Genomic DNA, 139,028 nt, shown 5'->3' on the forward strand with positions numbered 1-139,028 from the left:
AAGCACCTCATTCTTTTTAATCCCAGCACACACCTCTGGCATTTTGGATGCTCCAGAACATAGCTAATCAGTGCCTTACTGACGGACTTGACGTTGCTTCCAGTTTTTAAGATTCGGAAATAAAACTGTCATGAATACAGTAGTACGGATACTTTAAACACGCTCAACATTTGTGACAGCATAGCTAATAAATCTGTAGGTGTGGAGCCCCTGAGCAAGTGGTTTGTGAATTAATTCTTCCCACGTAATTGCCAACCCCCTTCCTGGGTGCAGATGCCCTCCCACCAGTTCTGAGGATGCCTGTGTACACAAAGTGAGGGGTCTCCTGTTTCAGTGGTTGTCCCTCGTAAGGAGGAAAAGAGACTCTTATCATCTCTTACTTTTGATTTCTTGTATTTTGACTGAGGGTAGGAATTTTCACCTGTTCATTAGCCTTTAATATTCCCTTTCCTGTTCATGAACTTTGCCCATTTTTCTATTTGCTTCTCTTTTCCTTATTGATTAGTATGAACTTATCTGTCATATATATTGAAAATATTTTTTTTCTGGTTTGTTATTTGCCTGTAAACTTTAAGATGTTACTTGTTTATGTAACCAGTTTTTAAAGATGTTTCCTTTTGTGAGCCTCCCTCGTGGCTCAGTGGTTAAGAATTCGCCTGCCAATCCAGGAGACTCGGGTTCGATCCCTTGCCGGGAAGATCCCACATGCCATGGAGCAACTAAGCGTGTGCACTACAGCTACCGAACCTGTGCTCTAGAGTCCGCGAGCCATAACTACTGAGGCTGTGAGCCACAAGTTCCAAAGCCTGAATGCGCTGGAGCCTGTGCTCCGCAACAAGAGAAGCTGCTGCGACGAGAAGCCGGCGTACCACAGTGAAGAGTAGGCCCCACTCACTGCATCTAGAGACAAGCCCGCTCAGCAAGGAAGGCCCAGCACAGCCAAATAAACGAATAAAATAAATAAAATTATTTTTAAAATCTTTCCTTTTGTGACTCCTATATTTTGTCCTCCTTTCCCCAGTTTAAATATATCAATACACTTAGAAATTTTTGTTGATGTTTTCTTCTAGTAATTTTATGGTGTTCTTTTTACATTTAAATAATTGATTCATCTGAGGCTGATTTCAGAATAAGGAATGAAGTGGAGAACTGGTTTTTTGGGGTGTGTGTGTGTGTTTTTTTTTTTTTTTTTTTCCTTAAACAGCTAGCCAGTTGTTCAAGTTGATTGAATCTTTTCTCCTCTGATCTAAAAAGTCACTTTACCATATATTCAATTTCCATTTGTTCACAGTGTGTGTCTGGGTTCTGTTCTGTTCCTTTGATGTGACACTCTGTGTGCCAGTACCCAGCTGTTTTATTACCGAAGATTTATACAACATTTCAGTAGCTCTATTTGCCCCTTATAAATGCCTCTCCTCCAGGATTTTCCAGGCTCTTTTTGCATGTTTATTTTTCCAGACGAATTTTAATATAATTTGTCAAGTTCAGAAGATTTGTTGTTTTTCACATCTTCTAACAGATGTGATTTTCTGACATCTCAGCCCACAGCAGAATAGAAACAAGTTGAGAAGAAAGAGGTGGGATGCTGGTCGACCGATGCAGTGATGGTGGTGGAAGTGACAGCTAATAGGGAGCTGATGAAGTGATGAAGAACTATGGAAAGACATGAGAACTATGAAAATAAAGACATCACGGAATGGGCCGTTAGTGTGGGGTCAAACAAGACCTTGGATTTTCACTGTTACAACCAGGACCATGAGGGACACTTACTTGTAACCACAAGTCTGAGTCATAAGGACTCACATGTCCTCTAACCTCTGATTAAGAAGGCAGGAAAGTGTGTAATATCCATCCAAAATATCCCTTTTTAAGGTCTCGGATATTAACGTCTGGAAAACTAATGTGAAATGGTTCATTCTTGGATGATGACAAAAGTATGACATATTACTGGTTTCTCTATAGTTTTCACAAAACCCAACCTCCAAATTCCAAGGAGTTCTGGGATTTGAATTCACTCTACCCATTGGAAACACAGCTGAAGAAAATGTGCCCAGCCTTTCAGCCAGTCCGCACACGGTAATTAAAAAAAAAAAGATTTAGCTCTACTGGGCACCTGCCTCCAACACGTGAGGCATGTTATATGCAGACTACATTTCAGTCCTCAACAGCCCCATTAGATAAGGCTGTGTTCCCATTAGACAGGAAATTTAGGCTTAGAGAGATCAAATTTGGGCAAGGTCAAGTTATCATGTGACAAAGAACTCTCAGTCACCTTCAGCCCTTCAACTCACCCCCCACCCCCATAGGTCCAGCAGGTGACCAATGCAGTCCAAGCTCCTCTTCGCAAGGCCCTGCACCTGCCAGGCCCAGGGCCCACACAGCCTGAAGAGGCCCTATCCCATGCCTCTGAGCGGTGCAGAGGGTAGAATGCGGTGCCAACCTGGGCCATCTAGGGAAGGAAGGCGCAGCCTCCAGACCCACCAGGATCAGGGGCTCAGAAAGTGGGGAGGGTGCCCTGCAGACTCAGAAGACACCTCCAAGATGAGTACTGCCTACCCTAGGCTGACATGGCCTCTCTGCACTCCCTGGCCATCCCAGGACATCTGTGCTCACCATACCACACCTTCGCCGGTGGTGTGAACAGAGCCCAGTCCTGTCCTGGATGCCCCAGGGAGAGGGAGTTGTGCAGGTGACACACAGGGAGGAGGTGGCAGGCACTCCCTTGGGAGTTTCCCGTCCCAGCAGAGATAAAGGTCAAAGAACTCGTTTGTTTTTCCTTGACAGCCATTTGTCTAGGGTCTCTACCAGCCTTATGGGGCCTGCCCTGGATTCAGGTACAGAGAGGCCTCAGGGTGAGAGTCTCCAGGAGGCTGAGAGCTCTCCTCGGGCACAGGTTGGACTACCTGTGCTTAGTGGTTCAGTCGCGGTGGACTCATTGCAACCCCACGGACTGTAGCGCACCAGGTTCCTCTGTCCAGGGGGATTCTCCAGGCAAGAATACTGGAGTGGCTTGCCATGCCTTCCTCCAGGGGATCTTCCCCACCCAGGGATAGAACCCAGGCCTCCCACGTTGCAGGCAGATTCTTTACCCTCTGAGCCACCAGGGAAGCCCTGTGGGTCTGTAGGGTTGTGAATCGAGTGCCCAAGGGACCGGAGTTTTCAGCCCTCTCTTGCCTCTCAGCCCAGGGCCCAGCGGACTGTAGAGCAGTGACGCAGAGGATGAGGAGGGCCAGAGCATCAGTTCATTTCAGCACCCAGTCACCATGAAGCGCTACTGCGCGTGAAGGACGGTGCTATTGGGGTGCATGATGAAAAAGGGGCTGGGTAGAGGTGGGATTCGCTGGAAGGCAAACAGAGTGCATTGGAGGACTCCGAGCGGTGGGAACCCCACCCCAGAGCATCCCCAACCTGGGCACGCAGAGGAGCCGCTTGCTCCGGAGCCCGGCGCGCGCGCTCGGGGCCGGCGCCGCACGCGCACGCGTACCCGCAGCCGCTCCCCCGCCCGCGCGGCGCCGGCTCCCGCGCGCGCGCACTTGAGGCCTCCCTTGTGCGTCTCCTCCATTCGCTACGTGCAGAATGGTCCGTCGGCAGCAGCTGCAGCGCCGAGTGGGAGGGGGAGGAGGAGGGGAGGGGGAGGCGGTGCCCAGGTCTGGAGGAGGGGCCGCGGCGGGCCGGGCGGGGGGAAGCTGGGGAGAGGGGCTGGCGGGGGGACCCTGGGTGGGCGCAGCCTTCCTTCCCTTCCCCCTTCCCCTCCCCCTCTCTCTGTCGCTCCCTACTTCAAGGCCATTCCGGCCAGCCTTCTGTTTTCCTGCTCGGACGTCCAGGAACCCAGCCGACCAAGAGGGGTTTTCTCCGTGTTGTCCCCTGCCCAAAACCCAGGACCCAAACCTAAGAAAGAACCAGTTTTGCTGTCCACTCTCCCCTCTTTCTGTCCCGATCACATTCCCAGGCTTTTGTGTGAAATGACCCAAAAGCAGACCCTTTCCCACTCCGCTTTGCATGATGATGGAGTCCCTAAGAGGTGCTGTAACCTCACTCTCCTCTCTCTTACCCCCCACCTGGAGGAAGGAGAACGGACAGGATGGAAGCTAGAGTCTAGTCCCCAGCATTTCCAGAAGAGGAAGCCCAGAATCTCACACGCGAACATAGGATGGCGGAAAGGCCTGGTGGCCCGAACAGGCTGCTGCCCAGGAGCCTAACTAAGTCCATGTCAAAAGGAGCTAGTGTCTGGAGGGTCCCCCTCTAGATTGGCATGAATTCACCCGCATTACGGATCTGTGTCCCATACACCTGTGTGTAAAGGGCTCCCCAGGAATGTAATGGTGAGAAGCCACCAAGGGGTGGATCGTGTTTCCCTGGAGGATCCCAAACAGACCAGCTCCCTTTGCTGCCAAGAACCCAGATGTGGCCCAGACGTGTACAGCAGCCCCTCCCACGGGGTGGGACACCAGCTATTCTGTGCAGCCCCTCCCAACTCTTCTCCCAGGGTCAAGGGAGGAAAGCCGGCAACCTCCGGTGCCCCTTCCCCATTTGGGCTGCTGGCAGTGGGGGCAATTCCCTTATCCTCTCTGTCTTTTGGAGGGGGGCCACCTGATTTCACGTCGGAGACAGCCACCTGGGTTTAACCTGTGGTCTAATCTCTAGCCCTCTGCAGCCAGGTTAAGTCTAGATCGCCGGGAAGGAAGGGGTTCTGGGTCAGTTTCAGTTTACGCAAACGGACCATGAGCCTGGGCTTTACACAGTGCCTGGATCCGGGAAAGCAGATCCGCTCCTTTTAGTCTGGCAGTCTTTTAGGAGGCGCCCTCTGCTGGCCACTGGGAAATGCAGGGAAGAACAAGAGTCGTGCAGAGGCGCTCTCGGAGGGTCTGGAGAAGGGGACACAAGTCAGAGAAACAAACGAAAACCAGGAGCCAGTGAACAGTAGTGACTGGGCTGGCCACAAATAAGGGAGGCATGCTGAAACCTTGCTGGAGGTGGGGAGTTTTGAGCCAGCTTTCGTTGAGCAGGGAAGGGCAACCAAGCTGGCAGATGGGGGCTCAGGACACCCCAGGGGCACCCCTACCTGTGTGCTGAGTCCTGCCCCTGCCCTGGGCGGCTCACACCCCCGCAGAGTCTGATGACTGCTGTGCCCTGCAAGGGGGCCTACCCTCACCGTCAGCCTCTACTGGGGTGGTGGGCTGGGAGAAACAGCCAGAGCTGGAAGGCCTGAACCTAGTCACCACCTGGCTCCTCAGGGCTGGCAGAGAAAGTGACCCGAGAGAGGAGTCTACAGCTGACAGATCCACCCCACATACACAGGTCCTTGGCATGGCAGAGCTCAAGGTTAGGGTACAGGCCTGAGTCACAGCCTGGCGGGGTACTGCCTGTCTCAGGAAAGGCCAGCTTGGCAAGAGGTGAGACCTGGGTCAACAGCCCATCACCCTGCCTCTGGCCATTGGGCATCCTCCCCAACACGTCTCACACGTGGGGCCAGGGAAGTGCTAGGGCAGTGCAGGCCATGCAAGCCGCTGGGGCCTGCGCCTCAGGGCCATGGAGGGCAGGAGGAGAGGAACAAAGGGGTTCTCACTGCACAGGAAGAGCTGGGTTAGAGAGAGGATGGACGCCCCCGCCGCCCCCCAGGCATCCAGAGTCTCTCCTGGTGTGGTGGGTGAGCGAGCAGCAGGTGCCACCCAGAACTGGCAGCTTCTAGAACTGCCCCGCCAGTCCTCCGAGGAGGGTCACCCCCAAGGCCTCAGCATCCTCACAGGGCTTTACACAGGTCCGACCTCCGAAGGCAGCCCAGGGCTCCCAGTCTTCCAAGGCCCCACAAAGGCCCAATTCCCAGACCACTCCCCAGAAGTCAATGGCACTGTGACTTCCTCTCCTCCACACCCCGCCCAGCTCTACTCACTGATTCATTGGCTTCCACCTTATTGGCGAGGCTCCCTTCCAGAGGAGCCAGGGTAAGAGGACTCCCAGGGTGGGGACTGAGGCCCAAGAGGGAACAGAAAGCATGGCGCTTTAATTAGAGGTAATTGGTTAATTTACTCTGAAAGCTTGGGGGAGGGGAGGGGATGGAGTCTGTGGCCTAATAGGGCTCAGACTCAACCTGGTGAGTCTCTTTCCGGACCAGAGCTGACCAAAGCGAACCCACCCACCCAGGACACCCACTGTTTGCCCAGGTACAGAGCAAGGCCCAGAGCAGACTGGGGTGGCCCTGCAGGAGAAGAAAAAAATAAAGCAGGTGCCCTGGGGTGGTGGCCAAGGCCTGCTGAGGTTAGGGAGATAGGAACTGAGGACTGGGGAGGTGCAGCGGGTTCTGGGATGGGAACCGTCCCTTTCTTCTCCTCTCCTTGTACATCCATCCCTCCCAAGATCATTGCCCCAACCCCGGCCAGGTTAGGGGCCTGCCCTCCTCCGGTGGTCAGTGACCTCTCAGGCCTGCCCATCCTCAGGGGCCTGAAAGCTCACTTCACTCCCTCCAGCTTCAGAAAACCGTTCCAACACCAAGGAATGGGACGCCAGAGGGAAGACCCCTTCCAGGCCCCAGGGGGCGTGCCGCAGCCCGACGCTTCGCCTCCGGCGGCGCGGCGAGGACTCTGGCCGGCAGCCTCCCGCGCTCGGTCCGAAGCAGCTGACCCGCTGGCGGCGGGCCAGGTCGCGGCGGGGCCGGGAGGCAGCAACGTGCGGCGCGGCATGTCGCGGGCTCAGCGGCAGGGAAACGTGGGGGCGGGCCGGCGCGCCGCCCCCCACCCCCGCCCCACGCGGGCCCATTCATAAAACCCGCAGGCGCTGCCCGGACCTGGCAGCCTCCGTTCCTAATTGCAAATTCATTAAGGAGTTTGCATCTTATTTGCATGGAAATCATTTCCTGGCCCGAAACAGAGAAATTCCCCATTCCTTCGGCCCCCCCTTATGCCCTGCTGTAGGCATCTACTGTCTGGGAGAGGAAGGGGGCCCTAGCTCTGCCCCGCGCCCCCTCCCTGGCCCCCTCCCTGGCCGCAGCACCCAACCCCCACCCCACCCCACCCCCGCCATCTCCCTGGTGAGGTGTTTTGGGGGGGGTGAGCAGAGCACCCACCTATCTGGGACCCATGCCTGTGCCCAGGTGAGCCGGCCCTGCCCCAGTGGGTCCAAGTGAGGGGAGGTGCCCGCCAAGTCATTTGCCCCCCGGCCTGGCCAGGCCCAGGGAAGGGAGGAGGCGGATGGCGGGCAGCCGCAGTAGCTGGTTGTACCTGGCAGGAGTAGGGCTGGTAGGTGAGGCTGTTCGTGCCCAGCCTCACGTACTTGCCCAGCCACAGGCCATGCCCCCACCCCCACACCCCTCACCCCACAGAACAAGCACCCAGTGACTGCAGAAACAGACACACAGTCAGGGAACACAAAGGCGCCCACACTGGGCCAGCCACCATGGCTGCCACCCTGGGGGGCAGCCAGATGCCTTTGTAAGCCATTTGGTCCTTTCCAGCCCCAAGCCTGGGTTGGGGGACAGGGGGCTTCTCTCAGTCAGGGGGGCTCACTTCTGTACCCCAGATACAGCCTCTTGCCCCTCCTCTCCCCCATCTCCTATTCACGCAGGTCCCCAGGTGTTGACCCTGCAGGAAGACCTGTCCAGGCAAGGATGACACAGGGGCCTCCAGCCCAGGAGGGGCAGTGGAGGATGAAGGCCCTGAGGAAGGGGCGCCTAAGTGTCTATCCTTCCTGTCCCAAGTGTGTGTGTGTGTGTGTGTGTGTGTGTGTGTGTTGGAAGGAGTGCTCCCAACTCCAGGAGGGGGGGCGGGGGTGGACTTTTGAACTGTTGGGAACGGAATAGAACTACCTGAAGGACACGTGTCAGATAACTACCTGGACACAATGTCCTGGTTCTATGTTCTGGGACAGTATAAAAAGTAATCACAAAATTTCGTCAGCATCAGGGCATAAAATAAAAACCTGCTTCCTGTCCAGGTCATCGAAGCCCCTCCCTGACATGGCCCTGCTCACGCTTCCTGTCTGCCCATACTCCCACCTGCTGTCACTGAAGTGCCTCTCTTCTGGTGCTGGGGCATGAAGGGGTGGGCAACGATGTTCCGGAACACTGACTACACTTCCCTCCTGAGCTGGGTTGGACTGACTACCCTCCATTTCCTGGAGCAGTTGGATCTAAAGTGCCCTTGGAGGGTGGGGAGTGTGGGTAACAGAGGTGCAGCAGGAAAATACTGGAACATTTATTTTTTCATCTCACCTTTTTCCATTTAGTGTGAGTGTGTTGTACAAAGTAAAAAATATGAAAATATGCTTCTTATTACAGATGCATGCTCAGCAATTGTTTCATTGGTAGGTGGCATGATCAAAGAAACTTTAAAACTGATCTAAGCTTAAAGTGGAGGGTTGCAGGTGAGGGATAGCTGAGATCATGTCCATCTTAGTACCTGACCTGAGGAGCAGTCAGCTCAGAGTCCAGGAGGGTGCAGGGACAAGGTATTGGATGAACAAAGTTGGCCCCTAGAATTGACAGATGAGGAAACTGAAATAACTCTGAGGTGGGAAGTTTGGTCCAAGGAGTATGTGTACAGGTGGTGAGAGCCTCTCATTGCTGCTGTGTCTGCAGCCTGCCCTTGCCCGACACCCAGCCTGCACCCAAACCCCACTTCCACCCATCCCAGTGAGCACAGGTTCCCCGCCTCCCCCTCCCGCCCCCCGCCCACCAACCCGCACCCAGCTCGCTGGCAGCAGGCTTCTCGAGCTCCTCACTGGTTCTTGATTAGCAGAGCCAGGCAGAGATGGGTCGCCACCCACCACATCCTCTCCCAGCCTGGTGGGAAGACCGTTGCAGGTTTCCTGTCCCCTGACTGACTGGGTAAAGGAGGAAGAATTTAGGTTCCAGATAGGCCTCAAACTTTGTCCAGCTGGGTGACCTTGGGCCCAACACATAATCAGCATAAGCCTCAGTTGCCCTGTAACATGGGACTAATCATGGCACTTACTATACCAGATTGCTGTAAATATTGAGTGGCCTCCTGTGTGTATAGGATCTGGTACAGAGTAGGTGTTCAGTAAGATTCTTAAGCCTCCCTCCGCCTCCCCTCTCCACCCCTGTCCCCCAACCCTTCCACCTCCCCACCCCTGTGTGCAACAGGTGCCCTATAAAGAACCTGTTGAATTGTGATTTGCCATCAGCATGGGAAGGAGAATTCTGAAGGTAGACAAATGAATCTTTGCAGAGTACCTTCCTGCAGAAATTAACAGCGCCACCCTCCCCCAATCCATCAAAAGTATCAGGCACTCTCCAAGTTCACCCACTCCCCGAGAGGTGCCCTACTCACCACCCAGCCCCTTTCCCTCTTTCTGCACTGCCTTCACTTCAAGCCTGAGCTGAGGGTGACACCTGGTGGCCATTCCTATATCTGCAGGACACAGTGACCCCCAACAAGAAAGGTATGAGGTTTGAGGGTGAGGGAGCCATTCTTTCCCGCACCTCCTCTGCACCTCCCAGCTCCCTCTCAGGGCCCAGGGAACCTCAAGGATATCCACTACCCTACTCTACCTGAGAGTTGCTGGAGTTCTGAGGGTCGCGCCTGTTTGGTGCATAAGATGATGGAGGCCTTTGCCCAGACCCTGGCCCTAGGCAGGACAATGGCTACCCTTCCCCCAAGTGCTGCTGGGGCCTTATAGGCATCATCTCCTTCTATTCTTATCACTGGGGCCTAGTATCACCAGGCACATCAAGGTTAAGCCACTTGTTCTCAGTCACACAGCTCCTAAGGACCCAAATAATTAAGTGAGTGGGACACCCGGCAAGCCTCAGGCGGATGGAGGAGGCCAAGAGGAAGTGGCCCGCCCCGAGTTCCAACCCAGTCTTGCCCAACTGGTGAAGTTACCTCGCTCAAGGGCATTCTGATGGCTCATCAGTCTCCTTGACAGTACCATAGGGCGTCAGGTAGAGTGGTGATTTTCAAACTGGCTAAATATGAGAGTCACCTGAGGAGGATTTTTTAAATACCAATGCTTGCTCCAGTCCTGGCTGATGAAATAAAAATCAGGAGGCGTGGGGCTGAGTATTTTTAAAAATCTTTCTAGATGATTCTGCACTTGTGAATGCAGCCCCTGGGATTTCTCGTCTCTCAACTTCACTGCCCTCTAAAGGTCATCAGCTCCCTCTTCCCTGAAGGACCAGCCCCTCCTCCCTGAGCATTCCCTGCACATCTTCCCTTGTCCACCCAGACCCCCAGGGCAAGCTGCCTCTCCACCCTTGGGGCCCCGGGGAGAAGACGGGCCACCAGCCCTTCCCAGAGGGGGCCTAGCAGGCTTGAGCCTCCTGAATCTCTGACCCTCGGCCTGGCCTCTGGGGTGGGGGGCAGGGAAGGCCACCGGGAGCTTAACCCCAACAGGATGAAGGCGCCATAATGAGGGTCAGGCGGTTGGCTCAGCCTGCGGAAATCCCCAGCTTAGTAGGGGTGGAGGGGCTTCAGCCTAGGAGGGGCGTCAGGGCAGAAGTGAGGGGGCAGGGGAGCCCAGACACATGGAGACCCCAGGGCCCCTGACCCCTAACCACCTCCTGAGAGGGCCTACTAGAAGCTCAGCACAGTTTACCCCCATTCCAGGGCTGCTGACCCTCAGGCAGGGAGGGAAGGGCTGACCAGGCCCCCAACCACAGCCAGGATCATTCCCCTCCCCACCAGCCTTTGGCAGAAAGAGGAGGGCACTGATGGGAAAACGGAAAAAGGCTACGTGAGCGTTCCCAGGGCAACGCCGACTTCTCTCCAGCCTGTAATCCTCAGGCCTTGAGTGAGGGATCACTTTCCTCTGCGGAATGTAACACCGAGGGGACAAAATGGGGCAGAGGGACCTGGGGTGGGGGTGGGGGGCGCCAGAGCCAGGGAGTCGACTCTGCTGGGGGTCATTTCCAGCCCCCAGAAGGCCCTCCAGGAGGTGACAGCGCAAAGAGAGGCGGGATCACCCCACCCCCAACTCAGCCCAGGGCACGAGGTCTGGGGCTGGGCTGCAGCTCCTAGCAGACCCCCACCCAGAGCTCTCACACTGGTGGTCCCTTTGCTGACCACTCATTTGTAGGGGAGATAACAGGTTCTGAGAGGTTAGAACCAGCTAAGGGCAGGACTTAGCGACTGAACAACAAAGACCACGTAGCATCAGAACCACAGTGAGAGCCCCAGCTTCCCTAGAGGCGGCCCAGATGAGCAAGGACTGACACCTGCGGGCTCCAGGGTCCCCACGCCCGCCACAGCCAGCACCCTCCTGCCCTGCAGGGTCATAGGTGGGGCATGGCAAGCAGAGGGGAGGGGCGTGCTAGTTACCATAAACCTGTGATGGCTGGGACCAGGCGCGCTCGCACTGAGATTCAACACAGATTCCTCCAGAAAGCCTTCCAGGCTGATCCACAGAGGATCGAAAGTCCCCCTCCCCACACCCAGCCATGACCTCCCAAAGGGTGTTCCACTCCCTAGCCTCACCCCTGGCCCAGCACGTAGGTCCTGCATCAGCCTTGGCTCTGCTCACTGGGAATTCTCCTTGACCCAGGAAACCCTGAGGGAGGGTGTAGACAGAGTACCCGCCCAGCACAGCATTAGCTGCTCAGAGGGTCTGGAGTGAGAGGCTCTTGGAAAGTTGGGACAAGTCAGCTCAGGTCACAGAATCTGGAAAGAACCAGCAATGGGAAGTGACCTCAAAAACCATCTGGTCTAGCCTCTCCCCCACCCACCCACATAACCTCCCATCTGGGGGTGACCTTCTGCCTCAACACCTGCAGAATCAGGTATCTTCACTCATTCTTTTCATTCATTTACCCAATGGATTCACCCCACCAGCTTCTACATCTCAGGGGCCGAGGCAACCCGATTCATTTTCAAGGGCACGAGCTAAATCCTTAACAAGAGGAGCCAGGAATCCATCAGCCATTCTTGCCGGCCATGGCACAGCTCTAAGTAGAAATAGAAGATGCTGACCAGCAAACCCCAACACACACATCTCTGTTGTACGGCGGTGTTTACACCCAGCACATCCTGGGTTTCATTTCACACTCAACAACCATCCCAGGTGCTGCGGGCCTTCTTGATAAGTGGAAGCTGAGTCTGAGTGGAAGAATGACTTTGCAGCTGGAAGAGAAGTGGAACCAGGATGCAGCCTGGACAGCCGTACTCCCGGTCCAGCGCACGCACACACACACAGACACACACACACACTGATCAGCTGGGGTTTCACGTGAAAGATGGGTTTGCCTCAGGGGGAAAGAAAATGTGATTTAAGCTCCTAACTATAAAATAATAACAGCGAAAGCAGGCCACAGGCCTGCTGGGTCCCAGACACTGCACTGTTTGTTAAACGCAGGAGAAGCCACTGGTGAATCGAGAGCTCCCACCAGCCCTCCTCCGGGGCCCAGCCTGGCTGCCCTGGGCGGGCACATGCACGCACGCACACATGCACACCCCCGGGTGGCATGAGTCCCGGCACGTCCCAGGAGACGGGCTGTCCCAGCCCCTTCACTCCCCTCTGATAAGCCAGTGGCTTCCAGAGAAACAGGCACGTCCCCTTCAGGCTGGCCACATTGGGCACGTGCCAGGCCAGCTGCCAAGGCGCAGGTCCCCAGCCCCTCTGGGCCCTAGAGCGCCACCTCCTCCATGGCTGACCTGTTCAACCTCAGGAACGGGGTGGGGTGGCGACACCCCGGAATGTGAGACCCAGAGCCCCCACCCAAGCCCTTCCTCAGCCTGTGCTGCAGGCCTGGGGGCTTCATAAGGGGCCTCAGACACCCTTTGTGGGTACCCGGCCCCTGGACACACTCTAGGGGGTACAGAGAAGTGAGGAGAGGCTGGGAAGAGGGGGGCAGATGGGGGTCCACCAGGAAAGCAGGTGACCAAGGGGAAAGTAGGAGTGGGCCTGGGAGAGATGGAAATGTCTGTGTGGGATCGAGGTTGGGAACCAAGGAGGCAGGGAGGGCTTGGCCTGGGCATGCTAACCGGGTAGGTGGAATTTAGGAGGGAGTCACAATGTGGGAGGAGGCAATTAGGAAAAGGACTCTGGAGCAGCCAGAGCTGGGCTGGGACCTTTGTCTTGCCACTTAAAAGCTGGGTGACCTTAGGTGTGTGGCTCAGTCTCTCTAAGCCCCACCATATCACGTGCAAAAAGGGGACAGGCATCGTACCCACCTTGCAGGTTTGTGGGAAGTAAATGAGGCCGTGGGCGCAAAGCACCAGCACAGCGCCTGGCCCACAGGACCTCCCTTGTTCATAGGAGCTGTTGTGAGGAAAGTGCACGAAGGGGTCTGAGAACAAACCCGGGGCTGTTGGCAAGGTGGTGTACAGGGCAGAGACGCAGGAGGGCCTGGGGCCACGGACTCCGGGTGACCTCCAGGTCCCCGTCCCTTGAGGGCTGTGGAGAAGACGGGACGATGCCACAGCTGCCATGTTGAATCCCAGAGGATTCTGGGAACACACGCTCACCCCACGCTCTCACCATTCGCACCAGGGGACTGCGGAGAGGAAGTGGGGCTTGGCCAAGGTCACTCGGACAGCAAGGACAGGAGGCAGGTCTGCTAACACCCAGGCTGCCTCCTTTCCCCGTGAGCCATACTGACCCCTGTTTAGAAGGAGAATCCAGGAGCAAAGACCCCCCTCAACTCCATGAAAGGGAAAGACCTGGAAGGCACGTTTCCTGGAAAGGAAGATGAAAGGCTGGGCTCCCGTTCCCGCCTGGGCTTGAACGAAGACCTTGCTGAGGCCTGGAGAATGTGCGGGCTTCCTGCAAAGCCCAGACCTAAGGCACCTCCTCTAGGAAGCCCTCCCTGCCCATGCTGGCAGTGGTCCAAGTCTGCGCCCTGCAATGTCCTCTGTCTGTGGCTTCAGCCCAGCCACCACCTTGGGCAGCGGCCAGGCCGTTTGCTGCACTGAGTGGGCGTTTTTGAGGCCAAGGGCAGGGTCTTGATCAAGCTGGAGACCCCAGGCACAACATGGTGATCAGCCGAGCGCTGGTGTGTGTGGAAGGAAGGAAGCCTGACCAGTTGGGCCCAGAGGCCCTGACCAGGGGCCCCCGGGGTTGGGCCCTGGGGCAGCTGCTGTCTGGCCCTGGCCCGCCCCTCCCTGCCCCTGTGCCCCATCCCTGAGCTAAGAGCAAGTTCCTGGCGCAGACTCTACCCTGTCCTGGATGCCTGGCATTAACCAAAAGGGCAGAGACAGTGAGAAGGGCCTCACCCTGTGCCTTCCGCTCAGAGAGGAGCCTGGCAGCAGGCCGGAGGGAGAGGAGTTAGGTTTCAAAGTGCCCGAAGATGACAGAATGATAGCGGATCCTCGCCCTGTCCAAACAGACAAGGATTAATATCTAGACTAGAGGATACAAGGAACACCTGCAGACAAGAGGACAGCAGCCCGACCCCAGCAGGAACAAAGGCCACGAACAGGCAGGTAGAGGAGACGTAGGCCCATGGAGATAACAAGCAAGAGAAGAGACACTGACAGGGGCTTCCCTGTGCTAAGACTGCACACTCCCAATGCAGGGGGCCCTGGGTTCAATCCCTGGTCAGGGAACTAGATCCTACTTGCCTCACTTAAAGGTTGAGGATTTCTCATGCCACAGCAAAGACCTGGTGCAACCGAATAAATGAAAAGTAACTTTTAAAAAAGAAGAGGCACTGACAATCACAGGCATCACCTCTGGAGGATGGACAAAAATGAGGAAGAAGGCCAGCCCTGCAAGGAGGTGGGGACTCAGTGACCCTGAGCTCTGTGCAGCGCAGACAGGGGTGGGCTGTGCTTAATCGAACCCAGTAACTCCACTCATGATTACATTCCAGGAATCTCAGCCCCGACCTTAGGCTGTCTCCACTGGCCCAGCCCCTCCCTGACCCAGTCTGTCTGGTCTTATTGTGGTTGTTCACCTCTGGTTACCTCTGCTTCTATGTCTGGATAATGAGGACCAGAATCATTGGCAGGGGGATGGGGATGAAGATTAAATGAGGAAGTGCTTCATAAACGCTCATTCGTCACCAGGACCAGGGGAGGGAGCCGGCCGGGGTCACACAGCCAGGTAGTAGCAGAGCTGGCTTATTCACAGGTGCAGGACACAGAGCCAGCTGCCATCCCCTCCTCTTCCCAGAAGGCTTGCGGGCTGGTAGACAGATTGTCTTCATTCAGAGTCCAGGGTAGTGTCCCTGGGACCATCCCCGCTCCAGCCCCCAGTCCTACTCCTGGAGCCTCCGACTCAGGGGAGCCCCAGAAACCCTGTGGGGCAAGATGCAAGCCAGTGGGGGAGGGCTAGGCAAGAGGGAGACAGAAGCCTTTATCCTTCCCCCAGGAGCACGCAGGGGTCATGGGATATCTGTGGGAGAATGCGTCCAGACTCAGGGCCTCTATCCGGGCTGCTGGGTGAGACCTAAGCCAAGTGTCTTAGCTGGGCCCAGACTCTCTTTTCACAACAATAGTTAATAAAAGTAATAATCAGCCAACAAGTGTATAGCTCCTACTACATCCAAGGCAGCATTCTGTCTACATTGTGTATATTATCTCATTTAATTCTCACAACAATCCTAAGAGGCCAGTGTTATTATTGTTCCCATTTTAGAGATGAAACTAAGGCTCTGAGTGGGTAAATAGTTTTCTCAAAGTCACTGAACTTGTAAACAGCAGAGCTAGGATTTGATCGCAGGCTGTCTGCTTGGGTCTGTGTCGTTAATCACCCCAATACACACTCAGAGAGTGATAGCCCTCCCCAGATGGTGCTTCTCATTTCCCAGGGGTCTGGTGGTTGTTGATACTGGGGGCTCAATCACAAAGGGGCACAGCCCATGCCTCTTTCCCCCATGGGCACCTAGGGCATCTGCTCCCCCAGGCCTCCTGGGAGCTCAGATGGTGGGGAGACCAGGCAAGGCAGCAGCTGGTACCCCATTTGCACCCACATGCGTGGAGCAGGGTCTTCAGCTAGGGCATCCAGCACTGTCCTGTGGGCAGGACCTCCACCCATCTCTTGCTCAGGAAAGCAGAGTAGGAGAAAGTAAGCTGAGAGAGACAGTATCAGAGGGATGGACTTGAATTCCCTTTCTTTTTTTCCTTCTTAATTTGAATCATTCCTACAAAGTTGACCAAAGTTAGTAACAAATTAAAATTCTGAAACACCCTCACAACCAGTCGTAGTGTGGCCCTGGAGAATCTCTATCCTCTGTTATACGGCAGCAGCTGGGCATTGCCTTCCCCCTCCCCACCCCCCAGAGCTTATCCCTCTGCGATAAATGGCTACATATTCGTTAACCTCTCCGGTCCTCAGTTTTCTCATCTGTAAAGTGGGGATGATAATAGCGTCCCGTAGCAATGGTTACAGGTTTAAATGAAGTAGGTCCGAATGTAACATGTGTAAAACGATCAGCCCCGTGCCTGGCATGTAGTAGGTACACAAGACTGGCTACTGGCATGACTACTGCCATCAGCACCAGCCCCGACCAAGCTGTGGGCTCCACTGGGGAAGAAAATTTTGTTGATCTTTGTCTACCTCAGCATTTTCCAAAGGGCTTAGCACACAGATGCTCTGTATCTTTTTTTTTTTTGGCTGCACTGGGTCTTTGTTACTGCGTGAAGGCTTTCTCTAGTTGGGCGAGTGAGGGCTCCTCTTCCTTGCTGTGTGTGGGCTTCTCATTGCGGTGGCTTCTCTCATTGTGGAGCACGCGCTCTAGAGCTCAGGTTCAGTAGCTGTTGCATGCGGGCTTAGTGGCCACTCAGTGGCCCCAGGGCACATGGAATCTTCTCAGACCAGGGATCGAACTCACATCCCCTGCACTGGCAGGCGAATTCCCAACCACCGGACCACCAGGGAAGTCCCAGCGTTCCATGTCTTAAGCTGAGTTTTCCAGAAGCAGATCCGGAGAGAGGGTTCTGGCTAGGCAAGTTCCTAAGGGAGTGCTCCCAGGGGACGTGAAGGGACTGGGGAAGCAAGAGGGGAGAGCAAGAGGCCAGGAAGGGGACGGAGGATGCCTGCAGTCCACGCTGTATGGGGGACTCGGGACTGAAAGCTGTTCCCATGCCAGGCCAGAGAGCTTGGTCTTGCCTCCCCCGTGTCACAGTCATTGGCTCAGGGCCGCCTGGGGCATGAACTTCCGGGCACTTCTGCTGCTCCAGTAGCGGAAAGCAGTCTGCAGAGAGCTCACACAGAAGGGAAAACGCTCGAAGGGCAGCTGGTTCTCGGAAATGGAAAAGAGGTCCCAGGGGATCTGCTACACTCAGTAACTGTCTTCTGGGTTGAATGGAAATCAGCCCCGGCCCAGCCTTAAGGGTTGTGGTTCCTTGTGGAGTCCAGGGTGGTGGAGACAGAGGGGAGCAGCTTTAACTTACCCAGAGTCCCAGCTGGTCAGAGCCAGGAGGGTCCTCTGAGTAGCCAGCCGCCCCACCAGCTGAGCAAGGGCGGGCCTGGGGCTGCCTGAGACAGTCTAGGAGCCCCAGCTCTGTGCCTGACACAAACGCTAAGTTCTTCACCCCGGTTCACTCATTTCATCCTCGTATCTTCCTTAGATGTGTCCTAATTTGGACATGAGGAAACTGAGGCATGGAGAGGGTGAGGGACCTGCTTCAGGCCTCCCAAGGAGCAAAGATGATTAATGTCATTAGTCATTAGGAAAATGCAAACAAAACCCACAATGAGATACCATTTCACACCCACTAGGATGGCTATAAAAAGGAAAATGACAAGTGTTGGCAGGGAGGTGGGGAAATTGGAGCCCTCATACACTGCTGGTAAGAATGTATAATGCTACAGCTGCTGTGGAAAACCGTTTGGCTGCTCCTCAAGAAGTTAAACATAGAATTACCGTATGACCCAACAATTCCACTCCTAATAGGGACCCCCCCCAAAAAAAATTAAGAACAGGTGTCCAGACAAAAACTTGGATGAAAATGTTTATAGCAGCACTATGCACAGTAGCTAAATGGTAGGAACAACCTAAGTGTCCATCCGGTGATAAAAAGATAAACAAAGTGGGGTCTACCCGTGCGATGGAATATGATTCAGTCCCAAAAAGGAATGCCATGCTGGTTCCTGCTACAACGTGGATGAACCTTGAAAACCTCATGCAAAGCCACGGGCTAAGCCAGTCACAAAAGACCACATACCGTGTGATCCCGTTTCTATGAAATGTCCAGAATGGGCAGATTCATAGGGACAGAAAGCAGATCTGCGGTTGACAGGGGCTGGGGGAGGAGATACGGGGGTGACCACCTGATGGGTGCAGAACTAGAGACGGGAGGGTTGCACAGCCCTCAAACGCACCAAGTGCTGCTGAATTCAGAGAACCAAATTGTACACTTTAAAATGGTTAAAATGGTAAATTTTATGTTACATGCATTTCACCACCATTTTAAATTTTTTTTTTAATTTTAGTTTATTTATTTTTGGCTGTGTTGGGTCTTAAATGCTGCACGGCTTTCTTCTAGCGGTGGCAAGCAGGAGCTACTCTCTGGTGGCAGTGAGAGCTTCTCATTACAGTGGCTTCTCTTATTGCAGAGCACGGGCTCTACGATGCACGGGCTTCAGTAATCACAGCGCATGGGCTCAGGAGTTATGGCCCACGGGCTTAGTTGCTCCGAGGCATGTGGGATCTTCCCAGATTAGGGATCAAACCCATGTCTCCTGCACCAGCAGGTGGATTCTTTATCAGTGAGCCACCAGGAAAGCCGCCACCAATTTTTTTAAGTTTAAAAAAAAATAATGACTGAAGGACAGAGTCTGGCCCAGACCAGGACAGTTTGTGCCCCTTCCCTCCACTGGCCTGGAAGCGGGCAACAAGGTCAGCCACAGTGTTTGGGGATAGACAGAACAAATAAAAAACAAGTCTGCTGGACACTGTGCTGACAGAGACATGGGATGCAAGTGGGGTGTTTTTGCCTTTTTTTTTTTTTTCTTAGCCTCATCGCTCGGCATGCAGGATCTTAGTTCCCTGACCAGGGATCAAACCGGTGCCCCCTGCAGTGGAAGCTCTAAGTCTTAACCATGTACCACCAGGGAATTCCCCTCAAGTGGTTTTAAACATTTCTGAGACTTGGCCAGCTAGAGAAATAAAAGCTTTGGGCTTGAGTTCAGACTGATGTGGATATAAACACTGGTTCCAGCACGGACTGTGTAACCTTGGACACACACTGGATCCTTTCTGGACCTCAATTTTCTCATCTAGAAAGTGGACAGAAGAAGACACTGTCTGTGTTGCTAAAAAAATTCAGAGAGTTGACCCACATGGGGCAGTCTGAGGGACAGCACCCGAAGTGCACTCGCTGAGGGCTCAGGAAAGCCACCCTCTTCTCCCCTGCTGTCCCGACATGCACCATTGATGTTTATCCCAACCAGACGGCCCCTGGACAAACACGGTCCCAGAGGCTGCCTACACACCCAACCCCTGTCCAGCTTGCTCAATGGACCCTGCCCATAGGATATTTGCACTTTCAAAAAGAAAACCAGTTAATCCACAGGAAGTCTAAGTGATACAGAGAAAGGGAGACATTGTGGGTTTGTCCAAGAACTCTTTGAGTTGTGAGAAGCACTTCCTTTTCCCCCTAATCACACCACTTAGGCAGCTACCAGCTTCCACAACTCTTTCCTACACACACATACACACACACACACACACACCTTCAAACTGCTAAGCCAACATTCTCGAGAGCTGGTCCCTAACCGTGTTCTCACCTGCCCACAGCTCAAAATGTCAGTGTGAGAATGCCTGTCAGTCTTGCTGGGGAAAGACTCTTTCTTTTTTGACGTGGACCATTTGTAAAGTCTTTACTGAATTTGTTACAATATTGCTTCTGTTGTTTATGTTCTGGCTTTTTGGCCACGAGGCATATGGGATCTCAGCCCCCCGACCAGGGCTCGAACCTGTACCCCCTTTAATGGAAGGGAGAATCTTAACCTCCGGACCGCCAGGGAAGTTCCTCTAGGGAATGACTATTTTTTATTTCTCTTTTATTGGTATGACAATGTTCAGTTTTTAGGATATGATAATAGAAAATTAATTTTAAATTATTCTTTTCATTATTTATTTTAATTAGAGGATAATTACTTTATAAATTTGCGATGAGTTTTGCCATACATCGACGTGAATCGGCCACAGGTATACCCGTGTCCCCTCCATCCTGACTCCCCCTCCCACCTCCCCCGCTGCACCCCTCCAGGTTGTCACAGAGCCCTGGCTTTGGGTGCCCTGAGACATATGTCAAACTCCAACTGGTTATCTATTTTACATACAGTAATGTATGTTTCATAAATTATCCTTATGTTTTCACTTAACAAAATAAGGTACCAGTGGTCCTCACATCAGTTCCCAAAATGACTTTTTGAAATTTTACTGTAAATCTTCAAATTTGAGGCGTATGACTTTCTCTACCCTCCCACCCCCCACCCCCACAAGTACGGCTCATCTATGAGGGGAGGGTATGAATCCTGCCTCACTTGCTTGGTGGGTTGGTAGATGGCAGGACCCTGGGGGGGCTCTCTCTACCCCCACCCAAGACAGCAGACTGACTCCAGGCCAGCCTCTGGATACCAACAGATTGCGTCCTGCTTCCTGGTGCCAGGGGCCGTCCTCCAGCTGCCACATGGGTGACACGGAGCCATGGCACTGCCGCCTTTATAAGGCCTCTGGTTCGGCATCAGGAAGGGCAAGCTGTGTTTAGGGAGCAATTTGCCTCTGGGCCAAGTGATGCTTCATGAGACTGTGTGGATCCCACTCAGCCTGGGCAACTCACAGCACAAGCCCCTCGACCTGAGAGGGGCCAGTGGGCATCACTGGGACCTCCTGGCCTCTCTAAGTCCTTTGGGTTAGACCAGACCATTCTAGGTCACCGTCCTACCACCCAAGACCTTAAAACTCCAGTCAGGAGTGGAACCCAAACTCCCCACTTAAAATCCTATGTTTGACTTGGAAACAAAGTAAGGGATAGAGACCTGCGGCCTTCCCAGGATACTCCCGTTCTGGGAGATGCCAGGCTCAAACCTGACCCGCATCAGAGACCGTCAGGGACCATGAGGAGCTGCAAAGGGCAAAAAGAATGGACGAGAACAGGACAGACAGGAGGCAAAGCATAACCAAGGGTCCGCGCCGGGCGGGGAAAGGGCTGGTGCCGACAAGGGGAAAGCTGAGTGAGGCAGTGAGACGCACCCCTACCCTAAGGGGCTCCCTGTGAGCAGGTGGACCCAGGGAAGAGCCAAGATCAGGAGTGACACCTTGCAAGTCTGTTACTTCCCAGACTCACGACCCCCATCCACCCAGAGCCGACGACCAAGTCAAAAAGTCAGAAAATGGGACTTTCCTGGGGGTCCAGGGGTTAAGAATCTGCCTGCCAATGCAGGGGACACAGCTTTGATCCCTGATCCAGGAAGACCCCACATGCCATGGGGCAACTACTGAGCCCACGAGCCCTACAGAGGAGTCCTTGTTGCTCCATGACAGGAGAAGCCCGCACACCGCAGCTAGACAGTAGCCCCCACAAGCAGCAACTAGAGAAAGCCCCTAGAGCAACTAAGACCCAGTGCAGCCAAAAAAAAAAAGAAAGTCAGGAAATTACAGGTCGCAGTAAATCCTAGAAGAAAATACACAGGAGGTGAGACAAAGCCGAGCGGGGGCAGGAATTTCGAGGGGGGTTGCTGAAGGTTTCTCTGAGGAGATGACACTGGAAATGAAGTGGAGGAGGATGAGAAGGGAGAATGTTCTAGGCAGAGAGCAGCAGGTGTTAAGGCCAGGGGGCAGGAAAGGACTTGGTGAGCTCAGGGAAGAGCAGGGTGGGGCAGTGTGGCTGGAGTGGGGGCAGCCACGGGGAGAGGAAGGAGACACGTCAGGCAAGGCCTCACAGGCTGCAGTCCATGGGGTCACAACGAGTCGGACAGGACTTAGCGACCGAACAACAAGAAGATAAGGGCTTTATTTCCATTTAGCAAATACTTAACTATCTGCTCAAGGTCTCACAGCTGGTGAGTGGCCAAGCTGAGGTTCCAGCACCTAAGCTGACATCAAAGCCCCCTGTTTTCTTTCCTCTACCCATTAAAAGCACTGAGCTGGCTGTTTCGTGGGTAACTGGCACCTGATTTATGACCATGGGTTTAATGGCAGGGGCTTTGGGGTGACCGGTTTGCCAGGGGTGTCTTTGTGAAGGAACTGAACAAGGCCTTTAAGAGTGAGGAGCACTCTGGGGAGTTCCCTGGTGGTCTAGTGGTTAGGATTCAGTGCTGTCACTGCTGCAGCCCAGTTTCAATCCCCAGTGTGGGACTGAGAGCCCACAAGCCATGCGGTGCGGCCAAAATAAAAAAAAAAATTTTTTTAAGTGTGAGGAGGACTTTACCATGAGGAGAAGTGGGAGGAAGAGCATTCAAAGCAAGAAGTCTGTGGCCTGTTTGAGGGCTATAGGGTTATGGAGCATAGACGTCACAGCGTGAGAAGGTAGGGTGGGGTCCGGATTACGAGTGTCACCAGGATGCACAGACTCACAGGCAATGAGAACCCAAGGAAGCTTCTGGAACAGTTTAAGCTGTGTGGAGGAGCTCACGTGATGTGGGAAGGCCCCCTGGGAGTAGGGCAAGCCTGTCTGAACCCTTCCCACCCCAGACCTGAAAGCCAGGCCCGCAACCAACCCCAGCCGGCCCTCCTCCACCCCTCTGCTCCAGGGCCCAGCCAGGCAACGCCCTGGCCGAGGATGTCCTGAGGTCCTGTGCCCACTAGGTGGCGTGATGCGCACAGAAATGAGATTTGATCGCTGGGCTGCCCCTTCACCCTCAGAGGGGCTGAATTTTCATAGCCACCGGTGTTTTTCTCACTTTTATCCCCATTCTTCACCACCTCCTGCCCCTCATAGTCAACCATTTTCATGTGTTCTTGGGAAAACCTCAGCCTGTATTTTCTAGTTTCATATTTAATACACCATATATTCTCACTGTCACTCAGCACCGTATTTTTTAAACCCCACTCATGTTGCAATGGTGGGTGCCCTCCACATGTATTTACCCACTCTGATGGTGATAGGCACCCACATCCCCTTCAACACCCCTCAACAATCCTGTACGAGCTCCCTTGCCCGTGTCCCCTGTGGTCTTGCCAGAGAATCTAGGGAGCAGAATTGCTGGGTCACAGGGCATGCGTTGACAATTAAATGCACACCTCCAGCCAGCTCTCAACTCACCCAGTTCTTGGAAGGTTCCTGGGGAAAGTCTGTGGCCTCATGGGACCATGTGGCCTGGCACCCTCCCTGTGGGCTGGCCCAAATTCTCCTCTTGGGCCTCAGGGCAGTTGGAGGGCTGCTGGAGGGTGGCCTCTGTCAGGAGCACCTTGCAGAATTTCCTGTTGGTCCAATGGTTAGGACTCTGCTTTCACCGCCAAGGCCCAGGTTCAGTCCCTGGTCGGGGAACCAAAACCCCACAAGCCATATGGTATGGCCAAAAACCAGAACAAAACAAGCAAACAGAAGAGCACCTTGTGATCATAAGACCTTAGGTCCTGCTGCGTCTCCCATGGCCTGCTCTACTTATCTCCACCCAGCCTCACCAAGGCCAGGCTGGTCCATGACATGTCCCTGTCCCTGTCTTCAGGAGTCTCTCTGGTGCTAAGACCCATTCTTTCCTACTCCCCCCTGCCACTGAAATACCCCGGTTTTCTGCATTTTCCTCAAGGTCTCTGGATCAGCCCGTCCCTCCCATGTGATCAGTTCTGTGCTACATGTCCATGGGCAACTTACTTAGATTCTCTGTATTCTCTTACGTAGATTCTCATATTGTCTGTAATATGGAGATAGTAACATCACTACTCATAATCGGCACATAGACATGATCCCTCCTGGCTGCTGCACTCAGCTCCCTCTGTGACTCACTGATGCCCTGCTTCTCACACATTCAAGTAGCTATAACTCCTCCTCCTGCAGGAAGTCACCTCTGATTGAACCAGATATGCTCCTGAAGCCCTTAACCCAACTGTCACCTAGTAAGAACTCAAATATTTGGGGAGCTAAAATTTAAAATAACAATAATGGCTGTGATTCATTGTGCACCGACTATGTGCTAAGAGTTCTTTATCCTACTTCATCTTCACCAGAGCCCTGGAAGGCAGATTTTATCATCCACATTTCACAGAAGAAATTGGAGACTTAAAGTTACTTGCCCAAGGTCACAGGCAGGTAATTGTCAAGGTCAGGGCTGGAATATAGGATTGTGTGACACAAATGTTTTCCCCCTACCCTACCCCACCTCCTTCAGAATCCCTTCTCCCCATTATCCTTCCTGTATATACCCTGTGGGTGTGCTGCATTTGAAAACTAGTTTTCGCATGTATAATATCATATAAGGAACGAATCGCCAGTCCAGGTTCGATGCAGGATACAGGCTGCTTGGGGCTGGTGCACTGGGACGACCCAGAGGGATGGTATGGGGAGGGAGGTGGGAGGGGGTTCAGGATTGGGAACACGTGTACACCCGTGGCGGATTCAGGTTGATATATGGCAAAACCAATACAATATTGTAAAGTAATTAGCCTCCAATTAAAATAAATAAATTTAAATTTAAAAAAATATATTAACTAGCATTCAAAAAAAGAAAAAAAAGAAAATTAGTTTTCGGTATACACATAATTTAGGGATAGACTCGGAGAAGGCAATGGCACCCCACTCCAGTACTCTTGCCTGGAAAATCCCATGGACGGAGGAGCCTGGTGGGCTGCAGTCCATGGGGTCGCGAAGAGTCAGACACGACTGAGCGACTTCACTTTCACTTTTCACTTCCATGCATTGGAGAAGGAAATGGCAACCCACTCCAGTGTTCTTGCCTGGAGAACCCCAGGGACGGGGGAGCCTGGTGGGCTGCCATCTATGGGGTCTCACAGAGTCAGACACGACTGAAGCGACTTAGCAGCAGCAGCAGGGATACAGTCTCCTTATAAAAATGTTAAAGCAGTTCAGACAGAGCTGTGTCACCTGGAACCAAGATCTTCCACTCTGCCCAAAGAATCCCACTACAAACAGCATCCTGTATATCATTCAAGCCCATTTTCCATGCATTTTCAGGCATCCTTCTGCATGTGTAGGGCATAAATAATATTGCTGAGTGTTTTTGTTTGATTTTCCATACATGATGTGTGCACTGCATATCACTCTTCAACGCGCTTTTCCCCACTCACGATATGCCCTGGGGAGCTGCGCCTGCTTAGAGCCTTGCCATCTTCCTTGGAACTGCCATGTGCTATTCCAGAGCAAAGACAGACTGCTTCCAGAACTGCCCTCTATGTGTTGTTAACAGTTCTCATGATTAAACGGAAGACTGAGGGGCTTCCCTCGTGGTCCAGTGTGAAGACTGCGAACTCCCAAGGCAGGGGCCCGGGTTCAGTCTCTGGTCAGGGAACTAGATCTCACGTGCTGCAACTAAGAGTTCACCTGCCATTCAAGGTTCCACAAGCCACAGGGAAGATCAAAGGTCCTGCATACCACAGCCAAGACCCAGGGCAGCCAAGTAAATAAAATAAAATAATAAAAATGAGGCTGAAATGCCCACCCTCACACAGCCATCCCTGGGTGCTATGATATGCCCTGTGAAGGGTGTGGACAGTCGCCGCTTCTAACACATGTCATAGGAGTTCTCAACTGGGAGCCACTGAAGGCTTTGGGGAGCCTCAAACCCCTGAAATCTCACCTAGAGTTATCTATGTGTGTGGACTATTCTGGGGAGAGGGTCCCCAGAAAACCTCACCGGTTTTCACGTTTCCAAAGGGCCTTATAAAAGCTGAAAGTGCTGTCCCATGCTACCTTCTGTGCCTTTGCCTAATACCATGTGATGAGCTCACATGGACAGGGCGGGCAGCATAAAACATATTCCTTCCCAGAGGTTGTGCCAACAAGGATTCCACCTAGTGCTGAGGTGACCTTTCAAGTCAGATCTAGGTCAAAAGTCTGGCTCCAACTCTCATTGTGGGCAACTAAGTAATATCTGAGCCTCAGTTTCTACTTTACAAAGTCAGATGACTAATACCTGCTTGGTGGGGTTGTTGTGAAGACAGAATAAAATCACCTGTGCCAGGTATCCCGCCCTACCCCTTCTGCCTGCTCCGGGGCCTAGGCCATCAGTTCCCCACCCTCCCTTCTAACAGCATCATGGAGACCGAACACCCCAGTTCCTTAGACAGGTACCAGTTACCCCTCCAATTTCAGCTTCAGTTCCTGCATCTGTAGCACAGGGTGAAACCCGTAAGACTACTGGAGCCTGACTCCTAGGGTGCTGGGAAGTCAAGTTGCCAGTGCACGAACTGATTGGAAGCGGGCTGCTGGGCAGAGAGTGGTCCTCAAAGTGCTCACTGTCGCTCTGGCCCCTGGGCACACCCCCAGCATCTGAAGGGCACAAAGGCACCACTGAACGATCACTGGGTGATCAGGGATGCAGAGACCAGGGCATGGCACCAAGTGATGGCTTGCTCTCCTCGAGTCATCTTTCAGTCTAAGTCAGATGAACCCCTAAATCCTTCCCTCCTGGGGTCTTCCTCCAGAGCCCCACCTTGCCCCCAGGCAGTTTTGTGCCGCTCTGCTATGAGGGGTGGGAGTCAACTTCCTGAAGCCTGGGCATCCTTGGAGGCCCACACACGTGGGTCTTCTCCTGCTGCTAAGGTGACCTCCTGGTACTCACCTCGCTAACATCTTCTTACCAAAGACCCGGCACAGTAAGGGGAGAACCCATATGTCTGCAAAGAGGTGCTTGGGTCTCTCCAACCTCAAGAACTCCTTGGGAAGCAGCTGTGACTCAGGGAACTCAGCTTGATGCTCTGTGATGACCTAGACAGGTAGAATGGGGGCAGGGGTGGGTGCAGGAGAGAGGGCATATAACACAGTTAAGGCTGATTCATGTTGTACAGCAGAAGCTAATACAATATTGTCGAGCAATTATCCTCCAAATAAAAACAAATTAATAAACAAAAAGCTCCTTGGGGGCACCCTCTAGCTATAGCCCACCTCTCCTCTTGAAGAAGTTCCCTTGCCCCGTTCCTCACCTCCCACCCCACTGGCTTTGCCTGAGTGTTCCAACTGAGGGATGGGTTTGGAGAAGCAGAGACAGCCTTTCCTCGGGTGTAGGAGGGCGCTGGTGGGGGGTGGGGAAGGACCCACACTCTCTGTCTGGGAACCCATTCAGGACTGGGTGCCAAGGACTGCACCGTGAGACAGGGCACCGCCAAGGAGCCCGCAGGCAGCTGGGCAAACGCAATGAAAGGCAGAGACCCGTTTCCTCCTTTCCCCGGCCAGCGTAGCCCCCGGGGGCTGCAACGGACAGGAAACTGCAGATAGCTGGCCTCCAGCGGGAAGAGCTGCCCTTGGCCTGCTGGAGGGAGCTGGCCTAGGAGGTGACTGGAAGTGACTGCCAGTGTCCGCAGAGCTCATGCAGCTGGCGCTTCCGGAAGACAATTTTAATAGCTGAGCGAGGGCACGTAACCAAAAAATATTTCCACCAGAGTCAGTGCCGCAGAAAGAGCAGGAGCTATGAGATCAGATGCACTGACTTCAAACCCTAGCCCACACCTGACCCCCTCTCCCCTGACCCTTCTCAGCTAGGTTTTCTCAGCCATGTCTCAGGCACAGTGACCACAGTGTCACTGTGAGGACTGCTTGGGATAGAATCTGTCAATTGCCTGGCACAAACTGGCACCAAGTAAGCCCCTAATACATTGCTTTCTTAATACACTGGGGTCTCTGCTCCTGTTACCGTGTGCTAGAGACCCCAGGCCTCTAGATGGGGTGACGGATGAAGAGATGGAGTGTGTACACCAAGAGCTGCTTCTGCAGGGGGAGCGGCTGGACACTGACAGGAGCTGTGTAGCAGCCTGCCTAGCCTGGGCTGGGGCCCTGGGATGGGACGGGGGTGAAAGGCCACTGTGCTATAAGAGAATAGGCAGCACTTTGTGAGCACTATCAATAAAACTGGACAGGGAACAGAGGGACAAACCCCAAAGTGACCCCAAAGTTGTGAGTTTGTAAGGTAGGAAGGTTACTGCTAGGACAGTCATGGGGAATGAGTGGGGTTGTAAAACTCTGGGAAAAGTGACTCACCAAGGTAACCCATGGAGAAGGAAATGGCAACCCACTCCATTATTCTTGCCTGGAGAACCCTATGGACAGAGGAGCCTGGTGCAGCCTACATGTAGTCCATGGGGCCACAAAGAGTCAGACATGACTTAGTGACTAAACGAAAGTGACCCAACCTTCGGGCAACCCCACAAGCAGCTGACCTTGACCCCCAGCCCAGAGTGTCTCGTGTGGACTGAGTCCCTCCATCTGCACTCTGTGAGCCAAAGGACCCAGTGCTCTGATGGCCTTGACTTGCTGCTCTAGTATCTCAACCGTTTAACAAGCTGCAGCCTTCTAGATTCTCCATCACCTGCTCTACCGCTAGGGCTTAATCAGGGCAATGGGCCAATAAACAGAAATCAAGTGCAGAGCTGCACGAGTTCTATGTGGGTTTCATTCCTACAAATCTACACTGCTATTTAGGAACCAATGTTTAACGATAATTCCCATTCACCCGCCTGAAATGATGGCTGCCCTCTGAACCCTGTAGAAACCGCAGCCTCATAAACTGCTTCGTAACTATCTTTATTGTTTTCTAAATGTTTGAAGATATTTAAAATTTGTGTGTGTGTGATTGAAAGCAAATTTAGGAATATTCTATATTCGGAAAAGAAAGAAAACAAATTCCAGTTAAGGGTTCCTTGTTCATGCCTGGCTAATCCTGGTAAGATATATCCAAGTTACAACCAAAAGTCACGTTTCATTATGGATTTTCTCCAGAAAAGCACACATAGATTCTTTGGATGCAAACATGAACTCCAGCTTAACAGGGATATCAGTCCAGACTTGGCATGGGAAGAGAGCCTATGAGCAGGAATCGCTGGGCATCCAGCCAGTGTGGGCGAAGTCCACTGGGGAAGGATCTCCATGCAGATATGCAACGCTGTGGATTTCCCAGGTGGTGCTAGTAGTAAAGAACCCGTTTGATCCCTGGGTCAGGAAGAAACCCTGGAGGAGGGCATGGCAACCCACTCCAATATTCTTGCCTGGGAAATTCCATGGACAGAGGGAGCCTGGCGGGCCACAGTCCACAGGGTTGCAAGCTGCCAGACACAACTGAAGCGGCTTAGCATGCATGCATGCAACCCTGTCCTGTACCAGTCCCTGGAAATATATCATAAATGCCAATGTCTGCCGACTCCTATACTAGACATCTGTACTGACTCCTAAATTGAGAATCCAAATTTTAACCTTTGAGCTCTCAATATTTTTTGTGTGCATTTACGGAGCACCAGAGACACAGCCCTGAACAAGACGGATGCTGTTTCTGAGCCCGGGGGCTGGGGTGGGGGGGGCGGTTATCAGTTACAAAGAGATGTGGCAGCACTGTGCTGGGGTTGGGGGATTGGTACCAGGCATAGCAGAGGCCTCATAGAGTAATAAGAAGGGATGCTGGGCTCAACTCCACTGTGCACTTACTCCATGTATATAATAGGGACCTCAGCCCCGCCTGCCACCCAGCGTCATCATCGAGGCTGCAGGAAGCCTTTGCAGTAGGCACGAGGTGAGATCACAACAGAAGAGACATCTGTACAGCAAAAGGACTGCAGAAATAGAGGTTTGCCCTCAGTGAAGTTCAGAGATCACACTGACCCCAGTGAGGAAGCTCCTGGCTATCCAGGGGGAGGAGGAGAGGGCCGCGAGGGGGCCTCTGAAGCCCTGAGACCCAGTGAGTATATGAAGGGTCGGAGGGGAGGTTTCAGACCACAGCAACACCAACCTGCTTCCTTCTGATCCCATCACCACTGCACACCATGCCTCAGGAAATATCACAGTCACTGGGGAACCCCAACCCTCCAAGCTTCTCAGAAGCAATGCGGCTTCCTACCCCTGCGGGCTGGGTACCGTAAGGCCCCAGGCAAATGTATTTTTCAGCAAGTTCATCATGTCTCTAAACTCTGTGGTGAAAGAAAGTATTCAGTCATGCTGTGAGGTGAAAAGAACTGGACTGGGCCCCAGAAAACCCAAGCTCCGATTGAATCTGCTGCTTTCCTCTGTGAAATGCAGGGGGCTCCTTAGCCCCCAGATTGACAGAGTCATAGTGAAATGCTCAAACCACATGGGTGGGAGTTCCCCCACTTCTGTTTGGAAATGAACTCAGGCCACATCTGGGTTAGCTGTGACGTGTCCTTGGTGAGAGGTACCCTACGCCTTCCCCAAAACAAACTACACATCACCCAGCAGTGACGCTTAGGAAACACAAAGTTCTCCTCTCCTTTAAATACTCACCACCAACTTGAACACAGAGAATCTATTAGTTTGACATTTACTGCACATCTACTATGTGCCAGGTGTTGGAAATACAGAGTTAAGAGAAATACTATAGCAGGACTTTTCCGGTGGTCCAGTAGTTAAGAATCCACCTTGCAATGCAGGGGATGCGGGTTCAACTTCTGGTCGGGGAACTAAGATCCCACATGCCAAGGCAAGATCTTATCTATGACACAACTAACTCCCAATGCAGCCAAATAAATATTTTTTAAAAAGAGGAAGAACAAGATCAGAATTGAAAGAGACACGTGTACCCCCATGTTCATCTCAGCACTGTTTACAATAGGTAGGACATGGAAGCAACCTAGATGTCCGTTGGCAGACAAATGGATAAGAAAGTTGTGGTACATATACACAATGGAATATTACTTGGCCATTAAAAAGGATACATCTGAATCAGTTCTAATGAGGTGGATGAAACTAGAGCCTATTATACAGAGTGAAGTAAGTCAGCAAGAAAAGCACCAATACAGTATATTAATGCATATATATGGAATTTAGAAAGATGGTAACAATGACCCTATACACGAGACAGCAAAAGAGACACAAAGAACAGACTTTTGGACTCTGTGGGAGAAGGCGAGGGTGGGATGATTTGACAGAGTAGCACTGAAACATGAATATCACCATATGTGAAATAGGTGACTAGTCCAAGTTCGATGCATGAAACAGGGCACTCAAAGCCGGTGCACTGGGGCAGCCCAGAGGGGTGGGATGGGGAGGGAGGTGGGAGGGGGGTTCGGGATGGGGGACACATGTACACCCATGGCTGATTCATGTGAATATATGGCAAAAACCACCACGATATTGTAATCATCCTCCAATTAAAATTATTAAAAAAAATTTTTTAAGAGGAAAAACAAAAGAAATACTATAGCCATATTCGTATAGAATACAACCTGAGCCCTAGCCCAAGGGCAGGGAGGGAGGTGGGACTGGCCAGGCTAGCAGCTGGCATGTGGGCAGCTGTGAGTGGACTTGGTGGCCACAGCTCCTGCTGCCAGGACCATCCCATCCCCATGGGCCAGCAGAGAGCCACAGCTCAGGGCCAGCCAGGGTCCCAGCTAATGCGAACACATTTGGAACACAGGTTTGGTGTTCATCAGAATTGTGTGTGTGTGGGAGAGGGTGATCTCCATGTCCTTCTGTTCTGCCATCTTGATTCCTCCTCCCAAAATCTTTTCAAAGTATTTATTTATTTTTGGCTGTGTTGCGTCATGGTTGCGGCACACAGGCTTCTCTCTAGTTGTGGCGCCAGGGCTCCAGAGCACGTGGGCTCAGTAGCTGTAGCGAGAGGGCTTAGTTACCTAAGGCCTGTGGGATCTTAGTTCCCCAACCAGGGATCAAACCTGTGTCCCACTGCATTGGACGGCCGATTCTTAACCACTGGACCACCAAGGAAGTCCCTAGACTTCAGTTGTTTTTTTTTTAAAGTCATTCCTTTTTATCTCTTTTATCCCTAGCATTTTTGAAAACGTGAAAAAATAGTAGAATCGACATATGCTCATTTAGATATGTCGATTGGTAATTTCTTTCAGGTATCATGACACTGATATCAGATATCATGATTCAGATATCTTGAAGCACCAACATTGCTTCAGTATCAGACTTTTTAAAACCATAAATACATCTTATAAATAAAGGGAATGGGTAAGACTAAAATCAATTTTTATGTGTAACAAAAGAAAAAATACACGTAAGTGGGCTATCACTCTGCAAGCAGTTACCTACTAAAAAGCAATTTAATTCATTACAAAGGGAAGCCTATGGGACAGCAGATCTGCAGCAAACACTGTTCAAATAAATGGATAACCATGTAAGTATTTTTTTTTAATTTTTATTAGAGTATAGTTGCTTTACAATGTTATACTATACAGAAAAGTAATCAGTATATATATATACACATATATATATCAGCATATATACATATACAGTGTGCTGCGCTTAGTCGCTCAGTTGTGTCCAACTTTCTGTGGCCCGTGGGCTGTCGCCCACGAGGCTCCTCTGCCCATGGGGGTTCTCCAGGCAAGAATACCGCAATGGGTTGCCATGCCCTCCTCCAGGGGGTCTTCCTGACCCAAGGGTCAAACCCAGGTCTCCCACATTACAGGTGGATTCTTTACCAGCTGAGCCACCGGAGAAGCCTAAGAACACTGGAGTGGGTAGCCTGTCCCTTCTCCAGGGGACCTTCCTGACCCAGGAATCAAACCAAGGTCTCCTGCTTTACAGGTGGATTCTTTACCAGCTGAGCTACCAGGGAAGCATATATATATATATATGCTTCCCTGGTATATATATACATATATATATGTGTGTGTATATATATCCCCCCTCTTTTTTAGATTTCCTTCCCATTTAGGTCACCATAGAGCACTGAGCAGAGTTCCCTGTGCTGTAAAGTAGGTTCTCAACAGTTAACTATTTTATACACAGCAGTGTGCACATGTCAGTCTTAATCTCCCCATTCCTCCCACTTCCCCCTTCTCCCCTTGGTATCCATTTGTCTATGTACCACAACTTTACCCTCTACATCTGTGTCTTGTTCCAATTTTAGTATATGTGCTGCAAAGCGAGCACCCATGCAAGGAATTCTTAATCATTTGTCTATTGTGGGGACCCTGCCTGGAGAAACAAAATTCGCAGAGAACTCTAAAATCTCATTTCAAGCAAGCGTTTCATTCTTCTTCATGAGCAAACCTTTAACCAGAACCGGCAGCAAACCAATGAGTCAATGTAAGTGGGTAAGGACAGTGCCAGTACGGCACATGGACACGTGCCAGCTGGGCAGGGCACTGGGTGAGCCTGTGGGGCTAGGGCAGCACCACCCACTCCCAGCCTGGGAAATCCTGGCAGGCCCGGCACAGCATCCCCAGGAAAGGCCAGCACTGGGAGAGAAGGAAGGTCTCTTTCCTCTTCCTCAGGAGAGAGACAAATCAACAAGGCGCCCAGAGCAGGGAGCCAGGAGGGTGGCTCTGATCGCCCGCCCACCAGATCATCAGTCTCAACTGACCGAGAGTTGCCTCTATTTGTCATGTAAATATTTGGCCTAAAATCAACTGCCAGTCACAGTTTCATAATACCCAGGGGTATCCCAATTATTCAAGGGCTCTGATGAAATTCTCAAAGTAAGTTTAAATTCACTTCCTTTAAAAAAAAAAAAAAGGGACTTCCCTGGCTGTCCAGGGGTTGAAACTCCATGTTTCCAAGACATGGGGCACAGGTTCGATCCCTGGTCAGGTAGCTAAGATTCCACACGCTGCACAGTGTGGCTAACAAAATAAAAATAAAATTTTAAAAAGCTAGTGGTATGTCTTACGAGATAGCCTATATCAAGCAAGTGACAGCTGGTTATCACTGAATCTGACTGGAAACCACTGGCTTTAAGAAATCATAAAGAAACTGGCTTGATGGTAAAAATGGAGAAGCGAACTCATTTTTACTTTGAGCCTAGGAAGTCCAACTAATTTGGGAAATTACTAGCATTTGGCAAAAACAATTCAGCAAATGTCCAAAATCTGAGGGGAACCGACCTGCAGGTGGGAAAGAATAAAATGAAATCCTGAAATTTTTTTTTTTGTTAAGAGACTGAATTACAAAATTAGGGGAAGGAAAGAAAAGCAGCTGTTCGGACAGATTTGAATTTCAGTTAAGCATCCGATTCCAGTATCATGCAGTTTTCATCAAAAACAAGAATTCTCAGCAGCCGAGAGAGGACATAAGAGGCCAAGAAAGGCAAGAGGAGGATGGAGCAGAGAAGCCAAGGAGGCTGTGATCAGCTGAGGCCCAGCCACGCCCTGGCCCCACCCCTGCAGAGGGGAGGAGGCTGGCCTCTGGCAGGTCCTGCCCACCAGTGCCCCCCACATCCCCCTACTTCACTAAAGCAAGGCTGGGCGAGGGACTGCCTGCCATCCAGCAAGTGATGTGGCCTCACCATCCCAGCTAGAGGTGGTTGGCTTTGGGTTATTTTTCCAGGAGTGTTCATGGCCACAGGCTGATCCTGCACATTCTTCGGCCAGGTCCCCATCTGCCGCCAAGGGCACACCCTTCCAGGTGGCTGGGGCGAGGGCCGTGCCTGGTGACCCCGGAGGCACGCCCACCGGTGGAGGAGCCAGCTCCCCGAAGCGGTGACTCGCCCAGTCACTCGGCTAGTTCACCGCACAGGCCTGACTGGAAGCCAGTCTCCCAACCACAAGCCCCGATGTTCAAGGTCTGTCTGGCGGTGGGGCAGCAGAGGGAGTCAACCCGAGGGTGGAGCCGGAGGCTGCAGCAGACTCGTGGATGAGGTCTATGAACCCAGAGAGATGAGGCTCTTTGACTTGTCAGAGGCAGCTTCTTAAGGGCGGAGGAGGGAAAAAAACAAAAGCAAGTTTATACTCATAGGGAAACATAATCTGTGATTATAAATATTTCATGAGCAAAGAAAGCGGTACGGACTGAGAGACTGGGGTGGGGAGGGTGGACAGCAAATTAGATTCCAGTTTGCAAAGTGATAGGGCAGCTGGGATAGAGCGCAGCCTAGGCTATTCTGGGCTGTGAGCCGGAGGCCCTGCGTCACGGTCAGAGTCAGGGAGCGGGCTCTGGCCCCCGGCCCCTGGAAACCACAGCCTTCCCACGGTCAGCACAGAACACCTTGGGAGGCAGTCATGGCGGGGAGGTGGGGGCGGGGAGTGGGTGGCAGGACGGTCATTTGAATGACTTGGGCAAACTTCAACAGCAGGGAGGCGGGCCGGTGCCCTGCGGACCCATGAAAGGATGGACACGCATTCTGCTGACTAAGGGCGGGGGGAGAAGTGAGCCTGACCCCAGAAAGCAAGTGCCCTTCCAAGCTAGAGGACACCTCTGGTCAAGCTGCCCTGGTCAGAGCAAAGGCGATGCCCGGAGCAGGTGGTGCCAGGCTGAGAAGGACAAGCCCGCCATTCCTTTCCCTCAGGACAGGGGTCTCTCTCTCCTGCAGCCCTTGGGAAGCAGCCCAGAAAGCAGAGGCATTAAGGGCTTGCCGAGTAGCAGCTGCTGCAGCAGAGACCCTCCCCACTGGGCAAGCAGGCCCCAGTGTGGGGCAGAGACCTCAGCCAGTCTCCCAGCCCCTCCAGAGGGCCCAAGGAAGAGGGCGGTTACTCCTAAAATACCTGGAGGCCCTTGAATCAGGCTTGGTCAGAGGAGCCCTGGCAACCATGCACATCTCAACCAGGAAGATGGAAATAAAGAACCTCCGCTTCCAAGCAGTCAAGGCGGAGCTGGTGAGGCTCCAAGTGAAGCCACTGAATCTCGGAAGACCAGTCATCGCCTAGACTCACAGCCGGTGAGACTCTGCTCAAGACGGCAAGGACTCCCCAACCACGAAAGACCCACGATGTCATGGGAGGACCCCCTGAGCTGAAGTCACTGATAGGATCTGCCCTTGAGATCAGCTACTAGTTGCAAGAATCACCCTGAGGAATCACGTTACCTCTGAAAGGCAAATCCTTGTGGAAAACACAGGATGAGGGGCTGCCAAACCTAAGGACCGTGAGGAAATCAAAAAATGCACATCCACATAAATGCTTTCAGGACACACCCTAAGCGCTATTCCAACTGAAGAGACTGTTTACATCCAGCTACCTGCCCGACACCCCTCAGAGGCGCCTCCGTGCGGATCCCCCAAAGTTCCTCCTCCCCCACCCTTGGGCCTCTCCCCGAGCACCCAGTTCAGGGTTCTGCAGGACCAACCCTCCAGCAAAGGGAGCCAGACACCAGGGACCACTGGCCCTTCCCCAGCATCCGAGCGCATCACCAAGCCCAGTCAACTGCGCCTACTAAAGGCTTCCGCGCCCCTCCTCCACCCTAGGCCTACAGCACATCATGGTGCATGTGTGCCTCCCCCAGCGCCCCTCCAGTCAGTCCCCCTGTATCTTCCTTCCCACCACCCCAACCCTGCTTGCTAAATACCCTACACCAGTATCCCAGCACCCTCAGGATGCGGCAGACTTCTCAGGCCCAGCCAGCCCTGCCTCTTCCAGCCCCATCCTTCCCCACAGTCCCTCCTGCTCACCTGCGGCAGCCACACTCGCTTTTCCTTCGAGTCCCTGGGACTTACCCAGCCCCTTCTGCCACAGGGGTTTTGCACATCCTCTTCCCTCTGTCTGGACCACTTTCCCCTCCTCTCACTAAGCTAATGCCTGTCCACTTATTCTTCCTAAGGTATAAAGTACATACAGTGCACTGAAATACATAGCTCAGCAATTATTTACAGATGTGTACATTCATGTGACTCCCACCCAGATCTAGATTTAGAACGTCCCCAATACTGTAAGGCTGCCTTGTGACCTTGGCAGTCTACGCTTCTCCCCGACCCCTCCACCCCCGGTGACCGCTGTTCTGACTTCTATCACAACGCCCCTTCGTTCAGAAGGCAGCCAGTGCAACCATTCCTCGGGGAAGCTGCCTCCAGTCCCACTGAAAAAGTCTCTCCCCACCATCACAGGCACTTGTTACACCTGGGGACCTGCGCGTGTCGGAGTCGTTAGGTGACCGGGGTCGATCTGCCCAGGAGATCAGGGACCTCTGCTTACCCTCACCCTGCTTCCCAGCACTGGCAGCTGCAAAGCAACGATGATGGAAAACAGCTGATGCCTATCACGTGCTTACGACTGCCAGGCACTCAGAGGTGCTAACTCACTGAAGTCTGACATCAACCCCATCAAGCATATACCATTGTCATATCCCCACTTGACAGGCAAGGAAACTGAGGGACTGAGAAGTGAAATAATCTGCCTAAAGGCATTAAGTGCAAGTGGTGGAGTCAGGAACAGAGCGTTGTGTTCTTAATCATCAGGCTATTCTGCCCCTAGAGGCCACTGGAATGTTTAATAAACGAGAAGTGCCCAGGACATTTTGAATGAATAAAGGAGTGACTTTATTTTTTATTTTTGAGGCATGTCGTGGGGATGCAGCATCTTAGCTCCTCTGCAATGGGAGTGCAGAGTGACTGTAGAAATGAATGGAAGAGATTCCATGTGAAGGGATGGAAGGAGCCCCGCCCAAACCTCCACAAGGAGACCAGCAAAAAAAATGGGAGATAAACTATCAGTGAATCCCCTGCACAGCTCCACCACTAGGTGCTCTGCAAACACCGGGGCTAGCGCAACTTCCTGCGGCCAGGGCGGGCAGCTGTCATCTCTGGGCCCAGAGCATTAGTGGGGGCCTAGCAGAGGGCAACCTGTGGTGGAGGAAGGAAGGCTGGGCGGGCTCTCCCAGAGTGGGGAGCCCATGGTCCGCTGGAAGAATCGGTCCCCTGCTTCACTCACACTCACCCAGTAATCCAGTCACCTTTACTGAGCACCTCCAGCCCTCTGACGCAGGGAGATGACATTCTGGAAGGCAAGTAAGTAGTCTGCCTGGCTAGAAAGTGAGGTTCTACTGTTTATCTACAAATTGGCATTCAGCTTGTACTTCAATTTTCCAGCACCTGATAATCCCGGGTGAGCTCACAGGCTACTGAGGGCAAAGACCAACCGTCCCGAGTGGCATCTTTTAGCCGTTCCAGTGCCATTTACCCCATGGCCACAGCCAGAAAGCTCAGAAGAGACGTACATGGAAGCGTTTATTTTCCCACAGGACACCGTTCCCGGGCTCCCCCTCAGCAGAGGTGCAGTTCTCAGAACGGCTCCATTCACGAGCCCCCGTGGCCAGCGCCTGGGCTCCGCTCACACGAAGTTCTGAGCGATGGCCAGCACCTTGGAAAACTCGCCTTCCCTCTGGCGGAGGCTGGTGGGGATGGGTGTCTTGATTCGGGTCCCCACCGGGTTCCCGTTGTCCTCGATGAGGACCACGTTGTTGGAGTCAAACCTGGGGGTCATTGTGGGGCCAGGCATGCGATGCCCCACGATGAGCGCCTTTTTCTTCTGCCCCTTGATGGCCAGCAGGATCCGGTCACCCACCTTGCCCACGCCGTTCTTGTTATAGACGTGGATGCAGCGAGGAGGGCGATGGTAAGGAGTGTTCCCCAGGGCGCTGTTGTCCACCACACGCACCCGCGTCATCTTCTGAATTGCGCCAAGGCTGCCGGTGGTGCTGGTGGAAGAGGAGGAAAGTCTAAGGCCTGCAGCTCTGCCGGTCAGGGCGCAGCGGCCTCTGCCAGGCCCGGCTTGGCAGCGCGCACATCAGCAGGGCCCTGACACCGGCGGCGTCCTCACTCTAAGAAGTTCCTTACAGCTTCTGCTGCCGGGTCAGGACCTTGATCTGGGTGGGCTCTAGAGGGAACCCAATATTCTGTTACAGTGAGTGGCATGGCAGCCCTAATTTAAAGCCTCTGGTTTCCAACAGGCCTTGGAGGATTAAGGGAATACCTTACAGGCCAGGCCTTGCCCCTGTCGAGCCTGCAAAACCTGCTCCCCCTGAAAACACTGACTCCCAGATGTCCCATCTACATGGTGCTGGGAACCATTAGATCCGAGTGGGTATGTCTGCCTAGGGAGTCCCATAACACAGCACAGCAGAAACTGAAAATAAGCTAATAATCTTTTAATTTCCCCCCACTAGAAAGAGTACTATTAAAGGCAAATGAGCTACTATTGAGCCACCTGATGACAGTGGAATTCTAGTTTCCTCTGCCACTAGGACCCTAGTGCTGATTCTCTGGGGTGACCCGCGGTCCTCTTCTCTCGTTCTACCTGCCTGCCCTGGGCGATGTCACCTATTCCTGTTGTTCCCACCTAGTGAACTCCATCTCCAGCCCCAGGCCTTGCCTATCTTCCAGTCCTGCAGTTCCACTCCAAGCTCCTCATGTGTCGGTCGGTTCCACAGTGACCTCATCGCCTTCCCCGCAAGCCTCCTCCGGCTGGTGGGCTTTCTGCCTAGACAGCGGCTTCTCCAGAAACTCTAGCTCGCGAGCCATAAACCTCTCTCCATCCAACCTCTACTGGCACCACCTCCTGAACACCTCTGACCCTCCCCTCCACCCCATCAACAAATTCCTTCATCCAGCAGCTCACACTTTTACACCAAACCGTTATGTTTTGTGTCCTAACCGGCTCCCTGAGCACCTCACTCTGCCGAACAAGACCTCTTTTTAGAATATAAAGTGGAGGCCACTCCCTTGCTGGGGACTGTTCAGTGGTTCCCCTTGACTACACTGTCAACAACCTGGTCCTAACATACCTGTCTCCTCAGGTCCTCCACCTCCCGCCACTCACACATCTGCTCTGAGCCCCAGGGCCGGGAACCCCTGGAGCTCTCCAAGCCTGCCCAGCCTCATGGCCCTCTCTGGGGGCTGGGACAGGGCCTGCCCCCACTTCCCTTCCAGGAAGGCGGCCTCTGTCCGCCTCCTCCCCCTTCCCCCCTCTTCCTCTTCTATTAGCAGCCCCTGTCTTGAGCCTTCCAAAGAACTGTACAAGCCTCTATTATTAAACTGGTCACATTTTTCTTAGAGTTATTTGTTTCCAACTTTGCTCCCATGGCCAACTGTGAGAACTCTGCCAGGGCAGGAAGCAAGTCTTATTCATCTCTCTATGACCAAACCCAGGCACAGGGCTCAGTAAACGCTTGCGGAATGAGTGCATGAACAGGGCCAAAAGGCATGTTTGCCAACAGGAATGCAACCTGCACTCTCTGCCCTGGCTTAGCACCTAAACGGGAAGGGGGAGGCTGCCACACTTTCATCATGCTTGAGTGGTCATAAGCCTGTGATGTAAAAATACATATATTCCATTTTTAAAAGAGTTTTGCCCTCTACTTTTATTCACTTATATATATGTTTTAAACTGAAGTACAATGTGTTAATTTCACATGCACAGCAAAGTTATTCAGTTATACACATAAATACATAGATATTTATTCTTAAAAGAGAAGGTTTTAACGCACTTAGGGAACAACAGGGTCAAGAGACAGCATTTTCACTGGAAGAGTCTGGTAGGCATGGAGGTTTCATCTTCCTCCAGGTCCATTCCTAGTCCCGCCCCCAACAGCACCATCGCCCCTTTACCTGCCCCCCTCCCCAACCTGGGCTGCCCAAACCCCAGCCCCATCTGTTCCTTTAGTCTCCCTGGACCCCCAGCCCACCTCCCTGAGTGTCCACTGCCACTCTAATCACAACACCCAGTCCTGGTGGGAGGCTTACTCAAAAACACAGCTTGAAGACCTCATTAGGAAAAGTTACCTGAAACAGCGCTGGCTGAATGCTCTGCTCATGTGGACACAGGGGCCCCAGAGCCCGCTAGAAAAAGCCATGGGATCCCAAGACGGCAACTCCTGCAGGGAAAGAGAGGGGCAAGGATTTATTTCTAAGTCAGTGTCCTCACTCAGAGCCAATAGTTTGGTATATTTGGTTTTTGTTTTGTTTTTTTTGAAAGACTATTGGGGACTTGTGTGGGAGATGGCACTTCGAGCACAAGATCATTAGTCACTAAATATAAATCTTAGTGGTTAAAAGATAGGCAGACGATTAGATGAACTCCAGCGACAGTTTTGCTGATTCATATTCTAACTGGGGTCAGAGGGCTGGAATGGCCACAGCAGTTCTTGCTGTGGGTAACACAAGAGCACAGTGAGTGCCTTCACCATTACATCACTTCCACGGGCAGGAGGAAAAAAGGAATCCCATGGGACACAGCCAGGCAGGGACCACTTCCCACATCCTCCACGGAGGACACTGGCCCCTTGTTGACACTCAAGTGCCTCTTGAAACCAGAACTTCCACTCCTTGGAGGAGAGCAGATTACCTGGAGGAACCACCCAGGTTGTCCGCCACCACATCACCTTTCCCTCAAAGGTAAGAGCCAGACACCTGGACAGCTCAGGGTTAGCAAAGCAGTGCAAAGGACGCCCTCGCCAAGTCAGTGACCTCGGTCTCTATTTGGATCAGGGAAACTACCTACCCCACACGGCAGCTGCAAGTGGGACTCAGGAGAACAAGGTGGGGATAAAAGAGTAAACACCAGTCCAACACTGGTAACTCCAGCTTGCAGAACCTCCACCCCGAGGCTCCCTGGCACCAAAAACTTGGGCCCATCCCCAGGTTTCCGCAATGCCCGGGTGTCAGTGAGGGGAAATGTTTAAGAAAAATCTACAACTGACTGGTAATTCCAGCTGCAAAACATGCCTGTTTTCCACCCAAATGTTTGGCCACAGAGGGCCTCATTCAAGAGCTCTGCTGAAAAAGCCTCTACCACTGTATTTACACATAGCTCTGCCTTGCCCAAGTTCAAAGCACCTTAGATAAGATTTTATTTAGTAAAGGTGGGGAAAACTCACTATTTACTCTCACAGAAATACCTAAACACTCCAGAAATGCTTATTAACTACGATTTAACCTCAAACCTCAAGCTTATTTGCCAGTGTTTCCTTAAGACAACCCAAGGAGGAGTGGCCCAAATGATCAGAAAATTACATGCAAAAGAAGATGGTCAACTTATAGAACTATTAACAAATGACACAGAACCAAAGACTACCAGATGACGCCAGCTTTACCTTCACAGCTCCGTGGCCCTGGACAAGGAACTATCAGCTTCGGCTTCCCCAACTCGGGGTTTCCCACCAGTAACACCTGCTCACAGGGCAGTGGCGAGGTAAACCACGCAAAGCATGGAGCCCAATGTCCACACTCAATACCTATCAGCCCTCTCCATCATCATATCACATCCGCTTTGAAACTGAGGAAGCTGAGATGAGAGAGAGAGACGGGGACTTGCCCCATAACTAGCCAAGGGCACAAGCAGAACCAGAAGTGGACCCAGCTTTTGCCCACGGGTCTTCCCTCCACACGGGGTGTCCTCACTCTCTGTACAAAGCCCACTTCACAGTGGGGCTCGGGCCGAGGAACAGCTTTGGGGGTCACCTGGTCTTTTTCTGCTGCTTCCTTTATGAAAATGGATTCGGTAGAGCACTTACACTGTGTCTCAGCGCTTTCCATTATCATCTCATTTAAGTTTCCCCAAAACTATGAAATGGGCACTATTATTCACCCTACTTTATACTTGAGGAAATGAGGTCCAGAAAGGTTAGATAATCTGCCCAAGTTGCACAGCCAGGAGTGACAAAAGCTGAAATCTGAATGGCAGTACTTGGCTTCCCAAACCCACACTCTCTTATTCAGTGGAGTTAACATGGTAACTTCAATTTAAATGTTAGTATTTTTCCAATCATTAGATCATCTTTGTTCCATCAGGAATACTGTTATCACAGGCATGTTTTACTCCGCCCCAACCAACTCAGTGCTTGCTGAGTCAACTGAAACGTAGACAAACAGCAGGTGAAACTTATTCGCTTTTATCCATTTAGGTTTTGAAGACAATTTATAGTGTAGGTGGCAAGAAGAGCTCCACACACTGAACAATAATGGAAAATTGGCATTTTTTTTAAAAAGAGCTCTGAAAAGCAGTCCTCCTGGCCCAGGTTGCCGCTATGTTCAGTCTCAGCCAAGCCTCCCCATCTCACTCTGGGGCCCCTGCTTGCTCTCCTGGGAGAAAAGAGGCTCCTCAGAACCCCCAAGCGAGCCCGGTGGCACCCACATTCCCTCTCCTGAGGATTGCAACACCCAGCCTCTCCACTCGGCACCATTTCCTCCACGGTACTCATGGGAGTCCAACAAGTGCAGAGGAGCCTACGGGCTGCCCAGAACTTTCCCTGCCTTGGGAACAACAAACTCTCCCATTCAAGGCACCTCCCAGAAGCCTGTAGGGCAGTCTGTACACAAATTACACCCCGGCCCGCCTCTCTGTGCCTTGCTCAAAGCCACCCCCACCCTCTGGGCTCACCTCTGCCCAACTCAGCAGCCCTGGCTCCAAACACACCTCCTCCAAGCAGCTCTGTATGAGGCTGCAGCGTCCACTGCCGCCCCTCCTGCACACCAAGGACATCTGGGTGTCTGTGCCAAGGAACTCCGCGGCTCCAACTTTCATCACCAAACTCAGACGTGGAATAAATTTGGATTTTTTTTTTTTTTTTTAGATAAGGCTGATATCCCTTAACATTCCAGTTCTTGCTACTCACTATCCAAAACTCAGAGACCACAGAGATCTTGACAATATGGTATCTGAACTCTCCACAGGAATTCAGGACTCACACACACACACACACACACACACAGAGGAATTCAGGACTCACACACACACACACACGCACACACACACACACACAGAGGATCATTTGTACTGCCCTCAAACACAAGAGTAACACATTCCCATCTCTAGGGAGCACCTCCATTTAAGGCCCAATTCAGAGACTTTTCACTAGGTCTTTGGTGGATCTGATAGTGACCTCCAGACCCAAAGGACTTAAAGACATCCAGTGGACAGCAGTAAGCATTCCTACGCACCTGAAAGCATAAAAGAACCAAATATATTTGTATATTAAAAAAAAAAGCTGTGGTTCCCTCCACAGCCACCCCAGCAAAGGATCCCAGCAGGTCCTCACAGAGTGGGAATGCAATAAATATTTAATGAATAAAATAAATGAGGTAGCCAATAGCCAGATTCCCCCACCCATGGCTCCACACAGGGAAATCTTATCTGTTTATCAGGAACCCACACATCACATGCAAACAGGCTTTAGGAGACCCATGGTGCTAGTCGTGGGAGGATGAGCCCATGCTACGTCTAAAGGCCCCTGGAATCATCTCCTGGGCTTGGCGCCATCACTGCCACTGTGGAAAAACACCTCATCCCACCACTGAACAACTGGTTCAGATCAGGGAGGAGTGATGGAGGCAGTAATTTACTTCACAGCAACTCTGACTGACCTTGATGTTATTTCTTAGGATAAATCCATCCTGTAGACACAGGCCCTGATCCACTTCAGATCAGACTATATATACTGCTCTGTTTCACAAACAACGTTATTCTGAGCCCTGTGTTTGCACAGGAAGCTAACTCCAATGGTATTTCCTCCTCTACACTCTCACTCAGAGGAGGCTAAGTATTTGGAAGACTATGGTGCCAGAGATGGCTTTTCAGGCCGCTTCCTGGTCAGCGTGGAGTACTGTCCTCCAGGTTTAGCACATGAATCACAACCGCTCGTGGTGGGGGAATGGGGAGGGCAAGAGGAAGAAGATGAGAGAGACAGAGAAATTACTTAATAAAACCCAAGAGTCGTGCTTATTTTCCATCCTGGTTTAAGCTCTCCCTTCAGTTGTGGAGGTCAAGGAGGACTGCAAATTTCAGGGTCACATAGGTGAGTTTTTCACTTGGCTTCACTTCAGGTTAGGGTGGGTCCCACTGGACTCTGTGAGGGCAGGAATGGTGCCTGCCCTGTCCAGAGCTGCCTGCTCAGGATGTACAACAGTGCTGGGCACACAAATGGAGCTCAGTGAGTATCCGTTAAATGAATACTATTTACCTGCAATTCCAATTCACCGTCCAGATCTAGAAAGACTCAATATCGGAGAGTTGGTGGTCTTTCCTGTGCCCTTCATTCAGCCTTCCACTGGCTTGGGGGAGCTTCTTAGAAACTGAGAGCTCATTTTTAGCTAATTTTAATACAGACAGACTGAACTAAAAAAGCAGAGGGATGCTTTGTAGAAAGCTAGAAAGTACCATTACTTGAGCTTTGCATGTGTGCGTGATAATTCACTTAAGTCGTATCCGACTCTTTGCAACCCCATGGATTGTAGCCCACCAGGCTCCTCTGTCCATGGGATTCTCCAGGGAAGAATACTGGAGAGGGTTGCCATGCCCCCATCCAGGAGATCTTCCTGACCCAGGGATCGAACCAGTGTCTCTTCCGTCTCCTCTAATGGCAGGTGGGTTCTTTACCACTAGCGCCACAGGGGAAGCCTATGTGAGCTTTAGGATCAGCAAAATATTGTACTTAGTATCACAGATCCATGTACACTTATACATTGTTTCTACCCTACCAATTTCCCTCTTTATGTCTGGGTTCTAAAGAAGAGAGGGAAAACAGAGTTCAGCACAGTCACAAGTGACAGTTTAAAGGAGATTCTGTTAGTGAGTGGAAGAAGGGAAACACTAAGAGAAATTAAATGCAAGGTCTGGCCACAAAATAGACAAACTCTGCCTAGCATAAAGATATAAATGTACTTCTTCATTAAAGCAGGAAAACACTGAGGCCTGGCAGCTTCAACAAATCAAAAAAAAAAAAAAAGAGAGAGAGAGAGAGAGACCTTCTTGGACCCTCATCCTGTCATGCAGACAGCTCCTCCCATCTCCTGCAGGTTTCGCCCCAATCATTCTGGACCAAAAAGTACTCTTAATAAGTTGCTTAAATACTCATTACTGTTTTGCTGGGGAAGGAGTCTCTTTCAGTAGTTTTGTGTTTATACACCATCTCACAATTCTCAAAGTATTTTCACACAGATCACTTTCTTGGTTGACTTCATTCCCGAGCACCCAACAGAAACACAAAGATAGATGACAAAGAGCAACCATTTGGGGAGGGTTGACTCCACTAAGGATTTCTGAACAGTTCTGAAGGTTCAACAGAGTGCTGTTTTGTAGATGGAGAAATTAAGTCAGAATTGCTAAGTGACTTGTCCTAGGAACGGAGGAAGGGTAGAAAGCTGTCTCTACTACACCCCGCACAATACCCGAGCAGGTAAAGTGCTGCTTTAACCACCAATAAACTTTACAGAAATGAACATACCCCACACAGTCCCAAGTACTCTTTCTCCTTTCTCAAAGCTGCCACATCATCTTTTAAAACTCAAAACAGCCATCTTTTCAATAGATATCTGCTCTACACACAGCACAGCCTAGGACCAACTCTCAAGCTGATTCTGATACGCCTGCAAAGGTGTGAGTTTTCAGTTTCTACTATCAAGGAGCAAACATCCAGGCTTTCCCTGGTGGTCCAGTGGTTAGGACTCTGCACTTGCACTGCAGGGGGCACAGGTTCGATCCCTGGCTGGGGAACTGAGATCCTACATGCCATGCAGCTTAGCCAACAAATTTTTTAAAAAAGAAGCAAACATCCCTCAACAGCTCGATGTGCTGTTTCTACCATGGCTACCAATGAGGACCCCAACTCTCCATTTTTTTTTTTCCTTTTGGGGAAATCCTGGATGTTTGCTTCTTGATAGTAGCAACTGTGAACACTCACACCTTTGCAGGTGGATCAGAATCAGCTTCAGAGTTGGTCCTAGGCTGTGCTGTGTGTACAGGAGGTAGCTATTGAAAATAAAGACAACTGTTTTGAATTTTAAAAGATTACATGGCAGCTTTGAGAGAGGAGAAAGAGTCCTTGGACTGTGTGGGGTATGTTCTTTTCCATGAGGTTGCACAGCCTGTGGGATCTTAGTTCCCCGACCAGGGACTGAGCCCAGGCCCTCAGCAGTGAGAGCTTGGCATCCTAATCCCTGGGCCACCAGGGAATTCCATCCAGTTCTCAAGCTGACTCACAAAGAAAAAACATTTCCAGGGTTCTTGTCTCTGTTTATTTACCTTTATGTGTTTATTAACTTGTGTATTTGTTTGTTCCACTTTGTTACAGGAGTATTTAAAATCATGGTTCTTAAAAATATCTGACAGCTCTTGATTATTCAAGTTGGTTTTTCAATATGTAAGTTTTAATCTATTCTAGCTTTGATCCCCTGCCATCCCCACCTCACAGGTGTGCAAACACCTGTATTTCCAGAAGTTTGTAACATTCTTGGTATGGTCAAACTGGGAAAAACTGTACAAGGCAAAGTTAAATTCTACTTAATCACCTCTACCAAGCCAGTGGCAAGGAGCTAGGTTTATGGAGATGTCATATGGGCAGGCAAAGTTGGGGGGGAGGTGGTTGGGGTGGGATGAAAAGCCCAAAGAAAAGGTATCTCCTCCACCCCTGCCTCCCCTCTTCTCCTGCCAAGTCTATGACCTTGGAATCCACTTCTCCAGGCCTCAGTGACTCTGTCAAGCAAGGGTCATTGGGAAGAGCAAGGAGGCATGGAAATCAAAGTGTTTTAGCTTCACTCACAAAAGGGACTGTTTTCAAGCAGGGGAATCCCTCTCTGGATTCTGACCAGTGAGAACAGCCTCACTTCCTGATTCTCAGGGCAACATTATGGGTATCAAAGATCACTCAGTCCTAAAAGTGTGTTTCAGCTTAAGGTAGACATAGAAGGGCTTTGCTGGTGGAGCCGTGGATAAGAATCCACCTGTCAATGCAGGAGATACAGGTTCCATCCCTGGTCTGGGAAGATCCCACATGCCTTGGAGCAACTAAGCCCATGAACCATGCCACAACTACTGAGCCTGTGCTCTAGAGCCTGGAAGCCACAGCTACTAAGCCCATGTGCCCCAACTACAGAAGCCTTTGTGCCCTAGAACCTGTGCTCCGTAACGAGAGAAGCCACAACCATGAGAAGCTCGCTTACCACAACTAGAGAAAGCCCGTGCAACAACCAAGACCCAGCACAACCAAATAAATGAGTAGTTTTTTTTAAAAGGTAGACATGGAAAAGTGGTCCCTCTTTTCTAATGACATAGATGATTTTTTTTTACGCTTTTGACAAGGAAACTTTCCCATTCTGAGTTGTGTTTCACTGGGGAATAATAGGCTACCTGGCACCTTTTTTTGTTTTAATTAATTATTTATCTGGCTGCATAGTTACCATACACGGAATTAGTTGTTATACATCACACACGATCCTAGTTCCCAGACCAGGGATGAAACCAGTGTCTCAGGCATTGCAGGCAGAGTCTCAACCACTGGACCCCCAGGGAAGTCCCCCGGCACCTTTCTTAAGAGGGCATATTACTTGACCCAGAGCAACGTTTCTGGGATCTGAATCATAGCCTTCTCACACAGCTGGTTGTCATTGTTAACACATGTGTAAAATTGCACCAGGGTGAGCCACAACCCAGAACAAACCGTCAGCTTCTAAAAAGGAAGATCAATTGTAACCTGATTTCTGAGACCCTCCCAAGCCCCTTCATGGCCTTAAAAACTATTCCAGTAACAATAGGAAAATCCATCTTATGTGGGTCCAGGTGTCATAACACCAAGACAAGAGTGGGGTGAGACAGGCTTCAAAGGACTCTTGCATCATATAAGATGCTAAATGCTGCGGAGAGTCTAAATAATTATGTTCAGTGCCCAACAGGCTCCCTTCTGAAATATGAATTTCAGGGAAGGTTTGTACCATTCATACTCAGGGGCAATAATAAAACATTTTGGCCGTTGTCCCTTCATGTATTCCACAGTGTACTCAATTCAATTCTCACTTCGGGCTTTCCGAAATGTTTCCTCTGAATATGTGGTGACCCTTAACTAGGCACAGGCAGAAATCGATCGGGAATCCACCACATGTTAACATACCTAACTGCATTAATAAAAAGATAATAATACATGAGAAACACCTTCTAGTGATCCTCAGGGGTCCCCAAACCAGGTAACATGGGCTCCACTTCCACTTTCCAGATACCCATTACAAGTGCTACTCGGCAAGGGATTGCACCAGCTCTACAACCATAAAATCAACACAATATGTAAAAAGTTCCATAGGAAATACACATCCAAGAAGCTCTAAGGGTAAAATGGACAATTCCACACAAGGGAAAAACAACAACACAAAGAGAAGATTCCTTGTCATCCAAACTGCTTGCTGCTGCTGCTGCTAAGTTGCTTCAGTCGTGTCCAACTCTGTGCGACCCCATAGACGGCAGGCCACCAGGCTCCCCCGTTTCTGGGATTCTCCAGGCAAGAACCCTGGAATGGGTTGCCATTTCCTTCTCCAATGCATGAAAGTGAAAAGTGAAAGTGAAGTCACTCAGTCGTGTCTGACTCTTAGCGACCCCATGGACTGCAGCCTACCAGGCTCCTCCGTCCATGGGATTTTCCAGGCAAGAGTTCTGGAATGGGTTGCCATTGCCTTCTCCAAACTACTTTCTCCCACCCAAAACAGCTCCCAGAATCCAAGCCTACAAAGACTCCTCCCACCAGGCAGTCTGCCAAACATGGCTTAACCCCATCTCCCTTTCTGTCCTTCCTAAGTAACATTTCCTACTCCAACAAAATCCTCTTTCTTCCATTGTACATAATTCCATGAGTGAAAAGTGAATTTTCCTCTAGCACAGCCTCCCTGAAAAAACCAACCTACCCTCCTCCTTACTACATATCCCTGCTGTCCTGACTGCATCCTCACAAGACAATTTTAAATGACTGAAAACTCAGATTGATGAAGGCAGGACCACAAACAGGAGAACACAGGAAATCAAAGCGCTTCAAACTTTTGTGACACACAGAAACACATTGTATAACACCTCCTAATATACTCACATGTGTATACTTGAAGCAGGTGTCCAGAAACAATATTTACCCTTCCTAAGTACAATGCACTGATATTTTCTATTCTACTTCACTTTTCTTAAATGATGGCCATGATCCACTAAATTGATTTCCAACTAACCAATGGCACAGCTGGAATGGGAATTCAGTTTGAACTTCATGTAAACCTTACCAGTGCCTTCCACAAGCTACTAATGAGCCCTTGAAAAACCCAGCAGAGAGAAGACACACTAACCAACCACAACCAAATAGGCAGTGCCCATTTTCTGTCCAGCAACCCCACAAGTATCTGCCAACTTCCAGCTTTCCCCCAGTAACCCAAAGTGACTCCATCATATGCTGTCTTATTAACCTCTTTATAAATTCCATCAATCCCTTAGGGTGGCAAAGTTCATTTACTGTCCACCACGTAAAGCAGTATTTTCCTTCTGTCCGCAAGCTTGTTCTCAAGCTTGAAGAAAGCCTTCCATGAGCCCATAATTAAACGAACAAGTTGGTATTCTGTATGCCTTTGTCGTCTATTTTGTAGGTAACACACAGGAGTTACGCACACGCGCAGACACACACACACACCCCTCTCTCTCTCTCATCTTTCCAGTCTTAATCCCTGGCAGATGCAGCCTCGGGTGAAATGAGAAACCAGGGAACCCCCTGGAGCCAGGGGAGCCACTCATCGGCATGACCGTGAAAGCGGTGGACTCACTCTCCACACCAGAGAAGCGCCTGGCAAAAGAGTCACAAAGTCATCTCAAGACCCAAGTAGGGAAAGGAAAGGGAGAACGAGAGAAATAAGACAAACCGGAGGAGCCGTGCCAGACTGATCGGCCTAGGCCACCTCGTGAAGCCTGGCGGCAGCCCGCCCCAGCCCCAGAAAAAGCAGGTGAGAGCGGGCCAGGGGCGCGGGGTCTCAGAGGCCCCAGAGAGCGGAGCCGTCCTCTAAGAATGGGAGGGAGCAGGGTCCGGATCAGAGGCCTCCCTCCCCGTCGGGACCCTCTGCCCCTAGAAGGCCCACGATCCCCGCACCCGGCTCTTCCTCACCCACCCTGGGGGAGCGCGCCACGGCTCCAGCCGGGAAGAAAGGAAGACGGGAAGCAGAAAGTCAGGAGCGTGACGTCCCTTCCCCCCATACACACTCCATACCGCCTTCGCCGCCCAGGAATATCCCGCCGCGGGCCCCACTGGCTGGGCGCCGCCTTCCCCCCCACGCGGCCTCGCGCTCTGGGCCTGCGCGGCGGACCCAGCCGGGAGGGCGGCAATCTGAGGGTGCGCGCGCGCCTTGCGTGTCCTAGCGTGTGGGTGTGGCCTGCGCGGCCCCGCCCCCTCCTCCAGCTCCCCCTCCCTCCTCCCGCTCCCCCTCCCCCAGACACTGCCGCGGCCGCCGCAGGAGCCCGGAGCTCCAGCCGCCCAGCGACTCCCCCTCCCCCTCCCCCAGCCCCGCCCCGCCCCAACCCGGGGCTCGGAGCAGGAGCCGAGTCTGCGCCTGGGGGTGAGTACGCGACCCTTCCCCAGCCCCGTCTCTTTTCTTTGAGGATCCCACCACCACCTTAAAGAAAAACCCCGATCTCAGCTGCGCGTCCCCTCCCTTTCAACCTCCTGCGGGACCCAGAGGTGCCCGGGGCCCGCGGGACCCAGGGGTGCCGCGCGCTGCCCCCAACCCCGGCACCATCCGGAGCCTATCGTGTGAGTCCTCCGACCCCTGCCTGGGGTCCAGAGGTACTCCGGCCTCTGTCCCCACCCCTCGAGAGATCCAAGGGGTGGGACCTCCGCCCCCGGTCCCCTAGCACCACTCTCCCCACCTGACCCGTCCAGGTGCGAGTCCCCTCCGCGCCCCTCCGGGGTCCCAGCTGCGCCCGATCAGCCCGCCGCCGCGGTAGGGAATCTGCCGCCCCCGCCCCCGAGTTCTGGATTCAAGGGTCGCCAAGTCCAATGTCCTCGGCGTCTTTTTATCTTTTCCCCGGCTCCAGGGGCCGAGTACCCCCGAAGCCGGCCCGGGGCAGGGGGTTTGGGCTCGGGCAAGGGCAGGGTTTGCGAGAGCTGGCGCGAGGCCGGCCGCTGCCCTCGGCCGGTCTGGGGACTGGTCGGAGGGCTGGGGAGGCGACTGGCCCCGGGAGCGTGTCCTCTCCTTGCGCCTCACACAGTGCAGTTCATTCATGAGCCGCCCGGGCCTGCGTTGGAGGGTGCGGTGGGGAAAGGATTGGTTCGCGGAACCGGAGTGGGGCAAAGGCCCTGTTGGGGGGAGGGGGCGTGCTTTGTCCCTAACCCTCCTTAACCTCCTAGGGAGGACAGTCCCAAAGCTTTGGCGCCTTCTTCCCCAAAAAGATAAGGACCCTTGGGAAGTGGAGAGGAGAGGTCAGAGGGGCCGGCTGCCCTTGGGGCTCTGTGCTGCCACCTGCCTGGGTCCCTTGGGTGGAAGACTGGCCGCTCAGCACTCCACTTTCCTGGAAGGGGGTGAAGGGGTTGGGGGCCGCACAATTGGGAGGACCAGGACTTCCTACCCAAGACCACTCTCCAGCCTCTCCCTGGGTCTGCATCCCCAGCCCCTCCTGAGGAGGAGCCCCCAGTCCTGCCTCCCAGGCACGTGTGAGGAGGGGAGTGGCCCTGCCAGCTGGGGGCTACCAATGAGGATGTACGGGCAGCGTGATTATCTTCCAGGGTACCAGAGGGTCCAGGCCCTGGCATGCCCCAGGTGGCACATGCTGGGACCTGCTGTTGGCTCAGCCGGTTGGGTCTTGGCCTCTGGGAGGGGAGGGATGTGGGAAGGCAGAAGGCAGGTGGTGAGTAGCCAAGAAGCCCCTTTTAGACATCTTACAAATTCCCTCCAATTATAACAGTCTTGGAGACCTGGGTTCAAATTCCAGCTCTGCCATTCTTTAGCTGTGTGACCTTGACAAGTTACTTAACTTCTCTGAACCTTAGTGTCAATATAAAAAGTATGCTCACTGCCACCTCCTTACAAGATTAAATCTAGATAGTACAGGTAAAGAGCCTGGCACCCTGCCTGGTAGTTGATCAATAAGAGCTCTCCTCTCTGAACTTCTGACCCATCCTGGTGTATCACCACCCTCCCATGCTCCCCCCACCCCCAACCCCGGCCAGCCTGCTGGGGATGGATCAGTTTGTTTGAAGAGTTTAGAAACATTCCCCTGTCACTCACTGGCTGAGTCCTGAAAGCAGTCTAAGCCCTTATGTCTCGACAAGAAGCCCATCTAGACTGAGGAGTTCTAGCATACTAAGTACTGTTTTATTTTGATTTGTACCAGTTCTCCACTAAACCAATCCCTTTCATTCCACACTTTATTGATAACAATTGCTAAATTTTTTTTAGAATCCATTTATGCCTTTAACTGTACTAAGAGCTTCACCTAAATCATCTTGTGTAATTTGCAAAACAACCACGTGACTGAATTATTATCCCCATTTATAGTTGAGGGAACCAAGGCCCAGGGTGGTGAGGTAATGTGCTCAGGTCAGAAGCCATTATCTATCTCATCCTAGAGCCCATGATCTTAGCCACCAGGCTCTGTTGCCTGTCCCCTCTACCTGCTTCAAAACCCGAAATCACAAACCCAGGGAACTGGAAGAAAGAGGGAAGGCAAACAGGTAGAAATAGGGTGTGGCATTTCTCCAGAGCTGTAACTGGCAATCCCCAGCCCCCAGCCTCCTGATGGAAGTGACTCCTCTGTTAGCTGAGGCCGCAAAGTGCTGTAGTTAAAAGCATAGACTTGAGCCGGTTGCCTAAGTCCGCGTCCGGATCTATCACAGACTAGCTGTGTGTCATTGGGAAAGTGATATACCTTCTTTGAACCTCATCGTCCTCCTAAGGTTGTGATGAGGAGTAAATGAGATGATATTTGTAAAGCACTTGGAACAGTGCTGGCATAAAATAAGGATTAAATAAGTATTTGATAAATGCATTCTTTTCCTACTACTTTTATCCTCACTTGTGGATACATTTTTGCTCATCTCTCAGAAGTTAGTAGGGATGGAGTGAGGATATTAATATCTATTTGTTACAGAGTGAAAGACTGAGGCCCAGGTTACATAGTAACAGAGCTAGTCTCCATCTTTATCTCCTCCCAACAGACCACACTGCCTTCCTATGATCCCAAGTCCTAAATTAAATCTTCCCTAGTAACTCTTTAAGAAAAAAACTTTTAATTTATAGCTTTCTTCCCACCCACCCCCCACATACACACACTTCTTGATGATAAAATAACCTTCAGTGAGCTAGAAATAAAACCCTCCATCACTCTCCCTACACCTTTCCAGCTAAAGCCTCAGTGTCAGACCAGAGAAATTCTAGGATACCACTGACTCAGACAACCCTGTAGAGTGGATGAAATGTCCCTCTCTCCCCCAAATATTCTGCCTCAGTCTCTTCCCTTCTCTCAGCTGCTCTCTGTGAAGGCTTTGAGAGCAGCTGCCCAGGGTGAAATTCAGCCCAGCAACCCCGCCTCCACAATTAAGAGCTTGGAGTAACCCAGTCGGCAAGCTGAGCCATCAGCCCTGGCTCCACCCTTTCCTGCCCTGTGACCTCCCTATGAGTGGCTTCTCCTCCCAGGTCCCTGCTTCCTCCCCTGCCGATGGGGAGTGTGCCCTGCTTACTTCAGGGTGCAGGTGGGAAGAGCAGTGTAACTGAGGAGGGAGTCTTTGTGACTGTAAAGAGGGAGGTGGCAGATGGACATGGTGACTTCAGTTACTAAAGCACAGACCTTGACCCTCACTACTCTCCGGGTTCTCTTATGTAGGAGCTCCCAGAATGTTCCACCTTCCTCCGAGTGGAGAAGATAGAATGGGGGAGGTGGGGCATGTAACTCCAGGGGTTTGTACCCATTACACTCTGACCTGGTGGAGCCTTGGAATTTCAGAGACAGACAGGCAAGGAGTCTGTGTGGGCTGGACCGATTTCTGAAATGTGTTTGAGTTGGGAGTTAGAGGTGGGGGGACTAGTATAGAGGCCCCCCAATTATTACAGCCCTAAGATACCTATACCTACCTTTAACCTTTCCTGGGGCTTTTTATATGTACATACCCAGGCTCCCAGACACACCCGCATACACACCTCCACTTAGACACTAACAACTCTCTTCATTTCCAAGGACAGCCATGTAGTCACCCAGCTCCCCACCTCCACACACACAGATACACATATCAACACAAGTTTACACACCTAAACACACACATTCTCTCAGTGCTCTGGTGTTCCCTAGCCCGAGAACACATAATGAGCATTCACAAAGCTTCTGCAGCATCCTGTTCTAGACATGTCAGAAAAGCATCAAGGTGCCCTGAAAAGTGTTCAGGCTTTAAAAAAGAAGTTGACCTAGGTTTGATGCCCAGGTCCATTATTTTATGAGCAGTGTGACTTTGGGAAACTTACTTAACTTCTCTGAGTCCTGTGCCTTCATCTTAAAATGGGAATGACATTCCAACTCCAAAGTGTTAATGATTAAATGAAAAATGTATGTTTTCTTGAAACAGTGGGCACTCTATACATGGCACCTGCTACAGTTACTGAATTAATTTTTTTTTAAGGCAACATGGGCTGGAAAGGAAGAGGGAGGGCATAGAACACAGGGCAGTTATTCCCTTAGCCTTCTTAACCCAGGCTTTTCAGAGACTCCCTGGAACCAAGTGAGACACAGACAACCCCAGCTTCTCCTCTGGTGCCTCTTGCCCTGCAGTCAAAATGTTAGGAAGAGGCAGCGGGAAATCTGAGATTGGCAGGTGGGCAGGGGAAGCTCTCTGAGCCGCCCAGGGGGCTGGGGGCTGCTTGCTCCCAGAGCTGCAGTCACCCTTCCTAGGTTTGTTGTTCTCTTTCTTTGTCTGGTTTCCCTTCTTCCCTGGGGATCCCCCCCCCAAACAAAGCAGAGCTTCAGTGTTGTCAGCAGAAGGGGCCTCCAGGGGCCCTCCTATAGGACGGGGGGTGGGGCCCCAACACCGCACCCACACACCTCCTCCACCCCAGAGCCTCCCCAGAGCCCTGCCCAGCTGGTCCCCAGGCACTTCCAGAACCCAGGCATCAGGGCTAGCTGCCCCTTTCCTCCTCCTCCCCACCCGTCCACTGGGACCGTTGAAGGCTTGAAAGCCTGGCAGTGTCAGGGAAGCAGGCCAGAAGGCACTTCCCTGGCTACAGGGAGCTTGGGCTGGTTAAGAGGCCCCCAGGCTCATTCTTCCTTCCTTTGCCAATCAATGGAAAAGCTCGCTGCAGGGCACGGCATTCCCAGCCTGCCCTGCTCTGGGGGCAGGAGCAGGGCACGCTGGGAATTGTAGTCCTTACAACTCAGATGAAAAGGAAATTGGAAAGAGATGAGGAAACCAGAGGAGAGAAAGGTGTAGCTCCTGCCGTGGCCCAGGAAAAAGAATGAGGGTAAACAGGTGTGGCTGGGCTGAATGAGACAGGTGGCACAAATGCAGAAGTCCTGCTTTTTAACGGACTTCCCACCGACCCCATTCTCAGACCCCTACTCTGAGGACAGATGGCCAACTTTAAAGTTGAACATCTCACTTTGAAGCCAGCTATACTGGGAAGGTGGTCAACTGAGTTGAAAACTGAGCAGATGAAACCATGCCATTGTTCTAACAGGGGTAGGAAGAGACAGTCAGGGTCAGGTAACTGGCTCCTGACCCATCTTCCCCTGGCCTAGAGACCCTTCCACTTAGTCTTGGATCTTCAGACCTAAGACCCCTCCCCATCTTCCCTCAGATTCAGCTCTGCCCCCTGCCTGAGACAGACAGAGATACAGAGACAGAGAGAGCCAGTTTGTGTTTGGAGAGAACGGGTGTATGTGTGTATATGGAGGTGGTGGGAGGTGAATTGCTAGAGACTCAGAGCATCTTCCAGCTTAGAAAAACCGGTCGCCCCAGTCCGGACTCAGGCTGAGTTCCCCAGACCCAGAGCCCAAGAGCCAGGCAAAGTAAGTCTGTGTGACTCAACCCTCCCTTCCTGGGCCCTTATCTCCAGAGGCCAGAGCTTCCACCCACCCAGGCAGCCCGGTGATCTGTCCTCGCTGTCCCCTCCCCACGACGACCCTGCCAAAGCCTCAAGCAGGCCCGTGAAGGGGGCAAGGGCCAGGCCTGGCTGACCGCTCCGCCCCTGCCCAGGAGGACCATGCGGCAGTAGCAGCCATGCTGCCCTTCCTGCTGGCCACACTGGGCACCATGGCCCTCAACAGCAGCAGCCCCAAGGACTACTGCTACAGCGCCCGCATCCGCAGCACCGTCCTGCAGGGCCTGCCGTTCGGGGGCGTCCCCACCGTGCTGGCTCTGGACTTCATGTGCTTCCTTGTGAGTGCCCACATGCCCCCCTCCACCCTTGGCACCACACCCTGTATCACAGCTGGCCCACACCCACCACTCTAACCACTCCCCCTGACTCCCCACGTGTGACTGCAGGTGGGAATCCCCATCACCCAGCCCAAGTTCAGCCTCGGACCTTCATCCCACCCAGAGTTATCCTTTTCTCAGACAAAAATCCTGCCCCTCTACCCTGCCCTCCTAGCTAGTCCAGGTGGTGAATGGCCTCCCATCCTGCCAACCACCCCCTCCTTCCTCAGGCACTGCTGTTCTTGTTCTCCATCCTCCGGAAGGTGGCCTGGGACTACGGGCGGCTGGCCTTGGTGACAGATGCAGACAGGTAAGGCTCTGGGACCCTCCCCTACCCTTACACACAGGCTGGTGTGCACACTTGCACGCCCACACACACACATGCACATACAACTTGTCCACGCTCCTCAGGGATAGAAGGAGAGTCAGCCCACTCTCATCCTCTTTGGTGGGGGCGGTGGGGGCGGGGGATGAAGAGGGACCGGTCCCAGAGCGGGCATGGGGCACAGGGGCCCACAGCTGGGCCTTGGTCCCTTGCCAGTCCCTGGAGACCCATCCCGGCCCCCGCTAACCCTGTCTGTTCTCTGTCCCCAGGCGCCGGCGGCAGGAGAGAGACCGAGTGGAACAGGAATAGTATGTGGGGCAGCAGCCCCCTCGCCCCCACTAAACCAGCTTTCCTTTTTCTTCTCTTTCATGCTTTTCTTCCTACCACATTGCCGGTGTCTCTTTTCCGTTTTCTCCTCTGCAGGCTCATGTTCGGATTAACGCAGGTGGTGTGCTTCGCAGAGCAGGGGGCTCCCCAGCTTGTCTCTGCCATACTCCCCAATCTCTCCCTCCGGCTCCCTGTGCGCCCCGCGCGTGCGGGCATCTGCCACCCAAGTTGGCTGGGGTGGAGGAGCCATCTTCCTTGGGAACCCACAGGACAGTAACCCTGTTGGTTGCAGAGACAAGACTGGGCGTCTCCAGTGGCTTCTCACCCCTAACAGCTAGTTCTTCCTATTCCAGGGTTCCCCGCTCACCTGCTCTGGAGGCCTGGGAGGGGGGCGGCCAGAGAAGCTCTGAGCGCAGCCCTCTGTGTCCATCACCGTCTCTGTCTATAGGCCTGGCATTGGAGTTGCGGCAGCTGCTGGGGTCAGGGAAGAGGAGGGTGGGGGACACCTCCCAGCCCCCCAGCCCCCGGCCCTTCTGGGGCTCTCTTGGTCCAGCGTGTCCTTCCCCATCACCACACGCCCCCCACCATTGCCCTGTGCCCAGCGTGGGCTCTGCTCCCCCAGCCCCCACTGGTCAGCTCCGGAACTGCAGGGCCCCGCTGACTTCCTTCAACAGTCATGGGGTGCTGATGAAGACTCACCCTCCCATCCTTCCCCCAGCATCAGTGCCCCCCAGGGCCCCTGAGGGGAAGGTGTGGGTTCAAGGGAGGCAGGGAGAGGGCAGTCACTCTTGCGCGCTTCTGCCTCTGTGCTTTCTGTGCCTTGTCTGGAGCTCTGGAGTGGGACGCCACCCACTCCACCCGGCTCCCCAGGGACTCAGACTTACCCACTCTCTGATCTCTCGTCTCCCCACCCCCAGTGTGGCCTCAGCTATGCACGGGGACAGTCACGACCGGTATGAGCGTCTCACGTCTGTCTCCAGCTCCGTCGACTTTGACCAAAGGGACAATGTGAGTGTCCTCCCCCCAGCTTCTCAGCACCCGCTCCTCCGGGGCATGGGTTCAGCAGCCTTGGCTTCAGGTGATATGGGGTCAGGGGTCTACGCAGTGGGGCCTTCTGCCCAGCAAGGGTGATGCTCGTCTGAGAGCCACAGCACCCAGACCCAGAACTCTGGGCTCTGTCTTCCATGGCAGCCTCCAAACCAGCACAGGTTAAACATTGTGGTTTATAAATGTCATTTTCCGCAGTAGAGTTATGTGCCCCTCTCCAGTGAGCAATCCTAAGGACCTCTTTTTCCTTAGACATTTTCCTGGAAGTAATCATGAGCCTTCCAGGCCTGCTTAGCAAAACATGCAGAATCCATTGTGCTGCTCAGAGGTTGCAGGCTGGTGGCCCCTGGCAATCTGGGGCCAGCTGACCTGCTTGTAGATTGGAGCTGAGGGGCGGGGCCCCTGTAGACAAGGCATGTACCTGGGGAGGCATAGCAGACCCCAGGCCCCTTTAGATCAGACCCAACACTCTGGCATTACCTGTCTGGCCACCTGTCATTCTGCCAGGGTGAGAACTCTCACCCTGGTCAGAACTCTAATCCTCAGGCTGTAGGGTGGCCCTGCTCAGTCCAGCTTAGGCTGGGGGCCTTGGGAGCAGCAGCTCCTGCAGCCCCCGTAGCAGAAGAAGCCTGTCAGCTTCCTGAGTTGGACTCATACTGGTAAGTGACAAAGCAGAGGTGTCACCCCTGCCAGCCAGAGCTGTCCAGATGGTCCCCAGACTTACGGTCCTGTATCTTGGCTGAAGGGCACCTCTCTCCCCCATCCCATGTTATGCCTGGAAGTCTCCCAGTAGGAAGTTGGGTCAGGGTCTCTCTGCCCAGCCCTTCCCCACATAGCCCCACCCTGCCCTGAGTGGGGTCTCTGTCTGGGGGCTTGAGAGCAGGAGATCACCGCTCACAGTGACCCTGGGATGGTCCCTCTGGGGTGTTCTTGGGGCTTCCCAGGTGCTGCTAGGGGTACAGAACCTGCCTGCCAATGCAGGATTCACAAAGGATTCAGGTTTGATCCCTGGGTCGGGAAGATCCTCTGGAGAAGGAAATGGCAACCCGCTCCAGTATCCTTGCCGGGAAAATTCCACAGACAGAGAGTACATGGGGTCAGAGAGAGTCAGACATGACTGAGCACACAGAAGGTAGGTGGCAGGACCTTGGGCAGCATGGCCCACTCCTCTGCTCTTGGCAGCCACGTTGCAGACTCTCCACATTGCAGAAGCTGCAGGTCTGAGGTCCCTTCCCCGGACCCCGGACCCCACCGATCCCCACCCTGGCCCACACAACTGCAGGACTTTTTCTCTGGTTCCGCTGCCCTCCGGTGTTTGCGGGGACCTGCACTCTGAGCCCAGGAGTCCACAGGTGACCCCCTGTGGCCTTGGTCTTTCTTGCTCCCTGAGGGCGGGCACCCCCGTCGCCCCTCTCTGGGACGAGCTGGTTTCCCTGGGGGCTGTGGGAGCTGTGACAAGGTGAGCCACGGCCTGGAGGTGGTCATGAGGTTGGGGTCGGGTGGAAGGGAGGCTAGAGGGGAAGGGAGGCTCGGGGGGGCGGAGGGTGGTGGGATAGGGGCACCAGCTGACAGTCCTCTGCCCCCACAGGGTTTCTGTTCCTGGCTGACGGCCATCTTCAGGATAAAGTAAGTGAACGATCTTCAAGCTCTAAAGAAAAAGAGAAACAGCAGACCTGTCGTCTCCCTACCAAGTCCAGAGGCCGGCATCTCTGAGGGCCTTAGTGCTCCTAGCCAAGCCAGCACCCACCTCCCTGCTCCGGGGGCCCAGGCCCCTGCTGTTCCTCTGAGCTGGTCTCACTTGACCCCCGAACAGTCTCCTGTGCTCCCCAACCCCCGCCTGGGAGGCCTGCTCTGCCCTCAGCTCTCCTCGCCCCTGCCGCCCTGTGCAAGCAGGCGCTGGCGCTGCCACCTCAGAGCCATGTGCAGCCAGCGGGTAGGGGCAACAGGCAGGCTGGAGGCAGCCAGCCAGCTGCAGGCAGGAGCCATTATCCAGCAGGCAGAAGTCAGGAGATGGAGCCAGAGTGCGGCAGGCAGGCAGTGAGCCTTGAGAGAGGCAGGAAGCCGGGACAGGTCAGCACCACCACTGTCCTGGCCCGTGGGCCCCAGGGCTCCCCAAGTCTAAGGGGGAGCACCACTGCTTCCCAGACCTCCCTCTGCCCTCCCGCCTCTGTCTCCTCCTGCCACCATCCTTGTCCGCCCTTCTCGGGTTGTCCTCTCACCTCCATTTCTCCCCATCCCTTGCTGCTCTTCCTCTCTGCAGTCTGCCTTCTTTTTCTTCTCTCTCTCTGTCTCTCTCCCCATATCCCTCTCCTCCTCCTCTCTTTTCTCTTTCCCTCCCCTTCTCCCTGCATCCTTCCCTTTTCTCCCTCCCCTTCCTTCTCACTTCCTCCTCCCTCCCCTCCCAGGACATGGGGGACCCAGAGCCCCACCTCCCCTCTTTCAACCCCATCCTGCTGCCAGATCAGACAGGGCTAGGGTGGACATGGGCTGGGGTGGGCCAGGGCAGATGAGCCGTGGCCCCTCCGGTGCACTGGTCCTCACCGCATCCGCCTGTCCCCGGTGCCCGCAGGGATGACGAGATCCGGGATAAATGTGGAGGCGACGCCGTGCACTACCTGTCCTTCCAGCGGCACATCATCGGGCTGCTGGTGGCCGTGGGTGTCCTCTCTGTAGGCATCGTGCTGCCCGTCAACTTTTCAGGGGACCTGCTGGGTCAGTAAGGGCCAGGACCGGTGTGGTGGGAAGAGGAGGGGACAGAAGGGGACATGCCCTGACCCCTCCATCATCGTCCCTCGTCCCACCCCCCAGAGAACAATGCCTATAGCTTCGGGAGAACCACCATCGCCAACTTGAAATCAGGGTAAGAGTGGGAAGCTGGTCAAGCAAGGCCTGGGTCTGTGGGCAGAGTCTGGGCGGGAATGGGGAGCGGAGGAAAAAGGGGGGTGTTTGGGGAAGAGGTACTGAGGCTGCAGAGATGACGGTGGGGCCTTGAGGGCTTGGGTTGGAGCCAGAAGGAGAGGACCCCATGGAGGGCTGGCTGGTGGTGGCTAGAGGGCAGTGCACCCAGCAGGGAGGGCGTGAAGAGGTGACCTCTGGGGACAGTGTGGTTGGAATGGGACAGTCTTGGGGTCAGGATGTGGGTTGTGGGGCCTGCCTTGGGAGGGTGTCAGAAGACCCGAGTCTCTAAAGGGGCGCTGTACCAGGGTGGTTGTTTTTAATACTTATTCATTTTTGACTGTGCTGGGTGTTCACCGCTGTGTGCGGGCTTTCTCTAGTGGCGAGCAAGGGCTACTCCAGTTGTGCTGCGCTGGCTTCTCTTGTTGCGGAGCATGGGCTCTACAATGTGGGCTCAGTAGGTGTGGCGCATGGGCTCAATTGCCCTGCAGCGCCCACAGCCTGTGAAATCTCCCCAGAGCGGGGATCGAACTGTGTCCCCTGCACTGACAGGCGGACTCTTCACCACTGGACCACCAGGGAAGTCCACCAGGGTTTCATGAACACTGGCAGGTTTGGGGGTGTTTGCGAGTGTTCCCAGCCCTGGTGGCCCCACTCACCGCTCTGTCCCACCAGGAACAACCTGCTGTGGCTGCACACCTCCTTCGCCTTCCTGTACCTACTGCTCACCGTCTACAGCATGCGCAGACACACCTCGAAAATGCGCTACAAGGAGGACGACCTGGTGAGTGCAGCGGAGCCAGGCCCGCCCCCCAGCCCACCCTCCAGGGACTCTCCTGCTGAGTCCTAAGGTGTGGTCAGCCCCCAGGTGAGGCCAGCTGGTTTTGAATCCTGGCTCAGGAGCCCCCATCCTGCCGGTTAAGTCACCTCCCTCAGGCTCAGTCCCCTCCTCTGTAGGAGGTGAGAACGGTCCCTCTCCTAAAGTGGGTGGGGGATGAGGTGAGGCCGTGCATGGAAGGCCCTGGGGCAGGAAATGGCTGTGGAGTGATTGCCCCTCTTCTCCTATATTTATTCCCCAAACCAGCACTGAACACCCACTCCATGCCACCCACCGTGCTGGGGCCTCAGGGTCTGAGGATTTGCAAGTAGCACCCACTCCGTGCCCCCATAAGCCCTCAGAGGGCAAGAGGCCAGGGGGCTTTCACTATGCTCACTGTCTGATTTCTATTAGAAACACCACCCCTGGCTTATCCCGAGGTCTGCTCCCACCCACCTGCCCCTCTCTGCTCCCCCGTTCCCCACCCCCTCTCTGAGAGTCAAGCCTCAGGAAGGCAAACTGGCCCCCTTCACTCCCCAGGTGAAGCGGACGCTCTTCATCAACGGAATCTCCAAATATGCAGAGTCAGAGAAGATCAAGAAGCATTTTGAGTGAGTAGCTCCTCCCGCCGTCCCCAACCCTAGGACCCGTGGACCCTTCTTTGCCTTCTTTCAGCTCCAAGAGCATCGTTGGAGGCCCCTCTCTCTCCGGGGGGGCTCAGGGGCTGTGGTACAGGGTAAGGGGTTATGCTAAGGAAGAATTCTCTGACTCCAAGGTGGTCTAGCAGTTGGGCTGGACTTCAGGTCCCTCAAAGAGCTGGAAAAATACTTGAAAAGTGAGTCCCTGGGCCTTTCCTCCTGGCTTGAACCGGGTCATGGTTTGTTAACCCCAGGTCCACAGGCCCTTGAGGATGTGGCCTTCTCAGAATTGTGCGTGGTGTTCTGGAGACTGTGTGCACGCGGACTGGCAGGGAGAAGGGTCTCAGTTTTCAGTGTATCCTCAGGGAGCCCAGGAGAGCTGGGCTGCATGTTCTCTAAGGTGCTTTTCAGCCAGAAGTCTGTCTTAGTAAAGTGAAGGAAATTCACCGCCAGTGGCCAGAACAGTCTGTGTACAGCATCTGTCCATCTGTCCACTCAGCAGTTGTTCTCAGGTGCTGCTGAGGTCCATGTGGTGGCCTGGGGACTACAGAAATGAGTGCAAGACCATTGAGTTCTCAGGGCTACACAGTGAGGCGGCCAGCTTTAGAGGCCAGTCCAGGGTCTGCTTAGAGATTGGTCTGGGGACAGTATTAGGAGTTGGCCGGTGGTCCTGACTAGGGCCATTGGTGGTCTGGATCAGGGCTCGGTCTCTGGTGAGGATCAGGATTTAGTGAGGTCGGTTGACCTGGATGAGCAGTCAGTTGTTGTCCTGGATCAGGATGGGATTGGAGTCGGATCCCAGACCCCTGTGTTACAGAATGACTGGTTTGTGACCAGGGTTTTCAAATGAATCCCCTTTTTTATTCAACGTGCATTTATTGGTCACCTTCTGTGTGCCAGACATAAATCAATTAGAAACAGGTCCTGCCCTCCCACAGAACAACAGCTATAATTAGCTCATCAATCATTGGTCAGTATGAGAGAACAATTTGGGGTCCCATCTGGAGTTCAAGCTATACTCAGCATTAGGGGGCAGGCTGGGTCAAAATTAAGGACAGCGTGTGCTGAGAATTAAGTGACATCTTAATGTTACCATCCAAATGGAGTCAGCTGTCAACTTGTATAGACAAGTCCTTTAGTAACTTGTCTATACAAGTATCTTTTTTTTTAATTGACCCTTTCTTTTATTTATGTATTTATTCGGTTGCACGGGGTCTTGGTTGTGGTATGTGGAATCTAGTTCCCTGACCAGGGATTAAACCTGGGCCCCACGCGTTGGGAGCGCAGAGTCTTAGCCACTGGACCACCAGGGAAGTCCCAATGATAGGTCTCTTTTGAGCATCTTGTGTCACACTGGAGCAGGAACCTGGGGGTATGGCAGGAAGCCTGCCCACATCTGCCTATATTCTAACAGGGAGAACCAGAAGGCAAAGAAATGACCTTGGCAGGCGCGCGTGGGTGCTTAGAAGAAAACCAGAGCAGGGAGAGGGGCGGAGGGTGGGGTCATGGAGGGAGAGGGCAGAGGGAGGGGTCATGGAGGGAGAGGGCAGAGGGTGGGGTCATGGAGGGAGAGGGCAGAGGGAGGGGTCATGGAGGGAGAGGGCAGAGGGTGGGGTCATGGAGGGAGAGGGCTGAGGGAGGGGTCATGGAGGGAGAGGGCAGAGGAAGGGGTCATGGAGGGAGAGGGCAGAGGGCAGGGTCATGGAGGGAGAGGGCAGAGGGAGGGGTCATGGAGGGAGAGGGCAGAGGAGGGGGTCATGGAGGGAGAGGGGCAGAGGGCGGGGTCATGGAGGGAGAGGGACAGAGGGCGGGGTCATGGAGGGAGAGGGCAGAGGGCGGGGTCATGGAGGGAGAGGGCAGAGGGAGGGGTCATGGAGGGAGAGGGCAGAGGGCGGGGTCATGGAGGGAGAGGGCAGAGGGAGGGGTCATGGAGGGAGAGGGCAGAGGGAGGGGTCATGGAGGGAGAGGGCAGAGGGCGGGGTCATGGAGAGGGCAGAGGGCGGGGTCATGGAGGGAGAGGACAGAGGAGGGGGTCATGGAGGGAGAGGGGCAGAGGGAGGGGTCATGGAGGGAGAGGGCAGAGGAGGGGGTCATGGAGGGAGAGGGCAGAGGGAGGAGTCATGGAGGGAGAGGGCAGAGGGAGGGGTCATGGAGGGAGAGGGGCAGAGGGCAGGGTCATGGAGGGAGAGGGACAGAGGGCAGGGTCATGGAGGGAGAGGGACAGAGGGCGGGGTCATGGAGGGTTGCTGTTTCCAATGGGGTGGCACCCGGGGCTCTGATGGGGTGGGCACCGAGGGCTCTAACAGGGTAGCCTTGAAGCAGAGCCCTCTGCACTGAGGGAATGAACCCTGTGAGTCGAGCATCCATGGATCCAGCACACGTTTGTCGTAAACTTACTATGTGGTTTGTCCCAGGGAGACAAAGAAGAGTCAGACTTGAGTCATGTCCATGAGGAACTCACAGTCCAAGATGTCTGTTTCAGGGGTCAGTCTGTTGTATTCTTTAGGAAACAGCCCGATTGGCCAAAACCATCCCAATATTGTAAAGTTAATTATCCTCCCATTAAAATAAATAAATTTATTTTAAAAAATAAAGTAAAACTAACAGTCAGGGGGACTCCCTGGTGGTCCAGAGGTTAAGAATCTGCCTTCCAGTTCAGGGGATGGAGCTTCAGTCCCTCACTGGGGAATTAAGATTCCACACGCTATGGGGCAACTGAGCCCATGCACCGTAATTGGAGAGCCCTCACACTACACTGCGACAAAGACTCGATGCAGCCAAATAAATAAATAAAAATAACATAAAAATAAAAAATGAAAATAATGTAAAAAAATTAGCGATCAGCCTATAACCAGGGGGTTTGGGGAGACTGCAGTCCTCACTGGAGTTTTTAGCGTCATGATGAGCATTATTTCATTGACTCATCCACTCAGCACAGCACAGTGGGTGTTTATTGAGCACCTACTATGTGAAGGCTGTTGACCCAGCACCTGGGTATATGGTGCTGAGCAGGAGGCAGCCCTCATCCTTGTGGATGCCCTGCTAGTTGTCAGTATCCGCCGGGGTCTGGGTTCCAGGCCTGGGGTCTATCTGGATTGGAGGACTAACCCAGAAGAATCAGGGGATAACCTGTGTGCAAAATCAAGGAACCTGCGTGGTAGGGATTAGGGGATTAGAGATTAGCTGGGTGAAAATGAGGACTTAGCCTGCCACAGGGCTGACAGCCCTTCCAAAGATGAACCTAAAATGGTTTGAGCAACAGCAGTATCAGGGGGCTTCCCAGGTGGCGCAGTGGTAAAGAATCTGCCTGCCAGTGCAGGAGATGCAAGAGACTTGGGTTCAATCCCTGGGTGGGGAAGATTCCCCTGGAGAAGGGAACGGCAGCTCACTCCAGTATTCTTGCTGGGAAATCCCATGGACAGAGCAGCTTGACACGCTGTAGTCCATGGGGTCGCAATGTGTCGGACACAACTGAGCATGCACCCACTATTCTAATCCTATATCCAGTGTCAGGGGAAGAGTCCAGAGCCTCCTAGGAAGTGCCTTTCAAGGACACCATCCCAGATTTAAGTTCCCAAATTCTCATGGGTTTGTGAGATCCATCTTTTTACATTAGAATCACGTCTCCACATCTTTAACACTTGGTATTTCCTTCTTTAAATATTAAACAAACCAAAAAAAGGCAGGACCTCTATCTAGATTAGGGATTAGGATCAAGGAGCAGTGTGTGATCAGGATGAAAACGGAAGTGTTCCTCCACGCAGGCTGTAAGCCTCCCTCAAGCCCTACTGGGTACCAGCTACTGAGAGTCTGGTCAGTCTCAAGTCAAGGTGGAGTCAACCTGGGCTCATGGTTAGAGGGTCAGTCTTGGGTCTGGGTTATGCGTCAGTTGGGTCAGGATAAAGGAGCAGTCTCTGGTCAGTGTTAAGAGGTCAATCTCAGGTCAGGTTTCAGGATCAACCTCTGGTCATTTTTGCACCAGAGACCATTCTGTAGCCTGGGGCTGTGGGTTGGTTAGGATCAGCTGATGGTCAAGGCTAAGGCTTGAACTGTCACCAGGTCTCCTGGGAACAGGGTTAAGAGGACACCCAAGACTAAAGGCAGTTTCTCTCCACGTAACGTCCCCAGCCCCAGACAAGCAGCAGACCACAGCTGTGGTGTCCCCAGCACCCTGTGAGTACGCACTCTCATCTGGGTCCGTGCCCAGGCTTACCTGTGCACACTCCCCCGACGTGGATGAACAGGAGGAGCAATTCCAAAATTTTATTCTTGGGAGCTGTCGTCTTTGCAGACTCAGAAAGAGGGGGCTTGAACTGGGGCTGTGTGTCTTGAAGGTGATGGGGTCATGGAGGAAAGTTGGGGACAAGCAGGGGGCGGGGTCCCTGCCGAGGGTGATGCTGGACTATGTTTCAGGGAGGCCTACCCCAACTGCACGGTTCTGGAAGCCCGCCCGTGTTACAACGTGGCTCGTCTGATGTTCCTCGATGCAGAGAGGTAGTGGGGCTGGGGGTGGGAGGGCAACATTGGAGGGCGCCCTGCCCACTGCGGGGGGCATCTTGGCTGCCACTCAGGAGTCTGGCTCCCCTTCCAGCTGTTTCCCAGGGCATCTGATTTTAATTTACCCCTGGAGCGCTTGTCAGTTCAGCTCTGGAAAGAGCAAATCCTGGAGGTTAGAGGAAGGGGTTCCACTGTCCACCCCCCAACTCCATTTGAGGATGTACCCTTTCTCTACTACAGTGTGAGAAATTTAGGCTATGGGAAGAACTTCTGGCCCTCAGGGGATGGTGGGGAGACCCTGGACTGGGGACATGTCTGAACCATGCACCCTAAGCAAACCCAAGAGCACAGTGGCTCTTGTCCTCGGGGAGTGGACTGCATGACCCCGAGCTGGGCCACCTACCCATCCTCCAGCAGACCAAGCTGGGCGGTGGGTGACTGGGCGCCTGGGTCCCACAGAAAGAAGGCCGAGCGGGGAAAACTCTACTTCACAAACCTCCAGAGCAAGGACAATGTCCCCACCATGATCAACCCCAAGCCCTGTGGTCATCTGTGCTGCTGCGTGGTGCGCGGCTGCGAGCAGGTACGAGGTGTCCTGGGCTCAGCTTAGGCCTCAGGGCCCCCCGGCCAGGGCGAGTGGGGGGTCCTGGGGAGGCAGGTCACAGTGGAGACGGATGCATCTCCCAGTTAGGCCCGTCCCACAATCTTAAGAACACCCGAACACACAAGCAGGCCTTGCACATAAATACCCCAAGGTCGAGAGGTCCCAGAGGAAGCAGAGCTGGGGTGAGGACCACCGGCAGGGGCAGCCCCTCCCATCTGTTCCTACATCCTGGACCCCCTAGTCCCGCTGTTGGGTCTGTTCCCTGTACGTACAGCAACCAAGTTTTCAAAACCCAAATCAGAAGAGGTCAGCCAAGAGGCCAACTTGCTGAATTTACTAGCTCTGTGGCTTTCAGCAGGTTTCTGGACTGCTCCGTGCCTCAGTTTCCTCATCTGTAATACAGGGCCGCTTGTACCCACCTCTCAGGGTGCTTGTGAGGAGAAGCGAGTGACGGAGAGCTTAAGGCCATGCCCAGGCTGCAGTCGGCTCCGGGCGGGGCCTCTGGGTGAAGGGAGGGGACTGGTGGCTTGACCAAGGCCCCACCTCACCCGTCCGTCCTGGCAGGTGGAGGCCATCGAGTACTACACGAAGCTGGAGCAGAAGCTGAAGGAGGATTACAAGCGGGAAAAGGAGAAAGTGAACGAGAAGCCCCTCGGCATGGCCTTCGTCACCTTCCACAACGAGACCATCACGGCCATGTGAGCCCTGCCCACCCACCCCAGCCCCGAGGGGCCGGCTGGGGCTCTGGGTCCCCGGTAACCGTGCCCCCCTCCCCCAGCATCCTGAAGGACTTCAACGTGTGTAAGTGCCAGGGCTGCACCTGCCGCGGGGAGCCCCGCTCCTCGTCCTGCAGCGAGTCCCTACACATCTCCAACTGGACCGTGTCCTACGCCCCCGACCCCCAGAACATCTACTGGTGAGCAGAGGGGGATGGCGCTGGGGTGGTTCCGTGGAGCCTGGAGGGGCCGCAGTGGGGCTGGGAGGAGACGGAGGTCCTAGGTGTCTCTGGGGTCCGGTCAGGTGTCCAGCCCCAGAGTGACGCCTCTGCCCTCCCAGGGAGCACCTCTCCATCCGCGGCTTCATCTGGTGGCTCCGCTGCCTGGTCATCAATGTCGTCCTCTTCATCCTGCTCTTCTTCCTCACCACCCCGGCCATCATCATCACCACCATGGACAAGTTCAACGTCACCAAGCCTGTGGAGTACCTCAACGTAAGGCCCACACCCCAGCCCCCAACACTGTGCACCAAGACACAGACCCCAGGCCCCCGATCCCCCCGGCCAAGGGCCCGTGAGGGGCGTGGAACCAGTCTTCCTCCTGCCCAGTCGAGCTCTTGTCCTGCTTTTCCAGCCCAGCCCCGCTAAGAAGGTCCCACATGACAGTGGGCTGCAGAACCCTCTGTGCTCTGTCCTCAGGCTCCCTGCCTCCTTTTACCAGGAGAGGCCTCCCTCGGTTCACACTCACCTAGAGAGGCTCCCCAGGAAGAGAGAGCCTGGGTCCGTCCCTAATTAATCATGTGACCTCAAACCAAGTCCTTCTCCGCTCAATCTCTCCAGCCAAAGCGTGAAGGGCCAGACCAGATCCTTGGCCTCCAAACTTGGATTCTGATGCCTTTTATCCAAAGAAATCTTACATGAAACTCAGTGTGGAAAAGCAGGGTCGCTCAGATGGCAGTGGTGGTGGTAGGGGGAGCTTCTGCTACTCTGTCCTCACTCCGCCTCCAAGCCTCCTGGGAACCTCAAAGTTCATGAGAAGGCACTTTGAAAATCACTGGGTGATAAGAGCATAATAGATAAGACCCAGGCTGCCTGGGTTCAAATCCACCCCCCACCCATACTTCTTACTGTCTCATTTATTGAATCTCATTTTGCCTCCATTTACTCATTTTTAAAATGGGATAATACCATTATTGTAAGAATTAATACATGAAAAGTACATGATCAAAAAAAAGACCATCATCAGTGCTTGGCACATAGTAGGTGTTCAGAAATGCTAACTACTAACACAGTTCACGCAGGGATTGTACAGTGGCCCTGCCCCAGAGGTGCTGGGCTTATTTATTCATTTGGCTGCGTCGGGTCTTAGCTGAGGCATGCTGGAGCTTCACTGCGTCACGCCGGGTCTTTCGTTACGGTGCGCAGATTCTTGAGTTGTGCTGCAGGAGACTCAGTAGTTGGGGGATGTGGACTCTCTAGTTGTGGCCCTTGCTCTCCAGAGCATGCAGGCTTTTGGTTCCTCTGAGGCATGTGGGATCTTAGTTCGCCAGTCAGGGATTGAACTTGCTACCCCTGCACTGCAAGGCATGGTGGGACTTCCCACCAGGGAAGTCCCAATGTTCTGGACTTCCAGTGAGGCCCTGGGAGCTGGGGGGGTGCCCAGGGCTCAGTGGAGGAGGGGGGCAGGTAAGCCACGCCAGCTGGGCCCACTAGACCGCCCCTACCTGACCCGTCCTCCCCACTGCCCTCTGCAGAACCCCATCATCACCCAGTTCTTCCCCACCCTGCTGCTGTGGTGCTTCTCAGCCCTGCTCCCCACCATCGTCTACTACTCTGCCTTCTTTGAAGCCCACTGGACACGGTGAGACACCCCCTATACCCACACAGTGACACTCCTGGGTGCACGCCCTCCACCTTCAGACCCCCCACGCCCTGGGCAGTCCCAGGGCTGGCAGGGGAGGGATGGTGACTGGGATCCTCACCTTGGGAAGGCCCCCTCCTTCCCAGGGGACCTTCCTGGGACTGCAGGAGCTTGGGGGAGCAGGCACGGGGCTGGCTCGCCTGACCTCTGCCCCCACCCGTGCCCCCATGCCAGCTCCGGTGAGAACAGGACCACCATGCACAAGTGCTACACCTTCCTCCTCTTCATGGTGCTGCTCCTGCCCTCGCTGGGACTGAGCAGGTGGGTTTCGGAGGGAGGGGTGGGAGCTGGGGTGGGGGACGGCAAGAGGGGGAGCAGCCAGGGGCTCCAGGCCTGGGGCGCGTCCTCAGAGCTCGTGGATGGGACTCTCTCCCCTCTGGTGTTCTGGCTACTCCAGCCCCCAGCACCTCCATCTCCTCTCCTCCCCTCCCCAGCCTGGACCTCTTCTTCCGCTGGCTCTTTGACAAGAAATTCTTGGCTGAGGCAGCTATCCGGTTTGAGTGAGTGACCAGGGTCCCCAGGGAAGGAGACCAGATTGGAGGGGTGGGCATTTCCCCCATGGGAGGGTGCAGCAAAGCCCCCACCCCTGCGGTGGAGAGGAAGAGGGCTTATATCATGGTCAGGCATCCCAAAGGTCACCCCCCGCAACAGGCTGTCTTGGGTGCATACATGGGATGTCCAGGGGTCTGTGTAGGGAACCTCTCTGGATTCTGAGGTCACCCTTAGGGTATATTTGGGGCTTTGGGGCCTACACTCAGGGGGGTTTCTATGGTGGGCTCTGGGGCTTGTATCCTGGGACTAACTGTGGGAGCTAGAGCTTCACTCAGGGTGTTTGGAAAGGTCTATAGTCGGATCTTGGTTGTGCTGAAAGTCTCAGGTGCCACCCCTTTGAGTCTCTCTGGAAGGTTCTTGGGCTCACACCTCACTCAGAATGACCACGGAGGATTCACCTTGGGGTGTTTCTGGGGCACAAGCTCTGGGAACACCACTGAAGTCTCAGGCTGTCACCCAGAGGCATGACTGTGCAGTTCTCTATGGGGTCCCTTCCCTGGGAATCCCTGTGAAGGGGTCTTGGGGACACGTGCCATGGCTGTTTATGTGGGAGCAGGCTCTAGGGGTCTTGCTCTAGGCCATCTGTAGTCACCTTGGGCTCATATTTGGGGTGTCATGGGTACTGACAAAGGTCCCTGGGCTCCCCGCCTCTGAAGACTTCTGGGGGAGAGTCTCTGGAGCTGAGTTCTGGAGGTGTCGAAGGCTCATACTCTGGGAGTTACTCTGGGTTAAATTAAGATCTAAGGCAGGGAGCCTTCAGGGTGTTCCCGGGGCTCACAGGGAGGGGGGTGGCCGTGGAGATCTCCAGAATCATACCCTGAACACTGGTCTCCTTAGGGGTCTCTAGCACTCTCTCCAGGGGTCTTTATGTGGCACAAGTTCTAGGGATACCTCTGGGCTCACACACACTGAGGTTATCTTCGGCTTACTTTGGAGGCATCTGGGGGTTCACATTCAAGGGGCGCTGAGACATGGGTGCTCTGAGGGCTCAGCTGGAGGGTTCATGTGGAAAAAGGCACCTTGGGGGTGCTGGCACGCTGGCAGTGGGCAGGGGGGCCTCTGGGTCCCCCGAGTGCAGAGCTGGAGCACTTGGTGCCCGCAGGTGCGTGTTCCTGCCGGACAACGGCGCCTTCTTCGTGAACTACGTCATTGCCTCCGCCTTTATCGGCAACGCCATGGACCTGCTGCGCATCCCTGGCCTGCTCATGTACATGATCCGGCTCTGCCTGGCGCGCTCGGCCGCCGAGAGGCGCAACGTGAAGCGGGTAGGGCCGCCCGGGGCTGCCGCGGCCCGCACAGCACCCCCTGGTGGCCCAACCGGAAACTGCAGCAGCCGTGCTAGAGTGTGGGGGCCCCAAGGGGCCGGGACCTGGGGAGCCGAGTTCCGTGGCCCTGAGTCTTCCCCTTCCCGTCTGGGGCCTCAGTTTTCCCATGCGTACAGTGACATAGCGTAGCTTAACCCTGAAGGCCCCTCCAGTTCTGACAGTCTAGTGTTCTGTGATGGGAACTGGGGCAGGTCTGGATCTAGACCCAGGGTCCTTCTGCCCTAATCCCACACAGATGGCTCTGGGCATCCAATTCCCAGGCCCACCAACCCGCCAGACCCTCATCCCTCGAAGGCCCCTCCCCAGGCCCCATCACTGTACCCACCCTGACCTCCATCTCAGCCACAGCCCCTCTCTCTCCATCAGCTTCGCCCTGCCCTGCCCTGGACACTGGGTTCCCTTCCCACCCCCAGCTTCTTTCCTGGCCCCAGAGTTCCTGTCCCTTTCCCTCCTCCCACCTGCCTGAGCCCCTCCAGTCTTCCCCTCCCCTCGCCTCCCTGAGCAACCCTCCTGCCCATCTCCCCCCCAGCATCAGGCCTACGAGTTCCAGTTTGGCGCAGCCTACGCTTGGATGATGTGCGTCTTCACGGTGGTCATGACCTACAGTATCACCTGCCCCATCATCGTGCCCTTCGGTAGGCACCGCCGCGCCGGGACCTGGGCCCTGCTCGGGGGGACCCAGGTTCTCTCCCACTCCACTCTAGCAAGGCAGGCCACCCGAGTGGACAGGGCCCTGGCTGGGAGACCGGCCCCTCGGGCCTCCCGCCTGGTCCCTGGCTCAGTCTGGGGCTCGGCCTGGGGGGGCAGAGGGTAAAGCCATCTCAGCTCAGGCTGGCTTCGGCCAGTGTGCTGGGTCCCTGGGCCACATCTCCCCAACACGGCCATATTTCCTCACACCAGTGCCTTCATGCAAGCGGGTATACTTGGACACAGATCACATGCCCACTGAGGAGTCCACACGCACACACAGTCATACACAGGATCCACAGGCACACTTGTACACAGCCCTGTACACTCAGGAAAGACCTTTGGGTTTCAGGGAGGGTTTGGGTCCTTACCTGCTGTAGCTGCACCATGTGACCTCGTCAAGTCCCTCTTCTTTCTGAAAAAATTAAGCAAAGTTTCTCTTCACCCCCATCATTCCCCCATCTGTCCTTTCTCCCCCCACTAACACCCTAATCCGTTCACCACCCTCCCTGGTTATCGAAGGCTCCAGACTCCCAAACTAACCACCTTGTCCCCTTTTGAAACGTCCCGTTCCCTCAACCTCCAGGAAGAGAGACCTTACCACCTGACTTACCCTCCTCTGTTTAGGGTCAGGGATAGGAAAAAAACAACACGCAGGAGGGTGCTTGCTGACCCAAGCCAGTGGATTCCTAACAGTGAATTCCTGGTGAGGGGCTGCAGAGTGAAGGGGTTGAAGCAGGGGAAGCTGGGGTCCTGTGGTCCTGCGAGGGCCTTGGGGCTCTATTCTCTACTGGGCCTGGGGCAGAAAAAGCAGGGGGCCAACCCTCCAGAGACCGTGACAGATACACGTAGGCCCGACAGCGCTGGTTCCGAGGTCAGGGCCGGTGTGGCTTCCCCCAGGGCTCATGTACATGCTGCTGAAGCACCTGGTAGACAGGTACAATCTCTACTACGCCTACCTGCCGGCCAAGCTGGACAAGAAGATCCACTCAGGCGCCGTCAACCAGGTGGTGGCCGCGCCCATCCTCTGCCTCTTCTGGCTGCTGTTCTTCTCCACCATGCGCACGGGTGAGGGCCGCCCCCCACCCTTGGGGGCCAGGGAGGGGCTGGCGGCAGAGGACACTCCCGCCAGGGTCCAGGCAGAGCAGGCCCCGGGGGGATCGCGGGCTGGGGGCCTGGGAGAAGCCGCAGCATATGGGAGCGTGGGACTGCGTTCAGGAGGAAACCCCTGGGAGGGGGGCCCGGAGGAGAGACCGCAGCTCTTTCTCTGCCCTCTCCACCCCCCACCCCAGGGTTTCTAGCCCCGACGTCCATGTTCACATTCGTCGTCCTGGTGATCACCATTGTCGTCTGTCTCTGCCACGTCTGCTTCGGACACTTCAAATACCTCAGTGCCCACAACTACAAGGTAGGGGCGAGGGGGCAGGGAGGAGGCCCAGGGCGGAGTCCACGCGCTGGGGGTGGGGGGTGGGGAGCTGAGGGCAAGGGCCTCCCCCCTCACCCACTGACTCATTCCGGGCCCCTCAAGATTGAGCACACGGAGACAGATTCCGTGGACCCCAGAAGCAATGGACGGCCCCCCAATGCTGCCGCTGTCCCCAAATCTGCGGTGAGTGCCCCGCCCCCCCCACCCCCCCATGGCCAGGCGCGGGGTGGGGGAAGCATGGCTTCCCCACGAAGCTGGGTGTCTTATCAGTCATCCAGGAGAGGGGGAGCCTGTCCCAGAGCCCGGGAATGGGGTGGGGATCTGGTTCCACCAGCTGGGGGCTCTGCTCCATGTCCCCCCGCCCAAGGAGAGTTGCTGCCCCTCCCCCCACAGGCCGGGAGATTCCCCCACCCCCACCCCCTTCCCCACGAGGGCACGCTCACACCGCCCCCTTCTCCCCCTTCAGAAATACATCGCTCAGGTGCTGCAGGACTCAGAAGTTGACGGGGACGGGGGTCCCGGGAGCTCGGGGGACGAGCCCCCGTCGTCCTCCTCCCAAGACGAGGAGCTGCTGATGCAGCCTGACGGCCTCACGGACACAGACTTCCAGTCTTGTGAGGACAGCCTAATAGAGAACGAGATCCGCCAGTAAGGGAAGGGAGGGCCCTGGCGGCCACGCCCTGCCCCCGCCCGCCCGGCCCCCCACGGACACTAAAAACAAAACGCTAATAATTTATTAGATCTAAAGCCCCTTCCTTCCCCATTCCCTGCTTTCATTAAGGTATTTAAACCTGGGGACTTCACCGCTCTCTCCCCCACCACGGAGGGAGGGTGGGTGGGAACTCCCCCCCAACCTCAGTGAGGAGAGCCCCGAGCCGGCCCCGGGGCAAAGAGGGGTGTGGACAGGGTTCCCCCAGATCAGTACCCCCCTGGGCTAGTAGTATGATCAGGAAAGGGTTAATGAGAGCCAAGAGGGATACCTGGTGCCATGGCTGGAGACCTGGTGGGGGCAGACGGACCAGGGGCTGCCCCCCCCAGTTCTTACCTCCCCTCCCCACAAGTCCCACTGGGATCTAGCACCCCAGGGAATTGGAGCCTCCAGCCCCTAGGGGGTTGCATGAGAAGGGAGAGGGTGCTGAGCAGGAGGAAAGAGTCCAGCTCTGAGCCAGGGGGACTGACCTGGGGGTGGGGGTGGGCATGGCTGACACTGGAAAATGGGATTTTGCACTGGTTTTTTTGTTTTTTTGTTTTTCCTTTAAAATAAAAATGAAAAGCTCTGAAGTGGGTGTCTGATTTGTGTTGCTGCCCTGGACTCGTGGCTGGGGTCCAACCACCTTCTCTTGGTCTGGAGGACCTGCAAGATCAGCATCCCCACATGACCTGGGCAAGAGATTCCTGTGTGTAGTCTCGGCATCTCCATCAGGGAGAGGAGAAAATAGTGGCAGGGGCATGCTGTGTTCACCATGCCAACCTCCCCAGCACCCTCCCCTTGCACCCATGTCCCCTCACCACCACCCTGCCTCTGCAACCTGCCCTGAGGAGATTGTGGGACCTTTCAGACTGGGGAACAGGGACCCAGGCCCACACTCTGAATCACCAAGACCCACACAAATAGGACAGAAATTCAGGGGAGAAAGGCCAGGGAGAGCCACAGATTCCACGCTGGTCCAGGAAGTCTTCCTGGAGGAGGAAGATTCCAGGACAGCTGCTTTCAAACAGAGATTCTTAGCGGGCTGCTCTGGTGGAGGAAAAGTAAGAAAATAGGGCCACGGGAAGGGACCAGATACTGTCATTCTTACTTGTCATTGTTGATGCCATTTACCAAGTGGTGGTTAATGTGCCTGAAATTAAACTGAGTTCTATGCTCCTTAAAGTATTTATTCAGAGCTTGCTGTGAGGTCAGCCGTGGGTTTGCTGTGAGAGTTGTATGAGATAATATATGTCAGGTGCCCACTTGGCCCAGTGTCTGGCACAAGGTAAACACCCCATAAATGTCAACTGTAATTAATACTATGCTCATTAATAGGACCTACAAAGCAGGTGTGGTTTTCCTTGTTTTATAGGGAAGGACGCAGGCGCAGATAGGGTGTGGGGTTTGCCCAAGGATACCAACCTGGGAGAGATCTTGGAAATGTTCTCCTGAGCATCTCAGTGAACTGGGCCCCAGCCCATCCATCCCTTCCCCAGTAGTGCCCCCAACAGACCCTCCAGTTCAAAGCTGATCCATCCTCAGAGGGTGAATCATTCATTCATTCACCTTAGAGGTGAATTTGAGATCCAACTCAAATTCACCTTCTCTAGCAAAGTTCCCATGAGCATTCTGCTCCACACCCCCTCCAGAGGCCCACAATGGGCACAGCGTATACAACAGGAGCCAGAGGACCTGGACTCCAGTCCTGGTTCTGTCACTCACTCGCTGTGTGTCCCCAGGGGACCTGCCTCTCCTCTTTGAATCTGTTTCCTCATCAGTAAACTCAGGGAGCATGACCAGTGACCCCTAAGGCCCTGAAGCATCCTCCTACACACCTGCCACCCACTGCCCACCAGCAGGACCCAGAAAGCAAGAAAGCAAGTCAAAGAACTCCCAGAGGGGAGAGGAGACCTCAGAGGAGGCGGAGAAGGAGGAAGAAATGAGTACCCCAAGGACCTGCAGACTGTCACTAAGAAATGGCCAACAGCGAGGACAGCAGACAGTGGAAAGCCTGATAAAGACTTCCTGTGTGTCCTGACTGTCAGACCTGCAAACCTGGGAAATGTATACCCCAGGGGTATCCCAAAGTCCTGAGGCTGGAGCTGCTGCTGGGCCAAGGGTTTGGGGAAACCAACCAGCCAGCTGCTGGATGAGCAGAAATTGGCTGAGTTTCCAGCAGGGGCACAGTTTCCAGTGGTCCCCTGAGGCTGCAAAGGGCGTCTCACCCTTGATTCTTCCATCACACCATCCTGAGGACCTACTATGCACCGGTGACACAGTGAGGGGCAAAGCTGCCTCCTAGGCATCCACAACCCAGAGGACAAGACAGAGATGGGAGCACTCACTAGGTCTAGCACTGTTCTAGCACTTTCTATGAGTGACCACAGAGATAACTGGGTTCCGTTCCAGGCCACCACAATAAAGCAAATATCACAGTAAATCAAGTCACAAATTTGGGTTCCCAGTGCACAGGCTATATATTGTCACCCTGCTTATTTAACTTATATGCAGAGTGCATCATGAGAAATTCCAGGGCTGGATGAAGCCCAAGCTGGAATCAAGATTGCCGTGAGAAATATCAATAACCTCAGATACACAGATGACACCACCCTTGTGCCAGAAAGCGAAGAGGAACTGAAGAGCCTCTTGATGAAAGTGAAAGAGGAGAGTGAAAAAGCTGGCTTAAAACTCAACATTCAAAAAACTGAGATCATGGCATCCAGTCCCATCACTTCATGGCAAATAGATGGGGAAACAACAGAAACAGTGACAGACTTTCTTTTCTTGGGCTCCAAAATCACTGCAGCCATGAAATTAAAAGACACTAGCTCCTTGGAAGAAAAGCTATGACCAATCTAGACAGCATATTAAAAAGCAGACATTACTTTGCCAACAAAGGTCCATCTAGTCAAAGCTATGATTTTTCCAGTTGTCATGTACAGATGTGAGAGCTGGACCATAAAGAAAGCTGAGCCCTGAAGAACTGATGCTTTTGAACTGTGGTGCTGGAGAAGACTCTTCAGAGTCCTTTGGACTGCAAGGAGATCAAACCAGTCAACCCTAAAGGAAATAAGGCTTGAATATTCATTGGAAGGACTGATGCTGAAACTCCAATACTTTGGCCACCTGATGCGAAGAACTGACTCATTGGAAAAGACCCTGATGCTGCAAAAGACTGAAGGTAGGAGGAGAAGGGGATGACAGAGGATGAGATGGTTGGATGGCATCACCGACGCAATGGACTTGAGTTTGAGCAAGGTCCAGGAGTTGATGATGCACAGGGAAGCCTGGCGTGCTGCAGTCCAGGGGGTCGCAAAGAGTCGGCTGTGACTGAGCGACTGAACTGAGTGCACAGAAAACTTACGTTTACATTGTAGTCTATTAAGTGTGCAATAGCACTATTTCTAAAAAAAAAAATAATAAATCTACATACCTTAATTTAAAAATACTTTTTTGCTAAAAAATGTTAGGCATCATGTGAGCCTTCAACAAGTCGTAATGTTTTTGCTAGTGGAAAGTTCAAAATACCAAAATATGACAGAGTCACCAAAGGAGTAAATGCTGTTGGAAAAATGGCCCTGGTAGACTTGCTTGACCAAAGCAAGGTTGCCACAAATTTTCAATTTGTAAAAAATGTAATATCTTCAAACTTCAGTGAAATGAGATGGACCTGTCATTGAGTCCTCAGAGGAGCCCTATTCCAATTGATAGACGAGAAGCGTGAGGCCCATGGCCAGGATGTCCCTTGCCCCAGCTAACACAACCTGGACACAGTGGAGCTAAGGCAGGATGAAAAAAACCTTAGGATGCTATGGGAGCTTAAAGACAGGATATCTTGCTTCATTCAAACTTTTTACAGTTCAACTGAGAAAACTGACATGGAAAGGAGAGTAATTAGTCAAGGACCCCAAAATAGGCCAAAATGACTGACGTGGTACCAGACTCTTTCCCCAGGGGTCATGGAGTTAAGCCAGGAACACCCCCTCACCTGCTCGGAGGCATGCCAGTGGCCTAACCATGCCAAGAAGAATGTTACGGATTGAATGTCATCCCCCCAAAAGATATATGGAAGTCCTAATCCCCAATACCTCAGTATGTGGCTTTATGTGGAAATAGGGTCATTGCAGAAACAATTAGATAAGATGGGGTCGTGCTGGAAAAGGATGGATCCCTAATTCAGTACAACTGGTGTCTTTATAAGAACAGGAGAGAGGCACAGTGAAGGCCATATGAAGTCAGATGCACAGGGTGAATGCCGTGTCAGTGGCTTCTGGAATCAAGGAGGCTTTCAAGATAAAAGACATCCGGTTGGGGTGTCAGGGACAGCCCCTACCTGGCAGTCTTGGACGGAAAAAGAGGGACTCAGACTTATCCTGAGATGATGCAGTGAGGACAGCCAGCCTGGTGGTGGCCCCCAGGGTGGGAGTGCTGGGTCTCCTTTCCCCGCAGGGAGATGGCCCTTGGACTGGTGGGTGGGGACCAGGCAGATAGAAAGGGGCCATTAGTACCAGCACCAGCCTGTGGGGGACAAGTGGGAAGGAGGCAGCTGTTAAAAATGTGCCACTGACTTAGGAATCCCAGGGGATTCTGGGAGAGTTCTGCGGGGGAGGAGTCCTCTACAAACCCCCCACCCCCAGAACCTTCAACTGTCAAGCGCCATGCAAGCTACCAGCATGCTGTACTCTCCAGGTAGGCTCTGATGGGGTTTGTCCCACTCGTGTACCTGGCAGACGAGGGCCTCCCCTGCCCCAGGAAGGGGCTGTGTGTCCTTGGGGGTGACTACTCCATCAGACTGGATGCTCCCGAGGCTCAGGAGTTGGGCCTCTTCCTCAGCCAGTCTGGGAAAGAACAGGCCACGGATGGTCAGACCCTCAGGAGAACAACTTCCTTGTCTCCGCCGAGTTGGGGAGAAGAGAGGGACCAGCCACACTACTGTCATAGCTGCCTGGGGAACGGGTTTGTGTGAGGAGAGCCCCCTTGGCTGTGGCCATTAGGGAAATAAAAGGCACCCTAGACCCAGTCTCCAGGCTTCTTGGGAAGTGTAGGCCAAGCCCAGTCTAGACAACATCTTCATTTACTTAATTTACTCTCTGCTCTGAGAATTAAGGTGGTGTCCCTAAATCTTCAGTCTTTCCCAACATCGGGGTCCCTTCCCGAAATTGAAGGCAAAGGGAGAAGGGGGTCGCAAAGGATAAGATGGTTAGACCGCATCGCTGACTCAATGGACATGAATCTGAGCAAACTCGGGGAGATAGTGAAGGTCAGAGGAGCCTGGACATGACCTAGCTCCTAAATCTACAAGTCCCCAGACTGATGGGAGAAACAAGACAAGCACCCAGGATAAAAATCATCCTATCTCTTCATGCCTTGCTTTCACATATTGCTCTGGCCATCTGCCTCGCCTTCCCCCAGCCAGCCTCGTCTGTCTGTCTGAGCTTGCCCATGCCTGGGCCTGAGACATTTGGGGGATAACTGTGGTGGAGTGTGGGTGTGTGTGTGTGTGTGTGCGCGCGCGCGTGTGTGTGTGTGTGCGTGTGTGTGAATCCTCCCTGCCAGCCCAGCTGCTGCGTCAGGAACGCAGACCAGGACAATGAGCCATGACCTCCCGGCTAGGTGATGAGCCGGAGGGAAAGCTCCAGGGAGATTAAGGAGATTCTTCACCTTGGTCTCTTCTCTGATGTTCTCCAGTTTTCTGGGACACCAGCACCTTCTGTGGTCCTCCCAGAACCCCCCCATCCCAAAAGCTCAGCACATCCACTTTGGGGCACCCACTTGCCACCACTTTGGGGGCAGCCGGGCAGAGGCCTCGGGGCAGCCCCGTTGGAGGAAGGGCGCAGAGGCTTCCCTCACTACGTGGGGCTTTAGGCCTCTCACTTAACCCAGCTTTCTCACCCTCCACCCTCCTGACGTTTGGGGACAGGATAATGTTTTGTCGTAAGACCTGTCCTGTGCACCGTGGCATGTGGCAGCATCCCTGGCCTTTACCCACTGGACGCCAGCAGCCCCTGCCCCTGCTCCCCAGTTAAGGCAGCCGAAGCATCTCCTGACCACGCCCCCGGGGAGAAGAGCTGAGTTACCTTCTCTGGGGGCCCTGGGTTCCACCCACCCAAGTCAGGGACAGCCTCTCCTGCCAGCGACAGCAACACGGTGAGGACCGGCCTGGCGGTGAAACGAGCTCGAATTCTGGGTTCGTCCTTCCTCTCAGGACCCTCTTCATCTCTGGGCAAAAGAAAAAACACATCCTCCTCCTACACATATACTCCACAGATACACACATGACTCTTTACACACAGAGACACACACACAACACAGACACACAGACACTGCATAGACACACACACACTTGACATAGACATACACACATACATTCTCCATGGAGACAGACAGACAGACACACACACATGTACTCCACAGATACACGCATGCTCCACGTACACAGACACACCGCATAAACACAAACGTACATTTTCCACACACACACACTACTCCACAGATGCGCACACACACACACACACCCCTTTCTTCGCTTTCCCCTAGTCAGAGGGAAGGAGAGGGAGCTTCCCGATCATCCCTAAGAGAAGCCCAGAGGGCTTAGGTTGGAAGAGAAAGGGCTGGAGGGGAATGGGGTGAAGGGAATAAGTCCCAGATTCTCACCCCACCCACCTACTCTCTCCCCTGCCCCCCACTCTGGTTTTCCACAACCAGAAACCCCCCGAACCTTGGTGTCGGACACCAGGGCAATCCCAACTTTGCACAGGCCTGTCTGGGAGTGGCCTCACTGAGTGGGTGGCATTGAGCCAGGACTTTTCCCAGTGGACAGATGTGAGCATGGGGGCAGGAATGATTCCAAGCAGAGGCACCGAGGCAGCCTGTGCTCCAAGGTGCTGGGCTGGTCGGGGGCAGCCTGGGTGGGTTTGTCAGGCTAATAAGTGGAGAGAACAGGGGTCATTCCTGGACCCAGGGAAGTCCCAGGAGACACTGATGAGGGACTAAAGAATGGGTTTGCTTGCTTGGGGTGGTGAGTTAGGGGGCATCAGGTAAGTTCAGCCACAAATGGCCTGTGACCTCCGTAGCTGACGAGGATGGGGAGGTGGTGCTGGGTCCCCAGGCCTTCCGGCCGGGGATACATGCCTCCCTCCAGGGCAGTGTGGTGCGAAGGTCACGAGCCTAGCCTGGTCTCTGCGGTCAGACTGAATCCACCTCAACCCTGACTCTGTGACCTTGCACCAACCCCCAACCTTGGCGCTGCGGCTTCCTGTTCTGGTAACTGTGGGTAATGCACAGCCCTCTCTTGGGCCTGGTGTGTCCTGCAGAGCAGGCGCTCAGGCCCGTCAGCTCAGCTGCTCTAACTCTTCTTGACCAGCTCGAGGGAGGAAGCACAGCTGAGCCCCCGGCTCCTGCCTCTGAGGAGAACAGCAGCCCTTCCGGGGCCCAATCCGGTCTCCCCTCTAGACAGCTCAGGACCCCCACCCCTGTCTGCAGCTGCCCCCTTCTTTTCCTCACTCTGGGTTCCTCCCTCACCCCAGGCCCCACTGGGCTCTGTTTAACTTAGACCACATCCTTCCAGCCTCCCCGCTAAGTGCTTCCTTATTTCAGAAACAACTGAGAATATGGGGAGATGGGGGGACCGTCCCTGGGCGCCCAGGGGGCGGGGGGTAGGACTGCAGATTCAGAGTGGGTCTCGCGCTGTGGTCTCAGCTCCTCTTGCCCCTCCTCCGTGCTCTGCCCTGGGGTTCACTGTTGGTGGCAGAAGGGAGTCAGTCCACAGTTAGGGAAGCCTCAGGAAGCGGGTAAGAGCCTGCAGTCCCAGTGCAAGAGGACGGATCCTGGGTCCCCCCACTGCTGCTGACCCAGGGTCTGTCAGCCGGCCTGACTTTTCCTCTCAGAGACTCAGCCGTGGGGCCATTCCCTGACTGACTCTCGCCCCTGAGACGCTCCTTTCCTTCTGCCCTCCTCCCCTTGACTCTCCATTATTTCCCCTCTCCCCAAAAGGCAGTGTCTGTTTGCACGGTCTAGAGATCATTTAAAAAAAAAAAACAGCTCTACTGAACTGTGATTCACACACCGTATAATTCACCCATTTAAAGTGTAGGAGTTGGTGGCTTTCAGTACATTCACAGAGTTTTGCAACCATCGCCACAATCAATTTCAGAACCTTCTCATTCTCCCCCTAAAGAAATCCCATACCCTGTAGCCATCAATTTCCAACCCCGCAACCCCCTAAGCCCCAGGCAACCATGATTATATTTCCTGTCTCTATATGAATTGGCCCATTTGGAGCACTTTGCATAATTGGAATCATATCATATGTAGTCCTTTGTGACCGCTCTCTTCACTTAGCCAAGTGTTTTTAAGGTTCATCTCAGTGCTTCATTTCTTTTCATTGTCCATGTATTCCTCATTTTGCTTGTCCATTCATCAGCTGATGGACATTTGGGTTTTTCCCCTCACGTTTCGGCTATTGTGACTAATCCTGCTTCTATTAACATTTGTGTACAGGTTTTTGTATGGACAGATGTTTTTAAATTTTATTTACTTATTTATTTTTGGCTGCGCTGAGTGTTGCTGCACGCAGGCTTTCCCAGTTGTGATGAGTGGGGCAGGTCTCTAGTTTCAGCGCACAGGCTTCTCACCGCAGTGGATTCTCTCGTTGCGGAGCGCGGGCTCGCTAGCCGTGCGGCACAGGCTTAGTTGCCCCGACTCACGTGGAGTCTTCCAGAACCAGGGATTGAACTCGTGTCCTCTGCGTTGGCAGGTGATTCTCAACCACCGGACCACCAGGGAAGTCCTGGACGTGTTAACATACTTTCATCTCTCTTGGGTATATATACCTAGAGGCGAAATTTCTGGATCATGTGGTAATTCTGCGTTTAACTGAGGAGCTGCCAGACTATTTTCCAAAGTGGCTGCACCCTTTCACATCCCCCCCAGGAGAGTCTGAGAAGGCCAATTCCCCCACATCCTCACCAACATGTCTCGTTACCAATCTTTTGGAAGAGAGCTCTCCTAGCATCCTCACCAACACGTCTCGTTACCAATCTTTTGGATGAGAGCTGTCCTAGCAGGCTTCCCTGATAGCTGAGATGGTAAAGAATCCGCCTGCAATGTGGGAAACCCGGGTTCGATCCCAGGGTAGGAAAAATCCCCTGGAGAAGGGAATGGGAACCCACTCCAGTATTTTTGCCTATAGAATTCCATGGACAGAGGAGCCTGGCAGGTTATAGTCCATGGGGTTGCAAAGAGTCAGACATGACTGAGCGACTAACACTTAACTTTCAGTGGGTGTGAACTGACCTTGACTTGCATTTGTCTGGTGAATGATACCGAGCATTTTTCATGTGATTATTGGTCATTTGTATATCTTCTTCAGAGAGACTCCGATTCAGATCCTTTGTCCATTTTTTTTTCTCCCAAGGTTTATTGAGGGCATGGGGGTCTCCACCTGTGGGGAAGGCTTGCTGTCGGTCTGGAGGGCAGCGGCCTGGCAGGCAGCTGGAGAGAGGGGTCTCCAAAACCTGGGTTTACTTGAAAGTGTGGCCCTCGGCTCCACCATGCCCAAAACCTTTGGGTCTGAGCATGGCCGCGTAGCAGGGCCTGCCTTCATGCTCCACCTGATCCCCGCCCCGAGGTAGCATCTTCCCACATCTCTCACGCTTCAGGCAAGGCCAGTGCCAGTCCTTCCCCAGGGATGTCACCCGTTCAGCAAAGTACACCTCCTTGTTGCGCACAGGGCACCTGGGCACGGTGGCGCCGGATCCGCGGCAGGCAACTGGGCCGGAGCAGATGGGAGCACTGGACTCCTTTGTCCATTTTTAATCGGTTATTTGTCCTTTGATTGTTAAGCAGAGACCGTTTTTGACAGAGGGATTGCGGCCCGCATAAGCCAGAACCGACTCAAGGCCAAGGGCATGGGCCAGCACCACAACGCCCAGAACTACAACAACCAGAGCTTTGAGGAACTGCGAGCACTCTGCCTACGGAGGGGAGAGCTGTTCGAGGACCCCTTTTTCCCTGCAGAACCCACTTCACTAGGCTTCAAGGAACTGGCACCCAACTCCAAACACGTGCAGAACATCAGCTGGCAGCGGCCCAGTGTGGGCACCGGGAGGGGAGACATGGACTCCTGGGGGATGGGACATGTAGTGATGCCGCAGCCACTTGCATGATTTCCAATCCCTCACCGCCCTCTCTTGGCTCTGCCCTGGATTCCACCTCCATTCGGGTTAAGGACAGTTCTGGAAGTGCTTAAGTAAAATCTCTCGGATGACCCTGGGAAGGTCACTCACTGACTTTTGCTGTCACAGCTTACACCTATGCCAGCTTCCCCCCTCCACCCCATCTCCCCCATCTACGTTTCCCCTAGAATCCAAGAGGCAGGCAGTATTCCCCGAGGAGGTAGGAGGGAGGTTAAGAGGGGATGGCTTGGGCTCTCTGAAACCTTTCTCCCTTCTCTGCAGCAAATCACAAGCAATCCTCAATTCATCGTGAATGGGGTCAGCCCGACCGACATCTGCCAGGGCGTGCTCGGTGAGTGGGGAGCGGGAAAGCCTGGGGTGTCTTCTGGGGCTGGGGAACTGGGACTCCAAGGCTCAGACAGCTCTTCTGTTTCCCTGCTTCTCCCCTAAGCCAGATGCCACCCCTACCTGCTGCCATCTGGGTCTGGGAATAAGCAGGGTGCTATATTAGTTATCGGGCTTTCCAGGTGGCTCAGCAGTAAAGAACCTGCCTGCAGAAGACCCAAGTTCAATCCCAGGTTGGGAAAAATCCCCTGGAGAAGGAAATGGCAACCCACTCCAGTTTTATTGCCTGGGAAATCCCATGGACAGAGGAGCCTGGTAGGCTACAGACCATGGGGTCACAGAGTCCAACATGACTTAGCGACTGAACAGCAACATATTAGTTATTAATTGCTCCAAGACTCAGTGACTTAAAGCAACAACAAACATCTATCATCTCACAGTTTCTCCGGGGCAGGAATTAGGAAGCAATAGAGCTGGGTGGGTCTGGCTCAGGGTCTCTCACGAGGTTTCACGGGAGCTGGAGGGTCCCCTTCCAAGATGGCACGCTCATGTGGCAGAAGGCCTTGGGTCCTTGCCATGTAGCTTCTCTGTAGGACACTCGAGCGTCCCCACATGGTAGCTGGCATCCCCCAGAGTGAGTGGCCTGAGACAGAACAAGGAGGAGGTTAGACTGACTTCACCAGCTGGTCTCAGGAGAAACAGGCGGTGACCTCCCCAGGTTCTGCTGTTAAAAGCAAACGAACCTGCAGGGACTTCCCTGGTGGTCCAGTGGTTAAGACTCTGTGATTCTCCTGTAGAGGGGCATGGGTTCGATCCCTGGTCCAGAAACTAAGATCTCACGTGCCACTCGGCCAGGAAAAAAAAAAAAAGCATGCATGCATGCAATCCAAATCCCATGGAAGGAAAGGGGAACCAGCCTTCTGCTCTTGCGGGGAGGGTTGTAGAAGGACTTGTGGACACATTTTAAAGTCCCTGCAGGTACTCCGACTTCCTCAGTCTAAGGTATTAGGTGAAGGAGAGCCGCTCTCACGTGGGCTCTCACCACCGGTTCCCATCCTCGGCTTGGACTCTGGGGCACACACAGGGGAATGCGCAGTCCTGCTGTCTTTCCAGGAGACTGCTGGCTGCTGGCCGCCATTGGCTCTCTCACCGCGTACCCCAAACTGCTGTCCCGTGTGGTGCCCAAGGGGCAGAGCTTCAAGAAGAACTATGCTGGCATCTTCCATTTTCAGGTGAAGGACGGTTTGAAAGCCAGAGTTGATTTGTGTTTGAGGCGTGTGCATGTGTGTGCGGAGGCTGTGTGAGAGACAATTAGTACATGCTTTGAAGCTTACCTTTCCCCTTTCCTTTTGGAAAAAAAAATGATATCTATTAGGGTAGATTTTTGCCTAATTATTAGAGAAATATCCTCTCACTAAAGAAATTGTGTAAGCTAAGCTTTTAAAGCCCCAAAAGAAAATAGTTGTATTGGTTTGTGATTCTCCTCCTCTATCTCTTTCTCCTGCTTCTCGCTGTGTCGTGTCTCTCCTTCTCTCAGTAGAAACACACATATATGTATCAATATACGCATGCATATGCGTGTGTTTGTCAACATCTATGACATGGGAGTTTCGCATAATTTTTGTAAACTGCTCTTTAAATTATGCAACATGTGGACAAATTCCTCGGGTCATAAAAATATTTCTGAAAGTCACGAGAGTTTTTCTGAATCACAAGACCTCAGAAATAAAAGACCAGCCAAGGTCCAAAGGCGGGTGGATCTAGGCCACGGCAGAACCTGACTAGAGGCTGGAGGGCCTGTCAGATCTTTCAAGCTTTTCTGGAGGTGGGTGGGCTCTCTGTCACTGGTGTGTCATTGAATTGGCCACCAGGGGGCACTTGGGTAGCAGTCCTCCTGCAAGGAGAGGGGAGTGTGTGTGTGTGTGTGTGTGTGTGCACGCGCGCTCACATTTGGAAGGGGGCCTGGGGCAGACAGACGCCCACACCCCGCTGACACCCACCTTGCTACCCCCAGATCTGGCAGTTTGGGGAGTGGATGGACGTTGTGGTGGATGACCGGCTGCCCACAAAGAATGGCAAGCTGGTGTTTGTGCACTCAGCGGAGCGCACTGAGTTCTGGAGCGCCCTGCTGGAGAAGGCATACGCCAAGTGAGTACCTAGCCAAGGGACTGGCCTGGCCTGGCCTCCAAGCCTGCCCTGACCGTTGGCAGTGACGGAAGCATCTGGAATCAGGGGAAGAGGCAGGGGGACCGTGGGGCATCCCTCACTTCCCTCCCCGCCCCGTCTGAGGTCCAAGCTTACAACCAGCCGCCTCCCAGACAGAGCCCAGACAGTGCCTTATCTGTGCCCACAGGCTGAACGGATCGTATGAAGCTCTGTCGGGGGGCAATACGGTGGAGGGCTTTGAGGACTTCACAGGGGGCGTGACGCAGAGCTTCCAACTCCAGAATCCCCCTAGGAACCTGCAGAGAATTCTTAGGAAGGCCGTGGAGCGATCTTCCCTCATGGGCTGCTCCATTGAGGTAAACCACGCTTGGTCTCGCTTCGGGGCATTTGCACCTGGTGTTGCTTTCACCTAGAAAGTTCTTTCTCCAGATACCTGCATAACTAGCCCCTTCTCATTCACATTTCCACTCCAGTGCCCCTCCCTCAGGCTAGTCTTCCCTGCCTTAGCTGTTCCTACTCCTGTTTTCCTCTCCACTTTGTTTTGATTTTTTTTCCCCAACATTTATCACAGTCAGAAACTGTCATACTTGTTAATGTGTATATTCATGACCAAACTTCTCCAGACAGTTTCCATATTCCACGAAGGCATGTCCAACTCTTTGCGACCCCATGCACTGTAGCCCGCCAGGCTCCTCTGTCCATGGGATTTCCCAGACACGAACACTGGAGTGGATACTGGAGTGGGGGATCAAACCCAGGTCTTCTGCCCTGCCGGGAGATTCTTTCCCATCTGAGCCACCAGGGAATCCCTTCCATGAAGGCAGTGACCTTATTTGTCTCTTTGACTGCTGATCCTGGGACTTCAGGTGGTGCTTGGCATACAGTAGATTCCCAACACATATTTGTTCAAATAAATAAACCCAGAGTGCCACTGTGAGGCTTCCCTGATGGCTCAGCCGTAAAGAATTTGCCTGCAAGGCAAGAGACGCAAAAGACTCAGTTCAATCCCTGGGTGGGGAAGATCCCTGGAGGAGGAAATGACAACCCATTCCAGTATCCTTGCCGGGAAAACCCCATGGACAGAGGAGCCTGGCAGGCTACAGTCCAAAGTGTCACAAAGAGTCAGACATGACTGAGTGACTGAGCACAAGAGTGTCACTGTAAGACCCAGCAGTTGCATTCTTGGGCATTTATCCCAGAGAAATGAAAACTTAGGTCAGTCAGTTCAGTCGCTCAGTCGTGAGCGACCCCATGAATCGCAGCATGTCAGGCCTCCCAGTCCATCACCAACTCCCAGAGTTCACTCAGACTCACGTCCATCAAGTCAGTGATGCCATCCAACCATCTCATCCTCTGTCGTCCCCTTCTCCTCCTGCCCCCAATCCCTCCCAGCATCAGAGTCTTTTCCAATGAGTCAACTCTTCACATGAGGTGGCCAAAGTACTGGAGTTTCAGCTTTAGCATCATTCCTTCCAAAGAAATCCCAGGGCTGATCTCCTTCAGAATGGACTGGTGGGATCTCCTTGCAGTCCAAGGGACTCTCAAGAGTCTTCTCCAACATCACAGTTCCAAAGCATCAATTCTTCGGTGCTCAGCCTTCTTTACAGTCCAACTCTCACATCCATACATGACCACAGGAAAAATGAAAACTTAGATCCACACAAAAGCCTGTGCCCAAATGTTTAAAGCAGGTCTATTTGTAATAACCAGAACCTGGAAACGACTTAGATGTCTTTCAACGGGTGAACAGTTGAACAGACTGCAATGAACGCATTTAGGGCATGCTGCTGCTAAGTCACTTCAGTTGTGTCCGACTCTGTGCGACCCCATAGACAGCAGCCCACCAGGCTCCCCCATCCCTGGGATTCTCCAGGCAAGAGCACTGGAGTGGGTTGCCATTTCCTTCTCCAATGCATGAAAGTGAAAGTGAAGTCTCTCAGTCGTGTCCGACTCTTAGCGACCCCATGGACTGCAGCCTACCAGGCTCCTCCATCCATGGGATTTTCCAGGTAAGAGTACTGGAGTGGGGTGCCATTGCCTTCTCCATGCTACTCAGCAATAAAAAGACATGAACTGTTGACACACACAATAACTTGGATGAGTCTCAAGGAAATTCTGCTGAATGAAAAAAGCCAATCCCCAAAGGTTCCATACTGTACGATTGCTTATATGACAGTGTTGAAATGACAAAATTATTTTTTTAATCTATTTTTTTTGGCTGTGCTGGGTCTCCATTGCTGTGCAAGTTACTCTCTAGTTGCAGCAAGCAGGGGCTACTCACTAGTCCTCACTGCGGCTTTTCCTTGTTGTAGACAGGGCTCCCAGGCTTCAGTAGCTGCAGCTCTAGAGCACAGGCTTCAGAGTTGTGGCTGCGGGTTTAGTTCCCCCAAGGCATTTGGGATCTTCCCAGAACGGGGATGGGACCCTGTCTCCTGCATTGGCAGATGGATTCTTTACCACGGAGCCACTTAGGGAAGGTCTTGAAATGACCAAATTCTTGAAAAATGGAGAACAGATTAGGAGTTGTCAGAGTTTAGGGAAAACAGTCATAAGAGGTGATTGTTGGCTATAACAGGGCAACAATGGGATGTTAGCAGTGATGGAAATGTTCCATATTGTGATGATGGTGGTAGATACAGAACACTATACATATAATAACAATGCATAAAGCATACACAAGTGAATACTAGTAAAAGTGGAGGCAGCTGCATTAGATCAACAGACTGTGTCAACATATTCATTTTGGTTTTTATACTGTGCTATAGGGACTTCCACGCTTCCACTGCAGGGGACACAGGTTCAATCCCTGCTGGGGAACTAAGATCCTGTATGCTGTATGGCATAGCTAAAAAAATAAAACAGAACAAAAAACCTTGATATCATGCTATAGCTTTTTTTTTTTTTTTTAGCAGTTTTTAAAAACTAATTACTTATTTTTATTTGGACAGCACTGGGTCTTCATTGTGGTGTGGGGGCTTAGTTGCCCCACAGTATGTGGGGTCTCAGTTCCACAACCAGGGTTTGAACCCTGGTCCCGGGCAGTGGAAGGTGGGTTTTTAACCACCAGACCACCAGGGAAGTCCCTGAGCTATAGTTTTGGAAGATGTTACTGATGTAGATCCTGTACACAGGATCTCTCTGTATCATTTCTTAAAATCGCTTGTGAGTCTGCAAGCATTTGAAAAGGCAAAGTTGAATTAAAAAAAAAAAAAAGTGAACCCAGATCTAAATAAGAAGAAAGTCCTAAAAAGAGGGGATAATATATACACGTCTAACCGATTCACTTCACCGTACCTCTGAAACAAACACGACATTTATTGTAAAGCAAATCTTCTCCAATAAAAATAAGTTTTAAAACCGGGAGTTCAGAGAGTTGTCACCTGTCTTCAGGTACCCCCGTCTTCCTGACCAGCTCCTGAGTTCCTTTCAAACCCTCTGTGTTCTGCAGGTCACCCACGAACATGAGCTGGAGTCCTTGACGCAGGGTATGCTGGTGAGAGGACATGCTTACTCAGTGACCGGCCTCCAGGACGTGAGTCTGACCCCTGCAACCCCACCCAGAGGGGCGCGAGGAGAACTTCTTTGACCCTAAGCTCCTGACCTCTGCCCACAACCCACCCAGGTCTCCTACCAAGGCAGGACAGAAACACTGATCCGAGTCCGGAATCCCTGGGGCCGGATTGAGTGGAATGGAGCCTGGAGTGACAAGTAGGTGGCTCGCCAGCACTCTGGGGGTAGGGGCAGAGCACACCGCAGACCCCACCCCCACGGAGCAAAGCCAAGCCACTGAGAGATTCTCCATCTAACCAGGACTCTCAAGTGGCTCAGGGGTGAGGGGAGCCCCGGGGGAGGAACAAGCTCTGCTCCCCCACCTGTCTCTGCTCCAGCGCCAAGGAGTGGGAGGAGGTGGCCCCAGATGTCCAGAGGCAGCTGCTGCACAGGAAGGAGGACGGGGAGTTCTGGTCAGTCCCATGCCCGCCCCCTTCATCCTCCTGCCGCCCATCGCACCCGAGCTTTGGACGGGGAGGTTCTGGGGGGGTCTGTGGGTGTGGGTGTGGGTGTGCCACTGATGGCTCTGCGCACCCCCTACCACAGGATGTCCTACCAAGATTTCCTTGGCAACTTCACCCTCCTGGAAATCTGCAACGTGATACCCGACACGCTCTCTGGGGACTACAAGAGCTGTTGGCATACCACCTTCTACGAGGGCAGCTGGCGGAGGGGCAGCACCGCAGGGGGCTGCCGGAGCTACCTGGGTGGGCTGGGTGGGGTGGGGGGGTGGAACTCGGGGCAGGGAGTGGGTGATGGGCCACTGACTCACTGCACAACCAGGCTCAGGGGCCCAGGGGCAAGGGCCATCAGATGCCACTGGGCCCTGCGAGGAGGCGGGCGTGTGGCCTGGAAGCCCATCCACCCTGGGAAGGGCAGGGCCATCCTGACCTGCTTCCTCCACAGACACATTCTGGACCAACCCCCAGTTTAAGATCTGTCTCCCCGAGAAGGATGACGACATAGAGGACAATGAAGCCGTCTGCACCTGCCTGGTGGCCCTGATGCAGAAGAACTGGAGGCGGACGAGGCCCCACGGAGCCCAGCTGGAGACCATTGGCTTCGTCATCTATTCGGTGGGTGCCCAGCTGGTCCCCTGGCCACTCTTGCTCCGCAGTGGCCTCACCCCCTGGACCACTGCCCACCCCACAGCCCCAGGACTAGGACACCCTCCCTTCAACCACCTCCACACCCCTAGCTCGCTCTTTCTTCTCCGCTCCCCACAATGTTGTGTTAGTTTCAGGTGTACAAAAAAGTGGATCAGTGGTATTTAGACACATACCTACTCTCTTCCCACATAGGTCATTACATAGTACTGAGTAGAGTTCCCTGTGCTGAACAGGAGATCCTTATTGGTGGTGGTGTTTAGTTGCTAAGTCGTGTCTGACTCTTCAGTGACCCCGTGGACCGTCCATGTGATTTCCCAGGCAAGAGTACCGGCATGGGTTGCCATTTCCTTCTCCAGGGAATCTTCCCTGACCCAGGAATCCAACCCGTTACTCCTGCCTCCTTTCTGGCATTACCGGCAGGTTCTTTACTGATAAGGCCCTGGGGAAGCCAGGTCCTTATTAGTTACCTATTGTATTTACAGTACTGTGTGTATATCGATCCCAATCTCCCAGTTTATCCCTACCCGCCCAACCCCCTGCCCTGGCTTTTTCTTGAGTGGTGTGTTGAGCTTTTAAGGCAGGGCTGACAATTTTCTTTCCAAATTTTTTAAATTGAAAACTCTTAAGGAGGGACTTCCCTAGTGGTCTAGCGCAGGGGGCATCTGCTCTATTCCCAGTTGGGAACAAAGATCCCGCATGCCACAAGGTGTAAACAAAAAGGAAAAAAAAAGAAAAGGAAAAAAAAAAAAAATTTAAGGAGCACTTCCTCTGTGCCAGGCATTGTTCCAAGGGCCTTTCAAATAGTAACGCCTTTAATAAAAAGGAAGGAGACGGGGAGCCAGAGGCAAGGTCATGTCCAAACTCGTACCGGTTTCGACACACTCAGAAATTTCCCCACAGCTCCCAAGCCTCCACAGAGTCACCCCACCAAGAACATGAAGTCTGGCCAGGAAAAACCCCTGACAAGTGTTTCCCAAGCTGTGCCTTGCAAAATCCTAGAAACGCCCATTTGTCCTTTCACTTACATAGTCAACAATATCCATGGAGCACCTTCTGTATGCTCAGGCATGAACAAAAGCAGACTTGAGCCCTGCCCTCCTCCTAGGCTGTGTGTCCCTCAGGTTAACAGACACACCCCAAGCCATTTCTAAGGTTAAATGCGACCCCTCCCGGAAAGGCTGCCTTCTCTACACCCACCCAGAGCTCCCCTGGGCCATTAGTATATTAAAGGTTCTGCAGGAACCTATATTTCTGCAGGAGAGCAATGTATTTATCTTGGTTTAAGTCACCTTTTTATAAAGCATCTTTTATAGAGCAACTTTTTAATGAGCACCTTCGTTCTCATTCCTGGGTTTCTATGAACTTCCTGGGGAAAATGAGCACTCCATGGAAAATGCTCTCCCCGTGTTTTTCCCCAGTTCTCCAACTGCTTAGCAGCGTTGAGACTGGGTGAGTTAGTTCACCACCTCTGGGGGATTTCCTTTCCATCCTTAACCTGAAGTGATAAAATATCCTCTTCGCAAAACTTGGTATAAACCATACTTGGCTGTCCAAAGCAAAAGGAAAGGTTATTAAAGCTGGAACTTAACAGCTCTTAGATCCCTTGCGCCTCCCCACACTGGTGTCCCAGGGCCCTTATTAGCAGCCCCTCCCCTGCTCAACACACACAGCCTGACTTCCATGGACCTGAGCCCCTTAGCCATCCTGGGGATCTGACCTTCCTCGTTCTTCCCTTCCCAGATCCCAAAGGAGGTACCGAAGATGAGGGGCTTGACGTCCGGCAGACACCCACCCCATTCCCGGCTGCGTGTAGATGGGCCAGGGGTGGAATTCGGTGAAGGGTCTGGGGGCCACTGGGTCAGGGTTCCAGCCCCCTTGGGCCCTGGGTGGGAGTCAGGGAAGGAAACCACTTCCTTCCCTGGAGGGAAGCTACCTGCCAGCCACAGCATCCCCCTAACCTTGCCCAGCTGGGCCTCACTGTGGGGGTCCCTCTCTCCCTGCCCTCTCCCCGAGGACCCTGGACCCACCTGCAGGGCACATACAGTTTCAGAACCTCCAGGATGTCCACTTGAAAAAGGACTTCTTCGTCAAGTACCAAGACCTGGGTTTCTCGGAGATTTTCACCAACTCGCGGGAGGTGAGCAGCCAGTTCCAGCTGCCCCCAGGGGAATACATCATCATCCCCTCCACCTTCGAGCCGCACAAGGACGCCGACTTCCTGCTGCGGGTCTTCACAGAGAAGCACAGCGAGTCCTGGTGAGGGGCCCCACCTCACTACTCCAAGGCCACCTGCCCCCCACCCCGAGCTGTAGGATGTCATGCTCAGGGATCAGTCATCCGGTAGCCTCCCCCCCCCCACCGACACTCTGTCCCTAATTTACAGTCAAGGAAACTGAGGCACGAGGCAGGGAAGTCCAAGGTAGTAGCAGAGACAGAATTGGAACCCCAATCCCATGGCACCCATTCCCTATTGCTTCAGATACACATGACCTCTCCACCCTTCCCCCTGGAGTCCCTGTTTCCCTGAACCCCTGCTAACTCCACGCCTTCGTCCACTTCTGCCCAGGGAACTGGATGAAGCCAACTACGCTGAGCTTCTCCAAGAGGTGAGGGGAGGCCATGGGGTTGGGGGTTCGGGGCAGTATGTGTGGGTTGGGGTGTGAAGGAACGCTCTGGACCGTGTCCCTCTCCCACCCCTTTCCCTCCAGGAGAGCATCTCTGAGACCGACATAGACCAGGACTTCGTACGTTTGTTTCACATAGTGGCCGGAGGAGAGGTGAGAGGCAGAGGTCTGGGGTGCTGAAAGGAGGTGACTGGGGGCTGAAGGGGCCAGACGGAGAGTTTACGGTCCCCCTTCCTAGGGCAAGGAGATAGGCATGTATGAGCTACAGAAGCTGCTCAACAAGGTGGTCTCCAGATGTGAGTCTTCCGCCCGCTACAATCCTTCCCTTAATCACCCTTAATCACCCCTGCCCTCCTCCCCATCCCAGCAACACTCAGCCACCCCTCCCCTTCTTTCTGCCCCTCCCTCCCTCACAGTCAAAAACTTCAAAACCAAGGGCTTCAGCCTGGACGTGTGCCGCTGCATGGTCAACCTCTTGGATGTATCTTCCCGTCCAGTGGGCCGTCCTGCCCAGTGCTATCCTGCCCCAGCCCCTACCCCTGAGCCTGGCCCCAAGGTGGCCACCTCTCTGACCAGCCATGCCCTCCTTCTGGATGGGGATTAGGCTCTGGGGTGACAAAAGACACCAGTTCTTCTGGCCGTCACCACAGTTACCTACAGGGCCCTTTGACCTTGGTCCCCACCTTAGTGAGCCGCTCTGCTTCCTAGCCCCCGGAATGTCCTCCCCACCCTCTCCTCTGATATCCTTGACTGCCTCTCCTCTCAGAAAGATGGCTCTGGCAAACTGGGGCTTCGGGAGTTTCAGGTCCTGTGGAGAAAAATCAAGAAATGGACGGTAAAGGGCATTGAGGGGGCAGTTTATGGGGGTGAGAGAGGTCCTTGTGAGGAATGAGGACTAGGAGGTCTAACAAAGATGACACTGTAACAGGAGCCCCTGACTAGACATGCGCGTGTACACACACACACACACACACACAAACACACTCTGGGACGGAGTTGTTGACATGCTGCCACATGAAATAGTCAAAATGTTCCTGGAACTTTCCTGACAGTCTCAGTGGTTGGGACTTCTTCCAATGTGGGGGGTGTGGATTGGATCCCTGGTCAAGAAACTAAGATCCCTACCCTGCAATGTGGCTAAAAAAAAATGAAAATAAAAATAAAATTCAATAACCAGCAGAATCTAGGTATCAACTAACATAAAGGATACAGGCAGAGAGCCCTGAGCAAGGTGCCAGGAGCCAGCTCTGCAGTCACCAGGCGATAGGAATATGGGAGCTCAGGTGTAGGCCGGCGGGGGACGGGGCACGGGGGCTCCTGGGGGTTTGGGTGGTGGTTGTGAAGCATTTCACCCCTTGTGAAGCATTGTGCCCTGCACATGGCCCTACCACAACTGCCTGTCCCTTCAGGACATCTTCCGAGAGTGTGACCAGGACCAGTCAGGCACCTTGAATTCCTATGAGATGCGCTTGGCAGTTGAGAAAGCAGGTGGGCTAGGGGCGGGACAGGGTTTGGGGGCTGGGATGGGGGAGGCAGCGGCCAAAGGGCTGGACTCTCTCCTTCCACACCCCTCCCTCTCCCAGGCATCAAGCTGAACAACAAGGTCACGCAGGTGCTGGTGGCCAGGTACGCGAATGACAGCTTGATCATGGAGTTTGACAGCTTCATCAGCTGTTTCCTGAGGCTGAAGGCCATGTTCAGTGAGTCAGCCGGGCACCTGCCCACACCCCACCCCGGGCCATTGGCCCACCGGCCTTCTCCTGCATACCTGCGCGAGAAGCACTGCTCCAGAACCCTCCCCTCCACAGGGCGCAGACAATCTGGGTTCAAATTTCAGCCCCACCATTGCGGGCTCTGTTGCCTTGACCAAGTCACTGTATCTCTCTGTGCCTGTAAGTGTAGATAATAGTGCTGCCTACATAGGACCATGGTAGAGGTTAAATGAGATAGTATCTAGAGAGCACTCAGAACTGGCCGTGGTTCAGAGCAAGGCTTTAGGAAGGAGTCCTTATCATTAACTCCCTACTGGACTGGGGATGTAGCTGGAGAGAGGGATACCCTTTCTGACCTCTGCCCTAGTTGAAAATGGGTGACCACTGACTTACCTCCCAACCATCCTCCCTTTGCCTCCTCCCTGAAACAGCGTACTTTCTAACCATGGACCCTGAGAACACTGGCCAGATTTCCCTGGACCTGAACCAGGTACGTGGAAGGGATCTCAGGCACCCCCACCCATGGCTCCGCTAACCCTTCCCTCTCCATGGACATCATGCCCCATCCCCACCTCTCCCATCTTCTGATGTTCTTCTCACCTCACAGTGGCTGCAGATAACCATGTGGGGTTAGAGGAACTGCAGGATCCCGACTTCCTTCCACCACCAGCACCACCACCAGCCCCCACAGGGCTACTCCCTGTGGCACTCAGCTCTGCAGCCTCTGCTGATGGAATGGACCCTGGATGCCAGGCTCACTCCATCAGCGGGCCTCCGGGCCCACCCTCCCGGGCCCACCTTCCCCACTCAAAATGTTTTTCTTTTACCCCAACCAGGCTTCCAGTGGCTGGATTTACTCCACAGTTTCCTCCCTCTCCAAGTATATTTCACTACAGGTGAAGTTACACTTTCCCCAGTGTCCCCAGCTGGGGAGGTGGTCCACGCTTTCCACTCTGCTCAGGCTCCCCTGTTTCACGGCCCCTCCCTCCTCCCCCTCACTGGGTGTGGGGGGCATTAATATAATGACCAACACATGCCACTGGCTTCTGTGTCTCTGTGTTTCTACGTCAGGAAGAGGCTGGCGGGGGCGTAAGTCGTATCCTCAGCACCAAAAAGGAGGAACCCAGAGCTCTCCGTTGGGGTGGTACCACACCCCTGTCCTTGGGAGTGTTTCAGTTCAGTTCAGTTCAGTCGCTCAGTCTCAGTCGTGTCCGACTCTTTGCGACCCCGTGAATCGCAGCATGTCAGGCCTCCCGGTCCATCACCAACTCCCGGAGTTCACCCAGACTCACGTCCATCGAGTCAGTGATGCCATCCAGCCATCTCATCCTCTGTCGTCCGCTTCTCCTGCCCCCAATCCCTCCCAGCATCAGAGTCTTTTCCAATGAGTCAACTCTTCGCATGAGGTGGCCAAAGTACTGGAGTTTCAGCTTTAGCATCATTTTGGAAATGCAATATTGTCACAGAGCTAGAGGGCACTGTTGGCATTTATGGGCAGTGCTGGGGATGCTAAAGGCAAGGAATGCCCCATCACAGCGTGGTACCTGGAGCAACATCCTAGGGGAGAGCTGAGCCGCCGGACGCTGAGCCTCCCCTCCCATCTCCTCCCTCAGACTGGAATCTCCATAAGTGGCACTGCTGCTGTCTCAGAGTTCAAAAGCCCTACCGGAGTCAGCCAGTCATAGAGGGAGTCAGCCAGTCATAGAAACGCACCGAGCCTCCGGGACGTGTGGCTGGGGAGGAGTGGGGGACTGTGGCCACAGATCAGTTCATTCCTGCCTTAAAAGGTATTCAAATTCAAATCATTCTTATTGTTGAAAAACTGCTGCCTGGCTGTTGTCCTCACCCGGAAGGAGGGCGGGATCCTTAGTCCACCAGTCCTTGACCTTGGAGTCTCTGCCTCAGAGGCCTCCAGCTTCCAGCCCCTAGACCCCAGCCTCCTGCTGCAGTGGGAAGACTGAGACCAGCAGCAGTACCCCCAGCTGCACTTCTCTCAACCTTCCAGATCTCCCTGTGGCTCTCTCCCCCACCCCTGCCCTGGGTAACTGTGCTTGGGAGCTTTGCAACCTCTTGCATAGACACAGCCTCTAAATTCCTTTAGAATAAAGTCTAACGAATCTAAACCCCCAATGAATTGTAATCCTTCCCCGCTCTGTGTACTTTGAGCTTCCCAGGGTAGCTGGCTTCGTTTCCTCCTGCACTAAGAACTCAGAGGCTTCCTTCTATTTGCATTAAACCCACCCATTCCTCTTAGGCTTGGGGGTGGGGGGTGGGGGTGGGATTCCAGTCTTCCTGGATCTGGTGACCAATTCCCAGCACCAGCCCTGCCCCTTGTCGCCTTTGTGACAACCACCCATTGCTCCATTGCCTCCCCCATCGCCTCGGAGCCATCATTTCCGGCCCTGCCACCCTCCTCTCCCATCCTCTGTGGTCTTGTCTGAGAAAGAGGTCACAGTTTGTTAACAAGGGTCTTAAAGACTGATTCCTCCACCCTGTCTTCCACCACCACCTTTTCTTTTCAGAGCAGCTAAGGAGCGAAGGTCCCTAGGTGGGAGCAGGAATCTTTTCGGAGAGGCTGGAAAACTTGAGTTTTTGAGAGGACCGGGCAGTTCCAGTTGGTTCTGGGGAGCCCAGCTAGACGCTGACCCCACCCCTTCCTTGTCCCTTGCCCCAGCTGGAGATGTCACCATCTTTTATCTGGGTGGCCTTGGCAAGTTATTTTATTTCTCTAGCTGTCTCCTTTTTCTCATCTGTCAATTGGGGGTGACAGGGAGTTCCCTGGTGTCCTAGAGGTTCGGATCCCAGGCTTTCACCGCCGTGGCTGGGGTTCAATCCCAGCTCTGGGGACCAAGATCCTGCAAGCCATGCGGCATAACGCGCCCCCAAAATGGGGGTGACAGTGCCTGTCTCAGGGGTGCTGTATGGATGACTAAGATTAAGAGGGTGAAGCACTGTGCTTCCCACAGATGGTAAAGCTCTCATTGTCACCTGAAAACTGGGTTCCCCTCTTAGTGGATGCTAAGCCAAAAGACACAACCAACTCAAAGAGCAGAAGGAAGGATTTATTACTTGCAGCAAATAAGGAGAACACCGGAGATCTTTCCCAAAGCTGTGTCTCCCCAAACGGCAAAATCGGGCAAGTTTTTTTGTTTGTTTTGTTTTGTGTTTAAGTTAAAAAAGAGTAATTTTTAAATTTTTTATTGGAAGTTTTAAACTGAGGGTATATGCATATGCATGAAGGGGCTTGAGAGGAGGAGAATTCTGCCTGGATTACGGCAAAGGTTAACAGAGGACAGGCTTCAGTTGATCGAAGTCACCAGGGGTCAGAAAAGGTCAACCTTGTCATCCCATATGTTTCTGTTGAGCTGGTGGTTGAGCACTTCTGGCTAATCTTTACCAGTGAAACAGAACTGGAAGTCATAATTTATAACTGATTTGCCATTCTTACTTCTCTTGCCTCATGAATCATTTGTTCTTCCGTTCCCTTAAGACCATCATTACTGAGACCTACTCAAGTGCAAGCATTGTGGTGGGCCTGGGTCACAAAACAGGTTTAGGCTCAAAATGCTTTCTCTTTTGTTAAAAAACAGTATCTGGTTATTTTCCTCCAGGGACCCCCTACCCTCTCTGCTTCCGTTGTCACCATGCTGAGCAGAGCCCTATATATAGTCTGTGCTCTGAACAACCCAAGGGGGCGCCATTCACCCCGATTAGGATGTGAGAGGCACCCTCAGTTTGACCACATGACTGTGCTGTACTGGAGAAGTGAGATGAACCAGCATACACTGAATAAATAATATCTAATTCACACATGCATTCAACACGTTTGCAAACATGCCTTCATCACATTCCTCCACACCCAAACTCTAAAACAGAAGTTGTCCCCCCACCCCCCCCCCCAGCTACGGCCAGGCCTGGCTACTCCCTCCTCTTGGTAGTCAAATTTGCTCTCTGCATGCACACCCTGACCACTCTTTCTGACTCAATCCATTCAAATACCCACTCTGACAATGCCTGGGAGGCCATTCCCATGACATCTCTGCCATCTCCAGAGATGGTCTGTAATCACACTTTCTGCTCTTCTCCTCTGGTCCTCAGCATGGGGAACTTCCTCTGCTCACAGCAGTGTTTTGCTGGGGAAGGGCATGAGACCATGCTGCCAGCGCCCGGCTCAGCATGTGCTGGGTGCCTGTGACTGAGGTCACGTGGTAGAGCTTGCCTCAGGATGACTCACTGCCGCTCTCCACAGCTGCTGCCCCCGTTCCCTTCAGACCCCCTCTTCAGCCTCCATCTATATGGCAAAGACGAGGTCACCTGGGGGAACATAGGTCCCCCAGAATAGTTCTGGAGTTTTTTCCTCTGCTCTCTGAGAAAGTGGGGTCAAAATAGACCAGAAATCCTGCCATTTGCAATAAAAGGAATGGACCTTGGCACTGTGCTAAATGAGATAACTCAGAGAAAGACAAACACAGGATGATCTCATGTGTGGAATCTAAAAAAATGTTTTAAATAACTTAAAAACAACTCAGAGGACAGATTGGTGGTTGCCAGAGGTGGGGATGAGGACTGAGTGGAAGATGTTAAAGTGGTCAAAAGGAAGAAACTTCAGTGACAAACATGTGCTGGAAGGAATTCCCTGGTGGTCTAGCGGTTAGAATTTCAGTCTTCCACTGCCCAGGGCCAGGGTTCAATCCTTACTCAAAGCACTAAGATCCCACAAGCTGCACGGGTTGGCCAAAGAAATAAAAAGAACAGAAAGTCATGGGGATGTAACATATGGCACAGTGACTATGGTTAATAATACTGTGTTGTTTATTTGAATACAGCCAAGACTATAGCTCTTAAAAGTTCTCATCACAAGAAAAGTGAGAAAGGAGAAAAGAATGTCTAAATCTAGGAATAGGGTGGAGGGTGTGACAAGAAATATACAGGATGAGCCCAGAGCACCCTGAGTGCCAAAAAGTACGGAAATGTTAAAAAAAAAAAAAAAAAAAGTAACAAAAACAAAAAACACAATGATGGGAATATGTGAAAGGTGATGTGTAATTCCCCACATCTGAAGTGTGGGCAGCTCATAGTGACTTCCTTCCAAAGAGGGACAGCGTGGAAACTGAGAGAAAAGAGTACCTTCAAGGTAGAGAAACGTGGGACTTCCCTGGCGGTTCAGTGGTTAGGACTCTGTGTTTTCACTGCCGAGGGCCCCTTAGAGGAAGTGGGAACACACGAGGGGTGCAGTGTGGCCAAAAAAAAAAGACACATCTGACAAATAGGACCTTCGACTTCAGGCAGGTGATCAAGGTTAACATCAAGAGAGAAAAACCACGTGGATAGAATATTTCTTCGATATGATGTGATGAGAATGACATTTTATGTCTATGGTTTCATTTCCCCAAACCGCAAACTCCAGGACTTCCCTGGTGGCTCAGTGGTTAAGAATCTACCCGCCAAGGTAGGCGACACAGATTCAATCCCTGGTCCGGGAGGATTCTATATGCCGAGGATGCAACTGAGCTCGTGGGCCACAACTCCGGGGCCCGTGCTCTAGAGCCCATGTTCCACAACAAGAGAAGCCTTCGCGCTGCAACGAAGAGTCGCCCCTGCTGGCCGCAAGTAGAGAAAACCTGCACGCAGGGAAAATCTGCATTCAGTGCAACCAAAAGTGAATGGTAAATAAATAAATACTAGATATTTAGTTTAAAGATGAGGCTCCAGTCTAATCGTAAGAAAAATAGCAGAACAAATCCCACTTGCGGAACATTATGCAAAACTCCTGACCAATACTCCTTCAAACTGTCAACATCGTCAAAAACAAGGCAAGTATGAGAAACTGTCATGGTCAAGAGACTATATACATACAATGGAGTATTCAGTTCAGTTCAGTTCAGTCGCTCAGTCGTGTCCGACTCTTTGCGACCCCATGAATTGCAGCACGCCAGGCCTCCCTGTCCATCACCAACTCCCGGAGTTCACTCAAACCCACGTCCATCGAGGTGGTGATGCCATCCAGCCATCTCATCCTCTGTCGTCCCCTTCTCCTCCTGCCCCCAGTCCCTCCCAGCATCAGAGTCTGAAAAGACTCTGCAATGAGTCAGCTCTTTGCATGAGGTGGCCAAAGTACTGGAGTTTACTTGGCCACAAAAAAGAGAATGAAATCTGGCCATTTGTGACAACATGGACGGACTTGGTATTACACCAAATGCAGTATGTCAGACAGAGAGAGACAAACACTGCATGAGTCCACTTACATGTGGAATCTAAACAAACAAATGAACAAACATAACAAAAACAGAAACAGAGTTATAAACACAGAGAAAAAACAGCTGCTCCTGGGGAGAAGGGTAGGGGGAGGAGATACATATCTTGGAGCTATTTTTCTATCAGTATACAGAGAGCTTCCTTATGATTTTTTTTTGTTGTCGACTATGCTGGGTCTTAGTCGTGACATGCAGGATCTAGTTCCTAGCCCAGGGATCAAACCTGGACTCTCTGCATTGAGAGTGCAGAGTCTTAACCACTGGACCACCAGGGAAGTCTCTCCTTTTGATTTATTACAGCTGCAGAGTATTCCACTGCAGCAAAGTCTCATCATTTATTTATCAGCTATTTATTAAGTTGTTTGCAACCTTTCCCTACTATAAATAATGCTAAAGTTAACACTGTCCATATGTCATCTTATATAGTGGAAATATTTCTATAGGATAAATTTCTAAAAGGGGGTTACTGAGCTCAAGAATATATAGATCCGTAACTCAGATACATATTAAATTCTCCTCCATAAAGGTAATACCAATCTAAGTTCCTACCAGCAATACGAGAGTGTCTGTTTACCCACTAGTGTTCTTGCCTGGACAGGACAAGAGGACATGTCCATGGACAGAGGAGCCTGCCAGGCTACAGTCCATAGGGTCGCAAAGAGTCAGGCATGACTGAGCCACTGAGCACACATTTCCCCATTCAAGGCAGTATGTGGTCGAACTTTTGCATATTTACAATGTGAGAGAAGAAAAATGATTTCTGACCTTGCAATTTGCATTTCTCTTTTTGCAAACTGAAGCTGAGCAAATATTCACATTTTCCTTGCATTTCATTTTCTATGAGCGCTTTCTAGTCTTAACTCATTTTTATACTGGGCTTTTGTGTTTTTCCTTATAAAATTCTAGGGGCAATTTACATTTTAGGAAGATTTGACCTTTGTCTGCAAATATTTTCCTTTGTCATGTGTCTCTCCACTCTGTTTTTTAAGCTTGCCCCATAGACTCCACCCCTTCACTCCCTCAGAATTTCCCTCTCCAGGCCATGGGGCCCCTCTCACAGACACATCCAGAAGACCCTCTAGTTCCTCACTCTTCCTGGTGGAATTTTTTTTTTTTTGATGTATTTATTTATTTGTTTTTGGCTGCTCTGTGTCTTTGTTGCAACACAGACTTCCTCTAGTTACAGTGAGCAGGGGCTACTCTTGGTCGTGGTGCCTGAGCTGCACGTTGAGATGGCTTCTGTCGTTGCAGAGCACAAGATGTAGGGCGCTCAGGCTTCAGTAGTTGCGTTGCACTGGCTTAGTTGCTCAGAGGCACGTGGGGTCTTCTCGGACCAGGGATTGAACGCATGTCTTCCCCACTAGGAGGCAGACTCTTAACCACTAGACCACAAAGGGAATCCTTCCTGGTGGCCTTTGATCTCTTGGTGACATTGGACTCCAGACTGAGACGCCTCTTGTGAGCAAATAACCTTTATTCTGTCCTTTATCGACTTTAGCGGTTGCACATTCTCATTAGGACACAAAAACATGGAAAAGTACACAGATGAAAAACAAAACTCACCTTATATTGCACCTCCCAGGGTAACTGCTTTCAGTCTACCAGTGCCTATGCACATTTTTAATTGTGTGTAGGTTTTTCTATTTACAAAGTAAATTTCTTAAATTTATCCAATCCCTTTGGGAGCGGATAGCTGCACTCTCCCACCTCTTGGGTTTCTCTTTGTCCCTATTCTGTCTCACAAGGAGGTGATCCCGAGGTGCTTGACATGAGGGAACGTCTCCCTCCTGCCCACCCCCAAACAGCCTCACTCTCTCTCCTGGACTTGTTTCTCCTGCCCCACCCCCACCCGCTCCAAGTTTAACTGCTGCTCACCCTCCTGCCAGAGACGTCAAACTCTTGGTCTCCTTTGTTTTTCAGAACCACCCAGGTGGAAACCTGAGTTTATCAACTCATCCTCCCAAACAATGCTGGTTTCCCTCCTTCTGGTAGTAAAACCAGCCAGGAGTAACCTCCAAGACTCACTATACGTGGTTTCCAGCCGCGTCTTGTCTTGCTCACCAAACATTTCCCTAATTCATCCTGCTCTGGTCTCTGGGCTTTCCTCATGCTCTTCCTCGCCTGGACACGGTCCCCTTTCCGCAGCAGGTCTCCCCAGGACCCTTTGTCACATTCTGCCCATCCTCTGCCCCAGTGCAGCCCTGGCTTCCCTGCCCTCCCGAGCCCCGCTGCCTCATAGTCCCCCCCACATCCCTGGCTCTGCTCTCCAGGGGAGGCCCCCTGTGAGGAGCCACACTGCACACACCCAGGCCCCTTGCTGGCAGGCTGCCCCATTCTACCAAGGTGCCAAGCACTTCCCCTAGAAGTGCATTTATCTCTCTGTATTGTAATTTCCTGTTTACTCCTCTGTCTCCCTACTGACCATACACCAGGGGCAGGACTGTTTTTTCATTGATGTATTTCAAGTGTACATTAAATAAGTTTGTTGACGTGGAGGAAAGAAATGACTCTCCAGCTAACATGACTGCTCCCACACTGAACCCTCAAAGCTCTCCATCCAGCATGATTCCTGGAGGGCTAACTTGGCCTGGCTGGACTTGGTACCCTCTTTAGGTCTGCTATGCAAGCCCCTCCACCTGGACTGACTGCCTTCCTCTGTCACCACGGTCCTCTCGGAACCTCAATTTACTCGTCTGTCTACAGGAAACAACACTCTGGAAAATTGTGAGGACAAGTGAACGATGTGCCTTGTAGATGGCAATGTGATGAATGAATACCAGGAGTGGGTACATTATTTAAAAAAAGCACTACTGTTCATCAAACATGTTTTCTATACCAGGCATTGTTCTAACACCCAACTATTGATATTAATGCCTTTCATCCCAACAAATTAGCTCCTTTTCATAGAAAAGTATACCAAGGCACAGAACAGTTCTTGACTGATTTGCCTTGATTCCACCCTGGCGTAGAGGAGCTAGGATTTGAACCCAGGTCATATAGCTCCTCGGGCTTCCCTAGCAACTCAGCTGGTAAAGAATCTGCCTGTAATGCAGGAGACCCCAGTTCAATTCCTGGGTTGGAAAGATCCCCTGGAGAAAGGATAGGCTACCCAGCCCAGTATTCTTGGGCTTCCCTGGTGGCTTAGATGGTAAAGAATCCACAGGAGACCGGGGTTCAATCCCTGTGTTGGGAAGATCCCCTGGAGAAGGGAACAGCTACCGACTCCAGGATTCTTGCCTGGAGAATCCCATGGACAGAGGAGCCTGACAGGCTACAGTCCATGGGGTCACAAAGAGTCGGATACAACTGAGCAACTTTCATTTCGTATAACTCCACTTGCTTAACCACCACCCTCTATTGCCCATCTATTAAATAATACACTTAACATTATTTGGTCTGAAAGCTGCCTTCTTCAACTAATTAATTAACTGGGTTTTGTGACCCAGTCATACAGCTATGTTCTCCTGGCCCGATTCTAATTCCAATGGTAAATCTGTAGGTAGGTTTTTGTGTAGATAACCACTTACCTCTCAAGGATGGAGACATGTTCAAAATGTAGCTCCTAAAAAAAATTAAAATGCTGAATTTCCCTGGTGGTCCAGTGGTTAAGAATCCATTGTCTATCAATTCAGGGGACACTGGTTCCATCCCTGGCCCAGGAAGATCCCACATACTGTGAGGCCACTAAGCAGCCACTAGGCCTATACCCCACAACTACTGAGCCCATGCTCTAAAGCCCACGAACTGCAACTACTGAAGTCCATGTGCCCTAGAGTCTGTGCTCTGCAATGAGAGAAGCCACCGCAATGATGAGCCCGTACTCTGCAACTAGAGAGCAGCCCCCACTCGCCACAGCTAGAGAAGGCCCACGCACAGCAACAAAGACCCAGCCTAGCCATTAAGAAATAAAAGAACCACGCCCATGGTTTTTCTTCTTCGACATTTGTGTTATCAGATTCAAATAGAATAAATACTCATCAGTTGAGTTAAACAGAGACATTTAAAGACATCTCTTTTGTCATATTTGACACAGACTTACCTTCAGTGGTACTTACAGACGTCTGTCCCCAGATCCACACTTCTAGGTCCTTCAAGCATTCTGAGGATGAGGTTTCCAATCCCTTCCCTCATTTTCAGAATTTCCTCACCAAGAGAGAGATGGGGGAAGGAGGAAAGTGCTTACTTAGCCTGGGTGCAGGAGAAGAGAGATAGAAGAGTTTATGTGGATCCTTCGGTGTCTGTAGCTCAGACCATGGAGGGTGGCATGGCGACATCACCTCTATGTAAGAAGTTTCCCTAGTCTCCCTCCCTTGTCTGTTCGGTTCCCACCCTCTGATATTAGCCTTGTACCTGGCGCAAAGCACTATGGGGACTAGAGAAAGGAGAAGGGGTGCAAAGAGGCCAGCGCTGGACACCCAAGGAGAGACTGAGACAGAAAGGAGGAGTCGCCCTCCCCAGGGAACAGCTAGAAGCAAGAGGTCTGCCTCCCAGCACCATGCCCCCTAACTGCTAGGTCGCACTGCCTTTACTTCCGGGAGGCCAGAAACTTGTTGGATGCCAGGAGTAAAAGAGAGGGCAAAAGATGAAGGAGCGTTAGAGAGATCCAGAGAAAAAGGGCAGACGTGAAGGGGACCCACGTTCAGTATTAAATGATCGATAGGCAGAATTCAGAAAAGATGCAGAGCTCAGCAGTTAACGTAACAGAATATGTCCATGTATTCAGCATCAAGATTAGGCAGTGTCAACATTTTGCCATATTTCCAGTAGTTTTCATTCATTTGAATTTATTTATTTGATTTTTGGCTACGTTGGGTCTTTGTTGCTGCACCGGCTTTTCTCTAGTTGTGGTGAGTGGAGGCTGCTCTCTCGTTGTGCTGCATGAGCTTCTCCTTGTGGCGGCTCCTCTTCTTGAGGAGCATGGCTCTAGGGCACTAACTTCAGTAGCTGCATCACGCGGACTCAGTGGTTGCAGTTCCCAGACTCTAGATCACAGGCTCAATAGTTGTGGCCCATGGGCTCAGTTGCTCCATGGCATGTGGGATCTTTTCAATTCAGGAACTGGACCCGTGTCTCCTGCATTGCCAGGTGGATTGCTTAACACTAAGCCACCAGGGAAGCCCTCTTCATTCTTTTTTTTTTAAAGGGATAGTACATTACAGGGGCTTCCCTGGTGGCTCCGCCTGCCAATGCAGGAGATAAGGGTTTGATCTGTGGGTCAGGAAGATCCCCTGGAGAAGTAAAAGGCACAACCCACTCCAGTATCTTTGCCTAGAAAATCTCATGGGCAGAGGAGCCTGGCAGGCTTAAGCCCACGGGGTGGAAAAAAAGAGTTGGACATGACTGAGCAACTAGAAAACAACAACAACATACATTACAGACACAGCTACTTAGAGCCTTTCTCCCGTCTATGTTTCTTAGGTTACTTTTTTTTATTTACACTTTTTGTATAAACCACATGGCATGGGAGATCTTAGTTCTGAATACGGATGGAACCAGTACCCCCTGTATTGAAAGCTCTGAGTCTTAACCACTGGTCAACCAAGGAAGTCCCCCCCATCTATGTTTCAACTTTTACTACATGGGCATATGTGGGTTAGGTATCTATAAAAATATATATACTGTTGCTTATGTGTTCTACATTTTTAAATACTGGGTATTATTTGGCTTATATTCTTTTGCCATTTGGTTTTATCTTATTCAACATCATTCTTTTGAAACTTATCCCTGTTAATATATGAGAGTGCATTCATTTTATCCTTGGTAGTTGAGGGCTACTGAGCCCTCACACTACAACTACCGAGCCCTCATGCCACAGCTACTGAGTCCTCACGCCACAACTACTGAGCCCTCATGCCATGACTACTGAGTCCTCATGCCACACTGCTGGGCCGTAGTCGTGGCATGAGGGCTCAGTAGTTGTGGCGTGAGGGCTCAGTTGCTCTGTGGCATGAGGGACATTAGTTTCCCAACCAGGGATCAGACTTGCATCCCCTGAATTGCAAAGTGGATTCTTAGCCACTGGGCCACCAGGGGAGTTCCTATAGTGTCTTTTGTTAAATGTTTTCGAATTATTATTGAAGTTGGGTGATTGATACATGGGGAATCATTATACTGTTATCTCTACTTTTATGTAATTTTGAATATTACCCTAACAAAACAGTTCTTAAAAATCCATAAAGCAATTCTGTATCATCCCAAATTCCTAAAGATCAGTTCCTATATTTTATCATTTTACTTTCCACATTCAGGTCTCTAATGCCACTGGAATTTATTTTTGTAGTGGCTGTGGGACAGGATCAAATATTGTATTTCCCTCATAGATGGCCAACTGTGTCCAGTTCTGTTTCTGATCCTGTTTATCCCTTCTCCTCTGACCAGAAATTTCCCCTCTGCCCCATATATCCTTAAGTCTGCTTCTAAGCCCTCTATTCTGTTCCTTAGTCACTGTGTATACTCTCATCTTGCCACAGTTTTTTAAAATTAATTAATTTATTTGGCTGTGCCTACAAATACAACTAAGCAGAGTCTTAGTTGTGACATGAAACATTTTTTACTTCAGTTGCAGCATGTGAGATCTAGCTCCCTACGGGCTCCCTGCATTGGGAGAGTGGTGGCTTAGCCACTGGGCCACCAGGGAAGTTCCCTCTGCCACAGTTTTAACCCCCATATTACCAGATTGGCCACAGTAGTATCTGTCAGGCCAGATTGGTATCCCTTCTTTTCTTCTTCAGATTGACTTGGCTTTTCTTAGCCTCTTTCCTTCCATACAAATTTTACGATTAGCTTACGCAATTCCAGAAAGGAAAAACAAAAAACAAAAAAACCCCCAACAGTCCTGGGTTAATTGGAATCCTGTTGAATTCCAGATTCATTTTTGGGAGAAGCAACATCTTTCTAACACGATATCTTCCTGACCATCACCTTGTCATATCCGTCCATGTACAAGGGCTTCTATTTTGATCCTTATGTAAAAATCTGTGTTTGGGGATTTCTCTGGTAGCCCAGTGGTTAAGGCTCCAAGCTCCCAAGGCAGGGGACCTGTGTTCGATCCCTGGTCCAGAAACTAGATCTCACATCCTGCAGTGAAGATCAAAGATCCTATCTGCCGCAACTAAGACTCCGCACAGTCAAATAAGTAAATAAATAAATATATTTTTAAACGTGGTTGTTTTCTCCATGAGGGTCTTGTTCCATCTTTGTTAGATTGGTTCCCAGGGCCTGTGGGGTTTATGGCTGGCTTTCCCCCACCCCCCAGCCCCACATCACTATGCCAGGTGCCTCCTTCCTTACCCATTTGGTCCACGCCCTCCCCGCCCAGGTCCAGGGAGCAGCTGTCTACTCCAACAGCTGACTGTGAGACATTGCCGAGTGCACAGGGCTCCCACCTCCCACCTCTGGGCCTGTCAGCTGAGTCTGGGGAGAGGCACAGCTGTTTCGGCAGGGACAATGAGTTGCATTCTATACAGGCTCCTCTCTAAGCCTCCCTCCCCCAGTCTGGAGCAACTGTTCTTGTGGGTAGGGAAGGGCCCCACCTGTCAGCTCTAGCTACTCTTTCGGGCAACATCCAACACCCTGATCCCTTTTCTTCATGTCTTCCACCCACCCTACCCCACCCCTTCCCACCCCACATGCAGAATCTAGCTCCCTGAATAGGGATCAAAACTGTGCTCCCTACACTGGCAGCAAAGACTCTTAACCTCCAGGGAAAGTCCCTTCTGAATGTCCTATGAGCCTGTCTCTCGTGTGTGTCTTATGGGCTGATTGCCTGTTTATGGCTCTGTCATTGCCTGAAACTGGTGGGCAGAGGAAAGGTGGTCTTGGAAACAGATCATCCGTCTCTCACCTTGGAGGACTGGCTGTTCCCACAGCGTTCTCTCAGTTGTCACCACGTTCAGGTCTCAAATCCTCACAATGGCCCCAGTTAGGTAGATTAGTGATTACTGTCGCAGGCAGAGAGGCGCTGTGACGAGTGATGAGGCTGGGACTCTACCCCTTCCCAGTGACACGTCCTACACTCGTCTGGCCTCCACACCTGCTCCTGGCATCCGCTCCCCTCGGCACTCGCTGCCCTCGGTGAGGCCTCTCTGGCCTCTTTTCAGCATCCTTGTTGGGGGTTGACATCGCTGTCAATGGCCCACCGGCGACAGCCCAGGGCTGACTCCCCCCAGGGATGATGACCCTGGAACATGGCAGAACCAGAATCCAGGCCTCCATGGCTTCTTCAAGTGATAACTGAGCCCCAGCACCCCCTGTCAGTGGCTATTCATGGGTGTCAGGGTGCCTCGTACCAGGCCTTCAAGGAGCAACCTGTCGGGCAGGCCGTAGACACAGGATGTCCTGGGAGGGACAACGCAAAATGATGGAAGAAAGGACGTTCTTTTTTTTTTTTAATTGCAGTATAGTTGATTTACAGTGTGTGTGTTGATTTCTGCTGTACAGCAAAGTGATTCAGTTATACATATATATATTCTTTTTCCTATTATTTTCCATTAATGTTTATCACAGGATGTTGAATATAACTCCCTGTGCTATACAGTAGTGCCCTGTTGTTTATTCATCTTATATATAACAGTTTGTATCTACAAATCCCCAACTCCCAATCAGGCAGGAAAATGTTATTTATTGAACACCTTCTAAAAGCCAAGCTCTGGATATCTCCCATCTCTTGATCCTGCCTGAGGCAGATTACATGATGATTACCACTGTAGGGAGGAGGACCGCCAAGCAGCACAACGGCAAGAAGTCGCTCACACCCCCAGTTGGCCTCGCACAGTATGCTTGGTCATCCAGAGCAGCACTGAGAGGGCCCCAGAGCCGGAGGGTGAATCCAGATTGGAGTGACCATCGGAAGCACTCTTCACGGGTCTGTCTGGGTCCTCGCAGAATGACTGGCAGGGTGGTACAAGGCTCTGAAGCCCTAGATGGAGACAGCAGACAGGGGTGGGAGGAGCAGAAGGCCCAGTGCTTCTAGGTCTCATGAGAACCCGTTAGCTCTATTCCCAGCTCTCACCACTGAAATGGTTTGCCCATGTCCTTGTTGGTCATGCTGCTGATTCTTGATGTGTGTGTCCTGTGTCCTCAGCACCGCATACATGCTTGCTGTTGACATGAACGGCCCAATTAAATGATGTCTATGTGGGCTTCCCTGGTGGCTCAGTGGTAAAGAATCTGCCTGCCAATATAGGCGATGTGAGTTCGATCCCTGGTCCAGGAAGATCCCACATGCCTTGGAGCAACTAAGCCCGTGCACCACAACTATGGAGCCTGTGCTCTGCAGCCTGTGCTCTAGAACCCGGGAACCTCAACTGCTGAAGCCCGTGCACCCTAAAGACTGTGCTCAGCAACAAGAGAAGCTACTGAAATGAGAAGACCGCACACTGGGACGAGAAAGTAGCCCCCGCTCATCATAACGGAGAAAAGCCCATGCAGCAACTAAAACCCGGCACAGCCAATAGATAAATACATAAATAAAGAAAATTATATAAAAAAATGATGTCTATGTGTGAGGGGAGGGGTCTCCAGGACATTTCTGAGAAGCCTGTAGATCGGGGAAAACCACTGAAAGAACCTCAGGGGTCATTTATGACTCAGCCTACAGGCCTTAACTTCACAAGTTGGCACCCAAATACATCATTTTTTTAAATTGACTTTGAGAAACAGGAATTTGGGCCAGTTTCCTTCCCTGCCAGCAGAGGACTGGGGGCAGAGGTCAGAGCCACGCATGCAGGATCCATTACACAAAGCTAAATCAGTAACTAGAAGGAACTGTTCCCTGGCAGCTCTGTTGCCAGAAGGGATGGTTATCTTTCCAGGAAAGGCTGAGGAAATCCTTTTCTGCCTTGGGGAAGGCCACTTGGTGGGATTAATCCCAGGTGAAAGTGGGAAGGAGGTTAAGTGAGTTAATCCCAAGAGGGGGTGAGGGGTAGAGAATGAACTAAAGCCAGATCCAGGCGCTGGACACAGCTGCGGCCCTTCCTCCCCCTCCCTTCCCAACCCCCTCTGGGGTTTCCCATTGTTACTGGAGACAATATCCTGTTTCTTTACCTGTCTCACTGTCCCAGGCCGCTGGAGCCCCTCACTGTCTGCTGGGGACAGGGAAGGGACAGAGGTCCAGCCCCAGGCCCAGGATCCAAGGATCTCACTGTTGGATGTTTGGTGACTGTTTTGTGTGGGAGAATTAGAGTCTAAACTGTTACTAGTTCCTTAGCCCAACAGCTCTTCTTTGTTCCTACATCTTCACATTTCCCAATCACGAACTCTTGAGTCAACATTTTACTTAAAAAGACAAGGACACGGGGGCTTGTCCACGGTTTCAGAGGATCTCACATCTGTGTACACTGAGTTGGGAGGGATGGATCATGACTTACCCAAGGTCACAGCAATTGTAGATCTGGGTCAGTGCGTGGTGGGACCTCTAAGGTTCCCTGGAGATTACATACTTTGGCAGATCCCAGAGGGAACCTACTTCCCCTCCCCTGGGCTCACCGAGGTCAGTTCCTCCCCTCAGTGGCTCTTTCCAGCTGACTGTGGCCCGCAGGGGTTCTGCACACATCCTAGAAGTGTGTTCAGATTCACAGAGCTCTGGGGCTCAATAGCACAGGCTCTGCAGCAAGCAGGCCTGGATTTGGAGCCCTTGACAGAATATATACTTATTTATTCTTACAAGAAATATTTATTGCTGAGCACTGGGAACAGAGCAGCAGACAAAACAGACATAAGTCCCTACTCTCATGGAGTTTACATTCTAGTTTACATTCTAGGACATAGACAGCAAGATAAGAAAGGAGGACATACAGTTTGTCAGAAGGATTTGCTGAGGAGGTCAATAAAGCAAAAGAGAGGATGGCGAGAAGGCAGGATGGAGTGGAGTGAATGTCCTGTTAAACAGAGTGGATGCATAACCTTTGAACCAAGATTTAAAGGAGGTGAGCAATGGAACCATATGGATGCCTGAAGATAGTGCCTTGTAGGCAGGAGCAATGGTAGGTGCAAAGGCCCTGAGGCAAAAACATGTCTGGCACAGTTAGGGAGCAGCAGGAAGCCAGTATGGCTGCCACAGAGAGAGAGGCAAGGACTAGAACTTGGAAGCCAGGGCCTGGGAGGTCACAGTTAAAGCCTTTGGCTTTAATTCTTAATGAAAAGGGAGTCATTGGACAGTTTCAGCAGAAAAAGGACAGGATCTAACTCATGTTTTAGAAAGATCACCCTGGTCACTGTATGGAAAAGAGAAACAAGAACACCAGTTAGAAGGCTATTATAATAATTCAAGTGAAAGATGACAAACAGAGCCCTCAGGATTTACTACTGTGGGTAGTGAACTGTGATAAGAAGACAGAAGTCAAGGATAACTTTCAGGATTTTGGTCAGAGTAAACAGAAAGAGGTAGTTGCCTCTTACAGATATGGGAAAGGCTGGAGGAGAGGCAGGTTTTGGTGGGGTGACCAGGCCATTTATCCGCTGTGTGATCTGGGGTAACCTCTCTAAACGTCAGTTTCCTTATCTGTACAAAGGTCATAATAGTCATTTCCCTGAAGAGCAATGGTGAAAATTGAGTGAGATCATGAACTCCTTGCCTGCTCCTTGGAAGAAAAGCAATGACAAGCCTAGACAGCATATTAAAAAGCAGAGATATTACTTTGCCTACAAGGGCCCGTATAGTCAAAGCTATGGTTTTTCCAGCCGTCGGAAATGAAAGCAGGATATGAGATGAATGGATATGATCAGATCAGTCGTTCAGTCGTGTCTGACTCTTTGCGACCCCATGAATCACAGCACGCCAGGCCTCTCTGTCCATCACCAACTCCCAGAGTTCACTCAGACTCACGTCCATCGAGTCAGTGATGCCATCCAGCCATCTCATCCTCTGTCGTCCCCTTCTCCTCCTGCCCCCAATCCCTCCCAGCATCAGAGTCTTCTCCAATGAGTCAACTCTTCGCATGAGGTGGCCAAAGTACTGGAGTTTCAACTTTAGCATCATTCCTTCCAAAGAAATCCCAGGGCTGATCTCCTTCAGAATGGACTGGTTGGATCTCCTTGCAGTCCAAGGGACTCTCAAGAGTCTTCTCCAACACCACAGTTCAAAAGCATCAATTCTTCGGTGCTCAACCTTCTTCACAGTCCCACTCTCACATCCATACATGACCACAGGAAAAACCATAGCCTTGACTAGACGACATTTGTTGGCAAAGTAATGTCTCTGCTTTTGAATATGCTATCTAGGTTGGTCATAACTTTCCTTCCAAGGAGTAAGCGTCTTTTAATTTCATGGCTGCAGTCACCATCTGTAGTGATTTTGGAGCCCAGAAAAATAGTCTGACACTGTTTCCACTGTTTCCCCATCTATTTCCCATAAAGTGATGGGACCGGATGCCATGATCTTCATTTTCTGAATGTTGAGCTTTAAGCCAACTTTTTCACTCTCCACTTTCACTTTCATCAAGAGGCTTTTGAGTTCCTCTTCACTTTCTGCCATAAGGGTGGTGTCATCTGCATATCTGAGGTTATTGATATTTCTCCTGGCAATCTTGATTCCAACTTGTGTTTCTTCCAGTCCAGCGTTTCTCATGATGTACTCTGCATATAAGTTAAATAAACAGGGTGACAATATACAGCCTTGACGTACTCCTTTTCCTATTTGGAACCAGTCTGTTATTCCATGTCCAGTTCTAACTGTTGCTTCCTGACCTGTATATAGGTTTCTCAAGAGGTAGATCAGGTGGTCTGGTATTCCCATCTCTTTCAGAATTTTCCACAGTTCATTGTGATCCACACAGTCAAAGGCTTTGGCATAGTCAATAAAGCAGAAATAGATGCTTTTCTGGAACTCTCTTGCTTTTTCCATGATCCAGCAGATGTTGGCAATTTGATCTCTGGTTCCTCTGCCTTTTCTAAAACCAGCTTGAACATCAGGAAATTCACGGTTCACATATTGCTGAAGCCTGGCTTGGAGAATTTTGAGCATTACTTTACTAGCATGTGAGATGAGTGCAATTGTGCGGTAGTTTGAGCATTCTTTGACACTGCCTTTCTTTGGGATTGGAATGAAAACTGACCTTTTCCAGTCCTGTGGCCACTGCTGACTTTTCCAAATTTGCTGGCATATTGAGTGCAGCTCTTTCACAGCATCATCTTTCAGGATTTGGAATAGCTCAACTGGAATTCCATCACCTCCACTAGCTTTGTCCGTAGTGATGCTTTCTAAGGCCCACTTGCCTTCACATTCCAGGATGTCTGGCTCTAGGTCAGTGATCACACCATCGTGATTATCTGGGTTGTGAAGATCTTTTTTGTACAGTTCTTCTGTGTATTCTTGCCATCTCTTCTTAATATCTTCTGCTTCTGTTAGGTCCATACCATTTCTGTCCTTTATCGAGCCCATCTTTGCATGAAATGTTCCTTTGGTATCTCTGATTTTCTTGAAGAGATCCCTAGTCTTTCCCATTCTGTTGTTTTCCTCTATTTCTTTGCATTGATCACTGAAGAAGACTTTCTTATCTCTTCTTGCTATTCTTTGGAACTCTGCATTCAGATGTTTATATCTTTCCTTTTCTCCTTTGCTTTTCACTTCTCTTCTTTTCACAGCTATTTGTAAGGCCTCCCCAGACAGCCATTTTGCTTTTTTGCATTTCTTTTCCATGGGGATGGTCTTGATCCCTGTCTCCTGTACAATGTCTCGAACCTCATTCCATAGTTCATCAGGCACTCTATCTATCAGATCTAGGTCCTTAAATCTATTTCTCACTTCCACTGTGTAATCATAAGGGATTTGATTTAGGTCATACCTGAATGGTCTAGTGGTTTTCCCTACTTTCTTCAATTTAAGTCTGAATTTGGCAATAAGGAGTTCATGGTCTGAGCCACAGTCAGCTCCTGGTCTTGTTTTTGCTGACTGTATAGAGCTTCTCCATCTTTGGCTGCAAAGAATATAATCAATCTGATTTCGGTGTTGACCATCCGGTGATGTCCATGTATAGAGTCTTCTCTTGTGTTGTTGGAAGAGGGTGTTTGTTATGACCAGTGCATTTTCTTGGCAAAACATATGAGAGCAGGACAATAAAAAAGGCTGAGCACTGAAGAATTGATGCCTTTGAACTGTGGTGCTGGAGAAATCTCTTGAGAGTCCCTTGGACAGTAAGATCAAACCAATCAATCCTAAAGGAAATCAATCCTGAATATTCATTGGAAGGACTGATGCTGAAGCTCTAATACCTTGGCCATGTAATGTGAAAAGCCAACTCAGTGGAAAAGACCCTGATAATGGGAAAAAGTTGAGGGTGGAGGAGAAAGGGGCAACAGAAGATGAGATGGTTGGATGGCATCACCAACTCAATGGACATGAGTTTGAGCAAACTCCAGGAGATGGTGAAGGACAGGGAAGCCTGGTGTGCTGCAGTCCATAGGGTCACAAAGAGTCAGATACAACTGAGTGACTGAAAAACAACAAAATGAACTCACAGGCATGACACACACACGTACTCAATACATGTCCCAACCGTAGTCCAGGGAAGACACTGACCAGCACAACTCCTCTGGAATGGACAGGAAGGGACAGGAAGGAAAGGAAGACCACATTTATACATCTGTACTCTAGCTGTCCCCCACTCCCTGCTTCCTCTGGGTAGAAGGAGGATAGACCTTATTGACAAAACTGAAAGTTTTCTTTCTTCAAGGTTGTTGATGGTGGAGACGTGGAGATCATGGTGATGCTAAAGGTGGGTGGTGACAGGTTGATAAATGATCATATTCCCATGTCCTTATTCTACAAAATACTTTCATGGCCATTATCGCATCTGAGTCCATCAAGGCAGAAATTATACCAATTTTAGGAAGTAGAAGAATGAGGTATTTATCTTATGTACTATTTAAAAATTTTTTTATTTTATATTGGAGTATAGTTGATTAAGAATATTGTCTAGTTTTGGTTGTACAGCAAAGTGTATACCTAAATATATATATACATATACATATACAAAAAAATTCTTTTTCAAATTTTTTCCCATATAGGTTATTATGGAGCATTGAGCAGAGTTTCCTGTGCTATACAGCGGGTGGTTGTTGGCTATCTATTTCAAATATAGCAATGTGCACGTCAGTATGAGGTATTTAAAAACAGAATAAAACAAATCTGGACCGTCTCTACCTGGCTATCTCATGGAACTCCATTTAATCTTCCAGAGAAAAATGTGGAGAGGGTCCTGACATGGGTATGCCTCTTCCCATCCCTGAGTGGGAGTTCCACCCAGCTGTGTCCAGCTATGATATGGACTCTGACCCTACTTCTCCACTCCCCAGGAGACAGCCCACAATGCCTGCCCCCATCCTATTCTCTGTCTGGGCTGCTCTGAGCATGCCCGGTGTGTGGGTTGCAGCCTTACTACTTCTGAGGTTTGGGTCGGTGGGTCTCATACATTGTCCCATTCCAGTTATTCCTCCCAATTATTGAGGTAACAGATAAGGAGCCTGGAACCTAGAAGAATCACTGTGCCTCAGATCACACCATTAGAAAGTGCAGTCTGGGTTTAGACTCTGAGGTCTGCATCCGGTAGGAGAAATTACTGCATCTCTTCTTCCAGCCCAGCTGACCCCTCCCTTCACTTATCAGATACCAGAACACAGCTGTCTCTCCCTAAGCTGTTCTGGGTGGGGCTGAGCTGGGTGGGGCAGCCCTGTGTAGTGTTCAGTGAAGATGTGGCCCCTATAGGCAAATTCAGCCAGACGTTGATGCAGAGCAGCAGTTCTGACTGGTGAGAGCTGCTGCCCATGGGTGGGGGTGGGGAACTGGGAGGGTAGGAAGTGTCAGGTCTGGTTGGATCAAGGTCCCTGAAAAGAGAACTTAGAATCGTCTAGGAAAGAATTCCTGCTGGATTGAGGGAGAGGGGTTAGGGAATGCCAGGTGACTGAGGGTGTGCAGGAGAGGGTGACTGACGGAAGGGAGGATTCCAGGGACAGTAGGAGCCCCAGAGGCTGGGAATGGCAAGCTGGAGGTCCCAGCGCGGGCTTCACTCTTGCCTTGACTCCATCTCCATCCGTGCTGTGATGAGAATCCTCCGGCCCCAGCCATCCTTCCCAGAGAAAGGGCTTCCAGAAAGCTAAAACGACCCATGAACTGAGATCTGGGGGCTGGCGGGTGTAAACTGAAGCAGGAGTCTACTCCTGCCCACCTCCTTGTGTCTTTGCCAGGTGAGAAGGGAGCAGAAAGGAGAGCCTGGAGTCTGGATCGCCTTGCAAGTTGCCAGCCATGCCCGCTCCTCTGCTTCCGCTGCTTCTCCGCACGCTGTTGGCCCGCCTGCTGCTGCCCGCTGCCCGCCTGGCCCGCCAGCACCTCCTGCCCCTGCTGCGCCGGCTGGCCCGCCGCCTGGGCTCCCAGGATTTGCGAGAGGCTTTGCTGGGCTGTCTGTTGTTCGTCCTCAGTCAGAGACGCCCACCGGACTCCGGGGAGGCTTCCAGAGTGGCCCGCCTGGAGAGGAGGGAGAGGCTAGCCTCCCAAAAATGAGCCCATGAATCCTGGTAGCAGCTGTGCCCCCTGAAATGCTTTATTTCGGAGTAAGACAGTCCTGGCTCCATCACTGACTGCAGCCTGCCCAGTGGGCAGAAGACGTGGTGGGGGACTGAGCATGAGAGGGGTCCAGCTAGGACATGCCCCCCACCTCCCAGCAGAAAGGATTGGAGGGATGCTCTGTTTCCAGAAAACAGATCACCGTCCCTCCCTCCCAGCATTCTTCCCAAGACCTGCTCTAATCACCTCTGGCCTCTGGTGGGAGGGGTACTGACACTCCTCCACTACTCACACCCCCAGGCAAATGGAGAGAGGAGGTCCTTGAGGGACAATGCTTAACCCTGGGACAATGGACAATTCGGCTAATCCAGACTGTCTCTGGTTTGAGATTTCCCAAATAATAAGAACTTGGTTCCCTACTAGGGAGTTAGTCCTGCCCCCAAAGCCCAGTATGCAATAGGGGCTCAATAAATATTTGTTGCCTTTAATTCTTAGGATGCCTTTGACAGTCCTGTCACACTCCTGCACTGCAGGACAGTCGAAACTGTCCAGAGACGGGTGGGGGAACACCTCAAGCCTTCCTTTTGCTACCTCTGTCATTGTCCCTCTCAGTCCCAATGCCCTGGAAGCTGTTTCTCTTTCTAACTTGAATGTCTCACACTGGGAGTCAGCAGTCTTGGGTCTTGCTGGGAGCTCAGGGTAAGGAGGTTAATGTCCTCCGGAGAGTGTGAACACTCTTCTTAGCTAGTGGTGTGGGAAGAGGGAGATTTGTTTTCGGAGGGACCCTGTGGGCAGCAACCCGCTCCCCCTCAGAAGCGGACTAGAGATGCATACCCCTGAGGGGTACTCTGCCCAGGATGGGATCTAGGGGGCACAGGGTAATCTGAGGAATTCACCTCTTCATTTCTCTTCTCCAGTGGGAGGCCCCTCGGGGATCTCAAACAAGAATTGTCAGAGGCATTTTGCAAACCTGCCTCCAGATACTTTGCTTACTATTCTCCTGCAACATTCCCCCCTCCTATCCGCCTCCACCCAGCCCTGGGCTTCCGGCTCAAGGCGGTAAAGTGAGGACCACAGGCGACAAGCCCCTTGCAGGACCCTCATCCTGTCTGCACACCCCATTAGAAGGCTGGCCTGGGGGGAAGACTCCAGATCAGAGCTGTGGGCCCCCAAGCCGGCCCCGCGGGGCTTTCCGCCAGGCCCCGCTTCCCTACACCCGGACACCATCTGCTTCCTCCAGGGGTCATCAAAAGCCAGTGCACGTGCTCGCACCCCCCACCCCCCGCCGCCCACTCAGAAAGGTGGCCTGGGGGAGGAGCGGGATGAAGGGGATTCGAACCCCTGGTCCCTTCCAAGGCCCCGGGCGCCTTATTTATTCAGCCCGCTCCAGGCTTCTCCCGCTGGCCTCCCGGAGAGTTCCTCTCTTGGGAGTCTGCAACCGTGCGCGGGGCGGACGCCGGGGTAGTGCGTTGCAGCCCCTTCCCCGCCCGGTGGCACAGACGGGTCAGACCCGGAGTGGTCTGCAGTTTCCGGCCATGGCGACGACACCAGTCCCGCATGGAGGAGGCCAAACGGGAACCAGGGGCCAACTGGCCCGGGAACTTCCGTTCCCGATCCCCGACAGCGGAGGCCCCCTGGGAAGTCCCAGCAGGTGCGCGGGACAGCAAAGGCGGGCAGCAGAGGCGGGCAGCGGCGAGGGGGGCGGGGCAGCGGTGAGGGGCGGGGCCTGCTATTTCCCCGGCGGGCGGGGCGGGGCGGGGCGGAGAACGGAGTGGGCAGGGCTATCGTGGTGCGGGGGTGGGGGGTTGGAAATCAACGGAGTTCGCATCTGCGGTTTCTGGCGGAGATCATTTCCCCGGACTTTTCAGGTCGTGGTGAGATAACTGCCCTCCCCTAATCACTTGCAGATGTGTCCAGGGTCAGAGAATTCGGAGCAAAGGATGAGGCAGATGTTTGAGATATGAAGCTGGAAAACCAAGTTCAGTCTTCTTGAACCCTGACTCCCTTACACACCCAGTAAGGAAGGTGAGGGACTTGAGGTATCTTACTGAAAGGGCTTGATTCTGTCTTCATCTTAGCTGATATTTTGTTCGTCATGGATTTTTGTTTCTTGCATTCACTTTGATTTTTTAAAAAAAAATATTGTATTAAAACATTATCCGGATTCTGGAATATTTGGGCTCCCCCTTAAATATTGCATCTCAGACAAGTTGCCTCTTTGGCCTCTCTCTGGCCCCAGCCCTGCCACAAGGCCATGGAGATAGACTCACAAACACAACTGAGAACATACAGTCATGAGACACATTGGCGACAAAGTGCAGAGCCAAGCAAACACACAGCAAACACAGATGGAGGCAGGGCTAGGAAGAGATAGGACTGTGTGTGTGAGGTGATGAGGCACCCTTGGGGCCTGGAACGGGGAGGAGGGAGTCACAGGTCACAGCCTCACAGAGGTGCGGGATCGGGTGGGGGTGGGGGTGCAGCTGGATCAGTGCTTCACACCCTACTCCTGTACCCAGGACCTGAGGGACCCAAAAGATTGGGCAGCGAATGACAAGCACTGGCCTGGTGGGCACAGGCCACTGTGAATTGGGCTCCGAGGTTGTCCAGAAGAGGGCCCTGGCCCTCAGCAACCATCCCTGCATAGAGAGGTGGTGCTGGAGGGGTGTGGGTGCTGGCTGGGGGCCCAGGCAAGGAGAGTGCCAGACAGGCTTCTGTCCAGCAATAACAGCCCTGCCTGTTGACATCTACTAGCAGGCTAGGCTTCAGCGGGGGTGGGGAGGAGAACCAGCCTTCCCCTGTCTGGTCTGGGACCCTCACCACTTCCTCCTAATCTCTTTCCGCTTACAGCCCCCTTTGCACACAACTGCAGCCACTGGCCACCAGCCTGGCTATTGATGCCGGATCCATTTGGCCACTAAAGCCTGCCACCCCCACAGGCTCAGAGACAGGAAATGAGGATGCGGAGAGAGACAGGGGCCAAGAAAAAGGGGAGAGAAGGGCCCGGAGAGGTAGAGAGAGGCTGGACAAACACAGGGTAGGAATGCAGTGGGGGAGACCCAGACATAAAGCTGCCCTCAAGCTGTGGGGCAGTGCCTAGAAAAACACTACTCATACCCCTCTTCCTGCCCTCTGTTGGTTAAGGCCAGGGGATGATTGTGTGTCATGTCTCTGTGGGTCCCTGAGCCAGTAGGCTGGCAACAGCTGTTCCGAGTATCTTGGGTTGAATCCACCGATCAGTCCTAAGAAGAAAAATTACCCTTTGCCTCAAAGCCCAGTCTGTTCACTGGAGAGAGAGTGTGACTCTCCCTTATCCCTATGATGTTAGTACTGCTAATTGTTAATTAGTGTCTGTGACTTTCTCCAGGGTAAAGGCCCCTTGGGTAATTGGGTTCAGGGAGTGGGACTGGACTGGATTTTCTGTCCTCAGCATCTCTCTAGCCTTTCGATTGTCCCCCTGTACTGAAGGCTGCTGCAGGAGCAGTGATTCCCCTGTCCCCCCAGATTTACTGACCAACCAAAAAGGAGGGAATCCTTCCTCCTTCCTTGCAGGTACAAGAAGGACCAATCATCCCTCAGCGTGCCCACCCCCTTCCTCCTCAGATTGGGAGGATGTGGGGCTCAGCAAGGCTTCCCTCCCTGAGTATCAAGATTACAGGATTCACTCAGGATGTAAGGCTTTTCCCGTTCCCAGAAATGCCTTAGCTTTTCCAAAGTTCTGGATTTAGAAAGGGTGAATCATGAGAGGGCTACAGTAGGGCTGCCACCCCACCCCCAACATTCTCCTCCACCCCCTACACACATATCTCTCTAAAGTGTGAGCAGATCTGTAAGTGTTAGAGGTGGGAAAACCCTGGTCACACATCATACTGATTCGGTCAGAGGGATGCCCCGGCATGGGGACTGAGAGGATAGTTCCAAACGAAGAAAGTGGCACTGAAAAGGGAAGGGGGCGCCGGAAGGAAAAAGGTGCGGTGTGAGAGTGGTGTATGTAGGAGGCAGCTTCCCGAGCCATAACGGAACATTTGAGACGGTGTTTGGACCGGGCGGTGGTGGGGGTGGGGGGCTCCGGATCTGCCTGAGCAGGATTGTCGCTGGGAGAGTCCCGAGACGGCCGTGTAGGAGTTTGTGTAACCCCAGCGAGGAGACCAGGGATACACTCCGTGATGGGGCAGCGTTTGGCGGGGCAGGGCCCCCAGAAGGCCAGTCTATAGAAATAGTACAAAGTGTGGACCAGTCAGGTACGGGGTCTCGGGTTTGGGGGTTCCTCGTGGCTCTGGGCTGACGTGCGGGGGGCGGGGAGGGGGCGGGGGCGGGGAGGGGGCGGGGCCGCGGCGAGCGCGGGGGAGCGGACGTGGGCGGGGGCGCGCCGGGGCGGGGCAAGCGGAGGGCGGGTTTGAATGTGCTCGCGCGGGCGCGGGAAGCTGCCCGGGAGAGCGCGCAGACCTCCACGCGGGAGGACTCCTTCCCAGCAGGTGCTGCCCGGGAGGTGGGAGGGGATCGGGAAACGGCGCGGGGGCCCGGGGGTCGCCGGGGCGGAAGGCGCGCCGCTTTTGCCTGCTGCCACTCGGGCAGGGAGGCTGGGCCTGGCAGCTGCGCCGCCGAGACTGGGGGATGCTGGGTGGGGCCCCCGTGCGGAGCCGCGTGGCACGTGGCGCGCCGGGGCCGGGCGTAGGGTTACTGTGCGGGGACCTGGACCCCAGCAGGCGGGGAAGACTTGGCTACCAGGCCTGAAACTGCCTGTCGCCGAGCTGACCTCCCCAAGGGGCAGGCGAGTTGAAGGTTAATCTCGATCAATCTTGTCGTTGGTACCGGGAGTGGTCGCACCGTTAACTGCGCTGGGTGCGGGGAATGGCCAGGAGAGCACGCGGAATAGAGGTGGAGGCGCTGCCTCTTTAACACCCGGCCTCTTATTGGCCGAACCCTTGTACCTGGCCTCCCTCCCTCCTTTCCTGGACGCGTCCTCGTTTATTCCCAGAGAGAACACCTTTGCTTCACCTAAAAGGACATCCCAGGTTTTCTTCCCAGGGGAGAGCTGTGGCGGATGAAGGCTGCTCCCACCCCTGCCCCTCACCCCTGTTCGGGCCACTCCTTTGCCCATTCCTCTCGGTCACGGTCAACTCCAGATCCTCTTGCCTTGCTTTTCTGTCTGTGTGAGCTCTCTTTGCCAGGATGTGTGTGTAATGGGGTGGGGGAGCGTCTTACACCCGACACAAGTCAGACTGGAGATGACCTGACCCCCACCTTATTTTTTAACCCCTTAGTTGGAGTAGAGTTACTCCACCTCTCAGTATAAGAGGCTGGCTGGGAAGCTGCCTTTAAACCTCACTGCCTTCTCCTGAAGGAGCCTAGAGTAAACTTCACATTGAGTTTTGAATTCCGACTCACTCGATTACTAGCTCTGTTGCCTTAGGCAAATGATTCAACCATTCTGAACTTCAGCTGTCCTCATCTGTTCAATGGAGACAATCTATATGATTTTATGGTGGTTGTGAAGGCAGCCAAGGGCCAGAGAGGGTATCTGCAGGTGGTGGCTGCCCCATATGGGATCCATGGAAGTGGTGAATTTGATGCTACCACAGAGATGTCTCTAGAAGCTGGCGTGGGTGAGAGGTGTTGGGGGCCAGGGGGCCAGGGAGGTGCCCAGTTTGGTGGCTGCTATCAGGGCCCCATCTGGGCAGGCCAGGGCATGGCTGGAGGGAAACCAGATGTTCTGAACTGGTATCAAATCCCTGATTGGGCCAAGGCAGACAAAAGCCAAAGGGGTGACTGATCATCAGGATGTGGGCAGGAGTGGGCTGCCCCTGGAGTTGAGTTGTGCTCAGGGCTGGGGTTGGGGACAGCAGAGAGTAGGGGTGTAGCTGACGGGGGTGGGGGCGGTGAAGAGGAGGGCCAGAGGGCAGAAAGGAATACTCCTCAGCCTAAAACAGATTTTCTGAGAAAGAGGAGATACTCTGTCCGCCATCCCCAGTCTCCACCTGTGTTGAAACTGTACCTGCTCTTTACTGCCTGGAATCTTGCCTGTGGGTAGAGAACAGGGTTGGCCGAAGTGAGAAGCTGGGGTTTCCTTCCTTCTACCTAATAGAAAACATGAGTCTCTCACCTCCTCTGCCCACCTCGCAGAGTAGAGCCCTCTCACCGCCCCCACCCCCATCCTTCTAGAAAATGTAAAAACTGTCGTTCACCAGTCTCCCAAGTGCCTAGAACATTGCCTGGCTGGCATGCAGGGGTCCTAGGTAAATATCTGCGGAAAGGAAGGAAGAGTGAAAGAAGCCGTCTGCCTCCTTCTGGGGTGTCTGGGTCTGCCTCTGCCCTCCCTGTGCTATCATCGTCCAGGTGTGGTTGGGGGAGGAGGGGAGGAAGGCCTTTGGAGAGGCTGGAGTTGACGCAGGGAGGGGTGGAGAGGAATTTTGGGGAGGAGCAGAAAGGCCTGTCCAGGTCCTTTCTCAGAGTCCCCAGGGCTGTCCATCTCAGGCTGGGGCTGGAGTACTGGCTGCACCTGGGAGTTGACCCACCCCCTCAGCTCCCCTGCTGAGACGCTGGTGGGAGGTGAGGGCTGGGTTTTATCTCCCTGGCTGTGATAGTTGAGAAGGCTTCTCAGAATGGAGGTGCTGCGTCCCCCGGCAGGACCTGGGGGGTTCTCTCCCAATACGCCCGCTGCTGCAATTTTCACTCTGGACCCTTATTCAGAAGGAGCCCATGGACAAGACCTGCCGCCTGCCTCTGAGCTAGGACCACCTCCCACAGACTGCCTGGGCCCCCTCTGCCCCGACCCTTCTGCTGGCAAGTCTGGGCATCTGGTGAGTGCTGGTCTAGGTGGGCAAGGAAGCCAGTCCTCACCCAGAACGGCAGAGCTGGCTCCAGAGCTCGCACCAGAGCTGGCACGTGGGGGACAGGCCCGCCCACCCCTGCCTGGCTTTCCATGCCATCCAAGGGAAAGCTGGTTCCTCTCCTAGTTCCAGGGGGCCACGCTCCCCCTGCCCCCCCACCCCCCACCCCTCCTGAGCGGGGAGCAGGGAAGGGGTACGAAGTGAGGAGGCTGGGGACTGGGCAGGCCCGCGCTCCCATCCCTCCATCTTGCCTCCAACTTTGCTCTCAGAAAGGGGAAGAAGCCAGGGGCCTGGGAATGAGTCAGAGAGAAACCCAGTGGGGGTGGGGAGGGGGAGATGGGATGTCCCCAGGGGTCAAGGAAGCGGCTGTGTCCCCAAGCGCATCCTAACGTGTTTTCCTGGAAAATGGGCCAGGAACCAGGAAGCCCCTGAGCATTGGCTGGAAAGGATGGTTAAGGTGCCACCCACAGAGAGGCTGGCATCTAGGGTGCCTGCAGGGGGGACAGGCTCTCCAGAGCCCGCGCTAGCCATGAGCCCAAGGGCTCCTCGGGAAAGCCCAGAGAGATCAGAGGGAGAGCCCCAGGGAGGGAGGCTGCCCTGGGAGGGAGGCAGGCGGGCAGGCCGGCCTCTCTGGCTGGCCTGGTCATCACGCCTGAGGCTGCTGCTGCTGCAGCAGATCTGTTTGTTTTGCGTCCTCCTCCCGCCCTCCCTCTTCTCCCTTATCTCTTTACTGTTTCCCTCCTCTTTCCCCACTTCCATCGTTGTCACTGTCCCTGACCCCTCTTATCCTCTCATGACCCCCCTCATGCCTTTGCCTGTTTTTTCCCCTCCCTCTCAGCCATACTTCCTCCTCCTCCTCCTTGCCTGCTCTCTACCCGCCCCTGTTTCCCTGCTCACAGACAGCCTCGGCTGCTGGATAAAAATAGCGGAGGCAGTGGCCAAGCCAGGCCGGGAGCCAGGTAGCGTCTGAGCAGGCAGGGGGGCTCAGCAGGACCGGCCCAAGGGGGTCAAAAGGAGCAGCCTTGAGAGGCAGGGGCAGGAGCGGGGCCTTCGGGACCCTACAGCCTGCCCACTCTGTCTGCCCAGCCCTCTTCACCCACCTGCCTGCCCACCCCCACCAAGTGTCTGAAGAGGCCTGTAGGGAAGCAGGGCCACGACAGGGCCTCACACTGCTTCTGCCCCCAGCAAGCACCGGAGGGAGGAAGCTGTCAGCCAGGCATAACCAAGACCGCCGTCACCATGACAACCAGTCACCAGCCTCAGGACAGGTACCAGGGAGGGAGACCTGGGCTGCGGATCCAGGGGAGTGGGAATGGGTCTTCAGGGGGGACTGGGTGCTGTATCCTTTGGAATTTGGGATTGCCACTGACGACGAGCCTTCCAGTCAGGTAGCTACGAGTCACGTTTGCATCAGGGGTCCTGCTTGTCGTGGCTGGGTGCTGAGAGCAGTGTCTCCAGGGAGGCTCAAGGCGGTGGCGGCGGTCCCTCCCTGGCCTGTCAGAGTTCCCAGTGTTGCTCTTCGGCAGCTCCCGGCTCCTCCGGCCAGCACCGTGGGGAGACATTTGGCAGCACCCCTCATTCCCAGGCTGGCCAGCCGACGGAGCTGGCCTCGACCTCAGATGACTTTGGCCCGCCCTGGTCCTCGCTCTGACCTCCCTCTCACTTCCCCACCTCCGGAGCCTAGGACTTCCCTCCAGTTAGACCCACAGCTGTGGCCATGCGTGTGTGTTCTGGGGGAAGAGACCGTAGCTGGATTCAAGTTCTTCCAGGAGTCTAGACCCCAAGAAAGTTGATGAAGCCGTGCCTGGTGCCCAAAACATCTTTCCATTGCAGTCCCACAGCCCCATCCCCTGCTCATCCCAGCCCTCTGTGCCGAAGACCACTTCTGGCGGTGGGATCTTAGGCACTTAGCTTTCTCTCTCTGGGACCGCCTCCCACTTGTGAAGCAGAGGTGAGGTTTATTTGTATGGGAGGGAATTTAAGGAGACATAGTAAGTACAGGCCCTAGGGGTTGTTTGGTTGGATCCCTCCTGGTGTCCGCCGTTCCCAGGCTGCCTGCCACCCCATCCTAGCACCCCCGTTCTGGTGGCAGTCCTCTGTGAACCCCTCTGCCTTCTCCAGTGGCCCCACACTGGGTCCCTATCCTGTGGGACCTTGGCTGAGAGTTGCTCCTTTATTCGGGCCTCTGAATCCAGGCCTCACCTCTCTTCCTCAGGGTGGGGACTATAGGAGGGAGGTGGGAGGGGGCTGCAGTTATCAGGACTCAGACCTGCCACCCAGGCCCCCACCCTGTGGGGCCAGGCCCCGCTGTCTGGCCTGACCAGTCTCCTCATTGCCCTGGGCTTGTCCCTGCCAGCTCTGTGAAGACAGCAGTGTGGACAGTGGGGAAAGTATGGCAGACACATTTGGGGACCACAGGGCTGCCTGGGAGAAGCTGTCCCATCCCAGACAGGCCCCGAGGTGTAGGGCTTGGGGCAAGTGAGTGTCCTGACCCAAGCTGGGAGGCCCTTATTTACAGTCTGGAGCCAAGATGACGTTTCATGGCCCATCCCTCCCGGCCTCCTATGTGGTGCAGCCTACAAAGCTGGTTCTGTCTGGGCCAGGAAAAAACAGCTCCCTCGCTTCTCAGCTGTCCCAAGACACCCGCATCCCTGTCCTCCTAGATCCAGAATGGTCTGGGAGTTTCCTGACCTCAGATTCCTCTTTGGAAAGCCACACAGCCCTGCCCAGACAGTGTAATCACTTCCAGCCTGCCCAGCGGGGGTAGAAGACTTGTGTTTTGCTTTCTCACTCACCCGCCCACCCCCCCACCCCCCAGCCTTTAGCAAGATTTCCAAAACCACCTGCGGATGTGTGGGTCACATCGGTCCCCAAGCCTGCAGAGTCCCCCGAGTCTTTGGGACTGAGAGCCAAGATCCTTCTGGCCATGCCCTTCGGTCCTTTGTCCCTGGTCCCTCTCCCTCTTGGGACTCATCTGTGCCCTCTCCCCATCCCAGGCCACCTCCTCCTCTGTATGTTTTGTGCCCTGGGACAGCTGGAGAGATGGAAGGGGGTGGGGCTGCCCCAGGTTTGATTTGGGAAGGAAGGTGGGATGGTGGGTCACGTGGCCCCACTTTCCTCCCCCATCCCCAGGTACAAAGCCGTCTGGCTTATCTTCTTCATACTGGGTCTGGGGACGCTGCTGCCCTGGAATTTCTTCATGACAGCCACTAAGGTGAGATGTGGGAATGGGCTCCCAGGGGCTCATCCGTGGGGCATTTAGGGCCTGGGTACGCGCTTGCAGGCACAGGGCGAAAGGTGCCAGCACTCCTCTCTGCAACCCTCACAGTATTTCACAAACCGCCTGGACATGTCCCAGAATATGTCCTTGGGCCCTGCTGAAGTAAGCAAGGACATCCAGGCCTCGGCCAGCCCCCTGGCACCCTCGCCAGAGCGGACTCATCTCAGCACCATCTTCAACAACGTCATGACCTTATGTGCCATGGTGCCCCTGCTGATCTTCACCTGCCTCAACTCCTTCCTGCATCAGAGGTGAGCCCCCAGGCCCCCACCCTGACCCCCTCAGTGCCTCCTGCCCTCCCTGGGCTGGGCCCCCAGCTTCACCACCCATCTCTGCCACCGCCTCCTCTCCGACAGGATCCCCCAGTCTGTGCGGATCCTGGGCAGCCTGGTAGCCATCCTGTTGGTGTTCCTGATCACTGCCATCCTGGTGAAGGTGCCCCTACACGCGCTATCCTTCTTCGTCATCACCATGCTCAAGATCATGCTCATTAACTGTAAGCGGGGCTCGGTGGGGACCTGGGCAGAAGTCCCACGGTTGGTCAGAGAGGAATCTTTTCCTCCCTCTGGGTGGTGAGGATTCAAGAGCCTGAGCAGGGTTAGGAGTGGGAAGAAAAGGGCTGCTCAGCGTCAGGACTTACTGGGAGTCAAGCAGGAATTGCCAAGACCCCATGACCCACCCGGCTACCCTCTCCCGTCTGCTGTCCACCCTGTTGCACAGCTTTCGGCGCCATCCTGCAGGGCAGTCTGTTTGGCCTGGCCGGCCTCCTGCCCGCCAGCTACACGGCCCCCATCATGAGTGGCCAGGGCCTGGCAGGCTTCTTCGCCTCCGTGGCCATGATCTGCGCCATCGCCAGTAAGTCCTGCCATCTGTCTGCCTGTCGCCCTGGTGGTTGCGGGGAGGAGGGGACGGGGCCGGCCTCTGATCACTGACACCCTCCGCCCCAGGTGGCTCCGAGCTGTCGGAAAGTGCCTTCGGCTATTTTATCACAGCCTGTGGAGTTATCATTTTGACCATCATCTGTTATCTGGGCCTGCCACGGCTGGTGAGCACTCGAACCCCAGGTTTGGAGTTCTTGGCAGGGAGAGAGGGGGTCCAGGGCTCCAGACCAAGGGGACGAAACCTGTGGGAGGGAGAAGCTCTGGAGATTCTGCTTCTGAATCCACCTTCCTTCCCTTGATAGGAATTCTACCGCTATTACCGGCAGCTCAAGCTCGAAGGGCCCGGGGAGCAGGAGACCAAGCTGGACCTCATTAGTAAAGGTCCGAAGAACCTGAGGAAGCTGGGGTGGAGGGTGGCTGCTCAGCAGAGGGGCAGCATGAGCTGGGGGCAAGAATGAGCCTCCTGCAGTGATGCCAGAGGGATGGGGGGGTAACACCAGTAATCGAGGGCTGGGCTAGAGAAGCTGGGGGAGATCCTGGGAGGCCTTGAATGCAACTGGGAAGCAATTATGGATTTCTGGGCAGGGCGTGACCTGACCTGAGACTCCTGGGAGCGGTCCTGACCCAGAGGACTTGGGCAGTGGGGGTTGGAGGCCATCTGGGCTAAGTCTTGGGTGGAGCTGTGCACTGGTTTAGTGGGGTGTCCACCCTCAGCTGACCCCAGCCCTTTTGGGGATTGTGTCATTTCCTGTTGCTCTGTTTCTCCTACATCTTGAAGACTCTCTCACCACCTGTCACCCCCCAGGAGAGGAATCAAAAGCAGGCCAAGAGGAGACCAGATTCTCGGCCCCCAGCTCTCAGCCCGCCAAGGAAAGCCACTCTGTCCGCGCTATCCTCAAAAGTGTATGTGGGGCTGGGGCATCCTGCCTTCTACCCCTCCCTTTCTTCCCTTTTTTTCTGATCCTTTCCCACCCCATGCCCGTCCCCTCCCTTTCTGACTGGAGACTGGTCACTTTCCTGGACTTTCCTGCATGTATGTGTGTGGGCATATGTGTGTATTGGGGAATCTTGATTCTTTAAACAAGCACCATGAAGACACAGACCAGGGTCCCTTCCCTCCAGATCTTAGTCCCGGCTTTCTCCGTCTGCTTCGTCTTCACCATCACCATTGGGATATTTCCTGCTGTGACAGCTGAGGTCGAGTCCACCATCGCGGGCACCAGCGCCTGGAGTGAGGAAACCACGGGTTCCCAGGATGGGGAAGGACAGGGGCTTGGGAGCAAGGCTAGGAGCCTGGGAGAGGGGAGCCTGGGCTATCGCCTCTGAAGCCAGGCTCTGCTGGCCCACTCACCCTTCCTCGGCCTGGAAGCATCTTCTCCGTTTCACAGCTGGGAAACCAAAGTCCCAGTGAGAGTCAGGGTTGCTAGATCCTGCCTTTCTTGGACCCACTAACCCTCTCCTAATCTACTCTTTGTCTTCCAGAGGCCTACTTCATTCCCGTGTCCTGTTTCTTGACTTTCAATGTCTTTGACTGGCTGGGCCGGAGCCTCACAGCCATCACTATGTGGGTAAGTAAAGGAGGGTCACCAAGCCCCTGTGAGACGGGAGTCCAGACTGAGACACCCAGGGAGGGAACCAAGAAAGTATGGTGGAAAGGGGACCATGCTTTTTTTAAAAACTGAGACATAATCTATGTATAGTAAGGTGTACAAGTTGTAGAGGTACAGTTTAATGACTACACACACATAAACATACACACACCCCTGATGACCACCACCCAGGTCACGCTGTAGCACATGGCCAGAGGCTCTATCTACCATGGCCACTCCCGATCAGTACCCTACAAGGGTAACTAGGCTTGGAGGTTTCAATTCAGATCCTGAGGGCCTCCGAATGGAGCCCCGGGGGCGGCCCAGCCTGACTGCGGCATGGCCTGGTCCCCGCAGCCTGGGAAGGACAGCTACTGGCTGCCGAGTCTGGTACTGGCCCGACTGGCCTTCGTGCCCCTGCTGCTGCTGTGTAACGTCCAGCCCCGCCGCAACCTGCCGGTGGTCTTTGAGCACGACTCCTGGTTCATCATCTTCATGGCTGCCTTCGCCTTCTCCAATGGCTACCTTGCCAGTCTCTGCATGTGCTTTGGGCCCAAGTGAGTGGGGAGTATGGTGGCCTCAGGCAGGGTCTAGTGCTCCAGCTGGGGACCCTCAGCAGAGGGAGAGTGGGCGGAAGGAGACTCCTGATCGCGGAGCTCAGGATTTCCAGGCTAAGAGAGGAGCCCACTGACCCTCGGGGCCCCAGGTAGTGGGAGGGGAGGAGGGGCTCCCAGAGAAAGGTAGAGACAGCCTCAGTACACATCCCCTCACCAAGAAGGAGAGGAAGACAAGTGGGCCAGCAAAATGAGATGCTCTGGGTTGGGCAGGGGACTGGCGTCAGGGACGTCCTAAGATCGGCTCGCCCTCCCTCCTTTAGGAAAGTGAAGCCGGCTGAGGCGGAGACAGCTGGAGCCATCATGGCCTTCTTTCTGTCTCTGGGCCTGGCGCTGGGGGCCGTCTTCTCCTTCCTGTTCCGGGCAATCGTGTGACCGCGGATGGACGGCAGGATGGCACCGGCTGCCTGCTCCTGCCTTCCCCTTTGGGGGTGGGCAGGGGTCCTCTGGAGGTTTTCTTGTCTAGCCATCTTCTGCTTGCTCATGGCCTGTGCTGGGCCCGGCATCCAGGCCCCGAGGAGAGAGCCTCTGTGGATGGACATGGCGACACTGTGGGCTGGAGGGTCAGAGCCAAGGGAGGGGATGCAGTCTCTTGGCCCTGACCAGTGCCTGCCCGGGAAGGGGTTCCTAGGCTCAGAGAGTGAGTTGTGTGTCTTGTCTGTCTACCTGTACCAAGGGTGGCCGGGGGCCAGGACTGCTTGTTCTGAAGTCTGGTCTGGTATTTCCGCAGCCTCCTCCTCCCCGTGTGCCTCTCCCCCCACCTCTCCGTGTTCCTACCCATCATGAACCCTGTACATTTGCCATTTTACTGCCTTTTTTATACTCAAACCAGGTGCCTTCAAAGGCTGATTAAATAAACTTTTTTTTTTTTCCTCCCTGGCTCCCTGTGTCCTCCAGCCATGGCTTCACGCCCTGGAGAGGCTAGAGGGATGGCAGCCTGAGTCTGGGGGGATGAGCATGACCCAGATGGGCCTTGGCCAGCACTGGGCCTGGGTCCAAGGCATTAGGGATGGGGTGGGTCCTCTTTAGTCTCAGAGGCACTACAGTGCCTCCTGCTGGGGCCACAGAAGAGAGACAGGCCTGGAGCCAGGACACCCAGACTGTTGGCTGAGATGGAGAAAGGCTATTTCCTTTTGCCATTTCATTCCTCCTTTCGGGAGGCCTGGGGGTGGAGACAGTGCGCCATCTTTCTTTTGTCTTCAGAGTCACCCCCTCCACTCTGTCCTCACCCCACAGCCTGAGGAGGGAGCTGTCTAAAAGCAGCCAGCTCCACCTCCCCACCCCCACCCCACCAGCAGGAAGAGGCTGTAGCCGGAGGGTTCTGCCCTGCCTGGCACTAGGCCCTGACACCTAAGTCAAGGCAGGCTTCATGGCGAACAAGGGGCCTGTGTGTCCTTGTTGAAGCTGGGCCCCTTTCTCTTCCCAGACTCTGGCCTAGGGAGGTGTGCAGTGGCTCAGGAACGAGAGAGGCCTCGGTGGAGGGGGCCATACCACTGGAGTCCCCCTTCTCAGAAAGAGCTCTTCCTGATAGGAAGTGAAACCAGAGCTCTGGGCGCTGAGCTGACACTGACCCCCACCCCCACCACCGTTCCCCCACGCCCCCACTTGTGTCAGGGCTTTATTTCTGACAGTTTAATTTAATTGAAGGCTTCAGGCTTCATTAAGGGTTGTTGGCACATTTTTAAGGGTCTTTGATTAGCTCTGAAGTCCTAACAGGAGAGTTAAGTATTATCATATGGGGAACTGGAGTCCACAGATATACCCCAGAGTACACGTCAAACCAGGACACAATCTGAGGCTGGTGGGAAACAAACTGTTCCTTTCATATCAGTTTCAAAAGCAAGGGGTGCCCTGAGTCTTCACTCATCCCTGCAGAGCCCTTTGGTCACAAGGCTGAGAGAAAACCGCACCCTTTCTCTGCTCCCTCTCCTCGACAGACCCATGGTACCCACACCGGACAGTCCTGCTGGGTTCCCTCCTCAGCACCACAGCCCTTCAGGGACCCTGTGCTTCTTCCCTGGGCCCCTTCCTGCCTCTTGCCTGGCCTTTCAGGACTCCAGCCAGGTCTACTGCGGCCATCACACATGCAGCTGCAGAATAATCTGAAAAGAACATGGAGTCACAGGCTGGTCTCTCCTGGAGCACGCCAGGCATTTCCTGATCTTCCTCTACCACCAGTAGCCGCATTTCCAGTTCCTTCCCCCTCTGCACCTTTTGTAACTGTGGCTTATGCTCTTATCTTACTCCAGCTGCCAGTCATGTTTTTCAAGTTCAGGTCCACATCCTACGTTTTCACTCTTAAGCTCCCAGAGATACTCAGAAATGTTCGCTTCCTTGCATCTGCTTGTTCCCCCTCACAGTCTTCACAGGCCAGACTCCAGCTGTGTGGTAGGACTCAGTTCAACTCCAACAGTGACTTGAAGGACAAACATTTTAGATTACAGTCACATCTTTCTGAACTTAAAAAAAAAAATTTTATTTATCTGGCTGTGCTTGATCATGGGGGATCTAGTTCCCTGACCAGGGATTGAACCCAGGCCCCCTGCATTGGGAATGTAGTCTTAGCTACTGGAAGTCCCCTGACTGAAACTGATGTTTGAAGATTACTAGAATATCTTTTCCAAAAAATTTTTCTAATGCAATTATCAAAAAATGTGAATCTCACTCATTTTACTCAAGACCTCACTGTCCTCCTCTGAGAGCAGAGTGGTTAGAAAGCTCTGGCGGTTAGAAAACGGTTCCTGCCTGCCCAACTGCAGTGGCGGTTTCTGACCACAAGAGGGCGCTCTGCAGGCAATGCTGCCTGCGGGAGGCAGGCCTCTGGGGCCTCGCCTTTCCTCCCTGCACTTTGCTTCCTATAAGGTGGGCAAAGGCTGGGTTTGTGCTGGTCATCTCCTTCCGTGTGACATTTCTGCCCCAAGCAGTGGTCTGTGCAGAGGCTGCTGTACTCCCTGAGGTGGCCGCCACAGCCCCACAGAAACTTCCCTCTTGTTTGGTGAATTGTTGGGGCTTCAAATATTTGAAAAGTTAAAGAGCCCCAGCAAAATTAGCCATCATCCTTAAAAACAGAAGTGAACCATCAGGTATCACTGATGAATTGGAATATACCTGTTTGTAGTCTTTGGAGTGAAGATGGGAAGAGTAGGGTGAGGGGTAGTATGATGGAAGCAGGTGCTTGACAGGAAACCCTCCCTCACCCCCATTATTGGGAAATTTATTCTCAGGATGTAAAACTCTTGATAATCAAAATGGATGTGAGCAGAGAAGTGCAGAGTCACCTTAAAGAGATAGCCGGGTTCTGGCCAGCAGGCCTTGCCTGAAACCCGTCTTGACACACACGGGAAGAGTGGCAGTCTGAAGGAGGGAAGCCAGGCTTCCAGGGAGGCCCGTCTGGTTTCTGGGGCCAGCTGGTAGGGAGGGTGAAGGTGAGCAGAACCCACTTTACCCCACAACCCACCAGGAGCCTGTGTCCCAGCTGGGTTCCTCTCGCTCGTCTCCACCTGACCCGGCTTCCTGCGTGGGTGCCCTCGGGAGAATCTGCTCATCAGAGCCCCACAGCCTTGGCGGTCCGGGTGGTCCCTGCCAGTGAGCCCGCCGGCGTTCTGGCTCCAGACAGCAGGGCAAATGCTAAATGAGTCAGCAGAACCACACAAAAGCAGGGGCTTCTGCTCAGGACAGCTACCCCCCTCCCAGGAACTTTGTACGGGTTGGGGACATGGTTCAGATTCAGAGACGAGGTCTGTGTCACCCATCCTCTGTGGCCCAGATTCTTGTTATTTAAACGGGGTGACGTGTATGAACTTGCTAAAGGAATTAAGCGAGTCGGCGGGAGAGCCTGGGTGCGGGAGATGCGAGCCCTAGAGATAGAGGTGCCAAGTCATTAGGACGACCTCTGCCAGGTGGGCTCCCTACCCCCATCTAAGCGACCCGCGGCTCCTCCCTCCACACTGTTCGGGCCCCTCCCTTGCATCTTCAGCCCCGGAAAGCCTCGAAAACTAGACTTCATTTCCTTCACCCCAGCCAAGTGCGAACGAACACTCGAGTCCCCGCCTCGCGCGCGACAGCCAAGAACCGCCAGGCAGGGACGCGAACGAGGGGAGCCGGCGTCCTTCTCAGCCCCGCCCCGCGGCGGGGGCTGGGGGAGCGACGTCACCGTGCTGCGGGCGCCCCCTCGCGGGAGCGCGGCCTGCATCCGCGCAGCCCTTCTTCGCATCTGGCCCCTGCCAATTGTGGGGGGAGGCGGGGGCGGCAGACTTTACTACCCCTTAAGTCCGGGTGACCTTGAGCCAAGCGCTTTCCATCTCACAGTCGCTCATCTGTAAAGCAGGGGTAATAATATTTGGCTAGTCTACCTCTCCCGGTTGTGAAACTCCACGGAGTTAATGAATAACGCTCATCTGCGGCTGCTTTTACATATATTGACTCCTAAGGAGGGCTGACGATGGCCAATGCCTGTTTTCGTCCATAAAACCGAGGCTGGAAAGGTTAACGGATGGGAAAACATTTTGTAAACTTCAAAGCACCAGGTAAGTTTAAGTCTCTGTTTCTCTATCTCTGTGTCTCTCAGCCCTCATCACACACACACACACACACACGGACACACACGTTTCTAGGTAGTAAGGGGCTTGGGAAAAGGTCCAGAGCCTCACGTGATAGGGTGGTACCATCACCTGCCTCCCTGCCTCCAGAACATTGCAGAGAGGCATCTTCTGACATCCCAGGGATTCTAAGCCTCCTAGGATCCCGAATTCCCATGGCATCCTTCCTGGGAGAAACCAGCAAGGTCCTTCCCGATGTGTTGCCTCAGCCCCTCCTGTTGGTGAGCTCCTCAGCCCGCTACCATGGCCCTACCCGTCTCTTACCTGGTGCAGGTGGACCAAGCAAGCCTTGAGTCCTGTGAATGACCCAGAAATCCAGGCAGTTGAGACCTGCGCATTGAGCGGTGACTTGTGCCTGGGGCAGGACAGGTGTCAGGCAGCGCGGTTAAGCAGGTCAGGGTTGTTTGTGATGTCACCTGCCCCCTGCACCTTTCCCTGACTATAACCTGCTCTGAGCTGAGCCGGTTTGGGGTTATGTTTTCCCTTCTTAGTCAGAGGGGACCCAGAACACTGAACAATGCCGAGGACAAAAAAGGCTGCCTGGTGGGTGTAATGGCAGGAGGAGGACAGACACGCTGGGGCCGGGCTGACCACAGCGGGTAGGCAGGACTCAGCCACACCCCCCAGGCCACATATAACTATGCCCTTCAAGACATTGATATTGAATATTAAAGAGAAAGTTACCAAAGATGTGCCCCATTTACAATTCCTGAATGGCTTAGACCACAGTTTCTGGCTTACGCACCCTACTCTCCTGAGATATTTCGTTCTTGCCCCTAACTTCAGCCATCAGCCTTTGCCTCCTGAACGTCTCTCTTTGATGCCCCACAACCCTGAAGTAGACTTCTAGACCCCTCAAACCCAGAGTGGTCCTCCTCCCCTCAGCCCCCATTTCTTTTTCTTTTTAAAATTTATTTCAATTGGAGGCTAATTACAACATTGTGGTGGTTTTTGCCGTACATTCACATGAATCAGCCATGGGTGTACATGTGTTCCCCATCCTGACGCTCCCTCCCATCTCCCTCCCCATCCCCATTTCTTTCTTTGACATTTTTTATTTTTATGCATTTACTCAGCTGCACCAGGTCTTCGTTGCAGCACGCGGGATTGTCTCGATGCAGCGAGCAGGATCTTTAGCTGCAGCGTGTAGGGTCTTTCTAGTTGTAGCATGCAGGATCTAGTTCCCCAACCAGGGATAGAACCCGGGCCCTGCACAATGTGCCTCAGCCCCCACTTCTCTTACCCTACCTCAGAAAAGGTGTGCACCCTGCCTCTGCCCACCCCTGTGTGAGCGCCCCACCTCAGCCTTTCCCTTCTCCAAGCTATGTCCCAAGGAGTCTCCAAGTGGGGGTTTTGTTTGGAACAACACAATTAGCTGGCTTGATTTAGTAGGTTTAACATATTTAGACTTACCCAACAGCTAGGTGATAGATACTTTTTCTCAAGCACACATGGAGGCTTTATTAATATTAACCACATCCTAGATTACAAAGGAAGTCTCAAATACAAAAGTTCAGCACTGTACACACCATTGTA

General features: G+C 53.0%; 5 protein-coding genes, 1 long non-coding RNA gene, 2 other non-coding genes and 1 pseudogene across 50 annotated transcripts; 5 read left to right on the top strand and 4 right to left on the bottom strand.

Moving 5' to 3' along the window:
* Positions 1 to 32,102: 32,102 nt before the first annotated feature.
* Positions 32,103 to 36,180, bottom strand: LOC147346861 (uncharacterized). The gene is made up of 2 exons (XR_015153245.1): positions 35,728 to 36,180; positions 32,103 to 34,613 (listed from the first exon to the last, which is right to left on the bottom strand). It is a non-coding gene; the product is annotated as an uncharacterized LOC147346861 (long non-coding RNA).
* Positions 36,181 to 37,847: 1,667 nt separating this feature from the next.
* MRPL14 (mitochondrial ribosomal protein L14) lies at positions 37,848 to 50,698 on the bottom strand. 22 transcript variants are annotated; one of them, XM_086371860.1, is made up of 5 exons: positions 50,619 to 50,698; positions 44,589 to 44,700; positions 43,010 to 43,094; positions 40,414 to 40,505; positions 37,848 to 38,330 (listed from the first exon to the last, which is right to left on the bottom strand). In XM_086371860.1, exons 4-5 carry the CDS (start codon positions 40,482 to 40,484, stop codon positions 37,964 to 37,966), a joined length of 438 nt encoding a protein of 145 aa, XP_086227986.1. In that variant the 5' UTR covers positions 40,485 to 40,505; positions 43,010 to 43,094; positions 44,589 to 44,700; positions 50,619 to 50,698; the 3' UTR covers positions 37,848 to 37,963. The 22 variants fall into 22 exon arrangements, with proteins under 22 accessions (XP_086227986.1, XP_086227978.1, XP_086227977.1 ...); XM_086371852.1 differs by having other exon boundaries at positions 43,046 to 43,160; XM_086371851.1 differs by having other exon boundaries at positions 43,010 to 43,160.
* TRNAA-UGC (transfer RNA alanine (anticodon UGC)) lies at positions 46,048 to 46,120 on the top strand. Its single transcript has one exon. It is a non-coding gene; the product is annotated as a tRNA-Ala (tRNA).
* On the top strand, positions 50,219 to 75,861 carry TMEM63B (transmembrane protein 63B). 7 transcript variants are annotated; one of them, XM_086371838.1, is made up of 24 exons: positions 50,219 to 50,358; positions 56,443 to 56,765; positions 57,035 to 57,114; positions 57,399 to 57,437; positions 58,374 to 58,464; positions 60,092 to 60,129; positions 61,073 to 61,215; positions 61,312 to 61,363; positions 62,074 to 62,182; positions 62,756 to 62,826; positions 67,267 to 67,347; positions 67,810 to 67,933; positions 68,519 to 68,652; positions 68,733 to 68,870; positions 69,011 to 69,164; positions 70,424 to 70,530; positions 70,765 to 70,851; positions 71,025 to 71,090; positions 72,245 to 72,407; positions 72,997 to 73,102; positions 74,055 to 74,222; positions 74,447 to 74,562; positions 74,683 to 74,763; positions 75,047 to 75,861. In XM_086371838.1, the coding sequence occupies exons 2-24, from the start codon at positions 56,607 to 56,609 to the stop codon at positions 75,230 to 75,232; spliced, it is 2,493 nt and encodes an 830-aa protein (XP_086227964.1). In that variant the 5' UTR covers positions 50,219 to 50,358; positions 56,443 to 56,606; the 3' UTR covers positions 75,233 to 75,861. The 7 variants fall into 7 exon arrangements, with proteins under 7 accessions (XP_086227964.1, XP_086227965.1, XP_086227969.1 ...); XM_086371839.1 differs by having other exon boundaries at positions 50,220 to 50,358; positions 56,583 to 56,765; XM_086371837.1 differs by lacking the exon at positions 50,219 to 50,358 and adding an exon at positions 50,840 to 50,964.
* An 8,852-nt stretch (positions 75,862 to 84,713) lies between these two features.
* On the bottom strand, positions 84,714 to 85,077 carry LOC147346865 (cysteine-rich protein 1 pseudogene; annotated as a pseudogene).
* A 36-nt stretch (positions 85,078 to 85,113) lies between these two features.
* CAPN11 (calpain 11) lies at positions 85,114 to 97,990 on the top strand (the record flags this gene model as incomplete). Its single annotated transcript, XM_086370553.1, has 20 exons — positions 85,114 to 85,365; positions 85,729 to 85,798; positions 86,905 to 87,023; positions 87,806 to 87,939; positions 88,145 to 88,313; positions 91,406 to 91,489; positions 91,580 to 91,665; positions 91,845 to 91,919; positions 92,053 to 92,213; positions 92,413 to 92,597; positions 94,660 to 94,871; positions 95,182 to 95,221; positions 95,324 to 95,392; positions 95,478 to 95,535; positions 95,656 to 95,720; positions 96,006 to 96,074; positions 96,649 to 96,727; positions 96,823 to 96,939; positions 97,383 to 97,441; positions 97,559 to 97,990. Coding segments are annotated over 20 exons (2,130 nt in total), but the record flags the coding sequence as incomplete, so codon positions are not given.
* A 5,417-nt stretch (positions 97,991 to 103,407) lies between these two features.
* On the bottom strand, positions 103,408 to 103,480 carry TRNAE-CUC (transfer RNA glutamic acid (anticodon CUC)). Its single transcript has one exon. It is a non-coding gene; the product is annotated as a tRNA-Glu (tRNA).
* Positions 103,481 to 118,867: 15,387 nt separating this feature from the next.
* Positions 118,868 to 120,188, top strand: MYMX (myomixer, myoblast fusion factor). The gene is made up of 2 exons (XM_086371896.1): positions 118,868 to 118,948; positions 119,385 to 120,188. Exon 2 carries the CDS (start codon positions 119,443 to 119,445, stop codon positions 119,695 to 119,697), a length of 255 nt encoding a protein of 84 aa, XP_086228022.1. The 5' UTR covers positions 118,868 to 118,948; positions 119,385 to 119,442; the 3' UTR covers positions 119,698 to 120,188.
* Positions 120,189 to 123,517: 3,329 nt separating this feature from the next.
* Positions 123,518 to 133,775, top strand: SLC29A1 (solute carrier family 29 member 1 (Augustine blood group)). 16 transcript variants are annotated; one of them, XM_086371878.1, is made up of 14 exons: positions 123,518 to 123,669; positions 126,391 to 126,500; positions 127,716 to 127,798; positions 129,663 to 129,744; positions 129,859 to 130,061; positions 130,167 to 130,306; positions 130,531 to 130,665; positions 130,758 to 130,855; positions 130,994 to 131,072; positions 131,497 to 131,594; positions 131,814 to 131,922; positions 132,174 to 132,259; positions 132,638 to 132,837; positions 133,158 to 133,775. In XM_086371878.1, the coding sequence occupies exons 1-14, from the start codon at positions 123,597 to 123,599 to the stop codon at positions 133,267 to 133,269; spliced, it is 1,608 nt and encodes a 535-aa protein (XP_086228004.1). In that variant the 5' UTR covers positions 123,518 to 123,596; the 3' UTR covers positions 133,270 to 133,775. The 16 variants fall into 16 exon arrangements, 11 of the variants coding, with proteins under 11 accessions (XP_086228004.1, XP_086228008.1, XP_086228003.1 ...); XM_086371882.1 differs by having other exon boundaries at positions 123,524 to 123,941; positions 127,617 to 127,798; XM_086371877.1 differs by having other exon boundaries at positions 123,524 to 123,669; positions 127,617 to 127,798.
* The last annotated feature ends 5,253 nt before the right edge of the window (positions 133,776 to 139,028 follow it).

Source organism: Bos grunniens, chromosome 23, assembly GCF_055505025.1.
Source record: "Bos grunniens cultivar Pamir isolate PY7600 chromosome 23, Bosgru_T2T1.0, whole genome shotgun sequence".
In the NCBI taxonomy this organism is placed as follows: Eukaryota; Metazoa; Chordata; class Mammalia; order Artiodactyla; family Bovidae; genus Bos; species Bos grunniens.

Excerpts from the sequence above, each read along its gene's own strand:
- SLC29A1 (XM_086371877.1), top strand. The coding sequence starts at position 123,597 with ATGGGGACTGAGAGGATAGTTCCAAACGAAGAAAGTGGCACTGAAAAG. Across the intron at positions 130,856-130,993 it reads ATCTGGGCCTGCCACGGCTG|GAATTCTACCGCTATTACCG; the intron begins GTGAGCACTCGA and ends TTCCCTTGATAG. Across the intron at positions 131,923-132,173 it reads CGCGGGCACCAGCGCCTGGA|AGGCCTACTTCATTCCCGTG; the intron begins GTGAGGAAACCA and ends TTTGTCTTCCAG.
- MYMX (XM_086371896.1), top strand. The coding sequence starts at position 119,443 with ATGCCCGCTCCTCTGCTTCCGCTGCTTCTCCGCACGCTGTTGGCCCGC.
- TMEM63B (XM_086371838.1), top strand. The coding sequence starts at position 56,607 with ATGCTGCCCTTCCTGCTGGCCACACTGGGCACCATGGCCCTCAACAGC. Across the intron at positions 67,348-67,809 it reads ATGTTCCTCGATGCAGAGAG|AAAGAAGGCCGAGCGGGGAA; the intron begins GTAGTGGGGCTG and ends TGGGTCCCACAG. Across the intron at positions 72,408-72,996 it reads AGAGGCGCAACGTGAAGCGG|CATCAGGCCTACGAGTTCCA; the intron begins GTAGGGCCGCCC and ends TCTCCCCCCCAG.
- MRPL14 (XM_086371847.1), bottom strand. The coding sequence starts at position 43,153 with ATGAAAGTTGGAGCCGCGGAGTTCCTTGGCACAGACACCCAGATGTCC. Across the intron at positions 40,506-43,009 it reads GGCTGCTGAGTTGGGCAGAG|GAGTTGCCGTCTTGGGATCC; the intron begins GTGAGCCCAGAG and ends CTTTCCCTGCAG. Across the intron at positions 38,331-40,413 it reads TTCAGCCAGCGCTGTTTCAG|CACCACCGGCAGCCTTGGCG; the intron begins GTAACTTTTCCT and ends CTCTTCCACCAG.